Genomic DNA, 144,179 nt, shown 5'->3' with positions numbered 1-144,179 from the left:
CTGTACCGCTAGCTTCTCAGGTGCTAATGTGTCATAGACATGCACACCGTAGTGGGTTGCCACCCGTACCCATCTCCTCTTGTGGGTTGCTATCATCCCACACCCTCTTTGTATTGTATGTTCAGGCTATGCACCTGTGTGGGGCTTGTGGGCATGCAATGCAGTACTATGTGCCTTTGCACCCATCGCAGAACAAGTCACACAGGTACACTGGCGGCCGTACACTTCACAGCTTGATGACGGCACATCACGTGTTGTACACACGTAACACATCTCCTGTGGGACATGGTCAAATGTACAGGCATGTCCATCAGTCACATGCCACTGCTACCCCTACATGACGGCTATGCAGGACATGTGGCGGTACAACAACTGTCACATGTACACGAGCAATGCCCCCCTACCTACATCACGTGGTACTGCCTGTGGGGCATGTGCGTCTGCATCCATGCTATGGCCATAGATGACAGTTGTACATCGATATGTGCAACATACCTCATTGGGAGTTCTCATGTGCATGTTCAACATGTCAGCGCATTGTTTGTGTCTGTCAGACAGTCATTGTTGTGCATGGTTTACATGGCAGCCATGGTGTACTGTGTGTGATTCCAGGTACTTCATTGGGCTACCAGCATTGTACATTATCACAGCACATTCCAGCCATCACGTAGCCATCCTAGATGACAGTGGGAGGTGTTCTGCCATGTGCACATATGTCACACAGTACGAGGGTGACTGACACACATTCTCAGGACAGGGTTCTGACTGCTGTGGATGTGTGTGATGCTGTCGTCGACCATGACTGCGCCAGATGGTGTCATCTGGATGTGTAACATTCACAACACACACCTACCTTCACGTAGCAACACATCATCCACAACAATGGACATCCCTGCATGAACACTGTGTGCAGTATGTCTGTATGACCACTGCATGCACCACTGGTAGCCACCAGCATGGCTGCCAACAGCAGCAGTGTGTATCCTGTGTGAACATGGGTTACACCATTCACAACACACCTGTGTCAGATGGCCCTGTTGTGGGTCACAGTGCAGTTCCACACATCATGTAACAGTATACATCATGCACCGGTATGTTGCGGACATGTGACCGGCTGTGCAAGTCAACATATGCACACATGACACATCACCTGGTACAGCGTGTCTGTCTTACCACATGCTATTGTGACCACCCTGTGATGACATTGTACAGGCTCGTGGACTGGGACATGTGATGGCTCAAAGGTGTATTCACCCTCCGGTGTGTGTCTAGCCAGGTGTACAGTAGGCAGTGGTCTGCACGGGGATACTGTACATTGGCCTACTCTGTCACTGCGACTGTTGACTATGGTCATACTGTACTTATGCAGGCATGTGGTATTTGTCCAGTATGACAGTCGTGGTCAACCACACTACTGTGGCACACATGACCTGCGGACATCTGCCTGGGGTGTGGGGCCCACATGTACATCTTCACATGCTATGCTGCCTCTGCAGCGGTGTCACATGTCTGTCTCCAGCAGGGCTGTCACAGGCAGGCACGGCATGCAGTGATGTGTGACAATGCTTGCACCCTCCACTGTGCTGTACACAAGCACTGCACACACAGTAAGGCACGCCTGACATTTATCTGCGGTGCCTGGGACCTGCCTCCATGCTCTACACAGCACACCTGCCAGTCCAGATTGTACACAGATCATACCTCCCAGGCACATACCTGGACTGCAACACACACAGGTGAGGGGATCCCACATCACACAGTGATTTACACACATACTGTATTATTTCCAAACACAATGCATCATAGGTACTCCATGTTCGGATACCCATGTTTGTGACCGCTAGACACATTGTGACACGTGACGGAGAGTACACTGTACACCACAGGTTACATGCTGGCTGTGTTATCATACTGTACATTGCACCTCGGACAGTTGCTACTGCCATGTGCTGACAGCAACACGCACTTCCCTAGTATGGACTCCCATGTACCCACACATGCTTGGCCATGCACTACACATAGCTGGGTGACACATTACACAACACATACCATACCTACACTACCCTCGGCATGCACCATACCTCCATGTGTCTGTGTGCTATACCTACGACATCCCCTCTGGTTGATGAACATATATGCTGCGGCCCTGCTAGCCACGCCCTGGACACACACCCATCGCAGCATACATGGTACATGTGCTCAGCGGCGGTACTACCGGCGTCTGCTGGCGGGGTAGTTAATGGCATGGCACCCGGCAGCTGGACGGTATACGTGACTATGCTGACACATATCACAGTGCACTTCCGCTACGTATGCGCACTGGTAGGGACCATGCTATTCCACACAGAGACATGGTGGTACTGGCCTTTTCACAGGCGCCATGGTGGTATTCATGTTCCATGCACATGTGCTGTATGGGCGCATGTGCAGGCTGTTGCACGGTGGGTATGTTCAAATGTGTGTGGTGCATCACTTGACAGTCATGGTGGGTCCTCGTGGTCCATCACATGCTCCACAGCTAGCTACCTACACATGACCGCCGTACATTGCAGTGTGGGCCCTCACGCAGTGTGGTGGTATGTCTGTGTTGTTTGGCTACATCCACATTCAATGTAGCATACAACAGTCACCCAGGCATTGCCAACAGAGATGTTGTTGGCAACATGCCAGCCAATGGGGTACCTACCAACAATACACACTCTCACTCACTACAGGGTTCCAATCCATACATGGACATCGCATTGTCCCTGTGGACACATACATGGTACTGCCATGCACACGTTATGTCCTAGGACACTGTCCCAATGTCAGCTCAATCTCCCTAGCTGTTATATCCGCCAACCTGGTTGTTATGTGTCTCTGCAGCAGCCCACTGAATTAACTGCTAGCCCATTCATGGGCGTTGTGTACCTTGACCACCACACTACCGCATCTATCACACTACACATGGGTGGTACTGCATTGCACGTGTGGGACTGCATTCGTACACCCATGACTGGACCATTCAGTATGGCACTGGGGCACATCCTCACATCCATGCTTCACACACTCATTGGCGACCTCCATGCCTTTACTGGCACCCTTGTTGGGCCTCTGTGTGCCACAGCACACCACATCCACATGCTGGCCACCTGTCATACCATTGCATGGGTGGTTGGTGTGGTACAGAGGGTAACAGATCAGACATTATCCCCACATTGCCCTTCAGCACCATTCCACATTCTGGTATTGCCAATGTACACATCCACCATCACATCATACCCTGTGTCTCAGGATGTTAGGCTATGTGACTCCTGGACAGGTCACACAGTGGTGCAAGCATATCATGCTACCTACGACATGTCAGGTACATGTGGCATTACACAGTCCTCAGTCATGTGGCCCCTCATGTTCACTATTTGCTTACATACACAACATGCTGTCACCGAGTACTGTCCATGCCTACATATCCCACATCTACCTACCTGGCAGCATTCTGGCTCCACCAGCTCATACTGCTAACAACCATACAGGTGTCGGTGTGGCAGATATATCGTGTAGATGTCATTGCGTCAGATACATCACACATGGTGCATACACATCACCTTTGCATAGCGACAGTCATCCACTGGGTATCACATGGATACTGTCCCTATACATGCATATCACATTGTACATGGTTGCTGTACACACACATGCCCCACATGGTGCTGTGGTTGCCATATTCCACTGTGGCGTGGGTACACATCTGCAGGGCCACACATATCTGGACTATGTGTGTTGCTGGTACATTGGTAGCCTTTGTACTTGTGCCATACACACATCTACACATGGGCAGGGTTACAATAACACATTTGTGGTGTACCTTCCACAACGGCTACAACTTTACATGTCACGGTATAGTCATGCCGTGATGTATACCAGGCTCAGACAGTTTACATATGCAGATGACAGACGGGGAACACATCTGTACTCATCTGCATACCACTTACAGGGGTGTCATCTACTCTGCCATGGGCCATGTCCTCCGCATTACTGATGCATGTAGTACTCCTACATGGCGTTTGCAGTGGGCGGGGTGAATGAAGCACTCCTGCATATGTGCACACATGCCACGTTGCTTAGCCTGGGCTTCTGTGTTACCTCCGCAGACTAGACACACACCATGCTGTGGAACATAGGTCCTGTGCACATCCCACAGGGACACACTGTGGCACTGGTCATGTGATAGCTCCCTTGCTGATAGGGTGACACATACACATGGTACCACCACAGCGGCAGTACTGTGTAGACATGCAGTTGACATCCACCTCTGCTGTTCAGTGGACACTACCATGGGGAGGTGACACTACTGTGTACATTGCACATGTGTTTACACATGGACCTGCCAGGCGTCATTGTTGCACACATTGCACCTGCTACAGATCGTTTGGACATGGTTACTTGCTGTTCCTTCCATTGTGGGTGGCTATTCTGCTACTACTCTGTCCCATATGTGCAGGCCATACATATCCTGTTAATGTACATAACACTAGGCTATACCTCCATCATGCATGCTATGCCTGTGATACTGTGTATGATGTCTGAACATATCCATCATGACAGCTTTACATTACACATACTTGACATAGTCACCCCTACTGCGAGGCATACGTGCCGCGTCGTGCACATTACGTATGACATCGGCGGTATATGCCCATACACATGTGTGCTGTGACACTATACATACATGTCCTATCCCTGCTGTGGCACTTCATTGTTGGACATCCACTGCCAGCATCGGCGTGGGTGGTAGCATTGTTCTGTGTTTTAAATCCCTATGGCAGCCCTTGGGTTATTCCGGCTGTGTACATGATGTCCCACTGCTGTGCACACGGTGTCCACAGTCGTTGGTATGCTCAGCGGGTTAGCACTACATAACCACCTTTCACCACTCTCTGCTTTATGGACAGGTATCTTTACTTACAAACACCGTTCACATACAGTGCAGCTTTGTCATACATATCATCGTTACACACCAGTACATCTCGTGGGTTCTACATACCTTTCCTGTGTTGGTTTCCCTATTCCGTTAGAGTCTCGCGAGTTACAACAAAACGGCTCGAGTGAGAATAAAGTATTTGTTCGGTATGAACATACAGTTTGAATATCCTGGGAGTCTTCCTTATATCCGTCGTCACCTGCGGCATGTGGGTTCATCACACCAATAGCTGTTCCTCGGTGTGTACTTATGCGCATATCACCTGTGCATCTCCTCCATTATATGCGATGCAGCGTCGGAACTAGGGCATGGTTCATTCCTCGTCTGGCGTTGGTTATTTGCACTACCTTCATGGGGATGGTATGTATTGTGTTATGTTATGTGTGACTGCAGCCGCTATGTGTGGCGTCAGGTACATTTCGCTGTGGTGTTAGCCGTGGATTGTGTGTGTTGGGTATGGTATTATGTTCGACATGTGGGTGTCCGTGTCCTGGCGGCGTCTGTCGATGGCGTTTTGCATTCGGATGTGTAACATAGCTCTTGTATTCCTCTACACAACGGATGCAGGTATGCATCCACTGCTGATAGTGTTTCCCACGCAAGATGTTGCGGGTATGCTGCTGTCATTGACTGCCTGTATGTTTTTGCTGCTATTTCGGCTTGTATCCCTTTGATATGTGCGATGGGGTATATTGGCGGCTGTGGGTGACGAGTACATGTTGTGGGCCTTGCATTTATACATACACGGTATGCTTGTGTGTGTGCTCCATCCCTGCCTGGGGAGCTGCAAGTTACCTGTCTGTTGTTCTAGGAGTGTAGGTTTTGTTGATGTCGTCTGGTGTCGGTACCGCCTGCATGTGTGCTTCCTGCATGTATTCCTCCGTCACATCGGTAGTATATCTGCGGCTGTTAAATGCGTGCCGACTATCCCTTGGCATTTTGTCACGGATATTTACGGTCATTGTGGTCCTGTACTTGGGACGGCCTGTATGCTACCAGTTGCCACCTATTGGGGTAGCGATTGCTTGTTTAACACTCATAGAACACACAGCGGTGTTTAAGGGACAATACGTGGCCACGATCGGTGCCGGGGTAGCACATGCGTATTTCCGCGGTACATGACTATTGCTGTGTAACGTTGCCGACGTATCGTGTTGAAATTAACATATCGGCGCCATACATACGGCCATGGTTTGTACATGCGTCCTTTGCATCACATGTTGGCTATACTCCTGTGGTACATTCTGGGACATTTTCGCTTTGCATCGTTTTACGTCGCCACGCGCCTAGCCAGTGAGGAGCTCTCAGTACTACTTTGTGGGTACTGCTGTACATACGCCTGTGGTTCCTATACTGTATGCCTACACATGTTATTCCACTCCGCCTGTCACATGTCACCTACATACACATTTTACAGTGGCGCACACATTACACTCGCACAGCGGAACACACGACACCCTCACCTCACACATACACATACTGCTGCTTTCGCGAGGGGCGGTTGCACACAGTACCTCGTTGACCGCATCGCCGGCGTGGTGTCTACCTCTGCCCTCATATCCTAAGAATATTACCGCACATGTCCTGTTACTGTACCGTGGCCTGGCGATCATCCCGACTCGCGAATATGCATTTAGGTGGGTTGACCTTTCCATGGGTGGCGTTCCCTGCTCTGTCCACCCTCCCGGATAGTCGGGTTGTCGTTCACTATGTTTACTATGTAGAGATTTCGCGTCTTACTTCTCTGTAACCTTGCATCCCTGTGATTCCCTGTTTAACCTGTTGTACTTTATATCTGTGTATGTGTACATATATTTCTCGTGTGTAATGATATCTATCTCCATATCTGTGTATGCACATATGTACATATGTAGACACCTTGCGAGCATTGGCAGCATACGCTCGCCGTCTGCTGTAGGACCCGCGTGCGGTTGAGGTGTTGGCGTTCCATGCTCCGCTGGCTGTTGGGTGTGCAGTGTTTGGGTGCTACCTATGTTGGAGTCACACATGGGACCGCCCATACGGTACACATTACGGGCGGCCATGTTTGTGTGCCGTCCATTTCACTGTGTGTGCAGGTAGGGAGGTGTCAGTCCATGGGGCCTACGCTGTCAGAGTATGTGCTATCGTTCCCTCTTTGCCAAGGCATAGGCATATTGGGTGCGCCTCCGTCTGCCTACTGGGCCTGGCACAGTGTGGGCATCGTGCTGACCGCTCTGTGCCTGTGCTTGCCTTGGCAGTTGTGGTGGGCTTGGTGGCCCTACACCATTATGTCCCTGCAGCAGCTGTTTCCGCAGGATCATATTATGTAGCATAGCACATACTATGAATATGTGGGCACATGTGCCTGGAGAGTACTGCAAGGCTCCACGGATGTATCCAAGCACGGAACCGTGATTTCAACATCCCAAACACACGCTCTATGATTATTCTGGTTTGTGCGTGTGCCTCATTATGGCGTTCTTGCATGTGTGTGTGTGCATTTCTGATGGGTGTCATCATCCACGGCTCCAGTGCATAGCCAGCATCCCCACAAGGTGACCTTGTGTGATGTCCCCCTGGCGAATACCTGATACAGCTGTGAGGCATGCCAGATATGGGAGTCGTGGTAGCTTCCAGGGCTGCCAGCACACACATCCATGATAATGCCCTGCGCATTGCACACGACCTGGCAATTGATGGAGCTGAATCCCTTGCGGTTTATGTAGCGTCTACCCTGCTCCCTGGGTGGTGACTTGATTTCTATGTGCGTACAGTCTATCGCACCCAGTACCTCCGGGTATTGTGCCACACGGTGGAAGTGGCGCATATTGCTAGCCAACTCCTCCTGAGATCTGGGGAAGTATATATACTCATGGGCATGTCGTAACATGGCATCCAGAAACTGGTGTAGTACCCTGGATGCTGATGCCTGTGAGATGCCCATTATATCCCGGTTGGCCTTTGAAAGGTACCTGTTGCCAGTATTCGCAAGCTTACACATACCTTTGTGTCCACTGGGATGGGCTCCCCTCTGTTGTCTCTTGTTCTCAGGCATGGCTGGCACAGCTCCACTATTTGCTGTAACGTGTCCCTGTCCACCCTGTAACGCTCTACTATCTCCAGGTCTTGCAGCCCCTGGTAGGTCACCCTTGGTCTGAACACTCTCCTTCTCCTCTGAGGCCTACGGTAGTTGTCGGCACCCTCCTCCACAACTCCGTCTGTCTCTAACACATGCCGATGCATCACGGCCACAGCAGCACCCAACATATACATTTTAAAAGTTCCCAGTGTGTTTACACCCTAAGGTGCAGCGTTTGGGAATACGCGCTGTGTGTTGTGTGCATTCACACTTTATAGTGTTGTGCTGTACACCCGGTGATGTCATTGGGTGTGTCTGTGCTGCCGTATCTGTGGGTTATCTTCCGTGTTTTACCGTTGGCACTGCAGCACTGTTGCCTTTGGTGTTACATTACACTTGCCTGCATTGGTTTAGCTTTACACCTTATTTTACTGTTTCTGCGTTGCACCTACTATTTCCTGGAGTGCATCCTGCAGGCACATGGCATCTCATGCATTTTGTCTGCCGCCGCCGTTATGCTACCTCTCTACTTGGCTGTGCTGTATCGGTTCTTCGCTCTTTGCAATTCTGCTACATCCCCTACTTTCTTTGCATTCATATGCCTCCCCTTTCCCGTTTTGCGGGATTCTGCATGCAGAGTTGTCAGCTGCCGCCGATTGCCCTTTGTGGGTTGATTGGTGTTGATTGCTCATTACAACTCCAATTACACTGCTTCCGCATTTCCTCATATTCTCCGCATCACCTTCCTGTATCCGTGGTTGTTGATAGGGCGGCCGTCACATGACTGGGTTGGGGAACGTAGTCATCCTCGTGCACATGCATCTGTGCGCATTGTGTACTCTCAGCGCATCTATTTCCTCACACGCCGGTCCTGATGCTGTGATGTGCATTGTACAGCCCATGTTTGCTGGGCTCCAATGTGCTTCCTCCTACAGTGGCACACCCCTCTGCGATTGACATGTATTCCCTCTAGGCCACTCCTCGGTGTATTACCGCTGCGCCGTTTGGTGCAGCCTTACGCCGGCGGGGGTTTTGCGATTCAGTATTATCTGCCTCATTTGCATGGCATTGACTACTAATACATGGTTACGGTGCCGGACACCGCCGCCACTCCTGGGCAACCCTTGGGCTGTGGTTGTGGCTTTCCATGCATACTATGGTGTATTGTGGCTGTGATGCTGATGTGTCTTATACTGCTCTTTTATGACATTGTCATATTATTTCATTGTTCCGCACCTTCCACGGACATGTCCTGGGGTTCTGCTGTGGTTTTGGCGTACATACCATTTATGTCGTTATTTACATTTTCTGCGTATTTTCTTTTGACATTCTTGGTGTCTTTCCCCATTGGCATGTTGCACCAGTATGACACCTGACGTTGGCAGCCTTCCGTTACTCCTATGTCATGTTTGGATATATGTAAACCGTTTTTTTTTGGTTTACATTGCCGTGCCGTTATGCTACGCCTGCGCCACTTCGTGAATCGCTACTTGCCTTCATTTGCATGGTGCAACACCGCACATGGGGTGTTTAACATACCTACGCCGGAGGCGGCGCAACTCAGGCATACGCCGGTGGTGCACGTGGGATTGGATCGTACCTGAATCGCTCGGCGCCCATGTCTGGCGTTGTGGCGCCTACGCCATGCGTGTGCCTGGCGCAAGGTTCATGAATCCTGGGGCCTATCTATAATATGATATAAAACTACATTCCCAAATATATATACACATTCATATTTACATTTGTATCATATGAGTGTATACAAAAAATATATATACAAAGAATATACCTATAATGAGTTTAAAAACTCCTCAAATGTATACATAAATGTATACAAAGATAAGATTTCTTTTAAGAAGACATATGAAAAAACATATAAAAAACATTTATAGAAAGATATATATATATATATATATATATATATATATATATATATATATATGTATGTATACGTGAAACTCTTATACACATACTAACTGTCAAAAAAAAAAAAAATATATATATATATATAGAAACATATACATAATATAAAAAATATATATAAAAAAAATATATATATACATATCTGTACGATATAAATAATTGAGTTGTGTTCCATGAACATCACCTAGAAATAATTCAATGTTTATATGGTTTAGCTATTAGAAAAGGCTTGAGTGAACTTTTCTCATTCAAGCCATGTCCTCTACTGGCTTGTAACCTAATTATCCATTTATTTTCTCTTTCTTCCGTGTAATTTTTGATGTTACCCAGTCTCTCTGTTTTTAAAATCACTTCCAATGCCATGAATTCAAAACTGTGTCTAGATCCTACTGTAATAACATGTTTAGCCAAAGCATTGTTTTCATTTTCTTTATTTATGGCATATACATGTTCTCTGACCCTTTCTCTTAGGGTCCTGTTTGTCTTTCCCACATAAAATGATGCACACATTTGACATTGAGCTAGGTAGATCAAATCTCTAGATCTACAATCAGCATATCTGTCAAATGTGAACTTTCTTCCATTGTCAGGGTGTACGAACTCATTCCCATTAAGCATGTAGTTGCATTGATTACAATGTCTACATGCAAAAGTACCCTTCCTTTGTGAATGTATCAACTCTTTCCTGTTATCCTCATAGCAAAGTAATCTTTTCAGAGACTTAATATTCTTATAGGTGACATTTGGTCTATCTCCTGCCAATTCTCTAATTTTATCATCTACCATTAACATTCTCCAATTATTATTTATAATTTCTTTTATTCTACTATTTATATTTGTATATGGTATAACTAACCTACTTGTTTTGTTATTAGATTCATTCTTGCTAACCATTTGTTCACTTCTATTGTATCTAAACAAAAAGGGTTTCCCTTTGTCCTTCCTGTGTCTGATGTTCTCTGAGATAATAGTGTTTACATCCTGTCTGTCATAGCCTCTCTCCATAAAACTATTCCTCAACATATTTTGTTGTTCATCATATCTATTGTCATCAGTCACTAGCCTGGATATCCTCAGGGATTGACTTTTCACTATGTTGGGGTAGATGTGTCTTGGATGCATACTATTGTGGTGTAATAAATTATTCCTCCAACAAGGCTTTCTATACAGATCTGTACCTATTTCTTTACCCTCTTTTTTAATATGTACATCTAAAAATTCTATTTGATTGGATGAAAAAGTATGTTCAAACCTTAAAAAAATCTGTTGTGCCATTTATGTATAAAATGAAATCATTTAGTTGTTCCACGGTGCCATTCCAAACAAGGAAAACGTCATCCACAAAACGTTTGTATAATTTTATATTCTCCTTAAACAGAGCGTCTCTTAACACAGAAAAGGTAAAGAAATAGGTACAGATCTGTATAGAAAGCCTTGTTGGAGGAATAATTTATTACACCACAATAGTATGCATCCAAGACACATCTACCCCAACATAGTGAAAAGTCAATCCCTGAGGATATCCAGGCTAGTGACTGATGACAATAGATATGATGAACAACAAAATATGTTGAGGAATAGTTTTATGGAGAGAGGCTATGACAGACAGGATGTAAACACTATTATCTCAGAGAACATCAGACACAGAAAGGACAAAGGGAAACCCTTTTTGTTTAGATACAATAGAAGTGAACAAATGGTTAGCAAGAAAGAATCTAATAACAAAACAAGTAGGTTAGTTATACCATATACAAATAAAAATAGTAGAATAAAAGAAATTATAAATAATAATTGGAGAATGTTAATGGTAGATGATAAAATTAGAGAATTGGCAGGAGATAGACCAAATGTCATCTATAAGAATATGAAGTCTCTGAAAAGATTACTTTGCTATGAGGATAACAGGAAAGAGTTGATACATTCACAAAGGAAGGTTACTTTTGCATGTAGACATTGTAATCAATGCAGCTACATGCTTAATGGGAATGAGTTCATACACCCTGACAATGGAAGAAAGTTCACATTTGACAGATATGCTGATTGTAGATCTAGAGATTTGATCTACCTAGCTCAATGTCAAATGTGTGCATCATTTTATGTGGGAAAGACAAACAGGACCCTAAGAGAAAGGGTCAGAGAACATGTATATGCCATAAATAAAGAAAATGAAAACAATGCTTTGGCTAAACATGTTATTACAGTGGGATCGAGACACAGTTTTAAATTCATGGCATTGGAAGTGATTTTAAAAACAGAGAGACTGGGTAACGTCAGAAATTACACGGAAGAAAGAGAAAATAAATGGATAATTAGGTTACAAGCCAGTAGAGGACATGGCTTGAATGAGAAAAGTTCACTCAAGCCTTTTCTAATAGCTAAACTATATAAACATTGAATTATTTCTAGGTGTTGTTCATGGAACACAACTCAATTATTTATATTGTACAGATATGTATATATATATATATATATTTTTTATATATATTTTTTACATTATGTATATGTTTCTATATATATATATATTTTTGACAGTTGGTATGTGTATAAGAGTTTCACGTATACATACATATATATATATATATATATATATATATATATATATATATATATATATATATACATCTTTCTATAAACGTTTTTTATATGTTTTTTCATATGTCTTTTTAAAAGAAATCTTATCTTTGTATACATTTATGTATACATTTGAGGAGTTTTTAAACTCATTATAGGTATATTCTTTATATATATATTTTTTGTATACACTCATATGATACAAATGTAAATATGAATGTGTATATATGTTTGGGAATGTAGTTTTATATCATATTATAGATAGGGATATTTTATTGTAAGTATTTTTTATTTATAGAATTCATAGAATGTGTATTTTATGCATTTTTTACATGTACTTTTCCACATATGTATTTATATTTATTTTTTATATTAATGGAATCAATTATTTATTTTATTACATTATTTGCAATTTATAAAATATAAAATTCATGGTGTACATATATTCATATTATCTTTATTTTTTTACATATATGTATTTTTTAATATAATATATATTGATACAGCACTAGAAATATTCTTAGATTTTTGGAATATTTGTTCACATAATCTATAGATAAGGAAGTCTTTGTTATATAAGGTTATAAGAGTTTCCCTTAGATACTTGCATATATAATTGTTAAAGACAATCAATTTACAATTAATTTACTTGATTGCTTAATAGTTTGCTTGTAGTGACTGGCTAATGAGTGTATAGAAGAGTATTAAAATGCAGTCAGGATATGTGTGGTTTGAAGTCTGAAGAAACGTTCATCGCAATGTGAAAGCGCTTACTGTTTTATTCTGTTATTCTACAATAAAGAGTTGCCGTCAAGCCGTGGAGTGCTTCTCTTGTTTTTCTAAATACCTGTTTACTATATGCTTGACAAAACCTATGTCTTGAGTGTAATGTAAAATCATAGGAACTACTGAATTCTCATCTACTTTCTGTCTCAAAACCTTATTCCCCTCAGAAAAATAGGGTTTCCTGCAACGATGCTATCATATTCCATAAAGTACAAAGTGACAGTGCTACTGTCAGACATTTGTGATGTTGCTACTGTGACATTGCCTGTTATTCATATTCTACACCTACACAGGTATAATGTCCAAATCAGGCCCAGTCTACTGCTGTGTGTTTGTGGTTGGTTGTATGTTATGATCATTCTATGATCTTTGGAATAGCTCTTCATTTCACTACCACTTGGGGAAGCTTTCGTGTAGCTCCATGAATCCATCATCATCCTTTTTCCTCAATCCACATGACATCCTTTCTACAGAAAAGTGGAGGATGTCCTCACATCAAATATGCATATGCACATGATAAAGCAGTGTCCTTCCATAAGCCTCTACAAGCCATCTCAAGACTACTGCATGTGTGATTCCTAATTCTGTCATGATGTGGTGCATTTGTGCCATATGGACAGTGGTAGAATTTAATACAATCAAACAAGTATCCACATAAGCATAATAGGCTTACTATCTCCCATAATATAGAAAACAGGCATTTTTTTAAAGGGTATAATGACGGCTATGATTTCATGATGTTGGCAATTAGCCTGATAATATCTTATGACCATATAAATGGTTGACATGCCAGTCTTGCTGTCATTGCCACATTCTATATTTAGGTGTGGAAGTACAGTAGAAATACAAAAGGGTCTTATAATCTGTGATGTGAGCTAATGTATTTATGGCCATTGATGCCATTGCAGTACATGCTCCTCCTATAACAGCTGTGGTGACATGCCTCCTGAGAACAGTTGATATGGTGTGATACACTTGTTATGTAGATAGGTGATGTATTAGGCTGTGGTTTTTAGTGGAGATCAACCTTTTACACAGTTCACATTCCACCATCGCAGTGGCACTTGCAGTACAGTACAGGCATGCATGTCGTACTGCTTATCTGTCCAGATTTTCACAGAATGCCCAGATTTTGCCTCAGATTTTTCGTCTATTCCTCATAAAATTGGTGGTTTTCTGGCAAGTCACTGAGATGGTCTGAGGACTGAAGTCACCAAATAATGACATACATTTCAGTTTCAGATTTCAAATCCTTCAGAAAATGTATGTTAACACAAACCTTATTACTTTAGCAACTTTCTAAGTTTATAAGAGCAATATTTAAATTCTGTCCCTATTTTTGGGCCTTTGCACCCCCCCCCCATTTTGTCTGGCTTTGTCCATATTTCTTGCACTAAGAGGTTGAGAGGTATATTGCATGTGTCTACAGGCTATCATTAAATATTCTGTGACTGTCATCAATATTAATTCATATTTATTACATGGTCACATAAGTCTTTTCCTCATACACATGGTAGTGATATACACAGCCACTGTATCATGTTTTGATGCAATTGCAACCTTGTGTAATTCACTGTATGCACAGGTGTGTTGCTACACCCAAGGGTTACTGAAGTGGTCAGCAGCACCATTGTGTGACTATTAACATTTGTGTCAGAAAATGTTCTGCATGAGTGACAAACAACTGCTCTCTAACGTGTCCTGATATGATATCAGGCCACTGAAACACAGCTTAGGGGACTGAATGGAGAGATAAGTCAGCAAGCAAAGGGGAGTAGTATTGCTGAAATTGAATTCATCCTCAGGTCTTGGTGAGTACCTTCATGAGGTGGACCATGTTTTTCACAAAATCTCACGAAGATGACACTGATATATAGACTGTATTTATATAGCATATATCATGGACAGAAGTTGGTCGAAAATTAAAAAAGATAGCTGGGTGCACAAGACCAAGGATAGAAAGTGTCCAATCCTGGTAGGCACACTGGCGCCAGTACTGGAAAAAAATGACAGTGTAGAATCCTCAAAATACAGAAGCATTCCTACAATGGGGCCAAACCAGGCCCAGGATGAGAAAGCCCCCCCCCCCCTGTTGTAGAAGGAAGTAGCAGTCCACAAAAATTACAAAAATTGATAGGACAAAGAAGAGCCATAAAGATGATAGAGTTGACTACTGAGGATAAGAAATTATGTATTGTTACTATTATGCAAAAAGCCCAGAATTTCCAGACACAAGATGTACAATAAGATTATGAGAGAAATTAGAGGAAAGAAAAAATACTTCCAGAAGAAATACTGTCAGAAGCGTCAAATAAAAATGTATGTTCATTAATACAACAGATTTGTGAAAAACAGTATATGGGCGAAGGAACTTTGATCTGTTTGAAAAAAGAAGTATCTGAGGAAGTGCAAAAATATAAACAATAAAACCTTGATATTTTTGAAAAGTATAAAAAGAAATATGGACATGGGAAAGAAAGAGAGAGTTGATATGGTGCAATATTTATGCAAATGTGAAAACCAAATAGTCAATACAAAGAAGGCATCCTCAAAGATATTTAAAGAGAAATATAGGCAAAGGCATCCAGATATGGAATATTTCACAATAAAAAAATAATATCACAAAGAGGGGAATGTAGAAAAGGAGATTAATAAAGCATAAGTTAAAAAAAAATAGAAATTGATGTAATGGAGTGCCTGAGAAGTGAAGGATTTGGTGTAGAAGGTCTAACACAGGTTACATCACAGCATGATGGAACAATTCCCCAAAGTAAGGATAAACAGGAAGATCAGGGGACATCTGTAGAAGAAATATGGACATGGGAAAGAAAAAGAGATTTAATATGATATAATATCTATGCAAAGGAGAAAGCAAAACTAATCAATACAAAAAAAGCAGCACCAAAAATATTTGAAGAAAATATCCTTAGCTCAACGCTTTCTGGAATTCATAAACTCCAATGCCCTGGATCAATTTATCCACACCCCTACCAGCTTAATATAATCCCTCAGGGCTTAAGGGTACTGAAAATGCCCTAATATGGAACTATGTGCAAAGATTTATTATTAAAGTGGCAGCAGATTAAATTAGAAACCAGACACAATTATATGCAGCTACTAATAGATTTTTTTAAGCCAGAACTCACTATATCATCCAATGTCTGTAAACTACAAGCAGAACTCTATGAAAAATATCTGCATGCTATTGTTGATTTAAAATTAGACTATGTTTTGTAACTTATATCTGTTTATGATCAGCAACTGATGGGCTATAAGAAAAAGAAAGTGCAAAGGGACTTACAAGATTTTTCTAGTGGTTTTCTAGTATTAGTTCTTTGCTTGTCCCAAAGAACATAACAATGCTGTGAATAGCAGTAGCTCTACTCAGCCCATTGAATCTCAATTGTTTCCTAAGCAACCGATTGAGCTTGCCAATTCTTTTGTTAGAGATACAATAGAGAACTCTAATGCTGTAATGCCACTTCCTACCACACCTCCCTCTGACTCCACAAGCAGCAGTGAGACACAGAGGCCTGAGAGAGGAGCTTGCAGCAAATTTGCAGAAAGAAATATATCTACTAACTTTAACAGTAGCCGTATATCATCAGTTCCATCTGACAGCACGGCTCTTTCTTCACCGTATCCTATACGAATTACAAATTTTCGGAATCACTCCACGAGCAGAGGAAGGATGAAATGGAAAGCGTCCATAGAAGAGGAACAACCTATGACGCTCAAGAAAATGTGGCAACAATCCAACATCCATTAGTATGGAATATATCATGATGGATTTTAACTGATTCTGAGATACGTGTATTGAACAAAGGGAAATCCTTTGTACCGGCAAGTAGAATGGATGTCACTGACAATATTATAGAACTTAAAATGTTTACTAGGAATCTTATGCTTAAATCACAGTTTGGTGACAATAATATGAGTAATAGCTGTGTGAACATTTCTAAGAAACCAAGTAGCTATATTCCTGTAAACAATGCTGCTATTGAGACATTCGAAAAAGCATGCAAAAAAGAAATATATAAGATGCATGATAGTGGTATTTTTAAAAAAATGCTTCTATAATTTAAACAGAGAAGAAAAAGAAGCTTTGGAGGTTTTGTGTAATGATTGTTCCATCGCAGTAAGACCAGCTGATAAAGGTGGTTCTCTAGTGGTGATGGATTATGTTTTTTATAAGGAATCTATGCTGACAATGTTGAATGATATTTCTTATCAGAAAGAAGATATTCAACAGGTGCATGTAAGCAGCATGTTAATATACAATGCATTATTTGAATGTTTACAGTGTTGAGTTATTAGCCAAGAGCTATTCAAGTACTTCATAGTAGACAAACCTGTTCTACCCATCATACAAGAACTCCCCAACATACATAAACATCCCAGAGTGCCCCCCATGAGACTCATTGTATCAGAGAGGGGCTGGTGTACTGAACTTTTGTCCATTTTTGTGGAGCACCACCTTAAAATTGTGTTGAAAATCAATGTATATATATATATATATATATATATATATATATATATATATATATATATTAATTGATACAAAACAGTTTTTAAAAGATCTGTATGCATTTTGTAAGAGTATAGCTGTGGAGGATAGATGGCTCATGATTACGTTGGATGTGAAATCTCTATTCACAGTCATCCCTAATAGTAAAGGTGTTGAGCTCTTCAAACAGTATTTAATGGAAGATGAAACATATGATGTACAAGTTCTTGATTTATTATCACTGTTGATGGAACTGATATTAGAGAACAATATCTTTTTGTTTGAAGAAAATTTATATAGACAAAAGGATGGCGTGGCCATGGGCACTTCATGTGCAAATGGCTACGCAAATAATGTTATGGCTATGTAGGAGAAAGAATTCCTACTCAATGAAATAGGAAGGCATCTGAAGTTCTACAGGAGATTTGTGGATGATCTCTTTATTTTATGGGGAGGTGATGTAGCCTCATTTCTATCGTTCTTCCACAAAATAGATAATAGTACCAGCTTCCTTAAATTTTCATTGAAGCATTCCTATGATGTTATTGAATGTCTGGATGTCAGGATACTTCAAAAAGATAGAGGTGTTCTGGAAACTGAAATCTATAGGAAAGAATGTTATAGGAATAGCTATCACCATAGACAGAGCATGCACCCGAGACATATATTTAAGAACACTGTAAGAGGCCAAGGTGTGAGAGCATCAAGACTCACAGCTAATCAAACTAAGTATGAGGAAGAGATCAAGAACATGAAGGAAAGGTTCATACATAGAGGGTACAGTGAAAAAGAGATACAACAGTCATTAGTGGGTCTATCTGAGGCAAGGGAAGGAGCAAGTAAGCCATATTTTTCAGATATGGATACCATCATAGATGGAGGAACTGTTAGTCAAAAACCTATGAGAGTACAAGTATCCTACTCGAGTAACATTAGATCTCTACAGGAAGTATATCAAAAAAACTGGAATATACTATGTGCTGATGATGATGTTAAAAGGCTGGCAGGTGAGACCCCGAGATTTTATTTTAAGAATAAAAAAATCTATAAAAAGATTATTATGTGGCCCACAACCCATGGAAACAAGAAAAGAAAATGCAGTCAGATATGGAACCTTCCCCTGTAATAAATGTAATTGCTGCACCTTTGTTGACATTGGAAGCAGGTTTCTACATTCAGACCTAAAGAAGGAGTTTACCTTCAGCATATTAGCTAACTGTGACAGTATGAATATTATACACTCGGCACACTGCACAGTCTGTCCTGCCGTCTACGTTGGAATGACAACGTGAAGGCTGAGAGACCGGATGAGGGAGCATATATATGATATCACCAGATGAATAGAGACAAATGTCTTAGCCAGGCATCTGAGGGACCATGATGAGACACAGAAATTTTTATTTTTAGTAATAGATAAAGTCTATACCGACAATAGAGGTGGAGATGTTAGGAATAGAGTAGAAACTAGGGAACTAGAATGGATTATAAGGCTGTGAGCTAATATTGGGGTAGGCCTGAATGACAAAATTAATATTAAACCCATTCTTCTAAATAGAGATTTAAAGAAATAGTAGGTAGTACCCCCTTCCCCCCTCGACCTTGTATACTTTTTTATACTTTTATATTGTATGTATTAAGTTGTATGATGTGATATGCTGTTTCTATTGTCAAGCTGTTTTTAATTTTAAGCTTTTAAAACTTTTCACACTAGGTATAAAACTTTTTATACTAGGTATATGGTTTTAAGGATTAATTGGGTAGTTGATGGCAATGATAAGCTTGGTATAAATGCTTTGTTTTACTGTTCTTTGATTGTCTGATGAAGTGGCTGGTGCCACGAAAGCGCTCACCTCTTTTACTAATAAAGCTGTTATTCTACATAGCTGGGGCTGCTACCTCCTGCTTTGTTTTTTACTGTTCATTTCATTGTTGTTGGAGGTAACTTTTGCAGCACCATTTGGTTTTTACTGCGAAAGTATCCACATACGCATAATAGGCTTACTATCTTCCATAATATAGAAAACAGGGATTTTTTTAAAGGGTATAATGACGGCTATGATTTCATGTGATGTTGGCAATTAGCCTGATAATATCTTATGACCATATAAATGGTTGACATGCCAGTCTTGCTGTCATTGTCACGTTCTATATTTAGGTGTGGATGTACAGTAGAGATACAAAAGGGTCTTACAATCTGTGATGTGAGCTAATGTATTTATGGCCATTGATGCCATTGCAGTACATGCACATCCTATAACAGCTGTAGTGATATGCCTCCTGAGAACAGTTGATATGGTGTGATACACCTGTTATGTAGATAGGTGATGTATTAGGCTGTGCTTTTTAGTGGAGATCAACCTTCTACACAGTTCACATTCCACCATCGCAGTGGCACTTGCAGTACAGCACAGGCATGCATGTCATACTGCTTATCTGTCCAGATTTTCACAGAATGCCCAGATTTTTGCCTCAGATTTTTCGTCTATTCCTCATAAAATTGGTGGTTTTCTGGCAAGTCACTGAGATGGTCTGAGGACTGAAGTCACCAAATAATGACATACATTTGAGTTTCAGACTTCAAATCCTTCAGAAAATGTATGTTAACACAAACCTTATTACTTTAGCAACTTTCTAAGTTTATAAGAGCAATATTTAAATTATGTCCCTATTTTTGGGCCTTTGCCCCCCCCCCCCCATTTTGTCTGGCTTTGTCCATATTTCTTGCACTAAGAGGTTGAGAGGTATGGTGCATGTGTCTACATGCTATCATTAAATATTCTGTGACTGTCATCAATATTAATTCATATTGATTACATGGTCACATAAGTCTTTTCTCATACACATGGTTGTGATATACACAACCACTGTATCATGTTCTGATGCAATTGCAACCTTGTGTAATTCACTGTATGCACAGGTGTGTTGCTACACCCCAGGGTTATTGAGGTGGTCAGCAGCACCATTGTGTGACTATTAACATTTGTGTCACAAAATGTTCTGCATGAGTGACAAACAACTGTTCTCTAACGTGTCCTGATATGATATCAGGCCACTGAAACACAGCTTAGGGGACTGAATGGAGAGATAAGTCAGCAAGCAAAGGGGAGTAGTATTGCTAAAATTGAATTCATCCTCAGGTCTTGGTGAGTACCTTCATGAGGTGGACCATGTTTTTCACAAAATCTCACGAAGATGACACTGATATATAGACTGTATTCATATGGCATATATCATGGACAGAAGTAGGTCAAAAATTAAAAAGATAGCTGGGTGCACAAGACCAAGGATAGAAAGTATCCAATCCTGGTAGGCACACTGGTGCCAGTACTGGAAAAAAATGACAGTGTAGGATCCTCAAAATACAGACGCATTCCTACAATGGGGCCAAGTCAGGCCCAGGGTGAGAATGCCCCCCCCCCCCCGTGTTGTAGAAGGAAGTAGCAGTCCACAAAAATTACAAAACTTGATAGGACAAAGAAGAGCCATAAAGATGATAGAGTTGACTATTGAGGATAAGAAATTATGTATTTTTACTATTACGCAAAAAGCCCAGAATTTCCAGACACAAAATATACAAAAAGATTAATAGAGAAATTAGAGGAAAGAAATAAATACTTCCAGAAGAAATACTGTCAGAAGCTCCAAATAAAAAATTATGTTCATTAATACAACAGATTTGTGAAAACAGTGTATAGACAAAGGAACTTTGATCTGTTTGAAAAAAGAAGCGTCTGAGGAAGTGCAAAAATATAAACAATAAAACCTAGATATTTTTGAAAAGTATAAAAAGAAATATGGACATGGGAAAGAAAGAGAGAGTTGATATGGTGCAATATTTATGCAAATGTGAAAACCAAATAATCAATACAAAGAAGGCATCCTCAAAGATATTCAAAGAGAAATACAGGCAAAGGCATCCAGATATGGAAAATTTCACAATAAAAAATAATATCACAAAGAGGGAATGTATAAAAGGAGATTAATAAAGCAGAAGTTAAAAAAATAGAAATTGATGTTATGGAGTGCCTGAGAAGTGAAGGATTTGGTGTAGAAGGTCTAACACAGGTTACATCACAGCATGATGGAACAAGTCCCCAAAGTAAGGATAAACAGGAATATCAGGGGACATCTGAAGAAGAAATATGGACATGAGAAAGAAAAAGAGATTTAATATGGTATAATATCTATGCAAAGGAGAAAGCAAACCTAATCAATACAAAAAGAGCAGCACCAAAAATATTTGAAGAAAATATCCTTAGCTCAACGCTTTCTGGAATTCATAAACTCCAATGCCCTGGATCAACTTATCCACACCCCCACCCGGGGCAACTATATCCTAGAACTAGTCATTACCAATATGAGTGACCGGTGTTCCACACCTGAAGTCAGCTCCTCGTTGGTCAGATCCAACCATAAGCTAATCACCCTTGATATCCACATCCCGCCCCCACCCCCCATTAAGGAAACCACAGTAAAAAAATTCTCCAAAGCCAACTTCATGCTTCTTAAGACAGAAGTGGTGAACTTCATGACACCTATGCAGATGGACAATACAGTTACAACTGCTGAATCCCACACAAATGCACTCTATAAGCACTTACACAAGTGCATGGATTGTGCTATCCTAAACAGAACCAAGATGCTATCCTCCAAAAAAAAGGAAGCCAATCTGGTGGTCCCCTGCCATAAACAAACTGTACAACAGAAGGAAGAAACTGTTGTAAAAGAGAGTAAAATCCCATGAGTGGAGGAGCTCCCTGGTCAGCCTCAGTGAGAAGCTGATATCCCTTATAAGATCCTCCAAAGCTAGCTACGAAAACAAAATCACCACTAATTCCAAGGACAACCACAAAGCATTCTATAGCTATGTCAAGAATCTCAATGGCAACACCCAGATCTGCTCTGAGTTACAGCCCAAGGGCATGAAAATTACAGAACCAACTGATATTGCCAACATCCTGGCAGATAGGTTTAGTGCTAACTTTACCCCCCTCTCACCTCCTAAAGGGCCCATATCTATACAGGAAGAATGCAGAGTCCCTGTAATCACAACTATGCAGGTAAACGCTGCACTCTCTAAAGCCAAAAACACAGCATCCATGGGACCGTACAACATCCCAGGCTGCATTTTATACAAACTTCAGAATGAACTGGCTCCGCTCTTAAGCACCATGTTCAATAATAGCCTCACATCAGGCTTTGTGCCCACTGAAAGGCGCACAGCAACAGTTATCCCACTCCACAAAGGGGGAGCCACCACTGATCCCAGAAACTATTGACCTATTAGACTGATGAGCCTGGTCTGCAAGGCCATGGAACGTATCATCATGTAACTCATAAACAAAGACATTGGTAATGTCCAAACTCTGGATCCCACCCAGTTCAGGTTTGTGAAAGGCAGATCATGCCTTCTGAACCTGATCAACTTCTTTGAGGCAGTCACCAAAGCTGTAGATGAGGGTAAGGTGGTTCACACAGCCTATCTTGACCTCGCCACGGCTTTCAACACCATCCCCCATTCTGGAATTATAGCTAAACTCACTAAACTAGGTATAAATCCCTACGTCATAAGATGGGTTGCCAACTGGCTTACTGACAGAACCCACACTGTAAAAGTTGCAGACTCCAAATCTGACCTCAAAGCAGTGACAAGTGGAGTACCAAAGGGTTCCGTCCTGGGATCTCTCCTGTTTGGTATCTACTTGTCTGAAGTACAGGCTAACACAGAAGGCCTCTGGCTAATGAAGTTCACAGATGACTGCAAACTAGGAGCCATAGTCAAGTCCCCAAATGATGTGGACATCTTACAGAAGGAGCTCGCTGAGACAGATGCCTGGTGTCAGAGCCATGGCCTCAAGCTCAATGCCAAAAAGTGCAGTGTCATCCCCTTTGGTAAAAACTCTGTACCCATGAACTACCACATAGGCAGCAATCTACTTAACACTGAATGCGTGATAAGAGACCTTGGGACCCAGGTGGACAGTAGTCTCTCCTTTGATAGTGACATCGCCACAGTAGTCAGGAAGTCCTTCTACGTGGCACACCTCATCATAAAAGGGTTAGCATCCAGGAAAAAAGAGGTCATTGTTCCCCTCTACTCGACACTCATTAGACCCATTATAGAATACAACGCTCCTTTTGGAATGTACCTCACAAGACATCTGCAGCAGCTGGAAAGGCCACAGAAGTACCTCACAATGAAGATTACTGGCCTCAAACAAATGCCCTACACTGACCGCCTCGAAAAACTTGGCGATATACACAACAAACTTAGAGTTACAGTTAATTTTGTGTTTTAATTCAAACTTCCTCTCATTAATTGTAAATCTCTTATCTAACTTGATAAAATTTATTAGAAAGGCACGAATTAACAAATGTGAATAGACATGCAGGGATGTTTACATGTGGTATGTGCAGGTTGTCTAAATTTATCTAGTTAGGTAAGACATTTAAAATTAATGAGAGGAAGTTTGAATTAAAACACAAACTAAACTGTAACTCTAAGTTTGTTGTGTATATTGCCAAGTGCTCATCCTGCACAGCTTTCTATGTTGGAAAAACAGAGTGTAGGCTCCTTGACAGATTATATGTACACACTCATGCAATTGATATCAACAAAAGTGACAATTCTCTTGCCAAACATTCACACTCGAGTGGGGGACACAAGTTCATGTTTAAGGCAATAGACCAAGTCCAGGTAGATGTTAGGGGTGATCCACTTAACTTACTTTTAGAGGAACGTGAATTAGCCTGGCAACTGAAATTGAATGCCTTTTCTAGTCCAGGTCTCAACAAAGCATGTAACGTCATCTGTCTGCTCAAGTTAAAAAGCTTAAACAGATGATGCTTTTCAGTTTTTAGCATTTTTTAGAAGTGTATAGAATATTCAAGTTTTGCTATATACTTACATTTTATTGAAAAGTTAAGTGTATACTAAATTGCATATATTTGTCAGTTGTTTCCCTTTAAAAATATGTGTTAATACAGTCCTGGTTGTTGATAGGAAGTTTCAAACATGTGATGTTGTTTAAATTTGTTATTTAAACTTGTCTTGAAGTTTTTTATTTGAGCTGATGAAGTTACTGTATTAACAGTGATGAAAAGCGCTTGATTAAATTTCTTGTGCAATATAAACTTTTTCATGTATACTTTTGGGCCATTGGATTTGTTGAATTTGTTTGGTCTGTTTCATATAACAGAAGTAAACAGGATATATTACTGTGCATCTAAATTAATAACTGATAAAGTTATACCACAAGAACACAGGGTAGTGAGGGAAAGGAAGGGGAGAAATCGAATACCATCATGGAAATATCAAATAGAGAAAGCTATAGGGGAATTAAGACAAGAAGTATCACTGTTAGAAGTGTATAGAATAGAGAACAGATCAACAAAAATACTTAGAAAGATAAACGTGATAAAAGCAATGCACAGTATTAGAACAGATTGGGATCGATCATACATTATTGCAAATAACAAACTAAAAATCTCAGCAGAGGCAGAAAAACTTAGAAGATACTGAGATAAATATAAAGAAAAAGTGCAAAATAAGCAATTTATTGATGACCCAAAAAGTTCTATAGAGAAATGGGAAACAAGGTAAAAGGACTTGAAAGACCACAAAAAAAAGAAGAAATAGATATATGTTGAAGAAGTATTTATGAAGATCCTGTGGAACACTATAAAAATGATAAATGAACTGAAGAAGCTAAAGAAAGAATAAGAAGTTTAAAGGTATAGGATATGAAATGGGACAAAGTAACAGCCAGAGAGATTGAAACAAAGTTAAGAAATGCCTCTACCTGGAAAAACCCAGGCCTGGATGCAGTACCTAACTTCTGGTTAAAAGTATTAACATCTTTGCATGAAGATTTAGCCAAGAGTAAGAACAGGGTCTATATTAGATCAGCGAATGCTTAAAAAAGCTAATGCTGATTGATTGAACTAATGTAAGCGAAAGCTTACAATCTCGAACTGTCAGAACAGCGATTTTCTTTTCCTATGGAAAAACATTGCTAATTCAAAACACATACACACAACACAAGCACACCAAACAAACAGTAATCCACACACATACACCTAAAATCTGACACCTAACCCTACACTAAACTATACACACACACCACTAACTATCCACTTACCTTAACCCAAACCCTAACCCTAAGGTCCATCACTATCACACACTCACCTCACCTGCTCCCTAACCCTAGCTCACCTAACCCACCCTAACCCTCACATCCACACAATCACAAACATACCTAACCCGCGCCCTAACCCTAACTCACCTAACCCGCCCTAACACTCACATCCACACAATCGCGCACTTACCTGAACCCGCCCCGTAACTTTCCACCACAGCACTGAAAATACCGAAGCAACAGAAACGGACAACCAAATACTTTACCTAGGGAAAAAATTCGGGTTTCTGTTGCTTCGATATTTTAATCTTTTGCTTACTTAAGGTTGATCAACCAGCGTTCGCTTTTTTAAGCATTCGCTGATCTAATATAGACCCGTAAGAACAGACACCAACCTGGCTAACAACAGGAAAAACAACAAACTACTCAAGAGTGAACCTGCAAGCTACCCTAAAAATTGTAGACCAATAACTTGCCTTCCAAAGACGTATAAACTATATGCTGGAATTGATGCAAACCGAGTTTATAGTCATTTAGAAGAAAACTCAATTATGGCAATAGAACAAAAGGGCAAGAAAACAAAGTCATATGGAATAAAGGATCATTTGTTGTTAAATAAAGTCATAGTGGAGAACTGTAAAAAGGGGAAGAATCTAAGTATGGCATGGATTGACTATAAAAAAAGCATTTGATAGTAATCCCATATTCATGGATAAAATAGTGCTTAAAATTGTATAAGATACACCCTACATTAATCAACTTCATTTCAGTGACCATGAAATAGTGGCAGATCACTTTGCAATGGAGGGCTGCCAGACCTTTTGGTGAGGGAACAACCCCTTAGCACTTTGCCTGAGGACATGAGAATATGGTTAGCTGATAGACAATGCCTTACTGTAGATGAGATGAGGAAGAATGGAGACCTATACCTAGCAAGCAGGGCATCCCTGCACAGGAAAGGGACAACAAGTGCTGCTCATGAGTCTAAGGTACCCATGGTGGGCATCCCAGACTGCCCCAACATATTCTTCCAGTAGCAAGGGTAGCCACTAGTCCAGGTACATGTCCAGGACCTAGGGTTAAATGTTTTAAATGCAACCAGTGGGGCCATGTAGCATATAGATTTCCATGAAGGCAAAGTGGGGAACAAAAGGTGGGAGATCCAGTAAGTGGGAATGACAAAATGTCAACAATAGGTTGTCTTGAGACAACAAGGGTACCAAACTACCACAAGAGGTTATATCCTATCTTAGTGAATAGCAAAAAGACCATTGCTAAGAGAGACACAGCCTCTGACATAACCATTGTGAAGCCTGCAATAGTTACAGAGGAGCACTACATGCCTGGGCAGTCTAATCCAGTCAGAGCTTTTGGTGGGACCCCATTCCAAATACCTTTGGCTAGGGTTCACTTTGACTGGGAGGGTGGAAAAGGAAGCCTGCAAGTAGGTGTATTTGAGGATATTCCTGCAGATGTCCTGACAGGGAATGATTTTGATAATGCAGTACCATGTGTTCATGCAATTACACACAGTCAAGCTTGGAGACAAGTATGTGGGTCTGGTAGCCTGGGGAAGACCCAGACAGACTGCATACTTGCAGCCAGGACTGGTGAGGTGGTTACTTCAGGGAGGGAGCTTCCCTGTAGCAGTGAGACTGAAGGTGAGCCACAGCTGCTTGTGGGCACTGAAGTTCCCTTGGACAGAGTGACTGCAAGGGTAGAGGTGAGTAGTAGTACCCAGGTTGACAATGAGGCACCGCTGTCAGAGGATACAAGACTTCCTGTGGTTGGGGAACTGGGAAGGGTTACAAAGAGAGAGTTGAGATAGGCTCAGCTCTCAGACCCTACATTGCAAGGCCTGAGAGAGGTAGCTAGTGAGGAACCTGATTCTCAAGGGAAGGGGGAATCTGTATACTGGGACAAAGGGTTACTGTAGAGAGACTGGACCCCTGAGGGAGGGCCAGAGGGTGAGAGAATACAGCAGTTGGTAGTGCCCAAAGCCTACCATCAGGCACTTCTAGTCATAGCCCATGATATTCCCTTTGCAGGTCATATGGGCATAAAACATACAAAAATACATATTATGCAGAGCTTTTATTGGTCTGGAATTTCCAGAGATGTAACATGGTACTGCAGGAACTGTGAGGAGTGCCAAAAGGTAGGCAAGGCAGAAGACAAGGTGAAAGCTCCTTTGATGCCTTTGTCTATGATTGAGGAGCCATTTCAGAGAGTAGCTATGGATATTGTGGGACCTCTGAGTAACCCAAGCTCCACAGGGAAAAAGTTTATCCTAGTGGTAGTAGATTATGCTACAAGATACCCTGAGGCAGTGGCTTTGTCCTCCATTGAGGCAAAAAGGTGGCAAATTCTTTGTTAGAGATTTTCAGCGGTAAGTTTCCCAAAAGAAATACTGACTGACAGAGGTGCCAATTTCATGTCATACCTGCTGGTTTGTCTGTGGAAGTACTGTGGGCTGAAGCACCTAAAGACCACCCCCTACCATCCCCAATCTAATGGTCTTGTTGAGAGGTTAAAGTCTACACTCAAGTCCATGCTATGGGCATTTGCAGACCAGTTTAAGAGGGAGTGGACAAATATTTGCCCCATCTGTTGTTTGCTCACAGAGAGGTTCCCCAGGAATCCACAGGTTTTTCACCCTTTCAGTTGCTGTATGGGCATAAGGTGAGGGGGCCTCTAGATTTAATTCAAGATGAGTGAGAGGGTGAGTGTGAATCTGACCAGGGGTCTGTTGTGGCATATGTCCTAAACCTCAGGACAAGGCTCAGGGAACTCGGGGCCTTGCCCCAGGAGAACCTGGCAGAAACCCAACAGCAGAAATAAGTCTGGTATGACAGGAATGCTTCAGCTACAGAGTATACTGTAGAGCAGCAGGAGATGGTTCTCATTCCTGTCAGATGCAACAAGCTGCAAGCAGCTTGGGAGGGACCCTACAAGGTGGTAAGGAAGGTCAGTGATGTTAACTACATGGTAAAACTGCTAGGCAGGAGGCAGGAGAAAAATTGTACCATGTTAACATGATGATACCTTACCATGATAGGGAGGCCCTTGTGCCGAGTATTTTCAGTGGATTGCAGGAGGAGTCTGAGGGAGATCTGGTGACTGATCTCCTCAGTGAGGCTCAGACTAACACTTCAGTGGAAGGGGTAGCAATGTCCCAGCAGCTATCTCCTACCCAGGTTTGAGAAATTTGAACAGTGTTGCAGGAGTTTGGGGACATGTCCACTGGGAAACCAGGGTGCACCCACCTGGTGCAACACCAGGTGGATATAGGACCTCAAAGGCCTATTAGGCAGGCCCCTTACAGGGTACCTGAGAGAATTAAACAGACTGATGGAGAATATACAGGAAATGTTGGAACTAGGGGTAATTCAGGAGTCCAACAGCCCCTGGGCCTCCCCAGTGGTGCCAAAGAAGGATGGCAGCACCAGGTTCTGTGTGGACTACAGGAAATTAAATAGTCACACAGTGTCAGATTCTTACCCAATGCCTAGGACAGATGAATCCCTAGAGCAGCTGGGTGGGGCTAAGTATCTTACCACTATTGATCTTACCAAGGATTACTGACAGGTGCCCTTGACTTCCAGTTCTAGAGCGAGGTCAGCCTTTGTGACTCCCTTTGGCTTGTATGAGTTCACAAAGATGCCTTTTGGGATGAAAAATGCTCCAGCAACTTTCCAGAGGCTGGTAGATCATATCCTAGGAGTAGTAGTAAATTTTGCCTTTGCTTGCCTAAATGATATTGCTATCTATAGCCATTCCTGGCAAGAGCACCTTCAGCATGTCAGGGAGGTGCTGGGCAGACTACAAAGGGCAGAGTTGACCATTACGCCTAGCAAATGTCAGGTGGGTATAGCAGAGGTCTCTTACCTGGGACATAGAGTGGAAAGTGGTAAGATCAGGCCAAAACCTGCCAGAGTGGAAGCCATTCCGACATGGCCTGCACCTGTTACCAAAAATCAGGTGAGGGCATTTTTATGGACAGCATGGTACTACAGAAAGTTTGTCCCCAGTTATAGTACCATAGCTGCTCCCCTCACAGACCTGACAAGGAAAAACAGGCCAGATAAGGTAGTGTGGACCACAGAATGTGAGCAGGCATTTCAGAAGCTTAAAGACAGTTTGGGAGGACCCCCTGTGTTAGCCAGTCCAGATTACAGCAAAGAATTTGTTGTGCAGGTGGATGCTTCAAACCATGGGGGGCTGTACTTAGCCAGATTTGTTCAGAGGGAGAAGATCACCCAGTGGTTTATCTCAGTTGTAGGCTCCAACCCAGGGAGGAATGCTATGCAGCTGTAGAAAAGGAATATCTAGCCATAGTGTGGGCACTACAGAAACTTCAGCCTTATCTTTATGGAAGGAAATTCAATGTAGTTACAGATCACAATCCCTTAATATGGTTATATCGAGCCATCCAGCAAAATGCCAAGTTGCTAAGATGGAGCCTAGGGTTGCAAACATATGATATGACAGTGCAGCATCGCAGTAGGGTTAGCAATGCCAGTGTAGATGGGGTCTCAAGATAGGGAATGGGGTAAGATATTCCCAGAGAGGCTCAAGCCTCTCAAGCAACATTTCTCAAGGGTCACTTGAAAAACTGGCTGGAGTTCTCGGGGGGGGGGGGGGTTGTGAAGGCTGCCAACCAAGCTAGATAGAATTTTACAAATAATTCTATGTCATTGTAAATATTAATATGATCCACAGGATTGTTTTACAAATGTAAGAAAACTGTGTTATGTGCTGAGCTTTAAGACTGTAACAACAGTGCACCCTGCTGGAAGAAAGTAGAAATGTGTATAAACTCTATGCCTATGTAATGTATGTTTTGATGGTAGAAATTGGGAGATACAGGGTTAACTTGCAAACTCTGAGAAAATAAGTAAAGAATTTTATGACTGTGTGTTATCTCAATCTAAGAGACAGGGTGTCTAGTTTAGGAGTTTCTTTCTATTGTCTTAAGACAGAGATAGTTACTAGGTTTCACATGTAAAGTTTTTTTGTATTGATCTGTGACTTCCGAGCAGCTGTACATCTAAGAGATAAGTATTTTTGACAGAGACATGTTAACTTCTGTTGGTATCTGCTTAGCCTGGGAACTAGATGCAAGTGTCAAATAGTGATGTCATCTAACTAACCCAGCAGTAATGTGTATTATTAATTTAAGAACTATCTCAGAGAGAAAGAGAGTGCATTTTGTATTTTGTTCTGAATCTGACAACAACTCACCAGCACTTGCCTTGCTCTGTAAGACTCAGATCTTAGTATTTCTCTTAGAGATAGATAGGAATATAGCAAGATTAATGTAGATGTTTTCTATATTTATGTGAGACTGTCCTACTAAGTTATTTTAAAGTATTTCCTGTGAATTGTGAACTCTCTATTGTCACTGTGTTGAGTTAATAAGTATTGTCTTGTGCTTTTATTTATTATTAAATATATTTAAACCTTTTAACTGTGGCTGGTTTTGTGGGTGGTCACGGTGGTGCAGCAATTAGCATTGCCGCCTCACAGCAAGAGGTTCTCCGGTTCGATTCTCAGCTGGGGTACCTTCTGTGTGGAGTCTTCATGTCCTCCCTGTGGTCATGTTGGTTTCCTACAGGTGCTCTGGTTTCCTCCCACATCCCAAAGACATGCAGTAGGTGGATTGGACACTAGGTGTGAGTGTGTGTGTGCCTTCTGTGGAAGGTTGGGCACTGGGCTGGCAACTCAACACTCCACTGCCAATCATGAGCAGACAGATGATCCACTGTGGAGACCCCTAACCAGGAAAAAGCAGAGATATATAAGCTCTTAGAGTACTTGCATGTATTTGGTGATACTGTACAGGCCACTCGAAAATAGCCTTGGTGTTGGTCACACATACCAATTGGATAACAGTAACATTACACAGTAGAAGTGGACACCCTTTGGTAATGGCCTTTATAGTAGCAGATAATAGTGGTTGATGGCAGTTGGTACTACCTTATAGTCTGAGCAGAAGGGGGCATAGCTAGTGAACCGGTGCCAGCCTTTCCCATGAGTGTCTGTGTGTTCGTATATAAATCACATCTTAAAGTGTGTGTGTGTCAGCTACCTGGGCAGGGACATGAAGCACTGGTTGGACAAAGAGGGTGCTGGAAGTTTTGGCCTGACCACTCGGCTGTGATCTAATCCCTATAGCTGTCTCAGTGAGAGTCTTATTGGGGATCTGGAGAGAAAGGGATAAACCATCCCCAGACTGACTGTGATCTCTGTGTGCTCTTAAGGGAAATCTTACTTTACTGTATGTGTACTTGTCATCCTCCCAATGTGCACGTCCCTCACTGGTGTTAGTGATGAGGATTGAGGCTCCTTGATTACTGGGCCAGTGCATGGGCATCACACTGCAAAGAGTACTTCTGGTTGACATCAAAGATTGAAACAATACTAATTTCATGACCTTTAATCTTTGACTTAGAAATGGGGTCCATTTCCATCATGGTATTAGAAACCCAAAAGACTTGGAGAAATTAGAAAGCATGTCCATGAGACACAAATAGGCATATGTTGTGCAAGTGATGTTGTGCAAGTGATGTAAGTGACATTGGTACAGCTGTACATCTGTGTGCATAGAGACAGTGTGTGGAATGTGATGAATGACCAAGGCTGTATGGAGGTCTTGTCACAAATCATTTATTCCAATGCATATGAAATGTTAAGTGGAATACACAACTAAGCACAGATCTGTGCATGGATGTCAGCAGACATACCCATCCAGAGGACCTAGACAATCTGCTAGTTGACAATTTATCTCACATGTCACCACCCTGTGGCCACTGACCATCCACAAAAGTATACATGCAAACATTACTCAGTTATTATTCTTAGCAGGGCAGCACATCTGTGCACTCTCTGCAGCTCATAACACAGAAGCAATGGCCCTGACAACATCACAGGTTTCCTATAGAGTGACTTAAAACTTGCCCTTCCAGACACAGTTGGACCCATACAGCAATACAGCCTTGAGATAGCCTATGTTCTTATAGAAGGGTTAAGCAACATGCATCCTTCTAAATCAGAGGGACCATCACCTGATGCATGGAGTTATACACCCATCTCCTCATCTGTGAGGTAGGCCAAGGAGTCATTATGGACCTTCTGTAAAAGGAAACAAGTAATATCTCGATTGTGTACTAAACCCACAATTGATTTATTCAGGTTACATCATGTCTGTTACAACTGTTTGCTGTCTTCAAGAGGGTTACCAAGGGCATGCATGATGACAGTACTATCATCCCATGTAACCTGACCTGGCCAAGGCATTTGACCTAAATCAACAGTCAGGTATTACAGAAAAACTGTCACAAGTGGCCATAAACACCTACGTCACCAAGTGGGTAGAGAACTGGATCACATACCTGACAGATAAATATGTTACAGTGTATGAAATTACCTTTATCTAGAGTCCATTGAGCAGGTCTGTATCTGAGAGATTTGTGGTAGGCCCTTTCCAGTCCATCATTTAAGTGTCAGACATCAAAACTAACTTACACATCCAACCTGCTTTGTGGAGGACTGAAAATTGTGGACAATAATTGAATCTAAGTGTTGTATTGGTATAATGCATACAGTATCAATGCACATAAAGAATTGATGCTACAGCCATAGGGTCACAGTATATGAAGGAAACTCATGGGGGGATTAGTTCCATTATGAACGCAAATACACAAGATAATTATAATATGGACAACACACCCCTATGAGTAGAAACAAGTGGTATGGACATCTGTCAACTAGCCAGGATTGCTTGTTATTTCTAATACAGGCATAACAGTGACCCTCTGAACACCTCCGTCAGATGTTACATTTTAAGGGAGTTGTGCTTGATTCCCCCCTCAGAGATTGCTGATGAATCATAACACTTCTACAAGTGTGTTGCTGCAGAACCATCTATGATCACTCATAATCACATATGTTATGTGGAAGACATGGGATTACTAGTGATATTCTCCCTGATTGTGCATCCTTCTATCTACTGTTGTCCATGGACTTTATGTCCCACTAGGTTGAGACCTATGCTGGCAATGCAGTCATATTCATGGAACTCATTTTGCACAGCTTCACAATATGCACATAATCACTATTGTATATACTATCCCTGATATATGTCGTGTCCATTGTTCATGTCAGGATGCTTATTTATTTATAATGCAGTGTATGCACCCTTAGTGATCCTTTACACAACTTTTATTCAGTATGACAGACACAGATTTCCATGCTACTCTGCAATGTATACACTTTCATGTAATGTGTTGGAACTATATACATTGCTTTATTAAAAACCGTGGTAGTCATTGTGGCTTTCCCTGCAATCCTGCAAACCTAGTTTGCCAGTAGGTAAACAGGTGTACACGTCTGCAGGTGTTCATGTTGCTTTACATAGTTTCCTGGCCATCAATACTGTTGCTGGCCATGAAACCACACTTGTTTACTTTTAAACATGGTGTGCAGCATGCATATGTAATTAGCACTGCTTCTCACGGCACAAGCATGTAAACGCCATGTAGGCTTCGTGCTAAGCCTAAACATAGTTTATTGAATCCCCAGGCATTTTCTGAAATTATAGTCATAATCAACTGGTAAACTCAGCAACCATGGACGAGTGAGTGGCCTTCTCCACTATGGATAATTTGGTTTAAATCAAATACAGTTCTGGCCCCATGTTGTACATGATGACTTCAAGAGGTACAAATAGATTATCTTATGTCTCATACATCTGGAGAAAGAGTTCAGCAATTTGGGGGAAGGGCACATAATATTTCAGTCATTTTCCACCAGACCAATTGGTTTACTGCAGGTTTAAACTAGAAGTGATTCAAAGGTGTCATAAACTTGCAATATGTTCTTACATGACCATCTTTTTCTATAAGTGCCAAAACTAAAGGGTAAAAAGGCCATAAAGGCAAACCAGTTAGTAAAAACTTTTGTAACGAACAAGACAAACTAGAGTCTTCACTCTATAATACCTTAAATCTCCTATAGTGATGGCCCATGGAATATCACTGAATAGTACCTTAAATCTCCTATAGTGAAAGCCCATGGAATATAAGCAAATGATCCTTTGAGGACATACATGTTTTAAGCTGCATCACTTCTGAATGTCCATGACATTTTACTTTTTTAAGTCATTAATGTTACATTCAGGCTAACAAAACAAGACCTCACTAGATATAGACATGATTAGCTCTTTTGCTGAACTTATCATTAAAGCATGAGTGGATTATATGGCCATACTTTGGAAACACAGAGCTTAAAATCAAGCCTTATGTCCTTAAGCATTAGGGTGACTGCAAAATATCCCCAACAAAACCCATAAGAATGACCCAGACAAGCTATAGTCGTCACTGTACAATAACTTAAATCTCCTGTAGTTTTTACTAAAGGGTTTGTCTTTGTGACCTTTTTATCCTTTGGCAAGGATGCTATTTGGGATTAAAATGTTATATGCTATCGTATGGACACTTTTATTTGTTATTGTGTTACCAGTGATTGCAAAATCCTTTCCTTTACATGGTATAATCATTCTTAGTATGCAGTTCACCATGGTATACTTAATGGTGCAATGTGTTTTTATAGTGTGCTTTTATGTATCTGAAGCAATGTTTTAAAGAATAGCACTATTCAAATGAATAGTCCATACAGTTGTTTTATTAAATTATCTTGTTTATTATTTATTAACTTTCAACATTTATTTTATAGGTCACCCTCCATAAAGGTAGGGTACACACTAATAATGTTTTATTCATATCTTAGAGACAGAGCTTCAAACATTTGTAAAGATACCAGCACATCTGACTGCTTCTTCTCCTTTGTATTCACCTATACATTCCAGTTAACACACCTTACTGAACTTCAGGACTTCTTTTAAAACCGCTACAAAATGGTTTAGCGTCTGTACTAATTTATTTTTCTCCTACCAATTTGTTCTTCACTCATTCATTTTCTCATTCCTTCAAACGTTTTATGTATGTGCTTTTCCCATTAGCCTGCCATTGTATTCAATAGCACTTTTCTCCTTTGACTGCCCACTGTCACCCACACGAAATATACAAAACTTCTATGGCTTCTATACATGCTGTTTACCTGTCATCTTCCATGCTTTCCATAATACATTCCATACTATGTAAGCTCCCTCACCATGAATAATATTCACAGTCCTCACGTACTACAGCTCTGTAATGAATCCTTCACATTCCTCTACTGATGAGTTTGACTGGTGATAAAATATTTTCAATATTCTTATTTGCTGATCACATAGTTTTCATTGCTCTCTCAGTCCTTTACACATCTCTCCTGTCTACTCCCAACCCTCTTCCACCTAGTCCTGTCTTCTAAATATATTTCAGTGTTCAATGTTCAGTGTATGAATACTTCAAACTCAGAGCCTTCTGAGGGACCGAAATTGAGTTTACCAACAGTAACTGGATTACTGGAAATGTAAACTCTCTGCTTCAAAAGGAATCATCTAGTTCCTTCATAACTATTTCTAAACTATCGTCCATTGTAACCTTTAAAAGAAGACCATTTGAAGGAAGAAGTTGCTCTTCCATTAAAAGACTCTCTTCTTAATACGGTCCTTTAATTTGAGGAGGCAACAAACAAACCAAAATTTCTAGTCCCTGGGTAATTGTATCTAAACACAATTCCTAGAGTGGCTACCAAGATTTCATCTCCCAAACATTTATAAACTAAAATAAGGTCACTCTGCAGTAAACTGTAACGAAATGAATACAATGACAACTCCATGAACCTATCCAAATAACTCAAATGCCTAACTCGCTTTATCTGTCTAGTAAAAATGTACAAATTCCTTCTAATCTTTGTGTCTGGTGAAGATTATACACAGAAGCTGAGGCACAATATTCAATATATGGTCTAACAACAGCCTTTTACATTGGAAGTAAAATTCTTTAGAAAACAAAAACATTTAACAACTATACAGTATTAAGGTTATCCCCATATGTTAAATCACTGTCCACAATAATTCCCAAAAACTTAATCTTAACGTCAGCATTTAATATCTCAAGGTCCATTGCATATGGAAAATATTTTATATGAGATACTTTTTGAATAGGCAAAATTCACATGGTTGAGACCATGTGATTGACAGTTTAAAAAGTTATACATCTAGACTATAATAGCACAAACAGTTCTTGCCCCAGGCAAGCCCACTGCACCCCCACACTCCCTGCTAATTACATATATCAGCTCTAAGATCGCACTACAGTGGGGAAAAGGGTACTTTCCCTGATCCACATTATACTGCAGTCTCAGTACAATTCATTTAACCTTTTAAATGGGTCTGTATCATATAGTCGACGCTTTAGGTAATCAAATACCTAAAGCTCGACACCTAAACAGTGAAAGCAGTAAACGGCGAATGGCCACTTCCACAAATTTTTTCATAGGGAAAAAATTTGCTTGGCCATTATCGGGAATCTGCCTCTTTCTCCACTGTAGAACGATATCAGAGTTCATATATTTAGTTAGGGGGCATGTGAGGGGCACAGCCCCCACTCGATTGGGGTTTGACAGTTTTTTTTTTTTTTTTTTTGTTGGGCCAAGTGAATGTTTTCCCTATGAACAAATTTGCAGAAGTGGCCATTCGCGGTTTACGGCTTTCGCTGTTTAGGTGTCAAGCTTTAGGTATTCGATTACCTAAAGCTTCAATTATCTAATATAGACCCTTTTAAACTGTCTGTCACATGGTCTCAACCATGTGAATTTTGACCAATTAAATAGTCAATCAAGTAAAATAGACGCATGGAAAAGATAAGCTGCTAGCTCCAAAATGTAATATCTTGTTTTTTCTTAATATTAAATTCCATTGATTTATTCTTGTACCACAAAAAAAAATTGTCATCCTCTGAAATCTAGCTTGATCATTTGCTGAATTCACAATCGATCCATCCAATTTTGAGTCACTGCCAAAATTGCTAATCCAAACTCTGACAGCTAACAGAAAATCTGCCAAAAATAAATTGAACAAAACTGAGGGACCCCAACGGTAATTACTGAATCCTCTGAGAAATCATTTCACACTTTAAAACTAATAGTTCTAGATGTCAACCAGTTAGTTATCCACTTTATAATGTAATGATTTCCCATATTAATAAATTTCTCCATTATTTTACTCCCAGTCACTTCTTGCTTTGCCATTCCTACTTCACATCCTTTCCTTTGCCTCACTTTCCCTATCTCTGTCCAGCCGAATATTATCTTGTAGCTGCTTGTATGTCTAGCTCTATTCCCTCTCTAGTCCTTTTTCTATATTTCTCCTTACCCATCATTCAAATGCTATAAACTTCAAATTTTCTTTCCTCTCAGCATCACGTGTGTGTACTGAAAATTTCTGTTGCCCTCTGTTTTCATGCTTTTGTTTTATTCAAATCACTTCCTATTTATATATACCCATTCTTTTATCAAGACTCCTCACTTCATCATCAATTTCTGTCCTTCTCCCAACAGTTCTTTCATATATTTCATCCTTCCTACTCTCCTGCAATTTCATTCCTCATTTTTCCTCCCCCTATCCTATCTACTGAGCCATTATAGAAGCTGCTATGGAGCTCTTCATTTCTGACATCATCTATTGCCTTCTTCTTTCTCCCTAGTTAGCAGTTTCCATCCATAGGTTCATATGTGTTTAGTAAGCTACCAACCCCAAAAGCCTTTTTAAGCCTAGCCATGCATCCCAAATCTCTGACGAGTTCTGAAACCCTTGATAATTGTAAGTATGGGCCTAGGAGATGAACAATTTACAGGTTACCAATTTGCATCAGAGACATAGGTGCCAAACCAGGGATGAATTTCTAGTTTCCCATCCAATTGTCCAAGTTGCACTTGAATTGGATCAGGGAGGAACTCTGCTTCACATGGATGGGGAGCCTGTTCCATAGATGGGGTAGTCTCTGGGATACATACCTATCTCTCCAGCCATCCTATTTGTATCACAGGCAAGGTTTAAGTCTTTAGAATGGGTAATTCTGGTACTGTTTGCTTTGTGGATATACAGGGGGTCCATTAGAGTGGGGTCTGACAATGCCCTGTATGCCAGGCATAGATCTCCTCTCAAAAGCCTGTAGGAGACAGAATGGAGGAATAGGGCCCTGAGCCAGTCTGCATAGGACGTATTAATTATGCCCTGCATTAATTTAGTGAGGAACCTCTGTGGATGTTCCAGTTGTTGGATATGCCTGGTTAGATACATACCAAAGGGGACATTGTACTCACTGATATCCATACATTTAATTCCTCTCAGTACTTGCCACATTTGTCATGTGACTCCTCTGCCCTAGTTTACCCTGGATCTACTGATAAATACCTCATTATATGCATAATCTTCAGCAAACATTACCTCAAAACTTTTAACCACTCAAAGAGAGACCTCAATCTATGTGCACATTTCACAGACCATCGTCATCTCCATACTCACTTCCTTATACTCACATCCCATCATCCCTTCTAATGAGGTAGTGAATTTTAATATTTTGTCTCAGGTCTATTTCTAGACAACTACGCCATGTTTCCTGTTTATGCATTTTTGCTTACATCTTCTATTTTCCCAGTTATGTTTAAAGCTTCATTGCTTCATCAGTGTCTCAAATTCTTCTAAAAATTCAACTAGCAATTCCCCTAAATTGTCTAGCAGTAAGATACAGCCATCCACAAACATGTTGCAAAGCAACCTTTCATTTCTGTCCTCATTCGTCTTATTCATGTTGCTTCAACCCCCTCCCCCCTCCCATACACCAAGAACCTCTATACCTCCATCACTAAGAAAAACAACCCTGACAGGTTTTATTTATTTGTTTGTTTTAGTTTGTTTGATAACCAGTTAAGTGACATAGTCGTTCTCTGACCATTTTTTTTCAGCAATGGCTAGGCCGCAACAACATAATTAATTAAGTTTATGGGATTAGATTTGATCAGCCAGCCAATCACCATGTTTTAAAGTTGATATCAGAGTATCCCAAAAAAAAACACACAGACACAAAGATAACATGAAAGGTCTCCACAAAGAGTGACTGAAAATTAATGCTGAACCCAGTTCCCTACAACTTTGAAGCAAAAATCTTAACCACTGAGCCACCAAACTGCTAAGAAGAAATCCTGACTATTTTGATATTTTTATCCTTCCCCTGACATACATACATGTGTCTGTTTGTCTCTTCTTGGCTCATTACCCAGCTCCTAAACTTCCAACTAAATCCCATAATTCTCTACATATATATATATATATATATATATATATATATATATATATATATATATATATCATTTTAACGTAGTTTCATAAGCCGTCAAATACTCATCTTAGCTAATCCATTACATCCTCTACCTTCAAATCATATCCATGCTCATCATCTCATTGCCTGACTTCATTTAGTCACATTATTATGCTTCTCTTACAATGAGACCAATTCCTTCCTAAACCTAATGGTAATAAATCTAACATTTGTATCAAAAAATACTACACTTTAACTCATTTATTCTGTATAGCCCTATTAATCTGATATTCTAGACCAAATATTAAACTGTAAAGTTTAAAAACTACAAAAAATGTCTGCTTAATTTTATTAGGGTTCTGGTCTTATGACACTTCCAAATATATTGGGAATATGTTTATTTTTGCATACTGTAATATTAAAATGCATGTTCCAAAATACATGTAATATGCTTTGGCTGATTGTCTTTACCACATGCCATGGTTTTGACAGTTTTTTTCTTCTAGTTCAGTTACCCAATTAGCAAGCAAGCAAACATACAAATAAAAGAAATATATCTTCAAGCTCACCTTTACAGCAGTAAAATCTTTCTGCCACTCCCTTCCTATCTAAACTATGATTGTTTCCACTCTGTATTACACTTATTTTTATTTTACATACTTACTAACCAGTTAAGTCCACTAGACACAAATGACTAATTACATGGTTAGCCTGAAAGCACTGCCTGGTTAAATGATTTGCTTAGAGCCATGCATTTTTGCAAGTAGTAATTGAAACAATCAAACTGAGGAATACAGGATAAGGCTTGTTAGTTGCTCATTTCCTTAGTGTGTTTGCACAACTGTATGTTACAGTTTCTATCCTTTTTAACAACTGTCTCCCCCTCTTTCCTCCCCATCACCATTTCTACTACATTCCCCTTAGTTGCCTCTTCATTGTCTTTACTTACCTCTCTTACTCTTCAGCCTTCTCTCCACATGTACATCCTTAACCCTAAAGTCTTGAAGTTTTCTTTGCAGCTAGCCATTCTCCCCTAAGTATTTTCAGTTCATTTTCTCCCAGTCTTTGCACCAGTGTCCTCTTTGGTTTATCTCTTCAGCCTGTCTCTTTCCATTTCCACACTCTACATCAAAAACATCTCTCTCGCTCTTTCTCTCGCCAGTTTTTAAATCACTTTTATTTCTTTCTCCTTTCTTAAAAAATGTTTAGTCTTCTTTTTCTGGTATGCTCCATCTTCTGAAAACTTGAATTTCACCTCTTCATTATTTGTTCCTTCCAAATTTTTGCATACCTCCTCTCCATAATTCGCATGAATCCCTATGTCTCCATAATGGCTAAGCATATTTCGGCCTTGTTATGACTGAAAAACCAATCCGTAAAAACAAAATGAAAAAACAAAATGCTTTGCTGGAGTTTTCATTTTGTTTTTACTGATTGGTTTTTCAGTGACCTTCTCACTCATTGTTTTAGTTTGTTGTTTGGGATATTTTTGCAGTGACCCTAAGGATAATGGATATCAGCTGGGTATAACAGCCCTGTGTTTCTAATACTTAGTCAAACACTCTGCTTGTGCTGTGCTGATGAGGTCATAACAATGCCGAAATATGCATATCCACAGCTAGTGGGGTTTGGTTTTATTGGCCTGAAATTGTCCAGTAAAACGACAAAACAAGTCATGGGTATTCAGAATCGCCAATGAGCTGAAACACCTGATGTTCATAAGGTTCATTTGCATATATCCCATGTGCCTCTGATACAAGAGGTTTGAGAGGTCACTCAGTAGAAGTTCTAGCTTTGCTGGAGTTTTCATTTTGTTTTTACTGATTGGTTTTTCAGTGACCTTCTCACTCATTGTTTTAATATGATGGTAAACCTAATGAAACTTGGCTTCCTGCATAAGCATTCACTATGTAGACAATCATGCATGGTAAACACAATAATGTTTATATTCCACATTTGTATTTAGCCAATATGTGCAGAAAATATTGGCAATAAATTTTATTATATATTATACATTATTACTTTTACAAGGGTTTTTGCCTTGCCTGTAGCACTATTATGATATGTCTGATAAACAAATCAAGGCTAAAAAAGCATTTACTGGTGAGAAATCAGATTTATCTGTGAGCAGCAGTAAGAGTACATACTGCCCACAGCGCAATGATGTTTTATTTTTCTTCATTTTTTATTTATTTATACTACATTTGGCTGGCACAGTATACTTATAGCAAGAAGTTCAAGAATATTACTGTGGTCATTTTTTTTACTCCATGTTGGTGATTGCCAGAAGTGGTTATCTTTTTGGTGGGGCGATAGCCTGTAGATGAAATCTAAGAGCACTTCGATAATCACTATACAGATTAGATGATCACTATACAGATGTCATTATAGTGACTTGATGGGGTATAGGGCAGTACATATTGTCTGAGAGTTTGTGTATGAAGATGCTGTCATTATTGAGATGGATGTATTTTCCTTCACTGGCATCACAAAGGATTCATGGCTAGAAAATTCAACATAGCTGAAAGGACAAAAGAGAAGTGAATCACAGGCAATATATCCAGCAGTTTCCAAAGAGAATTATAGCTTTGAGCTATACACAGACACACATTCCAATTCAGTTAGGTAAAAGGAAAAGTTTATTACAATAAGCAAAAAATGGCACTTTGCATCAAAACATTTTAATGCGATTCCCTTTAAACATCTAATGTTGACTTTGACCATACACCACCTTAACTACCACTTTGCTCAGCTCCTTCACCAGTTGCAATATTCAGATGATTCACCCACCTCTCCCATTTCTCACTGTCCTCAAGGTTACTAATTTTCTCTTTCTGTCCACCATGACTACCACTCTATTCTTCCTTTTCCAGTATTAGCCTCCAACAATCTATAGTTCACACAGCTTAACTTTCTGGATTTCCTTTTTCTTTCTTTATCTCCTGGAACATTCCTATGGGCGCAGACTTCCTACTTCACTTTGATCTATTTCCTTATTTTTAATACGATGTGGCATCCCCTGGGTTCTTCTTCACAATTTTTATTTCTTCTTCTTCATGCCCCCCCCCTCTTATCTCCCTCCTCTCCCTCCTTCAATTCTTCTCCCCTCTCTTTACACCTCCCACTCTCCCGTTTAATAGCAGGTCAGAAACCATTTTGCTTGGCATTACTGCTTATGTCCTGCCTCAATTAATTATATTCTTATATAAGAAGAGTATAATAAATAATACAGAGGCTGTTGGTACCCCTAAGCACTACTGCTTATGCCCTGCTTTAAATTAATTACAGCCTTACATAGCAAGAGTAAATATACATACTGTGATTGCCCTTCAGCATTTTGCTTATGCCCTTCCTCAAATTAATTAAATTCAAATATGAGAAAAATATAATAAATAATACAGAAGCTTTTGTTGTCCTTGTACATTACGGCATATGCCCTGCCTCATTTTAATTGAGTTCTTATATGAAGAGAGTATAATAAACAGTATGGAGACTCTAGCTGCCCTTGGGTATTTCTCTGGATGTCCTGCCTAAATTAATTACATTCTTATATCAGGACAGCATAAGAAATAATATTTAACAGCTTATGTTTACCCTTTTTTTTCAAACTCCATGGTTGACTTATGATCTCACCTGCATCATAACAGCCATTATTAACACAGTAAAAAAACTTGCAGATAATTCATTATAACCAGATTGATATCTCATTATTCTGACCTATCTCCAAGCTAACTAAACATATTTTTATGCTAAGCAAGATGTGTCTAATATTCATTAGCAATGTATTTCAATTAGTGTGTTTTCTCAGCTTGTTTACTTAGGTTCATAGGTTCATAGGTTCATACTAGGCTATCTGCCCTGGGGCAATTATAAGCCTAGCCCGATTCTGTATGGCTTACGCCACCCCTTGATTTGAGTATACTGTGCCCTTTTTAAGGTTTAGTTTACTGTGCCTCTGTCTAATAGTGACACGGGAGTAATCCCTGGGACAAACCTACGATCCCCCAACCACCTATCGAGATTCTTCTTGAAGAGATTCAGTGAGGTGCTCTGCCTCACATGAACTGGAATTCTATTCCAGAGCGAAGGGAGCCTCTGGGTTATGAACCTGTCCCTCCAGCAAGTTCTATTTATTTCTGTGCTGAGGTTCAAGTCCCTCGAGCGTGTAGCTCTAAGGGATTTAGATTTACTGAGGTGGAGCATGTCCATTAATTCTGGATTTGACATAGCTTTGTATGTCAGGCATAGATCGCCTCGAAGTAGGCAGTATGCAACTGAGTAGAGCTGGAGTTTTTTTAACCGAGCAGCATATGGCATCTGTTTGAGACCCTTGATCCTCTTGGTGAGATACTTTTGGGGTCTTTCTAATTGCTGCAGGTGTCGGGTAAGGTACATCCCAAAAGGGGCATTGTATTCTATGATAGGCCTGATGAGGGATGAATAAAGGGGCATGATTACCTCTCTTGATCTAGATGTGAAACCCTTCGTGATAAGGTGGGCTATGTAGAAGGTCTTTCTAACCACTTTGGCAATGTGGTTTTCAAAGGAGAGATTGCTATCAACTTGGGTCCCCAGGTCCCTAATAACTTTCTCTGTACTTAATGGGTTTCCGCCTATGTGGTAATTTGTGGGCACATTGTTTTGCCAAAGGGTATGACTATACATTTTTTGGCATTTAGCTTTAAACCATGGTGCTGGCACCAGTTATCTGTCTCTGTGAGACCTTTTTGAAGGATGTTTGTGTCAGCTGGAGAGTTGATTATGGCGCCCAGTTTGCAGTCATCTGCGAACTTGGTGAGCCATAGTCCTCCCACATTTGCCTGTACCTCGGAAAAGTATATACCGAACAAGAGTGGTCCCAGGACAGAACCCTGTGGGATGCCACTTGTGACCGGTTTCGAGTCTGACATGGTTCCAGCAACTCTCACTCTGTGGGTTCTGTCTTTGAGCCAGTTTGCGACCCATCTTATGACATAGGGGTTTATATTTAAGCTGGATAGCTTATCTATGATGCCCGAGTGGGGTATTGTGTCAAATGCCTTTGCAAGGTCCAGATAGGCTGTGTGGACTACCTTCCCTTCATCTATGGCTTTGGTGACTGTTTCGAAGAAGTCAACCAGGTTCAAAAGGCAGGATCTGCCCTTGACAAAGCTGAACTGGGTAGGATCTAGTGTCTGTAGGTCCCCAATGTCTTTGTTTATGAGCTCCATGATGATCCTCTCCATAGCCTTGCAGAATAAGCTAGTCAGGCTTATGGGGCGATAGTTTCCAGGGTCTATAGAGGCTCCACCTTTGTGGAGTGGGACCACTGTTGCTGTACGCCATTCTGTGGGCACATATCCTGTAGTGAGGCTGAGATTGTATAGCTGTTTTATTTGAGGGATTAGTTCCTCTTGGAGTTCATGAAGGACGCAACCTGGGACGCCATCTGGTCCCATGGAAGCAGTGTTTTTTGCTTTGGAGAGGGCAGCCTTCACCTGAGCATCAGAGATGTTTGGGAGGCAGCCCTCTGCTGGGATAGATACTTGCTCTTTTCGGGGGAGAAGTTTGCACTGAACCTGTCTGCCAGGATATTGGCGATGTCTGTGGGTTCAGTGTATTTTTTGTTGTTTAGAATCAACTCAGAACAAGTCTGGGAGTTGCATCCCAGGTTTCTAACATAACTGAAAAAAGCCTTATGATTGTCTTTGGTGTGCTGTGCAATTTTTCTCTCGAAGCTGGCCTTGGAGGATTTTATGAGGGATCGTAATTTTTTGCTAGTACTGATCAGAGATGCCTTCCCTATTAGGGATTTTGTTCTATCATGTAGTAGCTTCCTCCTTCTGTTATACAGTTTATTTATGGCAGGGGTCCACCAGACTGGATGCCTGCCTTTGGATGATTGGGTCTTGGTTTTGTTTGGGATAGCATGATCCATGCATTCCTGGAGATGTCCGTAGAATGCATTTATATAGGATTCTGCAGTTTGGGCCGTAGTTTCCACTGGCCCTGGGGCCTTGAAGGATTCCACTTCGGTTTTGAGAAGTGAGAAGTTCGCTTTTGAGAAGTTTTCACTGTGGTTTTCTGGGCTGGGGGTGGGGTCGGGATGTGGACATCCAGTGAAATTAATTTATGGTCTGATCTTACCAATGAGGGTATACTTCTGGTGTGGAGCATAGAGTCCCCATGTTGGTAATGATCAGGTCTAGTATGTTGTCCCCTCTTGTGGGAGTGGTGACTAGTTGTTCCATAGCATTTGAGTTTATAATTTCCAGGAACCTTTGGGCTAAGGTGCTGGGGCTTGACTAGTGCTCCCAGTCAATGTTTGGGTAGTTGAAGTCACCCAATATAATGGTTTTCGGAGAGATCTTCATGTTCTCCAATGTTTTCAGGAAAGCCGAGTGGGATTCCTGACTTTGAGAGGGTGGTCTGTAGGATGCTATAAGCTGAAAAGCAGTCTTGCCCACTGTTAGTTGCACATGGATGGTCTCTGATACTTCGTGCAATGCCACTAACCTGGAGGTGTGGATATCCTTGATAAATATGGAAACTCCCCCTCCTTTTGTGGTCCGGTCCGGGTTTTGGGGCCAAAAAGCATGATATGAGGTATAGCCTGGTAGTGCTGGGGTGCTCTCTGGAGCCTTGAACCAGGTTTCTGTCACTGCACAGATATCAATGTTCTCCATACTGAGGAGAGCTTCGAGTGCGTGTATCTTGAGGTTAAGACTTCTGGCGTTTAGCAGCATTACCCTTAGTTTCTTGTTTTTTGTGCTGTCTATGGGGGTGGGTTTGACTTTTGAGCCTTGCCTAAAAAAGGCACTATGGGGGTGGCAAGAGCCTTTGCCAATATCCAAAAGCCCAGTGGTGACAGGTGCAAGCCGTCCCTAGCGAAGCAACGTGGCTTGTCGAGCATGTCATCCCAGGCTGACAGACACTGGATCCCCTTTGAATGACACCAAAATTTTAGCCGATTGTTAAAATCGATCATTTTGTCTTTGTACTGTGGCATCATTTTAGGTGAGGGCAAGATGCTGCTCAAGGTCAGGGTCATACCAGCCTGGGCTACATGATCAGAGAGCTTCTCTATGTCTCTTTTCATGTAGTCCAGGGAGGTACGTCTCAGGTAATTCAGACCAGCATGTACAATGACTGAGTCATATTTGTATTTGCTTTGGAGTGACCTGAGTGCTTGCGTTATGTGGCGGATCCTAGCACCCGACAGGCAGCTCACAGTGACCTTCTCTTTATTCAGCCTGGTGAGCGGGACGTCAGTGTGTCTGACAATAGAGTCACCTATTACAAGAGTATCAGGTGTGTTATTCAGCCTTAAGGGCTGTGGCTGCTTGGCACACTGACTTTGTGGGTTATGTGTTGTGTGTGTTTTGTTTTGAGGTAGCGTTTGCTTGGATGTCTGCTTTGGAGGTCTCTGTTGCTTAGGTAGATTTTTATTTAGAGCCTCCGAGTATGTTTTTGTGTATTTATGTGTTTGGTTCGCTGATGTGGTGGGACTATGTGATACTGGAATTGTGTTGTGTGAGGTTACTTTCTCCTCCTGACTGGTTACACCAGTTTTGAGATGAGAGAGCTCAGCCTCCAGTTTGGCTAAATAGTTGCATCTCTCACATATATTTGAACCTGTTTGGAGGAGGAGAGGGTTATCCGTGTACATGAGACAGTTGTAACATTGCCTCAAAATTCCCAGATTCACCAGCTGGACTGGAGAGGAAACCATTGACTGACCTTTGGACATGCTAGAGTAATATAGGGAAACTGAATTTAAGACGGACCAATAGAGGACAGGGTAATCGTAGAGAGTATAAGAGTAAGTAGTGCTTATGGTTTAATAGTGCTAACTTGTAGGATTACTTAAGTGGACCAGTGAAGGGCCTTAGAATGAGAATATGGTGTTTAAATTGAGAGATAGAGCAGTTCTAAGGGAAAAAGTGAAGAGCAGACTTTGTGGAGCCAGGAATAGTTTAAACCCAATTAGGCGGCGCTGCCCGCTGTTGCACTATGCACAAAAACGCGCAAAACCACGCAAAAGAGGGTTTTAAGAGAGGAAGATGAAGGAGTTTTGGAATTGACCCAAAATGGCCAATAAAACTACAGTTTCAAGTCAGTAACCACTCTCACAGGGGCAGGCAGGCTGCTCAATGTTTTTCACTGCCACTGATCAACAGAGAGACTTCCCTTTAGCCCAAGCAAAAAATGGCCTCACGGAAACTTACAAACAGTTCAAGAACAGCAAGCCTGTAACTGAACTTTTTTAAATCTCAGAAAAGTGGGAAAAAATGTATTAATATTCAGACCTGTTTAAATATTCAAACATCAATATGTTGCTACAAAATTATTTACTTTGTTATGCCTGATGCTGTCAGGAGGTGGATATTAGTTTTGCAGATCTACATCAGTTTGCCATTTATTTTTTCATCTGTAATGTTCTTATTAACATGTGTAAGTGCTATAACACTGTTATGTATGAAACTAGCCTGCACTAGGACATTAGTATGACAATGCAAGTCTAATGAAAACATATGTTTTATAAATATAATTTGTTGTACAAATGCAAAATTCCACATGATTATTATTTTTTTTCATTTATTATCAGTTTGTTTAAGTCGGCAAATCCTAAGATCCCACGTAGTTATGAACCCCACTGGTTATGAAGTATTACAATTGGGTCGTCGATCGTAACTTGCTTATTATGTGGTTGAGACAAGGAATTTACTTCAAGAGTACAGTTATGATTAGAGATGTGATCATTATTCTTTGTAGCCATGGAGATTTGGCTGCTTCATGTGCTACTAGCAACAGAAACATTAATTAAAAAAAAAGTGAAAATCTTGTGCTGACTTTGAAAGCCACTAACACAGTTGGGAACCACTGTACAGCCTTATCCTATTTTCTATGTAAGGAAAGCAGTTGGTTCCATACATTTTTAGTGAGTGCAATGTAGACAGCAGACAGAAATGGAGTTAAAATTTATCTCTTTCATGTTCTGCTGCTATTTACACTCAAATATCAGCTGAATAACAATTAAGTACCCTTCTAAGCATTGCTAAGATCTTGTGATATAGTAGCACTGAACCAGGATGAAATGTAACTGCTATTTGAGTGTAATAACAGCGCTCCATGCACTACAAAAGTATGGTGTCAGTAAATTAAAAGTATTCAGGAATGACATGAGTATGGCACTTGCCACTACAGTCTCATATGTCATGTTGTCTGTATTTTTTATGTCTGTTTTTGTTGTCTCATAAGTCATATAATGTTATTAACAACTTTGCTTTTTTGAAACATTTTAATTTAAATAACATTTTTTTCTATAGCTTTCATAGTGTCATGCAGTACATGTTAGTTGTAGACTTTGATTCGCAGCAGTTGTCTAGCATCACTGATATTTTTTAAAATGGGGTTTTATCAGTACATTGCCACAGGTTTTTATAGTGTGTCCTGGATGACAATTTATTTTTACATGTCATATTTTAGTTGCTTCATGTGGAATAACTGAAGTCTTCACTAGAAATCTGTTGGTGCATTAGTCTGAAAGCCTAAATCATTCATGATGGAGAAAGACAAAAAAATATCTTTTATCAGTATAACTTGGAGGAGATTATGTGGTATATCCTAGAGCATGTACCTCAGATTAGGAGACATAAAACAAATCATCATGGAAGGTTAACCACCACAGTAGTTCCTATTGGACTCAGAATACAGATCTCAGTGTTAAATACTTGCATAGTTTACCTTTCCTAGCACACCTCTGATCCATCTATCCATCCACAAGCCCTTTTCCCATTTTTGTACATGGGGTCTAGGTGTAACTTCAATAGTGACAATCATCTAGAGCCAGGTTTCACACCACCGGATAACTAGCCCTGACACAGCTGTTCTTCCATACCACACACCCATGCCTATAATCAATTTAGAGTGGCCAAACCACCTACTGCATGTCTTTGGAATATGAGAGGAAACCCGCACAAACACAGGGAAGACATGCAGACTCTGCACAGAAGGCTCCCCAGCCAAGAATTGAACCAGAGATCCTCATCCTGTGAGGCAACAACACTAGCCATTGTGCCATTGTGTCACCCCTGGCACACCCCTGATAAAATGTTTTAATACTTGGACTGCATTACACCATATTCACATCACTTCTATGATACAAATAGACATACTAGCATGGGAAGAATATTAAAAATCATATATCTTAGCCAACCAGTATGTAAATCATGGACATCTGGAGAAAATCAAAAACACCTCATCAGCATAACATTTGCATACATTAACATAATGCCTCCTATTTCCAATAGAGATGTGGGACACACTAGATTGAAGGTAGCACATACACACACATGTATAGACACACACACACACACACACACACACACACACACACACACACACACACACACACACACACACACACACACACACACATTATTGAAAAGAATACTGCATTTCCAAGCATGTTTTATGTGTAAATATGTGTGTGTGTATGGTGAGGGGGTCTGTTCAATTTAGGCAAGTAGCCCATACTCTGACCTCAGAAATATTGATTATAAAAGGTTGATCAACCAAATGTCGACGTGTTACCATGAATGTGCCGAAAATGAACCCCGTTGCATGTAATTTTTAAACAAAAAAAGCTTAAAAGTATTTTTTGTAGGGGCAAGATCATCTGCACCCCCACACCCCCTGCTAATCATATATATGAACTCCAATATAGCACAATCCCCCGGGAAATGGAATATTCTCCTTCCACAGGAAAGTCAAATCTCACACACCTGTCAAACATCTGCATATATTTACCAAATGAGCGTGATTAAATAGATATATATGGATATACTTCACTTACCCGAAAAACCACATCACCGACATTCACTTTACTGAGACGAATACACCGACAAATCAGAAGACCGACATCTGGAACACCAACATTCCGACCTGAGGTAAGTAACTGCTTGGCCATCCCGAAAAAAAAAAAAAAACTAAACTCACCCATGTGGGGGGCCCCCCACACGCCCTATGTGGGGGGCTTTGCCCCCATACCCCCCTAACTAAATATACCAACTCCAAGATCGCACTATCATCAGAATAAAGGACAAAGTTCAACAGGATGACCTTCTGGTTTATCGGTATATTTGTCTTGGTGAAGTGAATTTTGGCAATGTGTTTTTTTTAGGTAAATAAAGTAGATCCACATATATATATATATATATATATATATATATATATATATATATTTTATATATATATATATATATATATATATATATATATAATATACATATCTATATATATATATATATATATATATATATATATATATATATATATATATATATGTATATATATATATATATATATACATACATATCTAGAGAGAGAGAGAGATTTCTGTGTTTATATGTATATATAATACTAGTCTATTAACAGCATATACAAATGGTGATTTTGTTATTATGCCTTACCTTAAAAATTGGTTTTATCTTGCAGTTAACTACACAATTTGCAATTTCCTGAATGAACATCTGAGTAATGAAGAGCAAGACTGATCCAAATAAATAGTTACTGAAATCTGAATTGATATGTCTATTAGTATCATTGAAATATAAAAAAAGTTTTGTCAAAGTCATATCTATTTTAGAAAACTACAAAGAATCAATAGTCTATTTTGGCTTCCCCATCCTCCTTTATTACAAAGCTTTATTTTGTTTTTCTTTTATTACACTGTTCTGACCAGGTGGATCTGGACTTCTGGAAATATTATGACCCACTCTTGGGTTCACACAAGAATTCTGCAGCTGAACAGAGTTTTACACCATCACACTAGTACCGTGTTCAATGCATCCTTCTCGCTCCCATTCCAAACCTGTTAATGGCACTGGCTTGTTATAAGTGTACTCAATAATACCCCTATTTCTGTTTTTCTACAGTGGTAAAGCAAAATAGCACAGACTAGTTAGACTTGCATATTTCTTAATTTCTTTCACAACAAATATTTTCAGACAATTCTGCACATAATATGGGAGTAGAAGATCAAGCTGGAAACAAACCATAACTACACAGATAAACACCACACTAAAAAGAGTGACACCCAATGTGGAAGACTGAATGGGAATACCAACTTTCACAGCCATGCTACAGGAACGCACCAGTAACAAGCCAAATCAGTTAACAAATCTGCAGCTGGAAACAAAGGGAGCAGGATAAGCAAACAGTTAGCCAAGTTAAAGAGCCCTGTGCTACATACACAACAAGGAAAGGAAGCCAGACCATGGAGAGGTCACAAAATCGCCTAGTACATCAACATACTACATGTTACATTCTTTGGCAGAAATGGGACTACTACTCTGTAAATTGTGAAAGTATAATTACATGCACATTTAAAATATAAACTTGGGTAAGGCAGGCTGAAAGGTAAACTAAAGATACACAAAGGAGAATGTCAGTAGTTCTGTATTTATATCATCTTTACTACTGGATGTCAAAATATGGGGCATAAAGATGAAACAATGTGAGCAAAGAACTTGATGCCAAAATATGGGGGAAAAGATGTAATACCGTGAGAAGAGAAAGACTGAGAAGACATTTTTAAATAATTTTAAGACATATGTCCTTTGTTATGTCATTCCTTCACTCTGTTACCATGCTACTTTGAATCAGATAAAAAATTACTGAACATTGTTTAAACGTATCATCTGTATTAGTGTTAGCAGCTCAGTGGGTGGAACACTCACCTTTGCTATTGGAAGGCTGCACGTTATATCACTATACCAAAACCAGAGGCTCATATCAAAGCCTTGACTATTCTTTCAGATGTTTAAACTTGAGCAGGATATAAATCAAGGCCACTGACCATCCTATTTTATTTCTTATATACTTAGAGCTGATGGCCAGATACTTAAGGATTATATGGGCAAGCCCACTAGCGCTCAAGTATCCCTTGTCAAGACCAATCCAGCAGCACTGTCTGCTTAAGTAACTTGCTCACAGTCACACATTAAGCAACTATAGGCTGAGGGAATCAAACCCCCAAATAAAAGATGTAACTCCTTAATAGTCTGCATACATAACCTTTGTGCTGTGAGTTAAATGTAGCAATGGAGGTTCTGAAGTATTAATGCCTTCAAAGGGTGGACTTGTATGTTCACCTATTATTATAAGTTACCTTGAATTTAGAAACTGGACTACACATGACTTGTGTTTGTTTTATTACTGATACTTTATAGCGGAAAACAACTGTTACTAGAAGTTGTACATGTTCTAAAATACCAGCCATGCAGGAGATAAACCTCATGAATGAAATGTTAACACTACAGGAGGCTTTACTGACTGATAGAACCAGACAAGAACATATTAACAAATGGTTGCTCTGGCTGTTATATCTACACAATAATACAGAGCTGTTAGAACTTTGAGGATATTCCCGTCCATTGTGGCCTAAGCCAGGCTTGTGGTAAGGATGTAACCCTCTCCCTGAAATGGCTTTTTGTAAAGGACAGGAGGTTATCACTAAGCTTAATTGTTTAAATTATTATGCCACTAAAGGGAATGTTTTTCTGATACATAACTAATAGGTGGCTAAGAATGTGTGCCTTCTTTCCTGAGCATCTGTAATTCTATGATATTTTCACTTTTGATAATAATTCACTATGAGGAGCTCTGTACAGCAAGCTGTTTGTTTTTGTTTCATGTTAGACAACCATGTGGCAGAAAAACATGCCACCAACCATCATCCTGCCAAGATATAATAGGTTTTTATTGGGCTAATGTAAATGGGCAGTGCAGTGGTGCACCAGTTAGCATTGTCACCCTACAGTAACAGGTTCTCCACTTCAATTCTTGGGTGGGGTTTCTTCTGTGTGGAGTCTGCATGTCTTCCCTGCATTTGTGTGGGTTTCCTCTAGGTGCTTTGGTTTCCTCCCACATTCCAAAGACAGGCTTCTGGAGCATTTCTCCCCAGGCCACTGCTGAAAATGGGCTCTGTCCCAGTCAGACTTTACTTGCCTCTTTCAGGCAACATTGTCACTACTCACTGTACTTCCTATAAATCCAAGCAGTTTTGCTATGGGGCCCAAAACAGTTTGTCAAAAACTGCTTTACCCAAAGCCATTCCAAATGAAAGAATAACACTTGACATGATTTTTGACAGAAGATAAAACACATTAATTTATGTAAGGAGTAACCCACTAACATATCTTCATTTGGAAAAGTTCATTCCTACACCTCAGATTTGTTGTAATCTACTTTAAAGCTGAAAAATCTTAGTGCAATTTTGCTGATCTAATCACACTGATAGCAGGTCTCCAGAGTCTGCAAAGAAGGATAAGTAGAGCTGTAAAATGCAATAAAATCAAAAGTCAGTGCTCTCTAGATTGGAAAATTAGCCTGCTATGCAGTTCATTTAGACCCCTACTAGATATGATCAGTATCCTTTAGTCTGTTTTGCTTTGCCTACATGTCAAATAACCCTGGCTCACTGTAAGATCTTAAACAAGCAGGATTCCTCCATTACTATGCTTCCTTTCTCCCCCTGCAGGCAGTATTCACTCTTGTAAAAATGACTGGCTAGATCACTTGAGACTAGCATGTGCTGTGGCTACAAAGGAGGACTTGGGAAAAAAATTGGAGAGGGTGGATTCCTGAACAGCTCAGCTGTAAAAGTCCTAATGGCAGATTATAATGGGAGCTGTTGCTCTTTTTGTTTTTCTTTAAGGACTTTGTGTTCTTCTATTTTTCCACTATTTAATCTCTAAACCCAACTGCTCATCAGTCAGCATTGGAAGGAGGTGCATATGCGTAAACATGGTTGGGTGGACTTTGGGACCTTGCTGAAATGAACACTTTAACACTTTTGAAGCAAACAACTTTTGAAACTTTATGCAATGCGCATGAGGCTTTCATGGATAGGTGGGACTTTGTAAACAGGTCTCAAAAGGTGTGTGTGTGTCCTCAATTAAGGTAGACCCCTGCGCAACTCCTAAATAGACCTCTTCCTGGATTGCAAAGCTTCACAACTCCAAATAGCAGGATTTTGCAAGGATCATACAGCATGACTCCATGTCAAATTTGTGTGCATAACTTCTAAAGGTAAATTACCAAGTCTAGATTTCAGTCAATAAGACCAGTCATTGAGCTTCATAGTTCTTAATCGGTCAGAAAATAAGCATTCATTTTTTTCCACATATTTATGGTGCCTCCTTTTTTTTAATCCATTTACTAGATAAGTAAAACTACTTTAGGAAAACCAAGGATCATGGTCTGTTAAAGAGACTTACTCAGATTTGTACAGTAGGCAAAAGAAGTAGAAAGATTCACACCCTCCCCCCTTAACTACAGGAAGCAGCTCATTAAAATTCTTTCGGCTTTTCCCTGTTAGGGGTCGCCACAGCAGAACTCCGGTCTGCTAATGATTGGCAGTGGATTTTTACAGTGCTGAGTTGCCAGCCCGATGCCCAACCTTCTCCTCTACACTAACTGGCAGATCACTATAGATGTCTTCATTTTTGATAAATCATGGAGGATTACCATCAGTCAATATTATCAGTCATTAGAGTTTTAAAGTTCTTGTAACTGAAAATGCATGCCAATGCAAAACCCATTGTTCTGTTAACTTTTCAACTGAATTGGATTAGTTTGCATCTTATCTAGGTCCAGTTTTACAGAACATATCTTATCTTGCCTTGTATGTTTTGCCCTGCCCTCCATTAAGTTTTTTTTCTGGTAAATCACTGAGGATTTCTGTCAGTAACAGTAGTCATTAGTATTTCATAGTTATTATTATTCAGAAAATGTATATCTATGCAGCACATGTTGTTCTCTTATTTTTTAAGTGAATTAGAGCTGCCTCATACTTAAGGCTCTCAGCTGTTAATGAATAATTGGGTCTTGTAGTAAAAACTACTGGGTTTGAATCCTTCTACTTCAGTTTCCCTGCTGTGTGATTTGGAGCAAGTCATTTAACCAGACAGTGTTCTCAGCTGACCCTGGTTATCAAACAGATAACATAAAATAATATTTTCTTCCCGTTATGTTTGGCTTTTTCCAGAATTTTTTAACAAAAAAAGTTGAGAGGTATTTTGGCCTGTTCCTTGTAGAATTTGGTAAATAGTTGTGGGGTGTATTCACTAAATAATAACAGTTATGTGAATTTCATACTTTGTATCCTTCAGAAAATTGTTGCTAATCCAAAGCTTATTATTCTAGTAACTTTCTAATTATATAAGAATAATATTTAAATTCTGTTCTTGATTTGGGGTCTTCATCTCTGATTCTTGAACTAATAAGATGAGGCGGCTGAGGGTCATTGCAATGATTTGTGATGTATGGTTCTGACAGGAATGAGTTGAGATACATTTCTGGGCTATTATTTATGAATGTATTCATTCACTTGATTTCAAGCAGATATCTAAGGTGTACAGTCATTGTATCGTTCTCACAACAGGGAGCTGAAATATACTTCTAGGTCATTATTTATGTATTTGCTCATTAATTTGATTTCAAGCAAACATGTGACTCATTCTAATACAAAGGTCTGTAATGGATAGTCACTTGTGTGTGTCTGCGTGTGTCTATATGATTGTGTGTGTGTGTGTGTGTGTGTGTGTGTGTGTGTGTGTGTACTTAAATACTTGGTTCCTGCATCCCAGTGTAATTATAGTTTAAAAGGAAGGCATCAGTTGTAATAAACAGCAGTATCACAATACAAACTTTATTCTTTGGTTTCAGTCCTTAGATTTCTTGTTCTGTTGACAGTGTGTTCATTAAAGTCGGCAGAATGAAGTCTATGAGTTTCTTGTTATGGCTGAATATGAATTTGTTTTTAACTTGCTTTGTGTTTTGCAGGCACATGTGAAATGCACTTTGCTGGGCTAGAGAAGTTTGTCTGGTACTTAATACAGATGAGTAAGGGCTATGAGTTGTTAATAAGTTGCTTCCTGCAGTTTAGGAATAGATTTCCTCTCCCTTCATTTATCTGCTGTGTGAGTCTGAGAAAGTTCTTTTATCAGACAGTTCTCCTGAGCTACCCCTGAAAGGGACACGTGCCCAATGGGCAGGCTTTTAGCAGAATCATTAAGCATTTGTCTTTTAATTCCTGTACCTTTAACAAAGAAGCTAATTAGTGCTTCACTATATGGTATTTGACTATGAATCCCAGCATGCCCCTTGTAGTTTAGTGCCTTGTCAAATCTATTTTCATTTAATATGATTTTAAAGGGATGAAATGTTTACTGTTCCTCTTACTGTCTGTTTTCAATATTAGAGTGTTTGTTTGTCTGTGTTTTTTGCTGTAAAATTTGAAATAAGTTTTAAATGAAATTCAAGTATCTGTGATAATTGTAAAAAATAAAGAAGACTATAATATGCACACTGACAGCTTTGAACAGAGTTTTATGGTAAATGGGAAGAAATAATCAAGCAATGTCATATTACTAGTTACTGGTTCGTTACTCTGCATAGGACCCCAATTTCACCATGATCCAGCTCTACTGACTCTGGAGACGTGCTATAACAACACTACATTATCAACAAATCAGGTAAATCAGATTTGTACTGATCAATGTCAAAAGATAAAGCTATTCTTGATAACAGGGCAGACATAGGGAGGTCAGAAATGGCATGTAGGTATCTTGCAAGCATGCAAGACCCACCCACCAAAAAAACAGTATTTTGTATGCAGTAATAATTCTGGTTTTTATAAGACTTGTGGTTTGTTGAACAAAAGCTGCTTCAAGATCTGTATCTTTTATTTTACTTTATTCATTGCAATACAGAATGAATTACTTTATAAAGTGGGCTCCAAAATGGTCTAAATGTGTTGCATCTTATAATATATATATATATATATATATATATATATATATATATATATATATATATATTTTTTTTTTTTTTTTTTTTTTTTATAGTACCTTCTTTACAGATTCCAGCAACTGTGAAAAGATTGACGCTTGTCAGGTCTATATAGTCTGCATTATTTGGAATGATGATCAGAACTATCTCATTTTCAGCAGCCATTACACAGTCATTGTGATACAGCCTTCTTTGTAGGACTGGATTGTAAAAAAAATTCTGCATTAAGTTAAAAGTTGTTGTCTTTGTGTGGCCTTGTATGGTTGAAATGTTCTGAAACTGGCACATTTGCCGTTATTGGTCAGTACATTTTGTTTCACTGTTTACTGGAAAAATATTCAAAACTACAGATTTAAAAGACATTCAAAAATGTTGCTGTTTTTAAACAAGAAATGTAATATAAAACAACCAGGAAGGTGAATCCAAAACAACACATGTATTTATACATGGTCTTAAAATGTGTGGGGAGTGCATAGTTTGAAAACAGCTGATGGCCCAAGGTACACCTAATCCACCACTGAATAGCCTATTCCAAGTCCTATACAAATCTAGGTGGTCTTGTATATCCACAGTGGTGCCATTCCATCAACCAGAAAAATAAAACTGTTATTAAGCTTGCACTGTATCAGGCTAAAAATGATTCTAATGGTTTTAACCCTTTAGCAAACTCTTGTTTTCTGAATCTTAAAAGCATCAACTTATATGATCTTTATTTGTTTCAATTATCCTTATTAATGAATTGTGTATCATGTCAGTAAGCTCAGACTTGTCTATGTGGAAACTGTATTGGTAATGAAAGAAAGCTCACCTCACAAGGCTATAACCTTACTCTTGATGAAAGAGTGAGATATTGAAAGACTGGGGCATTATTATTGATCTGCATTGATTGATAAATGAATAACTCTATGTTTTCCAGAGACCTTGTATAAACTCTTTTTATTACTAAACTTGTATCAAGCCAAATTAATATGTATATATGAGATTTTTTGTGTGCTTCCTTCAGAGATGTTAAACTGCAGTACCTTTTAATGTTTTTCTCTCTGTGATGCTGCTCTATCTATAATATCTAGAGTGGGCTTATAAAGCTGTTCCAGTATACTTTTTTATGATTATTTGCATCTGTGGGCCTACAATATAGTGACTGGAGACTGAGACAGAATATGACTGTCAATTTTGTACATGAAAAAATAAGTGGATACACAACAGCTGTGATTACTCAGCAAACATAAAGAAACACCTGCCAAGAGTGTCTTTTTCTACTGTCCACCCAAAAGCAAAGAAAAAAGAACAGCAAGTGACCAAGTATGTTAAAGAAACAAGAAAGAGATGCCTTACCACCATGACAGGAGAGGGTCAAACACAGACACATTCCTGAAGACAGAACCTGAAGTGCAGACAGATGACATCATCAGTCATGAGTGTGAGTATTTTAGAACTTCGGTTATATCCTGGATAAGAAATAAGAATGGATAGGACTAGAAACAGCCTACAAAATCTAAAAAACATCATACATTCCAGGATCCAGACCTAGTAAATGTATTGTTGCATCAAAACTGTAGTTTATTAAAAATGTAAAGAAACTGATTATAGAAAAAATATTGCAAAATACTGTAAAATTGCTGCTTTGTGAAGGGTAGTTTCAGAATATGAAGACTCAATATGTGGGGAAAAAGATGAGGAAGAAAACAGGGCCAGAGTGTTCAGGTCTTACAGTGAGAAACAATAGAGGGTTAATGTAATCACTTAAGTGGTTTTGTACCTTTTATTCACTCTGTCTTTCATTGAGTTACCTGGGAAACTTCTTACACTTACCTCTCCATTTGGAAAGTGCTAGCATTGTAAATATTCGCATTGTCTTCCATTTAAATTACTTGCTATTTATGATATGATCTGTAATTTTATATTCTGTCAAAACTAATTGATAGCTCATGTTGTATATCTCAATACACCCACATATTTGCACTTTTTTTTTTACATTTTAGTCATTTCTACTTCAATAAAAACTTCCCTGGGTTGAGACTGAAATTGGTGGTATGTGATCAGTGTTCTACCCCCATTAACAAACATAAGTAAATAAAGGCACACAGTTTTGATGATGCTTTGCCAGTTATTGACAGCTACTCAACAAAGTTTTTAGAACTAAGAAGATCCTGGATAAAAAAATAGAAAGACATAGAAAAATTATGCAAGATTTAAGAAAGCAAGTGACAAGAGAAACTGTACAATACATTACAACAGTGAGATGATATTCTTAAGACATGCTTCTGGAGCATTTCTCCCCGGGCCTCCGCTGAAAACAAGATCTGTGGGACCTAGCCGGACTTTCCCGGTCAACAAATGTTAAAAAAAAAAAATTTTAAAAATGATATGATTTACATGACTCACAGAAAGGCAACTGGAATATTGATACTGTAAGACAAGACATAAGTTGTGATTTTCTAGAAAATGCAGCTACAGAGGTAGATAGTAAATTAAATGAGATGCTAAACAATATGAATGCAGATGAACTCGATGTGTATGTAGAAAGCTTGAGGATATGATAAAAATAATCAAAGGAACAGGTTTGCAGGTTAAATGAAGATGATATTGGAAAGTTACTAAATGAGGAGGAAGGAGAAAATGAGACCCATACATTGTCACCCTAGGCCTTTCTGGTCTGATCCCTCAGGGTTATGATATTCATGGCTATCCCTTATCTGTGCAATCAACCTAGGCACAGATAGGCTTAGAATGGAAAAAGGTGATAAAAAGTACCCTCAAAGGATGATAATCAGAAGTAAGGATGTCAAATATGTGCACATTTGAAGGGTGGAAGGTAAAGTTGCAGGTTCCTGAAGTGGAAGGTAGAGGGCAGTATTTTCTTTTCCTATCCCTTCTTAGTGTACAGACCAAAAACATGATGTAAGTGTAGGTTCAGCTGCAGAAAGAGGCCCTAGCAGATAGTAGGATGGAATTGGGAGAGTTAAAAGCAGACATAAAGGCCGTCATGGGTAGACTGTTTAAGTCCTAAATTCTTGGATACCGTTAGTACTGGGAAAATGACTGCCTTGTGGAAGAATGTAGAAGACTGCAAAAAGCAAGATGCTTACCATTAATAGACATCCTCAGAATTTTACTATCCAGAAAAAACAAGATGGTTGAACAGTTTGTACAGAAAATGCCTGGTCTGGATACCACTACAAAGATCCAATTGGTAGAGACAGCAACCTATATCATGAAAACAGTGGAGGAAATTACAAAACAAAGGAGAATCATTATACCTGATGTATCAATGTATCAAATAATGAAGCTAGATGGTGAAAGACAATCACTAGAGGCTAAAATGTGAGCCACTGCAAAAGTAAATTGCAACTCTAACTGTGGGTCCCCTGTCTTGAAAAATGTGTGCCTTTCCTCTAATTTCTAGAACAGTATGCAGATAATGTAAAATGTAAAACGGAAAAAAGGATCAGACAGAAGGTAAAGTGATTGAGCCCATGACTTCATAACAGTGTCAGATTCAGAATGTTGTGGAACAGGTATATCAGGTAACCAGAGCAGATGTATTTTTGGTAACAGTCTAGCTAAGACAGATCTAAAAACATATATATATATGAACTTTGGAAGGAGTAAGGAGATTCCATAGTGCATACTGTTGACAGATGTTGTTGAAATAAAATGATACAGCAACAATTCTAAAAATGCAAATCAGAAACTTATTAATGCAGCTTCTGAAGGGACATATTCATTTCAGCAAGAATTTTCTCAAATGTTGAGAGGTAATTCAGAGGGTAGGTGTTTTTCATCCCCCATCCCCTCCTCACTCTATTATCTATGGGTGGGGTTTTCAGAACTTTTGTCAAGGGAGACTAGAGAGGATGAAGCAGAGAAACTATCCTATTTGGCATGACATTTATCTTGTGTATTCATTGGTAGTAGTAGTATTCCAACTGGGGAAATGCGCTGTTTAAATTCTGACTGTGGCAGCAACGCGTTATACTTCTGCACAACTCTTGTTATGTCACATTAGTAGTTAAGTAAATATTAGGGAGACACATAAGAGCACCTGCCAAATCAGGCCTTAACAGAAAAGGTAATTATTTTCTGTGTACATCCATATGCAGTTAAAGCACATGAAAAAGCAGAGGATGGCAGCAAAGTTGAGTTTCTGTCTCATAGTTGTAAAGTAAGATTTCACTCTGTGGTATCCTAAAAATTAAATAAAGTGGCATTATAAAAATAGTAAATCAACTCCAGAGTCTTGCTTGCTCATAAAAAGACTTCAATTATTTATTTAAAATGTGTATATTTACAGTGGTGTGAATAGCATAATGATGAGTGATTTTGTCTGTAACTTAAGCAAGACTTCATCATATATAAAACTTTTACCAAACAGCTGAATTATACATAGTACATATTGATACGCCAAGGCAGGGAGATGGAAGACTTGAAAGCAGGGAGAAGGGAGAAGTCTTACTCTTTATCTCGCATAGCTGACCAACGCATACAATATTGTACCAAAAAGATTACCAGTGTCCTGTCATACTGAGAAGAGTCAGTGAAAAGCAAGAAAATGTGTAATGCATTTTCCCCAAATTTTCTCTTTTCTTCAAGTTTGCATGATCTCAGCAAAATAATATATTTTGTGACCTGGAAGTTCTGTTAGTTTGGTTATCAACCTCCGAAGGTTTTAAATGTTTTCAGGTCAGTCACAAATCAGTCAGACAAGATTCATAAAGGACACCAGTAAGAACAGGTGTAGGACTGTACATTGTGCATTTGAACAGGAGGGGATTAGATTATGATTGACAAATAATCACATTATTATGTCATGCTGAAATTAATTCAAGTCTGTGGTAACACCCTGACTGATACTGGGTGATGGTGGGCATGTTCATGAACATTCAGTCATTACTGGGTGAATCTATCTCTGCACCAGATATTCTATCAAAGTATCCACCCACACTGTTTAACAACAGACACAAATCAAAGGCACCAATACGGTAGTATTACTATGCCATTAGATGCAGTCTTTTTACCAACCACTGCTTATAAATTATCCATTTTATTTTGCATGGTCAAGTTTAATGATTGGGGTATTTTATAGTGTAGTTAATTGGAATATCATGGGAGAATATGAATGATACAATACACCATTTCTCAGCCGATATACTATTTATATTACTTTATGTGGTTTCATATGTAAGTAAAACATTCCACACAGATGAAAACAATGTTCAGACTAAATCTTTTTTGAATACACAGGTGAGATCTGGCTGAAAAAGCTGCTTATTGGAAAGTGCATCATTAATATGGTTTTGTGTGTATATATATATATATATATATATATATATATATATATATATATACACATATATATATATATATATTATTTAACATTTTGTGGTCTGAATAAATTACACAATTATAGAAGAGGCAGAGAGGATAAAATTATTACTAATTATTATAAATAAATGATTAACACTTGAAGCTTTGAAACAAGGTGCATTAGAAACCCTTTGTAGTAGTGGATTCATTATTTTCCTTCATAACTTTTCTTGGAGGCAGACAACTAAAAGAATGTGCTAGTGGTAATCTACTCTAATGATTATTTTAACTCAGTCTGACTTTAACAACTGCTAAACTCTGTAACATTTTATTACTATTAATCTCTGTCAAAGGATTTGCTTTATAAGAGTCTCAAATGTGGTTTCACAGCTGCTACCACAGGAATAAAACAGAATAACCTTTTATAGAACAGCTTTAGGAAAACAAATTAAAACAACAAAAGAGTGGAGTGAGACATTTTTTATATACATGCCATATTGATTTATGTATTTTAATTGTGAATAATAATGCTTTCCATAATATTTTCCATATGATTTTCTAGAAAATATGAGTGTATCAAAGTACTTTGATGGTTTTAGCAGACAATAACCATTTTTTCATACAAGGAAAAAATACATGCTTACGTTTTCATTGCACTGTATTTGTAAAAATATACAGATTTTTCATGAAAAGGAATGGCCCTTTTCACACTTCATAATTAGAGTCCCCAAAGCTTTTCAACATCAGGTCATGTAAAAAAAATGATAGCAGGCACATATTTTACTACACCTTACTGAAAACATCACTAAATCATTCTAACTTCAGCCCTAAATCTTGCTTCTTTTATAGTAGAATTTATGTAAAAACATCATGTTATACATCTCAAATCAAGTTTTACCAAAATTAAGCAAAAAGAAGTGCATATGGTTTAACCATAAAAAATATGTCTGAAGTTATTAAAAAAGGAAAATGAATATATTTATTCCCATTGTAAGATTTCTAGGGAATTGCTACATCATTTTTGAGCTCAGTGAATAAAGCAATATAGCTATTACCAAAGTGTTTTAGTACAAGTCTATATTACGTGATCGAATGATCACAATAGCGAATGGTCTAAAGAGTGAAAATGCAACACACCAAAGTGCTTTTTGTGGGATTGCGGTACAGTGAAGAACGGAATATTTGTCCTTTCCTCACTGTAGTACAATCTCGGAGTTGGTATATATATTTAGCGGGGTGTGGGAGGCACAGCCCCCCCCACAATAATGGTTTTGATGTGCTGCATTTTCCCTCTTTAGAGCGTTCGCTATTGTGATCATTTGATCATGTAATATAGACCCTTACTATTAGGTCTACTTAAAAAGAATAGCCAATACAAAACACATTGCCATTTCTCTATGTTTCCATCCTTAACAGTTCCTCATGCTGGGACAAAACACCTGTGTGACCCATGACAGGTGGGTTGCCCTTCTGATACAGCCCTGAAGATGGAGGTTATCCACTTCTATGAGTGTCCACATTCAGCTAAAATGAATGGGCCAGGCAAGTAGTCATCATAATAAACCTGCTGTGGGTTTTCTTGGCTAACCCTACTTACAGCTGACATGCTAGGCTGAATCAAAAGAGATGCAATAATGTCTCAAGGGAGATGCCCCTGCCTACATAGTAATGGGTCCCTCCAACTGTTTGTCCCTAAATACTGCAGTTGCGGTATTTGCAGTACACTGCAATCACCACCAGCAGTGTATCAGCAGTGTGGACCTAGTACATCCCCTTACATTCCCTCACAGGAGTTACAAACCAGCTAAGGCTCATCATTTATCTCCCTTCATCTGCCAGCTCCAACAGGATCCTGAGGCAGCAATCTAACTCTGTTCACCTAGTCAGGGCTTTATCTTTCTATGCCAACACAGACAGCTACAAACATGTTTCACAACATCACAGCTCATCATTATTATTAGGTTCTTCTGCTTCATCAGAAGGGGGATATGCACAGGTGTGTGTGTGTGTGTGTGTGTGTGTGTGTGTGTGTGTGTGTGTGTGTGTGTGTGTGTGTGTGTGTGTGTGTCTGAATGTGTATATACATATGTATATATGTGGGTCTAATTCACTTCACTGAAATGCCACATCAACTTTTAAAACACCGAGCCCATAACAACGAAATTTCATAACAATGAACTTCATTTTATCCGACACCCATAATCTGAATGTGAAAAAAACAAATCCCAAATAATCGACACACACTGAACATAGATACAACCATAGCTGTCAATGATTTCTTTTTTTTTTTTTTTACATTTAAATTTTCACAGCATAATTTTCTCCTGCAATCAGATGTAATGCTGTCCAGCAGAGTAACAGATACATATTTCCTGATTGCTCCACATCGTAATGTATTCACATAGCCAATGGCTTGAACTAGTAAAGACTTATGTACAGCATGACACAAATGCAGGTCATGTCAACAAATATTTCCATAGTAAGATGTGAAAGGTAAATACCTTATCCATCTACAGCATGATCGGCAAAACCATTTGTTCTCAAGTAAACTCAGAAGCAAAGCACTACATGATCTAATAATCCGTGATTTCCAGAATACATATTAGTGGACGCCACTCCAACAGACATACTCAGCTATAGTGATTGTTAGACCTCCATCTATCATGACATGTACTCACGCCGACACTTTGCACCATAATGTGAAACTGCAACAGAAAACTTTACGTACCATCATACATAGTAAACACCAAATCACCCTTGGGATTGCAAACAGCATGTGCAGTCAAGACAAAATATAAGGCACATGGTTACGAATTACGTAAGTACGAATTCTTAAAGGTACACCATCCTTTTTATAGCCTCGCAGTGTCATCATATGCAATACATATAGTAGGCAGGTAAACTGTTGTTCAATTGAATTACGGTTAAATGGAAGTTCATTGTTATGAAATTTCATTGTTATGGGCTCGATGTTTTAAAAGTCGATGTTGTGGCATTTCAGTGAAGTGAAATAGACCCATATATGTATATGCACACATAGATTAGCATTTCTGAATTTATCCTACAAATACACAAGTACGTTTTGATAAGTGATGATAAAATGAAACTCATCTGTACCTAATGTTATGTCTGATTTCATTTAGCAATGTTGAAAAGTTTAACTAGACTCCAATTTTTATTTCATAAGTATTGTTTGCTTTTTATTTTTTTTTTGGAAATGAATGCAGTTTCCAATATATATTCTAATGAGAATGAAAGCAGGTATTTTTTTACTTTATAAAATGTTTAACTACAGTATTTTTATTGAACTATGTTTATTGGTTCATTGGTAGTTACTAGACATGAACTTCAGAAGACCACTGTGGAGCCTTGGTTAATTTTCCCAATTATCCTATAGCACTGTTTGGTGAAGTTACTTGCTTTGAGTCACAAAACAGGGAAATGGGGACAGTGAGAGTCAAACCATGGGCTACAGGAAGCAGTTTGTTAACAGCTCATGGCCTTAATTCTGTGCAGTAACAGACAAAGCACTAACTTCTTGATTTGTTTTGAGATGCACCCAAAGTTGTTTGTAGTAAGACTTTCTAATTAACAACACATTTCCAGAATTAAATCAGAAAGGACTTTATCTCACTTACAATATGATATAAAGGTATACATCACTGGAATTTTCTGACCTGTTTTTTGAAATACTGCAGCATTTTGTTGGGCTCTTTATAGTTTGTACATATAGAACATATAGCCTGACATTCTATTCTTTGTGCAGTATATGTATACTGCTGCCAAAATGTCAAAATATTGTTCAACCAGAAAGGCTATAAGTTGATGAGATTTTTTGGCCACAGTTTTAGGTGCTGGCACTCATTACTCTAATGTCTAATTACATGTTTCTTTGCTACTCCCAAGGAAAAAAATGTGCTGTAACTTAGTACATGACAGTGAAACAGAAGTCCTACTAATGACTGTTGCAATATTTCAAACAGATGGGTTTTCATAGCTGATGTCCAGCTGGGATACCAAAGCTTAACCTTTCCTGAACTGTATGTCTGATGTATGACCTTAGCTCATAAGCATAGGGGTATATAGACAAATGTATGACCCTAGCTCTTCAGACGATCTCCAAGTCAGTGACCTGAAGACTTCCGAGAGAGATAGAGACTGGTCAGCTAGGAGAGGCCAATTAGAGAGTGAGAGGAGCCCCTTCTGTCCAGGAGTCCAATGGACAGGGCAGTAAGAGAGAAAAAGATGATATCCAAAAGGAGGAAGGAGGGTGGCAAGGAATACTGCAACAGTGATTAGTAGGACATCTACTGTTATTTATTTATTTATTTATTTATTTATTTTTAGTTTGATTACCAGGGAAGTCCACTGGGCCAAGAAGTGCCCATTTTCAGTGGAGGCCCGGGGAGAAAAGCTCCATGTGCAATACAGTACAATAAAAGTTACAAAATATAAAAAAGGTTACATAATGTTAGAGAAGAAATACAAGAGTAAGATTCATACATTCACAAAAACTGCAAGTGTAATATACATCATGAGACAGTTTAAAAAAGCAAAACACATAAGTTTACAATATTTACAAGCTTGGAATTTATTTAAAGTCTGCTAGTTCAGGTTCTTTAGAATAAGCTTAAGAGTATAGTAGAGCAGGAGTATGGAGAGCTTAGTCGGAAGAGTTATGTAGGGTGAAAGCAGGAGCATTTCCATTTGGAAGATAGGTGTAGGAAGAGTTGGTTTTTGAAGGATTCAATGTTAGGTATAGTCCTAAGTGAAGGAGGGAGAGAGTTCCTTTTTTACCTAGAGAAAAGGAGAGTAGAAGCTGGCCGGCGGGACATTTGGGTTTGTGAATGGAGATTAGGTTTTGGTGTTCAGATCTCAGAGATCTGTTTGGGATGAAAGGGGGAAGAATGTTCTTTAAGGCTGGGCATTTATCGGGGCAGAATATTAATTTGTGAGCGCTGGTTAGTTGGAGATAGTCTAGGTGGTTAGGGAGTTCTAACCAATTCAGAGATTGAAGGCAGAGGCAGTGGTGAGTTGATGTTTTGGATTTAGTGGCAAATTTGGAGATCTTATTATAGCAAACTTCAAGTTTAGAGGTGTTGGAAGTGGACAGATTGGTTAGGAGAGGGGTTCCATATAGAAGAGAAGGTAGGAGGTAGGTGATAGCCAGGGTATGCCTAGAGGAGTTGGAAAGAAATGGATTGTTCCTATATAGCATACCTAGCTTTTGATGGGTTTTCTTTATGTTATGTTGAATGTGAAGATCGAATTTAAGGTGTTCGTCTATGGTAATGCCAAGGAGTTTTGCAGAGGGAACTACTTCTATAGCTGTGTTAGATTGGCTTAGGACATTGAAAGTGTTTTTGTCAAAGGAGGACCCCTTTTAGCAATTGTTTTACCTAACGCCAGGACCTAACAGATGGACTGATAGGCAGACAAGCAGAGATATCTGACAGGTGGGCTTTGATGGAGTATACATGACCCGCATTCATGAGTTCACACAACTACTTTAGCATAAGAGGAACCTCTGATTTTGTGGGGTCCTGATTGTTTTTATGACACCAGATGGAAAATTGCTTCCATATGGCTATGTAGGATTATGTAGGTGGTGGGTCTCTGTTCTTCCTGGAGAACCCACAGTACATCCTCTGAAAATTGTGCCTGAAAAGGATCAGAACCTTATCATCCATAAGCTTACATTTAGGGTTGACAGGTTCAGATGAGCAGTGATCCCTTCTGCTGTGTCATGAGATTCACCTTGTGTGGTAGTTGTGATGATTGCCCCTAACCTGATGAAACAGAAGGAGGAACCAATGCTGCCTTGGCCAAAAGGAAGTCGCTAGTAAGATTCTCGATTTTTATTTCTGGACCTTGAGTAATACTTTCGTAATTAATGGGAGTGGAGGTAAAAGCATAAAGAAACTTCCCTTTTCACTGGAAGTTGAAATCATCGGTTTTCCAGGTTGAAGGACAAGTTGTTCTGGTGCAGAATAGGGGAAGTTGCCTGTTGCTCTCTGAGGCAAATAAATCTATGTGAGGTATTCCCCACCTGTGTAGAATGTCCCAAAAGACCTACCTATTTAGGGTCCATTTGTGAGGGTCCTCAATGGACCTGCTTACTGAGTCTAGTAGAACATTGTCCTGTGGTGGGATGTACAGAGCAATTAGGGACATATTCCTCTTGATAGCTAGGTCCCAAGCAATCTGAGCTAGTGTTCATAATTTTTATCATGTGCTCCCCCCCCACACACTTGTTTATGTATGTGACAGTGGTGTTGTCTGTGAATACTCGAAGAGGGTCTGGTTTCCAGATGTGTGAGAAAACCTGAAGTGCTTGAATATGGGTTCTTATCTCTTTCAGGCTGATGCTCCTTCATGAGTTTGGGTTGCCATCTGTCAAGGCCCCATAGGCCTTGTCTGAGGATCTATGTGTATCTCTTGAGCTGGATTCTATGGTTTGAAGTGAAGCCCTGGATTGAGATTCACCTGGGCCACCCACCTTTAGATCTTCTTTTTGATACAAGGTATGAGGAGGATCTCAGTATCCTGATAATAAGAGTGCTGTGACTGAACTGTTTTCAGGTGCCACTGAATTTTCCTCATATGCAACTTGGCTAGAAGGAGCATTGAGTTGGTTGCTGCCATGAAACCCAGGGCCCTTAGAAGTTCCTGGACTGAGCATGTGTCAAGGGAGGAGATGGAGTGGAAGTAAGCTAAGACTTTGCACATTCACCTGAGGTAGGTAAGCCTGCATCTTCTTGGTGTCCAATCTGCAGCCCAGGAACACTAGGGACTGAGTGGACTGAAGGGAGATATTTTTATAGCTCACAGTGAATCCAACTGCAATACTAGGTTGACATGAATTGGAAGTGTTTGCAGTAAGGTCTGTATCAAAGTAGCCTGTATCAACAGATTGTCTAAGTTAGGTAAAATCTGAATTCCTTGAGTTCAAAAGAAGGCTATCACTGTTGACAATTTATGAATACTACTGGGGCTGTGGAAATCCCAAAAGGCAAACCAGTAAACTAAAAGTTTAAGGAGCTAGTACAGAACCTGAAGAATTTCCTGCAGGCAGGGCAAATGGGAATATGTAGATAGGCATCCCTCAGGATTAGAGGTCATAGGTGTACCTGTGGAAGAATAAGAAGCAACATGGTCTGTAACAAGAACATTTTGAAGGGCTGGCACATTTAGGAAGGTGTTTAGCAAGGACAGATCCAGTATGGGTCTCTATTGTCCTCCTTGTCTTGGACCTAGGAGTGATCTGGAGTAAAATCCCTTCCTACAAATTTAACAGACACTGGTTCTATTGTGCCTTGGGCCTGCAGTTCCTGGAGAATAGGTGGAAGAAGCTGCAGTTGGCTATGGGGAGGAGGAGGAGGAATAAAGTTCAAGGGATGGAGTTCCTTCCAGGACATGGCATAACCCTTTTTTATAATTAAAAGCACCCACTGGGCCATGGTAATCTTTTGGAAAGGGGAAGGGCAGGACCATAGGAGAGGAGAGGGGAGACTTGGAAGATAGTCACAGTGACTTCTCTAAGAAGGGGGGCCTCCAGGTCTGGGGTCACTGTAGGGTTTCTCTGGAAAGTATTTCCTGGGTGCCTTCATGTGTTTCTGAAGTGGTCTGAATATCCTTTTAACCAAAGAAGTGGGCTTGGAAGAGTAGTTCCACTTATATCTAGATAGAGGGGTAAACAGAATCTTTTGCAGTCTTTCATAGTTGTGCCTTGTTCCTGTAAGGCTTTAAATAGGTTGTCTGCCTGCAGAATGAACAAAAGGATCATATCTAAGGGGGAATTAATGAGATTGAGTTTGAAATCCACCAACATAGGTTGGTTGCATAACCATGCATACCTGTGGATGGCAGTACATGTTGAATGTTCTAGAATATGCCTCCACAACATCATAATTACATTTTAAACTGTGTCTGGCCATCTGAATGGCCTGATTAACCAGAGACAGAATTTGTTTGGACTCTGAGCCTTGGGAATCCACCACTAACTAGTTCAAAGTGTTGAGGATAGACCATACATATTTGGTAATCTGGGTCTGGTAGATAATAGCCTTGAAAGTCATAATAGAGGAAGTAGAGACCTTCTTTCCCAGCTTTCCCCTACTGTCTTTATCTGGAGGGCATTGATGTTGGGGAGCAATTTAGAAGGTTTATTCAAGGAGAGAGGGACTGCAGATTGGTCTGCCATAGGGTTCTTATACAGGAATTTAAGTTCATCTGGAACTTTGTAGAGCTTATCTGTCCTTTTAGGAGCAGGGGTCTGTGAATCATGAGCTGTAGAGATAGACTGGAAGGCATCCAGAAAGGCATCTAGGACTGGAGGAACAGGTGAAGGGGCAGGAGTGCCCACTTCCAAGAGATTGTAGTACTTTTTCTGGACCTCTGAAATTTGTCTAGACTCTCACTCAAAATGTTTCCATCATATTTAAAACAGTCTCCTCAAAAGAAGCCTCTTCTTCATCATCTGAAGGGAGTGACCAGGGGAGTTGATTTGACAAGAGTAAACTAGAGAATGGTCAGAATCAGAGGCATCTTCTTCTTCAGAGAAAGATGAATCAAAAATAATTTTCTGAGTGGTAGAAGGGGTGGGGGAGCTGACAAAGAAGGTGCTTTTTACATCATAATGGCATTGAGGGAACCTAAAAAGAAATCCATCTACCCCTTCTTACTAGACAGAGGGGGGGGGGAACATGTTTTGTCTTTTGACAGTTTTTCTGTGGTGTGATGTCTGCTTGAACTTCTGATGTATCTCAGTTAACATTCTCGGAACCTTTTCTCTGACTAAAATGTGGGTTGCCTTCTGGTCTCGTTGAAATGATGAGTAGTGGTCCATCTTTTCAATAGCATTGATTTCTTCAGTCATATGACCTTCTAATATTATGCCAGCTTCTGACAGGGTCATGGTAGAAGGCATGAAAGGTAGAGCTGGACATACTGTGGTACTATATCCTCAGTGGGTGCATCAGAATGTGACTGGGCAAACTGTATGTTGGGCCTAGTCCTCTTGATTTTTTTTTTTTTTTTTTTTTTTTTTTTTGTGGGATGGAAGTACATTCAAGGAGTTGGAATCTGCCATTTTGGAATGAGCCAAATGTTTAAGACATTGTGCCTCTAAGAAGGTGTTGAGTGAAGAGAAATGTAATCTCAAAGACTTGAGCACAAAGGATTGGCAAATGGAGCAGGCCTTGTAGTCATGTTCCATGCCAAGGCAGAACTGACACTAGGTATGGAGGTCTTTGTAGTGAATTTGCCTACTGCACTCACACTTACCCCTCTTAGCTGACATCTTACACAGATACAGCAAAACAATTCATATAAGTAAAGGAAGGTTCTTCAATAGGACACTTATCTGTCTTTCTTTAGTAGCTAGGGTACCAACAACTGCACAAAGATTAGTCCGACAGGTGTGAGACCTGCATTTGTCTGATGGTGAGATAGCCCGGCTGCACATCAGCAGTGAAAATTCATCTGTTTGGAATATTGCAACAGTGACCTCAGTCAGGACATACAAGGATACATGGTGGGGGCACAACATGAACAGGCAAGGTTTTTTTACAGGTCAAATAACACAAATAAGGGAATTTTGTTTAAAAGACCACCATTTATTTACTAAGGGCACCACGGTGCCATGTGACTACTCTCACTGAGAACTAAAGCCAGGCTAGAGAACTTTTCAGAACAGTTTCTAAATTCTACACTCAAAACTGTCTATAACTGAGTCCCATTGAGAAGTTGTACATTAAGTAGGTCTATGCATAACTTATTGACATTAGTATTCATTTTACATCTCGATCACTGCAGGAATCAGCTGCTCATGCAAGTGCCACTAATCAATCTTATCACTGCAGCAGAGTTCAGTGGGGGAATTAGAACTTCCAGGACTATAATTTCCCTTCAGTGACTGTTTTAGGAACTCAGCCAAGAGCTATGCCTTTGCCCAGCACTGCTTACATCTTTGCATCATCTAAGTGCTATTTATGGACTTTGCTTCCCTGAATTTAAATGATATAATTTGTCTGTTCTGTGCATAATGACATCAGGACAGCACATTATTTTTTAACAAAACCAGCATTTCATGAAAACTTTGTAAACAGATTTAAAATGACTGATGTTTAACAAAACCAAACAACACATTTTGCAAAATAAGTCACCAGTACTTACTACTGCTTACAAATGCATTAATAGCATTATGCTTGTCATACTCTACAAACTTGTAGAAAGGTAGCTCTATTAAGATATATTTATAAACTTCTTGTGAAAAGTCTGCTACTGACAAAGTTATTATTAAGTGAAAATAGATTGTCATTTGTTATTAAGGGTTAAAACACTACATCACCAAATTCATGAGTATGTAGAAATGAGTTATGACTAGGTAAAATATATCATCAATTTTATATAGTTATCATAGGTTCCTTATTATCTTTTGCAAAGGCTGGATCATGCTTACACAATGGAGACTGCTTATTTTGCCTCATATGCTTTAGTGAAATAAATTATATTTTCTAGAAGTTGTGGTTCTTGTCCAGTGTCTTCTATAATTATCATGTTTTTCTTTTTACCCTTTTGCACTTTTGCTCAGTAATTTCCTATACAGATTAATCGGAAATGTCTCCTGCCTTACAAATACATGGATTTTACACTGCAAACTCATATTTAAATATTAGGCTAGTGTTGTCCCTTTTGTAGGATATTCTGCATTTAGGTACTTTTTTAAATATTCTGAACTATTGTCACAGTAATAACCTCTTAGAGTTAACTGTTTTTATGGCCTACATCATGATTCTTTCTATCGCACCATTTGCCTGTGGATACAAAGGAGTCATCTTTCTGTAAATTATTCACTGAGAGTCATAAAGTCATTCAAAGTGAAATTTGTTTAACAGTTGGCCTTTATTGGGTTTGAAAGAAGATGGTATGCTAAACATACAGAAAATCTTATTAAGGCAGGAATTCTAACATTTGCAGATGGGGGGACTAAATGGCTGGAAATCTGGAGTACTCATCAATCAGCCTAATAAATAGTATTTGTTGTAAATTGTCCTTTAAATGTCAGTACTTATGTCTATCCAGGGTACTTCTGGGTATTCTGAAATCAGGACAGGAGCACTTCCATTTTGTTTCTTAGGTAGTAGTTAACAGCCACATAAAAGCTTATTTATCATGTTATTCAAATTTGGGAACCAAATCTTCTCTATTGCCATGACTTTTGTATTTACCACTCATGTGGAATGTTCAATGGAACATATCATTTTCACACTTAATTCTCTTTTGTCTGTCTTCATTATGTAGGTATCTAATCTCATTCGACCTTCCAGGTATGCCATGAATTATTTCCTAACTGAAGATACGCTGAGGCAAAAACTGGTCTGCTCCACTAGACCTAACCTCAGAATCAGCAACTACACTCTCCTAATAACATGTCATCAGTAGAAAATCCTCTTCACTGAGTATAATGCCTCGTTCAGTATGTATATGTCCAAATACTTAACGCAACTTGAATGACCACATTGCTGTCTCACCAAGAAAATCAAGGGCCTAAAATCATAAAAACTACACTGACCATCTTAATGCCTGTCCCTCTTCTCAATATCATACAGGCTACTTGATCTCTGTCTTGTATACAGAGCCTCAACAGACCCTAGACCCTACCTTCTCTGACCTACTGCACAGTTGCAAGACCAAAGGTGGAATAAACACCCATACAAGAGATCTTAATCTCTTCAGCAACAGAAATAGAAAATGTCAGAGGAGTAGATATGCATCACAGAAAACACCGCTTCTTTGGAACCATCTTCCTCTCCACATTAAGCAGAGTACTTCTCTTACTCTATTCAAATGTAATCTGGACAAATGGATAGGGGAACCATAAATTCACCATTTGTTGCCAACTGTAGAAAGGCCAAGCAGAGAGAGTGTAGCACAAGTGCCTTTTTATTGAAACTCTCTGTAGTTTTTTGTTTTGTTTTAAATATAAAACGTTTACCAGGCCATAACGGCTAAGAGACCTTACCTACTATAACTTTACCTGCCTCTGCTCTATAAAATGGATAGATGATATGAGTATGAGGAGTTATTACCAGGTCTGATAAGGAACTGGTTAGTCAGTATGTTTAAGAAATGAAAATGTGTGTAAGCGCCACACCGTGAAGGAAACATCATGAATCATTAGTTCAGATATCTTTACTTCACCAAATGTATAATGAATCAAAACACAACAGCTCCGACTAGCCAGCTGCCATTCTTAAATTCTATCCTTGAGGCAGTATTAAGTTGCCTGCTGTTTCATCTCTGACTAAACACAATGAAAGTACCATATTAAAAAAAGTGCTTATTTGTACTGTACCTTATTAGGTCATGGGGTTTGTCTTCATGTTACCCATTCCTTTAATAAAACCCACTTACCATATGCACTGTCACAATGACACCGTACAAATGATATTATTTCCACCACCTAGTGCATAACTGACATCTTTCTTGTCAAAAGATCACATTTCTAGTTCCAAATCTACTGTTTGTGCTTCTCTTCCTCCCCATGGCCTGTGCCTTTAGTTACATTTTTACATGGTTCCAAACAAGTTGAAGTTGTATAACATGTTTACAGATTTAATCAAGTAAATGACTTTCCTCCATATTCTCTTCTGTCTCCATAAACTACTAACTACTCTTTGATCTCTATTCAATCTCTGATACAAAGTGCACCATATCATTATGAATGCATGCCACAATTTATGAAGTATGTCACTTGAGTTTTTCTTTTGCTGCTCCTATGGTATCACCTTCAACAATTTTCAGATGTGAAGTTATATCATCCAGAGCTAAGAAATGATGCAGACTTTTGTCTGTTGCACAGGTATAAGGCATCACAGGCCTGAATGGCCACACTCTTGGAACACAATATCTGGCACTTTTATTGTGCAGGTGCTGGAACATTTACTCAGACTTTTATACCTGGTGAATTACAGTGTCACTTTCACATGGGTGTGCTTTCTTAGAATCACATCTTACCATTTGGCTCTTTTCCAATTTTACTTTTCAGCTGTTTGGATAGAAACTAGTAGTCATAATCAAACCTATATCTTGTTTAGGTTTCATTCAAAATCAAATATTCCTAAAGATAAGAAGACAGAAGAAATAATAAAAATACTTACTTAGGTCAGTTCTTTAGACCTGTTTCATCATAATAAAGGTTTACTGAAACATTCCAGGCAGTGTAAACGTGAATCGGCAGCTCTTTCTAATCTCATGAAAGAATATGCAGAAACACTAGTAAAACCGATAAAATGAACAACTGATTAATGGATGCATTAGTGGGTCATGTATATATTTGTGGCTTTTTGGGACCCAGAGCATTGTTGGGGTACTTGGTTGTGGGAGTGTTTAAATAATTATATTCCTCCAGAGAAATCCTACCATCAATAAACAGATCTTTGATCTGGATCTGAATTTTCTGGTGTGCACCATGGAGCTCATTCAAGCTCGAAATTGTATATGATTCACCTTGCAAAATGCCCTGAATTTGGGTATTGTAATCAGCCAAGTCCATAACAGTTAATCCACCTCCTTTGCCTGGGGTCATTACACATACATTTTGAGACCTGAGGTAATTGATTAAATCCATTTCTTCCTCCATGATATTAGTGATATTAGTCATTCATGGTTTAATGTGTTGGCTAAAGAAATTCCTTAAATCCAATTTGCATGTTTTTTCATACAATGCTAAAAGTGGATGTAAAGATGGATTAAAAAGTACGAGCCACCCTGAAGGCACTTAGGACATCCAGCACCTTATTAAAAAGAAGAATCAGGTTGAGCTCCCTTAAATACATTTTCAAATCAATGATGGATGCTATAAGACTCGCCCATCAGTCCAGGACAAAAAAGAAGTCCTTTGAAAGGTTACACGCATTCTGGGTCCATTGAGATTGACAAATAATTGTATGTTGGACAGCACAGTGGTGCAGCAGTAGCGTTGTCGCCTCACAGCAAGAGGTTCTCCAGTTCGATTCATGGCTGGGGTGCCTTCTGTGTGGAATCTGCATGTCCTCCCTGCATTCATGTGGGTTTCCTCTGGGTGCTCCAGTTTCCTCCTACATTACAAAGACATGCATCTGGAGAATTTCTCCCCAGGCCTCCGCTGAAAATTGGCTTTGTTCCAAGTCAGACTTTCCGGGTTAATAAATGTTAAATAAATGTTTTAAAATCCCCCTTGTTATCAACCAAAATGCTGACCTTGCTCTCGTTTACAATCGTAATGTTATTACGCCTTCTCATATTGTGATCCATCTCCTCCTCCATTTCTTCTGATGGTGAGACTGGTTGGAATACTAGGGCTGGGTTCGAAATGGTTGATCATATTGGTTCATCCATGGAGGTGTGGTACCTTCCTTCACTCTTGACTGGTTGTTCAAATGATTCCGGTCCCTGATTCTCTCTGATGGTCTTAGAATTCGTTCCCCCTAAAGGGGTTGAATGAGATGTTTCATCATTGCCATTGCAGTTGACATTAGCATTGGAATGTTATGAACTCCAGTCATTATTTCTATTCTTTGATGGTAGATTTCCATTGAATTGCCATTAGAAGAAGAGAAGTTTTTGTGTGCACCATGACTGAGCATATGGTGGGGGTGGGTAAGCCGATCCTTGTTCATAAGCAATCCTATCTGTCTCCAACTTCTTAATTTTCGTATTTTGGATGGCTTGTAATTTGTGCTCAATGCTAGTAAAAGCCTGACCATGTTCAAATTTATGTTATTCATAGTGGGGGTTGGTAGTGATGATGTTATCAAGAATGTTCACCTCCGTAATAATCTGTTCTACCATTCTAGTATTACGTTTAACAAAGATTTCCATATATTCAAACCCCACCTGATGAAAAAATTGCAAGAGTTCATGGTACAATGCTGAATTTTGATCCATGCCTGTCGGGAAATGCCACATTCTGAGTCCCTTAGGTACCCGTTGTACCCTAATGGATTCAAGGAGATAGGTGTTTTCAAGTTGTAATTTGTTAAGCTTGAACAATTTTTAATCCAGTTCTTCAAGATATTCACGTACACTACTATTTGACTGGGGAATATCTTGAAATGTAAAATTATTCTTCAACCAGTCATTGAACACCAGAACATCACTCCCTCGATGGTGATACCTCACTGGATTGTTCATGTTGAAATTGGAACCAACATTTGTAAAATTATTGGTTGCAACATTGTTACATGGCATTACATTCAACCCAATATTAGATGTTCCCCACGTGATTCTCAGTTGAATTTGAGTGAGGATCTCATCCACCTTCCAAGTAAGCTGCTAATTGCCAGTCAGATTATTAGTTTCCTTAGTAGCATGTTCAGAAAACAATGGGAGAGGAGCTTGAATTCCATCTGCCACCATAGAATCCACAGAAATTCCAAACTAATCCCAAAACAAGAAAAACAAACCCAGCTATGAGAAACAACAGTGGAATCCAGGCAGCAGAAATGTGAATCAACAGCTCTTTTTAATCTCATGAAAGAATGTAGAAACACTAGTAAAACTGATAAAATAAATAACTGATTATCAAACACATTGGCGGGTCATGTATAGTTTTGTGGATTCCTGTGACCCCAAACATTATTGGGGTTCTTGGTGTAGGAGTGTTTAAATAATTATATTCCTCCAGAGAAATCCTACCATCAGTAAACACATCTTTAATCTGGAACTGAATTTTCTGGTATGTTCCATGGAGCTCATGCAAGCTCGAAATTGCATATGCTTCACCTTGCAAAATGCCCTAAATTTGGGTATTGTAGCTGGCCAAGTCCATATCAATCAATCCACCTCCTTTGTTTGGGGTCATTATACATGCATTTTGTCTAAACAAAACTTGACTAAATGGGCAACTGCTTGAAGTACAAGAAAATTATTTTTAATGAATTACTTAATGTAAAACATTTTAGGCTGCATGACTTTGGACTTTGTGCACTTTGCTCATTAGCCTGCAAACTCTTCATTTCAGCTAAGGTTATGGTTAGTTATGTTGTTTTAATTGAGATACCTTAAGAAGATATTGTACATTAGGCATGGAGCTATAGAGAAAGTTAAAATGACTGGACAAAATGTGAATTTTTTTGACCATATTTATTAACCACTGAGTTTGCTATTCAAGTTAGTCTTCACCAGATAGAGTGGAGACTAAAGTAAAAGTCACCTTTCTGTAGCCAAGACTGCTGAATGCCCATTTTGGTGACTAGGGGTAGTAATTTGTAGTTGTGCAGAGAAAACAAAACAGTTTTTAAGAAATACTGAAACTGAAGATGACAATAATACAAAGAATGCTAGGACCCTGTAAGAGCATGTAGCTGTCAATGTCGGTACCACAAAATCACCAAACTGCATGAAGTTGCATACTTCTACAATACAGATAAAGTACACACATTCATGCAGGGCTAGACTTATGCACTAGGGAAGACCTTAAGTGGCACCAGTGTGACAAAAATAAATGCAGGGTGGATTGTTTCCAGTAAGTAGTTCTTAGAGGTGATATAACTGTGCGTGCACACTAGACATTATAGCTTTTTTAAATCTGCCTGCTCATTTGGTCATTAAAGGGCCATATGACACCCAAATTATATACTGTAAAATGTACAAATAGCAATGCTACATGTAATAGAATGGCATAAAACCAATAATTTATCTATCTTCATGGTGTGATATGCAACCTGCGTTTGTATTCATGGTATAAGTGAGGGAATGAGTAAAAAGATTCTTCACAGTGTCACCAATAATCCATCTCTATTACCCAAATATACCAGTTTGTACAGCCCACAATAGTGCTTTTAGAGGTGCATTTATCCCCAGTAACTACAAATATTTACCATACTAATTAATTCTCTTATCACTGTTGCATGCCAGAGGCTACATTATAACTACATTTAAAAATAAGACAAATGCTACATTATGAATATTCTTACTGTTGTCTATAAAGTTTTGTTTTTTGTTAATTTGGATGGATACATGTTTCAGCATTTGTGTGTAGTAGATTATGTATACATGTATAGGTATATATATATATATATATATATATATATATATATATATATATATATGTATATATACTCTCCGAGTCAAAGTGCTGTATTATTAGTGAACAACTACACATTTCTTACACCAGTGACATATATACACATATGCACACACCATGTAAAACCACTTGTATGACTATACACCTCAGTTATCTGGTTGATATCAAGTGAATACCTACATTCATGAATAATGGCCCAGAAATACATCTCAGCTCACTGTTGTCAGAACCATACAGTGCAAGCTATTACAATTCTCCTCTGCCCTCTCAACATCTTAGCTAAAGAAAAAGAAGCTAATGTACAAAATCAGCCACAGATTTTAAATAAAACCAGGCAACAAGTTGCTTGCAGTAAAAGGTAAACGCTCCTAATTCAGACGACAGTGTATCATAAATAAAAAGGAAACAAAAATGGCTGATCTAAAAAAAAAGTGTAATCCACAAATAAAAAAAACAAAACAAAACAGCAAACCTTTATTTCCAAAGTAAAACAGCTTTTTCAGCTCATAAAAGTAAGTATGCTGCAAAATAAAAACAAGTGTAATAGTAGGTTCTTCCCAAAAGTAGAGCAAAAGTATAATCAAGCGAGAATCTAAATTAAAAGCTAGAGAGTTTTGCGCTTTCACCAAATGGCTTTTCAAAACTTTTGAAAATGAGCTGAAAACATTGGGAACTGTTAATTTATTTATGATACACAGATTTTAAATATTTATCTTATATACTTAGAAAATTGCTAGAATAACAAGTTTTGATTTAGCAAACATTTTCTGAAGGATATAAAGTCAAAATCCCACATACCTGTCATTATTTAATGTCTGCAGCCCTCAACCATTTGCCAGAAATTCACAGATTGTAGAAGAAACAAACCAAAATACCTTTCAGCATCTTTTTTCAAGAATTCTGGACTGAAATATAAGTAATGGGGGCAAAGGTCCCAAAAGGGGAAACATTTAAATATTATTTTATGTACTTGTTCACTATATAAACACACTGGACAGAGTTCCTTTTCACGGAAACCTGGTTAAATGACTTGTTCAAAGTCACACAGGAAGAAATGGAAGATGAAGAATTCTAATCCTGTGCAGCAGATTAAAGCACTAAGCTAACAAACTACTTCATGTAGTCAACAGTACAGAGTTTGAGTTTTTCTTTCTTCCTACTGTTTGATTCTGAAAAAAGTCACTTAACCAGGCAGTGCTGCCCATGGGTTTACTTGATTAATAAATATAAAATTGTTAAAGATGAAGAAAGATTTTCTTGTACATTTTCTCAGCAATAAGTACTATAAAATTCTGAAACTGTAGTTACTGTACTACCAGAAAAGTGGGTTTAGATCAGTGGATTATATAAACCCAAGGATGTATGTATATATATATATATATATATGTATATATATATATATATATATATATATATATATAATTTTATATATATATATATATATATGTATATATATATATATATATAAATATGCACTCACGCACACTCACACACACTCACATACACACACACACACACACACACACACACACACACACACACACACACACACACACACACACACACACACACACACACACACACACACACACACACACACTACAAAACAGCAAAGAGCACTTGAGAATGCAAAAAGTGAGTGAGAGCTCTCTCCCTGCTACATTTTTCTGCTTTATTAAAGTGCAGCTGAGCAGGAAATGTGGCCAGTACCTGTAAATATGCTATCCTTTCTGTAAGGCACCATGATCAATGGTAAAAAAAAAGACAGACTTTGTTTTTCTTTTAGTTTTTACTACTCCAGGACTGGGGAACTCATCAAGGCACACAGTTTCATGGGAGGGGTCATAGGTTTCCTGCTGTTGCGCCATCGCTGGGTAGAGTATGTAATATTTGGATATCAACCCCAGTATGCACAGAACTTCAGGTGGCAAAAGGGAATAATATCCTGTAGTAATGATGTTGTTATTCTTCACCTACTGCTATGGTGCTTATGAAAATGTACTACATAACAGCATAACAGTCTTTGCTGTTGGTTTTATATTGAATATGAAATTACAAAGCATTGCAGATTCTAGGATCCAAAAAGCATGCCGATCAACAACAGCCCTGAAGAGCTATAGTAGCAGGGTCTGTTCTTCACCCGGAATGGACATCCAGTGTGTAATACTTTGAAAATATATGAATGTATGACCATGAGGCAGCCACACAAATTCTAAATGCAGAAATATTTTGGAAAAAAGATGCAGTGGTATCTGAAACCTAGCAGAGTTGGGTCACATTCTCTCAGTTAAGCACTTGCACAGGTTCTGTTTCATTACTGTATGGCCTGTTCCACCTTTCTGAAAGAAACAGACTGCTGATCAGTCCATCTGATGGGTTTTATCCCCTGTACCTCGTATCTCAGAGTCCTATTAAACCTATGTGCTGCGAAATTCTTTCTCCACATTCACTTGCTACCTTGAGATAGAAATTGGATGCTAAATAGATTGATTTAGAGCAAAAAACTCAGACATTAACATAGGCATAAACACTTAACCCTTTTGGAAGATTTTTAGGCTCCTTGAATATTAGAACCTGTAACTAGGAAATGCATCTTGTGGTAATGCAATCAGAAAGCAAGTCTCCAAAAATAACCCAGGTCAGCAGAATTAATTGGTTCAAAGGGAGGCAAGGTCAGCTTCTCTAACAAAAGGAAGAAATCATGCTGATACTACTAATGTCATGGTGAACTAAAAATAGAATATTCTTTAAGAATTGTTTAACAGTAGTGTTTGTGGCTATGAAAGGTTTCATAATAAAACTGGAAAAATTGGATGATGTGCACTTTGTTAAATCAGCAAACTAGCTTTGTGATAAAATGTTTAAATATCATAATACTTGAATGACTGAAGTAGTACTGGGTAGGATTTTACATCAAATGGAACATATAGTCATCTCAGAGAGAAAGGATTTTCTGGTATTAGGTCTCTTATTGTCTTTCAAAATAACAAGAACTCATTACAGAACAAATGATTGTTAGTAATTAAGTAGATGTCCTTCCACACTGTTTCAATAAGAGCTCTCAGGCTGGGTGGAGGAATTCCTCATTATTGGTGAGACGGTTGTTGAAAAAGGTAATGTTAAGGGCAAGTCAGGTTACTGTCCTGCCACCGGGGCACCAGGACTGTAGTCTCTGCAAATAGACCACCACACCTGCTAAAGGATATAAAGTCAACTACAAATGTATCTCCCCATATATGGTCAGAACAGTGCTGCAAGATGGCAAGCAGCGATGTGCCCTTTTCTGCCAATAATACGGCTTGTGCACAGATGTACGGCCAACAAACAAAAGTAAGCAATGAGTGCCGAGACCACTGGTGTCTACAAGGGCAGTCATGCGTAATAAACTTTGATCTACTTGTATTGTCTGCAAATTTATACATTTGATTCTGGGACTACAGGAATTTCAGCATTTGAAAAAGTTAATCACATTGGAGACAGTGGTGCTACTGCAGTTCCTACACACACACACACACACACACACACACACACACACACACACACACACACACACACACACACACACACACATAGTATGTGCATCCTTGACAAGGTAAAGCAGACAAGACATCCCAAGAACAGGGGTAGCAGGACATCAGAACTGTGCGATTCAATAACAGGACCAGAGAACAGATAGGTCATAGTGTCACTGGTATGATACTGCATGCCAAGGCCAAGTTACAAGATATTGTCAGACACATGTCTACCACAGGAGGTAGACAATCAATACAAAGTCACCTTGTAGAGATGGAGAAATTCCTGTAATCCCTGCCTGGACAGAGGATAGACCTCCTGATACCAGGCAGTGACATACACATGGAAATCTGGCTGGTGTCAATTGTGCAAATGTCCATGAGGGAATCATCAAGTTTGTAATACACTGTTCCAGTACCATTGTACAGTATCCCACTGTTACACACGCATATTAAGCAGAACACCTATGCATATCTGTCCACCAGATAGATCTGGGTTGTGGCCATGACCATCTGCACCACAAAGGTATAAACGTGTCAAAGGGCTAACCATTTCTGCAACATGCAACTGTATGTGTACCACATGTTAGTGGGAGTGACAAATATGTTGTAAATATTGCCACAGGCATGTTATCTTTATGCTTTCTCAGGTTACACTGGTGGAGGATCCAGCACAAAAGATAAGCACATGTCTGATGTTGGCTGGGCACCTCTGACTGACAATGAGGGCATCCTGCATATAGCCTGTTCTGAAAGCACAGTGTCATCATCAGCAATGCTAACACTGTATTGTGCACACACATTATCCACCAAAAGCATGCAGGAGAAGGGGCAGGATGAAACTCCTGCATCTACTCTGTTTATGGCTAAACATGGTCCGTTTTGGTCTCAAGCACACTACACAGAAGGTTCAACCGTAGATGACATCCATGAGCCCCACTTTCAAGATGAGCAAACTCACCATAGGGGAGAGGTGTGCAGGAGCCCATTGCTGTCATAACTCCAAGACATTCCTTGATTTCCCTGTTGGTATCCATCAGTGGGTCAGTGATCCAGCCACAGACAGCCAGTCTACACATCATGTGAGAGATACTAAGTGTGCTGTGTGACCTACATGAAGAGCTGTAACTGCCACAGGAACTGCATGACATTCTGTAATACATGCAGAAGGACACGATATATAGAAACTAGAGCAGACATTCCTGCTATTGTCAGTTTTAGTTATGTTCACTTACACTGCTGCCTTCATGAGGATACTGGCAAACACACACCATGGTCGCAAGTTGGGTGTACACAGATAGGGCACGCTGAGACAATGATTGCCTTTATGTCACCTTTGTCCATGGTTGCTTCCACACTTAGGTGAGGAAACTGCCATGATTGTGGCCAAACCTTATGCAGCAACACTTCACAGGCCCTCTAACAGGTGAGAATCTGTGTGTCCCACTTGTTACAGCCATTCCTATCCACTGCTCTTCTCCTGAGTATGATCTTCAGTAGCAGCTGTTCACAAGGTAAGGGATGCTGAACCTCTTACACCTCCACACATGGGTAGGTTAAGGCAGGATTTCTGTTCCTGCTCCTGCAGTGGTAAGCCATTCACAGGACAGAACATGTCTAGTGCTGAACTGCAGAGACATATGGTACTTCTGGCTAGTATTCACAACATAAAAGATCCACCTGACCCTGAAGAACTGTGATCCCTGATTCCCCCCACCTGTAACCAGGTGCAAGCCTACTATGTCCATCTCCAATAAGACTTCCCCTTAGCACACCTTAGTGTAGCTGTCCCTATCATTGTGCCCAACTCTCTCTGTGCAGATGATGATAATGATGATTGTACCCTGCCCACCCTTCTGATCTTTGTGGATATGTTGATGTTTGATCCATAGCATGAGCAGGCAATATACTGTCCCCTGTAGCCTGGTTGTGTGAATGCATGCATCAGTTTTATTCTGTGTTCTTCTTGTCATGGGCCATAGCTATTAACCAAATGCCACCTTTTGCCAATGTCGTAATGTATTGTGCCTTCCTCTGCCTCAAGTGGGGTACTGCCAGAACCTGCTCCTCCATTGATTTCCCAAATGACTCCTTCTTTTATATTGCCACAGTACTGCAGTACCACAATATTCTCAGTTTATAACTGCTTTCATAGCACCATGATGTGTAGAATGACACCAACCACAGATGTCTTACTGCAGGTCTCTGGAGCATACTGCATTGCGCCACTAGGTGTGGCCAAGCAGTGAAAGTGAGAATTTATAAATCCAAGCACGCATTCCATGATGTTCTATGTCTGTGACAGCGTAGTGTTGAATGCCATCTCTGTCATAATGTGAGGGCAATAGATAGGAGTTATCATTTATAGCTGCAAGGCATAATCTGTTGTAACCTGCAGCAGACAACAGTGGACACCATTATGACTGGCCTGAAGCCAACTACCATGGGAACAACATATCTAGGACTTTATGGATGGCTCACAGATACATTGTATATTATACCATGTGCATTGCTCACCACCTGGCAGGTGATGGAGTGGAAGTCTTTCTAACTGATATACCAGATGCCATGCAGAGCAGCTGGGGCCTGGGTGGCAATATGGGGGTGTCAATGCCCCCAGGGCCTTAGTGCTATGGGCTGTGTCATAGAATGTCCACATACTGGTGATCCTCTCCTCTAGTGTCCCACCTAAACCAAATATGTTCTACATGCTGGATTATCACATCAAGGAACTGGTGTAGGATTTGCGAGGCTTATACTTGTGCAACTCCAAATGTATTTTGTATTGACTGTTGAAAAGTCCCACAGCAAGAATAGTTAATGCCACATAGACATTTGTGTCCACTGGAACAGGCACTCCACACATACACCCCTTTCTTCCATGTGAGAATAGGATGTCTAGTAAGTCCCATTTGGTGTCTTTGTTCATGTTTTAGTGGTTCGGTATGTCCTGATTGTATAACCGGTGGCACATTAGTTGCTGGAGGACCCATCTGTGGCATGGACAGTGATGACATGAAACATCACAGACACTGTCTCTAAGGCTGAGTTACAGCTCAGACCGATGCTGCTCATAACATCATAATGTGAGCAAAGATCCTGTATACCAGCAAATCCTGGTGATCAGAATAGTTGATTACCACAGTTGTCTGTGTTATATTTAGGCATTTTTTAATATGTCTTCAATGTTTGATTTCTTCAATTAAATACATGATAGCTTATATTGGCATGTTTCTTTTCATTTGCATGTCATTATCATATTATGCATGTCACACTATTTCTGCTGCACAATGGTCTTTCTTTTCGTATGTCAGATTTAACCCCCCTCCCCACATTGCTGGTGAATGCACTATTTCACAGTGTCACACACTAATTATTTCTAAATACCCCCACTGATTGGAAAAAAGAGTGCCAGAATAACATTTTTCACTACTTAATACAGTTAGTAAAACTCCTTTACAATATCTGAAGTAAGTCACATTGACACATTCAGACTGTAAAAAGCATGGCACAGAAATTGTTTTATTTCAACATTTCACATTCTTATAAAAATGAAGCAAACGGCAAGACTTATACTGCAAAAAATCATATCACAGCAATAATTTTATAAAAATTCAGCACAATCTTTAAAGTCCCCTCCTTTCACACACACACAAATGCACACACACAAAACACATACATTTCCCAATATGGAAGGCTCCCAAAACCTAATCTGAATGAATAACATTACTGAAAAAATCCCCAAGATCGGTGTCTGTTTACTTATCCAGTGGCATTAACACATATATGCAATGTGCACACGCAGGTATGTTTTGTAAGTGCAGGGATGTCATGGCAAAAGTCACAGAAATATATGAGTATGCATGCAACGCTTAAACTATTCTGCAATTTTCCAGACTGTCAGGGTATCTCCCATTTTTGGTTAAAGACTACACTGCAGATTGTATAACTGTAGCTTTAACTCATTTTCTGCAGATTCAGAAATATAAAGCACCCTGTGCTTGGTTATGTATGTCATGTGGATAGGGAGGAGAATAGTGAAGCAGGGATTCTGAGCCTGACTTCTAATAGGTCAGTAGATTAGGAAGAGGTGGTGTGGGGGTAGGGCTAGAAATGCTGGCTCCAACAAAAGCTGCTAGACAAAATACTGCTTCCAGTCTTAATAAGTGAATGAAGCTACTTCAGGTTACCATGATGTGGTACAGAGGTCTGGTGCAAAACATACTGGCAATTGTGTGAATAATCCTTTGTGAGACTCGCTACTATGATGTGATGACGAGACTTGTCAAAATGCTACATTGTAATTGTAGTCTTCTGAATGTCATACAGGCAATTTGTTGTGATGCAATACTGCAATCAAATCAATATGATGTAGCCAAGATTTAATATTCTACAATGGAAGATCGTGTTGTTCAGGACAATGATGTCTATGTGCATCTCAGTGGTATTGCAGGGTATCCCAGTGTGACCTGTACCATTTTGTGGGGGTGGAGGGTATGACCTCTCTGTGTATTCTTTATGAATTCCTGACTACACCCTTGTATTTATCCGTGCACTCAACTAACAAGAAAGTGATAATAACACTTAGCTGTGAGTTTGCTACTCTTCTTTCAATGTATCTCCTGCAGCAGTACAGTGCCAAAAACAACAAAGTAAAAAACGACATTCAATGGTCGATCATTCACCTTTAAAAATGCTTCCACATTTTTCCTGCCATGATAACTGCTTCCTTTTAAATTACAAACTGTTTATTTGTCATTTGTCTCCATCTCATTCAAATTATCTCCACATAACTCATGTCATAGTACACAGGGGGTCAGTACTGTGTGATGTAAGTGACATGGGAAAGACTGGGGACGTGAGAAACAGTGGGGACATGGGAAACGTGAAGAAACAGGCAGTGAAGTTTATCTGTTATTAATTTTAATGTAGTAATTTTTACTTTTATTCTGTTTTTGTTTTCCATTATTTTACAGTTAAGTATATGTCATAGAACATAGCAGCACAAAGACAGTCAAAAAAAAAATAAAATAAAGAACTTGAAGCTAGCAAGCCATATGCCACAAAATGAGCTCTTGTCCTACCTTAAAGTGAGATGAATAACCAAGGCTACACAGTCTTGAAGGTGTCAAGTCACAGCCAACTAATATTCATCCTTTGTCTATGTCTACAAACATTTTATCCTGATGGGGAGAGGTATATTTCTGTATCATTTGTGTAGCAGTGATAGCAAACACCTCTTCCTCTAATGGCTCCTCTCAATAGACCTTTATGTCTGGAGAACAGCAAGGCATGCAGAATACTTGTGGGATAGTAGAAATGACTGGATGATTAATGGAAGTAAGAACACCAAATACTACCCTCTGGGTCATACCTCTCAGCCTCTTAGAGCAAGAAATCTGGATAAAACCAGAAATAATGGGGGGACAAAGGCCCAAAAATGGGACACTTTTAAATCTTGCTCTTACAAACTTAATAAGCTGATAGAATTACAGGTTTTGCATTAGCATGAATTTTCTGAAGGGTATGAAGTCTGAAGCTCAAATGTCTATCATTATTTTCTGACTTCAGCCCTCAATGCTTTGCCAGAAAAAACACAATTTTATGAGAAGCAGACCAAATATCTGGGGCAAAAATCTGGACATTCTGTGAAAATCGGTACAGTTGAGAGGTATGCTCTGGGTATGTCCAGAAAGGTAGTCTAGAATACTGCATAAAGCCCTACAACAGCTCTACAAATTGTTCAAGCAATTATTTTGGTCTGCCATAAAAAATCAGCAATGAGGACCAAAACTGAATGCTAAAATAGATCTTTCATGATGTAAGTAATGTCTACCTCAGCACTGTCTGTATTGCAAAATCCATACTGGAATGGGTCACAAAGTGTATAGATATATGTCCAGGAACATAGCTCCATCAAGAGTCCACTCATATTAGTGTCCTTCTGCTAACAGTATCTGATGTTTTGTTCTGCTGACTTGGAATATAAACTCCTTGCAGAGTTATATTTAGTTGAACTACCTTTTCCCAAAACTACCACTACTAACCTTCATACCTGTTAATATAACCCCCTCCCCATGCTTGGTTATGTACCATGTCCTTAAAGTATTGACTGCTACTCTCTGCAGGGTATTTGGCTGAAAGGCTGTCTTGAAGGACTTCAATGCCAGAAGAATATTATACATCTGTTTTACATTTCTGCCCTTCTTTTTTTTTGAAGAGGGACCAAGCTCCATGCAATTGAAGATCTTGAGTATAAGCCATCTGAGTCTAATCTGAAGCACAATTCTTAATTTAGTAGATGAGAAATAAAGGGGATGCCCAGGTTCTTGGATAGTAATTGAATCCACAATCATAATTCCATGATGATGGACAGCAGTAGAGGAATATTGACTTCTAAAGGTAGGTTCTTCTAATTCCACAAATTCCATACATAGCACTAATTTTTCCATGTTGAGTTTTACCTGAGCAACCAGTGGATTAAGGAAAACATCATTCTTAGTATGTTCTGGAATGTGATGGCTAGTAAATTGGCTTATTTCATGGTTAAACTGAAAATGTTTGTATATATGTATTCATTTATTTACACATTTGCTTACTAGGTAGAACACTGATTCTAGTTGACTGTACTAATTATACACAATACAACTGAAAAGCAAATAAACGATACAAGAGTCTGAACTCTGACAGAGAGAGAGAGAGAGAGAGAGAGAGAGACAGACCCCCGGATTCACAAATCCACCGTGTAAGACTTAATAAGTCTTACTCAGAGGCTGCAGTTGAATGGTATGATGTCAGCGTGCCAGGAATATGTATGAGGGCACGCAGACCCAACTGTAAGTCCTACATGGACCGTGTAAGAAAGCAGGGGGCATGTCCGACTGCTGAGCAGTCTAAATGTCCACGCCCCTGCAAGTGTTTAAAATAAAAGGAAATAAACAAGAGCGAGTCCACTCAAATGTCCCTGCACCCAACGCCTCACTGCCTGATATTGTAAACCCCCATCACACATCTAAAACGCATAACCATAAATTTTTTTTAAATACCCAAAATAGCTGCCCGTATTTGTGAATGTGTGCGCGGGTGTGCCGATTGCTTAGCTACAGTTAGCAATTCTCACATGGAAGAACATAAGAAAGAATGTTTATGCAAATCACACGCAATAGCATAATGGTGGAGCGTTCCCACAAAGAAGAGGCATTCACGGTTTGAGTCCCACCACTCCCTTTCATATTTATTTTTTAAATCAGTATATGGAATAATACCCAACATATATGTTTAAACATAACTAAAAAGCAGTGAAATGGCCAATGTATCAGTGAATAAAATAAATATTTTAAAGGATCCCAATATAAAACTGCCCGCAGTTAAGCAGCGCTTCACCCAGCACAATATAGTTGCCCATAGCTAACTTGCGCTTTACCCAGCACAATGTAGTTGCCTATAGCTAAATCACACTTTACCCAGTGCAAAATAGTTGCCCAAAGCTAAATAGTGCTTTACCCAGTGCAATCGGTTTGCACGGAGGTGCGTGCCGCGCCAACCAGCGCACCGTCAGGCAAAATGGAGCAACACAGAGCAAAGTTAGTTAAACACAGCCACGCCCCCTAACCTGCCTGGATAGTAGTAAAATAAAAAGCAATGATAAGGTTTGAACCCAGGACACTGTGCACCATAATCAAAGTACTGAACCACTAAGCCATGAAAGCTTAGGATAAACATCCACTGTTAACATATATATAGTAATAAATGCTTGATTAACCATTGCTAAGTATGTCTGCAGTCAGCCGAGAATATTCAAAAATGGCCAGTCACAGAAAAGTGTGGGAAATGCAGCATATTTAAGCCGCATAGGCGGGAATACTCACCATAACTGATTGTAGCTCCCATCTGCAGTTAGAATGTCTGGTGCTGGAGAGGGTACACGCTTTCGAGCGCAAAGCTGGGGCATCGAGGAGTCAAGATATATGGTTTGGCTCCTAGTCCATCGGCATGAGACTCGACTCCTGCAGGGCCAGTTCCAAGGAACAGAGTATAAGGCAGAGGCTTGGAACCGGTTGGCTTATGAACTCACCAGTGCCACAGGCGTACCTCGGACTGGTGAGCAGGTCCATCACCACCAGGCAGACCTAAAGAGGTGGAAGCAGGACCTTCTGAACCAGTGAATCCAGGAGGCCCGTCAAATGTGGGATGCCCCACTACTAAGTAGGTAGCCATGGAATGCAGTATGTAAGATAAGCTAATATAGTCTAAATAACGGATAGGTATGTCTCAATATCCCTTTATTTACTCCACAGCTGCAGGTGCTCGCGCTATGAATTAGCAAGCCTATGAGGATAGGCTGCTAAGGCTGTGCCACCAGGCAGGTTAGTAAATATTCTGCATGTATTGTTACATGATATATGTGAGTGAGCATGAGAAAAGTGTTTAAGCCCAATAATACAGCAATAAAATGTCCTGATTAAATCCTCTACATGTACTGTTATATAACAAACGTCAGTGAGCCAGAAATTGAATGTACTAACCCACCAATCAAGCTAAAATAATTCTGGAATACTATCACTGCATGTTTTGTCATAACATATAAGTGAGCAGGCCTGAAAAAGAGTGTTGTAACCTATCAAGAAAGGTATAATATGTCCTGAATATGCCTTCCGTATGCACTGTAATAACAAGTAAAGGAGAGAGCCTGTAGAAAAGAGTGTTCAATGTAATTAATAAAGGTATAAAACTTGGAGTGTGTCTGTGTCACTTGCTTTGAAATGTTGTTGTACCCTTGCAATAATAAATAGTACTGTTGTATTAGGTGCTGTCAACCCACAGTTGTGCAGTCCCATAGGAAGTGGATGAAGGAACTGGCAGTAGCTGTGAAGTATAAAACATTAATTCCCTGAATAAATCATATGCATGTACTGTTACATATCACAAGTCAGATAGCCAGGAATAGAGTGTAGTAACCCATGAATAAAGCAAAAACATGTCTGGAATACTATCTCTGCATGCACTGTCATAGATAAAACGTGAGTGAGCCTGTAAAACAGTCTTGTAACCTATCAATAAAGGTATAACATTTCCTGAATAGGTCTACTGTATGCAGTGTAATGTCAAATACAGGAGAGAGCCTGTAGAAAAGAGTTTTAATGTAAATAAGAAAGGTATAATACTTGCAGTGTGTATGTGCCAGTTACTCAGAAATGTTGTTGTACCCTTGCAGTGAAGAAATGTTACTCTGTTGTAGTAAGTGCTGACAACCCCCTGTAGTACAGTCCCATATAAAGTGGATGAAGGAAGTGCCAGTAGCTGTGAAGTATGCAACAGTCCTAAACAGTTGTGAAATGGCTGACATGCATAGGTAAATCTGGCACACGAGTAGCCTGTCAAGGTGTTCCCCAGAAATGTTAGTGTGTTACCTGAAAAGTAGGGTTGTGTAGAAAACAAGTGAAAAAGCCATATGAACACATCCAGATGTGCAGATACATAAACAAGTCAATTTAATACAAGTACGTAGCAGTAACATCTGCATCCTGGACAGTTACCATGTCAGATATAGGCCAGGTATATCATGAAGTAGCAAAACCCATAACGCAATCAAATGATTGTTGCCTAGTGTAAGAATACATGTAGGGGATATACACCTGCAGTCAATAGGAATGTAGTGTACAGTTAAAGTACTAATAAGATGTTAATGGAGGTTTCTTTTTACATCCTACTCCATGTGCCTAAACAATGCAATTTCACACCTCAATAGGTATGTCTAATCTCATAACATTTGTTGGGACATATGTCCTATTGTTATATAAAATCTGCACTTACTTTGATGCATGTCCCCTGCTAAAACACCACAATCTTGGTGGCCTGTTGCCACCAATCATCTCTGCATGCTGTTGAAATGTCCACTGTTGTTCAATACATGCATGTGTTATGCTTGCTGTTCAACTGTTGTAACCATGGTGTGTTGGGCTAATGGGAATACTACTGCATGCTGTTACAACTAACTTGGAATGCTGTTGTCTATGTTGTAATTAAACACACCTAATCACAGAACGTATGGGAAGGCCGGTCCCAGTGGACCCACCTGTCCCATCTCAGCTGGCAGTTGCACCTGGCACCAGCAGGTCTGGTGCCCAGCCTGGGCCATCCTCCTCCGTAGGCCCTGTGCCACCTTTGGGTGGAGGTGCTGCAGGGGATGGGGCTCACCCCCCCCCCACAAGCATGGGCAAAGAAGGGCCTCCTGTCACCCTCCGAAGGGTCTGGGTTGTGGTGCGTAGGGAGATCCAGCGTTTAGTCGCTGATCCCCTACACCAGCTTGAGGCAAGAGTGGCATGACTCATGGGTGAGCCTGCCCCTCCTATGCAGCCCCCAGCACAGCAACCCTCGGGTCTGTGAAGGTCCAGTGGTGACTGCCCATGCGTGGGGATTTCAGTCCCACTGTCACCATCTGTGGGCTCATGGGCTTGAGATTTCCAAACATCCATCCCCGTCAATTGTGTTTACCCACCCCATGTGTCATACTCCGCCCCTGTATGCATCTTGTTTGTCTTGTTTGTTTACCTACCCAACCTACCTCCCCAAATATACCTCCTTCCTCTACCTCACTTTCCACTCTCCCCTGAAAAAAAAGGGCAATCTGTACCCGAAAAAAAATTACGCCCCATACATAGCTTCCCATTTCGCACACATGTTCATTGGACATGTACACTGATAATTCTAATTGGCAGTACAACAAACTATGTTGTCCTCACCCCTCTCTCAGGGGTGGAAGGTTTCAAATTTCACTCCAAATTTTCAACATATGCACAGCTGTTGCTGGTAAAGAAATGGGCAGCTATGGACCTTCCCTACACCTGTCCTGCACATCCTGAGCTTGTTTTCCTACTGTCTTTCCCTCTCTGTGCCCCCCTTTTTCACCACTTTCCTATCTCCCCATTTTCTTTTCTTTCAAAGAATTTAGCGCGGGGGTTAGCGGGAGTAAGCACTTTTAAGCAGTAGTAAGTGGGATTAAGCGAGTGTGCGCATGTGGGCGCTTAGCTAAGCATCGCTACGCATCACGCAAACCCAAGCAAACCTGCTTACTACTGCTTAAAAGTGCCTTAGTCACTCTATGGCAGGGCCCTTGTTCTGCTGAGCAGCAAAATAAAAAACCTCTGTCAGACTCAAACCCCAGACCATTGACACAATAGACTGCATGAATTACCACTAAGCCACAGCAGATATGCAATAGCTTGGTTCTGAAATAAATATATCATGCATTACAATGAGGGAATGTAAATGGAAATTAGGAATGGTATAACACAAACCCTTTTCTGTGGGTCTTTACCAGCAGTGGTTGTAGAATTGCATAACATTACTGTGAAAGGAGAACCAGTCATCCTAGCAGGGAATAATGTTACAGTAGCACCTTACAAACACCACACAGTATCAGGCCAGGATAAATACTGGCCACAGGAATACAATGCAATAACCACATTTGTATGGCAGTTAATTGTGTAAGTGAGAAAAAAGTACATACCCCCATGTATCCTGTGTTAGCATTTGGAGGGGTGCGTACATATGTCTACACTGAGATGTGTGTACTGGAAGCAGCAACATGCAGGTATGAGTACAACATGCATATAACTGGCTACAACCCTAGCATCAGGTAAGAGACATATACCAACCTTCAGACTGACACAACGGTGTCCAGAGCAAACAAGAATGGGCCCCACCTTTGAAATCTGAAAGGGCTATGCCTACCTAACCTAGCATTTTATAGCAGTGGGCTGCAATCACAGTGAGTAATGCAATCACCAAACAGCAGGCTGTATGCAATTACTGAATGGTGGGCAGCAATTGGTGCAGAGGCTGTCACATGCACAAGTGCAGATACCTAGAAAAGCAGGCTGTACCTGCAGTCCACACATGCAATTATATCATTGCAGGTGTTGTGAGATAGAGAGTGAGAGAGAGAGACACGGACACAGACTGAGACAGAGACAGAAGAGAGGGAGAAACAGAGACCGAAGGTTAAATAGAGGGCAAAAAACAAAACAAACCAGCAATAAAAAAAAAATACAAAACCATAACACACGGAGCAGGGAAACGCAAAGATAAGGTATGTAACTCAAACGTATGTGTTGGCATGTTGTAGATGTTCCCGAAGAGTACTCTACACACTGCAAATCATCCATGTGTGGCAGCAGTATGCATCTATCTGTATCTGCACATGTGCATAGGGCAAGGGACATACTGCAGCTGTTAGTGAAGGGTGGACAGCTATCTGTCAGTGAATGTTGATATGTGCATATATCCATGTAGGTCATAGTGTGTGGCCTAGAAGACAGCATGCAGTGTGCAGGAGTGGCCTTAGGTCAACTGGTGCCCTAGGCAAAAGGGCCCCATGGCACCCCCTACCACACTTCCTGGTGCCCCCATCCTTGTGTCCACATAAATAGTGGAAAAGTACCCCTGCTAGAGCGGTGCCCTAGGTGTCTGCCCAGTAGGCCTATGCCTAAGACAAGCTATGGTAGTGTTGATATATGTCATGTGGTGGTTAAATGCTGTGGGACAGATTTGTCAGATATGATGTGTTACAGACAGTGAGGCCTTCTAATGCTACAAGGGCTGAGGACATCCACATGCATTCTGCACAACACTGTGCAATGTAATCACATACCTGTACATCCCACAACTGTCGCATAAGTGAGATCCCCACCATGAAAGGTGGACTGTACATGTGCCTATATGTACATCCATGTGTACAGCATGTGTACATCAATGGATGTGTACATGTATGTGTATAGATATGCATATATATATATATGCATATATATATATATATATATATATATATATATATATATATATATAGATATATATAGATATAGATATATATATTTATATATATATAGAGTGAGAGAGACAGAGAGACACGGGGTCATATGTACCACAACAGGTGTGTGGTGAACAAGGCATGGACTGTAGACAAGTGTTGATACTGCAGTGCCATTGAACCTTCCCAAAACAGTGTACCCATTAACTAACACATAGGCAGAGATCTACCTAACAGTGAAGGTGTGATAAGGGAACATGGGACACAGGTGGACAGTAGCCTCCACTTTGATGAAGATAGTGCCACACTACACCTGTAATCTGTCTATGTGGTATGTGTCATGACAACAGGTGTGTCATCTATGGAAGTATAGGGTAGAGTTCCCCTCTACTCATCACAATGCCCTGTGTGGTTTGTACTTCACATGACAACTACACCAGGTGAACAGGCCACAGGCAGACCTCCCAAAGGGTAATACGGTCCGCAAACAGATGCCTTATGCAGACTGACTCACAAAACCACAACTACACTGTATTGCATACTGGCCACACAGAGGTGACCTCTGCCAGACATACAGAGGTATGTCACACCCATAGCTGGGTGACAACCACCATGGCAACATATCGCAATCCCTTGGGGTTACACGCTCTAGGGCCCTAAACCTTGTCAGCTCACTAAACAGCACATGCTGGAGGGATAGGTTCCCATCTCAGACATATGCCATACACCGGAATAGACCACATAGCAATAGCAAACAAGGCTCCTCCTTAGCAGTTGTTATAAATACCCCTGATAATTGTGCGGGAGATTGTTAATACACCCCAGAAAACACCTCTGTGGTTCTGGTCGGCAGGGGTAAGTGAAATCAAAGTACATGTGTGTGTCAAAGGCCAGGGTAGCATATGGCTAGGCTGCCATAGGCCCTAGGGCTAATAGCATATTACCTACCTATGACACTATGCACTCACACATGTACTTAATGCAATAGCTGCTATGTGAGGTTGAATAATAATAACGCTGAATGTGTGCAAGGTCTGTAAATGTGTGATAGCTTAGTGTGATGTTGTATCTGACATGGTAGTGCCTATCCTAGCTGTGAGGACAGCAACTGATGTGTAATGTACTGTTAGGCAGACATAGTAGTACGGCATATGATGTGACGTAGTTCTCCGTTGACGAATGTGGTGTCTCATTGTAGGCTAAAGCAATACATGTATGCTTAGTGAGTGGTACTGCTGGTGAATCCATCACCAGTATGAACTGTAGTGCTACCTGAAGCTGTAGGGCTAAACAGCACTGTATGGTGTGCATTCACATTGCTTGGAAGCACTGTCATGTGTGTTTCCTGTAGTCTGCACAGAGGACAGACTGCAGGCATAAGGGTGTGTAAGTAGTGGCACATCATCTGTGTTGGCATACAGTGGTGCATTGTATGTTTGCCTGATGTGTGTGTGATTTTGCCTGTACAATGGCTGCAAACATATGTGTGTTACAGGGTTAACATGTGTATCCAGCAACATATATAGTCTGTTACAGCAGTATGCCACCTATAGCAACAACTGGACACATCTGTTAGGCAGAGCTATGGCATCAATGACTAGGGTGTTTGATTGGTACTACTGTACCTGCACTTTACATCCATTCCAATGGATGACATCTCTGTTCGTGCATTGGTGTGATATACACCCCTGTCTTGAGGTTGTGCAATGTGTCACAAACAGTGTGTCCGGTACTGTTGTATAGTGGTGTAATATATAGAGTCTGCCAGGCAGTGTTAGTTAGTTGTGGCCTGAGAACCAATAAGTGTTATTGAACATGTGTAACCACTGACAGGCAATAGGATGGTATATATGTCAGTAAAGTGATATCTGTGAGTAAAGGTGTAAAGTGTGCCACAGGACACTCTCACACATATTGTTCATATCTTTTTCAGCCAGATGACCCACCAACGCAACCCAGCTTACACAGTGGAAGAGGAAGAGGTGATAGTCAACAGCCTTTTGCAGCAGTACACTATGCTCTTCTCCAGAAGCAACCAGTACCAGCAGGAGTGGACTGCACTGTGGCAGGAACTTGTTAGTCGGGTAAATGACATAGGCATGCATAACCGGACATATGAGCAGGTACACCATCACTGCAGTGATTTAATTAGGCAAGTCCGGTGGCATGCGTCTGATATCCAAAGACAGCAGCTTGCCACAGGTGGTGGGGTGGCCATTCACCCCCCCCCCTCACCAGAGCGAAGGAGCTGCTCCTAAGCATGGTGGCTCCTGGACAACAGCTACAGCAACCTCTGACATGTGTTGTAATGGAGGCTGGAGCCACCCAGCACATCCACCTGGAGCAAGCAGGTAATATGCCCTATCTGTAGACTACAGTTAACTGTATTGTTAGATTATGTGTACGTGAGATGTGCACTGTGTGTTTAGCAGTTCCGCTGCCTACTGTTTTGCAATACGGATAGTTTGTATAATATCCCTACACCTGTGACTGCTGACTGTTGTTGTACTGAAGTTTAGCATACCCACTGTAGCAATGCCACAGTTGTGGCCACTGATGAACCCTCTCATATTCTCGTAGGTCCCCCTGGTGTGACGGCAGGGCAGCCGATCCATGCTGGTGAGTGTGTTATACCTGCAATGTTGGTAATGAAATATGCATGTCATAGGTGAGGTGTTGGCCATGTACATGTAACACACCTATGCATAATGCATGCTTTGCATGTTTGCTGTGAGACGTTGCACAGCTCAGTAATGTCAGTAGCTGCCTCAATGACATGCAATACACAGAGCATGGCACACAGTTGTGGCAACCCCATACTGCACATTGGATAGGCATAGTTGCAACACCTGTACACAACATAAGACATTTATCACATGCAGTACACAAAGTCATGCTACATATGGTATAACCACACACCCGCTGTAAGATCACACGTCAGTATCCCACATGTCATCCACACACACATGATGTACCTCAGGGGTAGAAGCCTATCATGGGACTGTACAACACTCTTCAACACATAACACAGTCATGTTAGGCAATGCTCCCTACTGGGCACCTCATACACCCATGTACAAAACGGCTGTGTAATACTTAACATATCACTGCAGTTCAGGTACAGCATGCTAGGCAGTGGTCTGTCACACAGTAGTAGCCGTGAGTGACCACAAGATGCAAGATGATGATGATGGCACATGGTACTACACCCCATCCAGTTACAGTGACCACAGTACTACACATAGTAGTCTTTGCTGTGCACCTCATTGTTCTGTATGTGCAAACATATGCACCTATACACACCATGCATAGCATGTTGTGTGTGTGCTTACATATGCTAGTATACACATTTTGCACAACAGTCGCCATCTGTACAAAGAGTCACATATATGTCCTGAAATGCTATTGGGTGTATAGGTAACATGACACACATTGGGTATGTGTGGTGTTTAATGTTGCAGTCATGTAGCACGCCATGTCATGGCTGGCAACAACAAATCTGCAATATGTCCCACACGCACTATAACCACTGTGCAATGTCCATGTCGTGCATTGGGATTCCTTCATGTCTACATGCACCACCCATCCCATGTCTGTACATTGCATGCATTTGCTACACCTCTGCCCCCTATTATGTGATATGGACACAGACACTGTCATCAGACATGGCAATCTATGTGTCACACAGATGAAACATGCAGCCATGGTATGTATACCATTGAGTGATGGTGCACATGACATTGCAGAGCAGATAATACTTGCACAGCAATGTTGTGTCCATGTACACATTGTGTTCCAGGGTGTAGCAAATCACTGAACAACTACAAACATGCATCAAAGCCATGCATAATGTCATTAGATAGGGCTGGCTACACTTGCACTGCATGGTGTTGAGCAACACATGGTCTGCCTGCTAACACATGTGTGGTGACTGTTTGCCTTGTGATACTGTCACCCACCATCACCCACTATTGTGTATGTGTTGGATTGCTGGTGTGTGTGTGTGTGTGTGTGTGTGTGTGTGTGTGTGTGTGTGTGTGTGTGTGTGTGTGAGCTGTGTATTTCTGTGCATGTGTGCATGTGTGCATGTGTGCATGTGTACATGTGTGCATGTGTTCATGTGTGCATGTGTTCATGTGTTCATGTGTGCATGTGTTCATGTGTGCATGTGTGCATGTGTGCTAACATCATGTACAGATTGTAAAGTGCGTTTCCTGTCTTCCTTCCACAGCTGCTGTGTTAGGCGTGGCTGAATGCAGCAGGGAACCTGATGTCACCACCACTAATAGTGGAGATGATGAGACATGTATTGTGGCACAGAAAGATCTGACAGGGTCTGTCGCTGGTCCACCAATCGACAGTACACAGAAGTCAACCCCATCTATGCGCACACTCATACTGCCAATACATCCCTCATCACCAATGGCCATAGCTGAGAGACAGCATACAGTTGGCATTGACCAGGAGAGTGTGGTACCTATGGCACCAGCATCCCCTCACAGTAGCCATAGCTGGATTACCAGAACGGTACCACATAGGTGGATGTCCAGGGGTTCTCGGGGGAGCACCACTGGTCGTATTCCCCCTGGCAGACATGCCCCCAGAGGTATTACAACCTCCAGTATGTTCTGGGCTGTAATGCAGGCACAGGCACGTATGAAACGGTACACCCGACAGGGACTAAGGGCGCAGAGGGCCCATTACACTGCTATCAATGAAAGCATCCGTGACCTTGCCGGTGCCATCCGGAATTGCACCGAGGTCATTGATAGCCGTTGGAGGGAGACATTAGGTGTCCTCCACAATGTGTTAGCCATGAGCCAGGACCATGCGGGAAGGATGAGCTGCTGACATGGATGCATGCCAGCAACAGCATCAGCTGGCAGTCATCGCGGATGGACCATGGATCACAGCCACTCCAGTAGTGGCAGTACCAGCCCCAGCAATGCTGGGGTTGGCCTGTCCATCGACCGTCCTACTAGACCACATGCACGTGGCACTGGCCAGTCCCAGCAGGGACATGGGTCCAGTCATCATACCTCTGCCTCTGATGATAGCACCCAGTCAGGGCTGGTACCCGATACTGCCCAAAGCACCCCTGCTAGGCACAGGTACGGTGTCCATGGCCAGAGACAATGATCTGTATGGCCTAGCAGGTACAGTCTGTGGCTGTCCCACAACCACCCATATATTGCAGCCACATGGTAGAGTTGTGTGCATGCAGACACACACACATTTACCATACAACTAGGGCTCACACATACACACACACATTACATCAACATTGGCCCATGCAGTACTGTTGTCCCTCACGCACACACACACACACAGACATGCCGATTGGATGGGTCAATGTCGGGATCTGGCAAACCTACAACACACCCTGTGCATATGATGACACCTGTGCCACCTCCTGTCATCTGTCACATTGATGCAGGAATAGGCTAACATGGTTTTGATGCACAGGGTGACATTATAGCAGTGTAGCAATAGTAGCAAGTTGCCAACAGGAAGGTGTACTGATATCCTTGTAGGTATATCTGAGCAGGCATTATGCATCACAGCTCTGATAGTCATTGTAGCATTGTTTACACCAGTGTTAGGTCTGAGTATGTATTTTCCACCCATGTGTCACTTGGCTGAAGTGTACAGTGTTGCCAGCATGTGTTAGTGAGTGGACAGTACGTGTGTGATGTGTGCATTACAAATTAGCAGGTGTACATCTGTGAACATGGTGTGTGTACACTGTCTGCATGTATGTGCATAGTGGACACGTGGGATGTGCGACATACCCTGTTCTACACATTGTTACCATCTCATGGTATCGTTCGATGGGCAGTATGCATTCCACTACAGATATGTACTAACATGGGTACACATGTGTATATGACATGGATTGGCACTATGCTGTGGGTGATACCATTTTTATCTGTCAGTGATCTGCAGTCTGGCAGTATACACCACCTCAACAGCATGACTATAACCAATCATTAGATGATGTCCTGACAAATGACTCACAGTTGTAGGGAACTCATCCTTCCAGTACTATACTATAATAGTAACCAGTGGTATTGACCGCCACATGTTCCTGGGACCACACCTGTGTGGCATAAAGCCCTCTTCGGTACATGCAAACATACTAGGGATATGTCCATCCACATCTGGAAATGCATGCATTGGCCTACACTGCATTCCCTGGATGGGACGCATATCCTACACAAGGATATCATACAGACAGATACCTGTTGTCCAATACATGCTGTATAGCAGTACGCCGTCTATGGCATAGTCATCCACATTTACTATACATACTATCCCAACAGTACCACATAGGTGGTAGCCCTGAACATGTATGTTGGGTACCAATGTGTACAGACAGACACATGTTATGTAATCTGTCCCTTGGTATCCACATATGCATAGGTATTGTGGGGTCCCTCGATGTTTCACATAACACATTAGGGGCCTGCGTGCATATCCACAGGGCTGGTGCATACCTATCATGACTGTCCATTATTGCCAGTCGTTGTGTATGAATATGTCTGACATATACCCCAGCAAATACCCTCACTCACAGTACTCTATAGTATGTGTCATGGGTGTGTGTGGCAGGGATGTCCCTGGCCACGGATCACTACATTGGCCGGTCTTGACGCAGGCATATATATGTGGCCTATGATCTGAGAAGCAGCGGCACAATCTGTCGAAGGTTACAAATGTATTCATGTAGTATGCAGGCTTCACACCTATGTACTGATTGAGGTCACATGTACACAAATCTATTTTACAGGCAGATACCCGATGTGTGCAATGCACATACTGTTTGAAACATATGTCATACCGTAGTAAAAGCAAAACCCACACTGCATTGACCACCTATGGCACACACACACTCAGCATTTGCAGGACTGAAACCCCTACCTAACTAGGTTAGGACACGAGTGAAATATGCATTAACACAATGCGCTATTTGTTTTACTGGGAGCATTCTTTTCCAAAGCTCTATTTGTAGGATGCTGACATCATCACACTTGGCAAAGAGGTATTCACCACTCCTAATGTATTTCCACAGTCTCCAAAAAGGCCATTCCTCTCAAAGGAGTCTCACACACATTCACAGTTAGCATTTGCAGGATTTAAACCCCTACCTAACTATATTACGATACTGGAGAGAAAATCATTAACACGGCACGCTATATGCATTACTGGGTGGTTTCTGTTCTCCTTGAATATTTGTAGGATGCTAACATCATCAGACTTTTCAAAGAGGGATGTGCCTCTTTTAAAATGTGTTTTCACAGTCTCTAAAAAAGGCTACTCCTCTCAAAGGAAATCAGATACATACACCCCCCCCACACTTGGCATTTGTAGGACTTAAACCCCTACCTGACTATGTTATGACACTAGTGAGATGCGCATTAACATGATGCACTATTTGCTTTACTGGGAGTATTCATTTCCAAAGCTCTATTTGTAGCATGCTGACATCATCACACTTGGCAAAGAGGTATTCACTACTCCTAATGTGTTTCCACAGTCTTCAAAAAGGCCACTCCTCTCAAAGCCAATCTCAGACACACACATACACACTCAGGATTCAAACCCCTACCTAATTATGTTATGATACTAGTGAGATACACATTAACACGATGCACTATATGCTTTACTGTGTGGTTTCTATTCACATGCTATGTTTGTAGGCTGCTGACATCATCAGACTGGACATGGTAATGTGTGTACACTTAGTGTTATGCAATCCCACAAATGAACCTTGTGGGTCAGCAGGTGTGAACATCTTGAACAGGAATACACAGTTCATACCTGGTGTGATCTATCTGTGGATATATTACCATTCCTTCATATGACAATACATATTCATGCACGGATTGTGGGTTTTGTGGATACCACATGTGTCTGTGATGTTGGTAAAGGGCTATTCAAAGTCTATGTGGGACCTGTGTTGCTCCTGTCAGTGATGTATGTCCTGGGTGGCTGCCTTGCAAGATATCTAGCAGGATTAGGGAACATGATGTGCTCATTAACATACCACAGACTTTTGTGTTGTGTGTTTGTCAGTTTACAATATCTCTGTTCCTGACTGCAATCATGATGGACTCCATGGACTAGCATTTCAGACTTCATAGGCTTATAGGAATTTAGTTCCCATGGTGTGTTGTGCACCAACACTTGTGTGGTGTGCCACATGTTGCTGTAACACATTCAACGGTGTAAGATCCTGTAGAGAGTGTGAGGCTCAACAGACTGTTCGAGTGCAGTGTCTGTTCGTCCTGTCGGTCACTTATGACACATATGGGGAAACAATGTTATCCACGTGATTGGATTAATTTGGCATTGGGAGGACCAGTTTACACATTCTACATGTGATATCTCCTGGTATGATATTAGGGCCTTTTGTCACTGGTAGGTGGGTATGTATGTATGGGCCTGACTGACAGGATGTTGACATTGTCAGTTAGGTACAGTTGACCCTGACTCAGGACATATATGACTGTACATCAATATTTCTGACATAGCTGAAGGAGGTGTAATGTTTCTGTCTGTACTCCTTTGCACACGTTCATAGGTTCATACTAGGCTATCTGCCCTAGGGCATTTATAAGCCTAGCCAGGAGTGTGTTTGGCTTTCGCCACCCATTTTAAATGAATTTTGCTATGCCCTTTTTCGAGGTTAGTATACTGTGCCTCTGTCTAACAGTGACACAGAAGTGATACCCGGGGTAAACCTACAATCTCCCATCCACTCATCAAGATTCCTCTTGAAGAGAGTCAATGAGGGACTCTGCCTAACCTGGAATGGGATTTTATTCCAGAGTGAAGGGAGCCTCTGGGTTATGAATCTGTCCCTCCAGCATGTCCTATTTATTTCAGTGCTGAGGTTCAAGTCTTTTGAGCACGTAGCTCGATGGGATTTGGATTTTCTGAGGTGCAGGATGTCCATTAATTCTGGGTTGGACATGGCTTTATACGTCAGGCACAGATCGCCTCTGAGCAGGTGGTATGCCACTGAGTAGAGCTGGAGTTTCTTTAACCGGGCAGCATATGGCATCTGTTTGAGCCCTTTGATCCTCTTAGTAAGGTACTTTTGGAGTCTTTCCAGTTGCTGCAGGTGTCTGGTAAGGTACATTCCAAAAGGGGCATTGTGCTCAATTATGGGCCTGATGAGGGATGAGTAAAGAGGCACGATCACCTCCCCTGAAATAATTGTGAATCCCTTCATGATTAGGTGGGCTATATAAAATGTTTTTCAAAACACTTTGGCCACGTGGTTTTCAAATGAGAGATTGCTATCAACTTGGGTCCCCAGGTCCCTAATTACTTCTTCCGTACTTAATGGATTACCACCTATGTGATAATTTGTGGGCACTTTGTTTTTGCAAAAGGGGATGACTATACACTTTTTGGTATTTAGCTTGAGGCCATGGCTCTGGCACCAGTTGTCTGTTTCTATGAGGCCCTTTTGTAGGATGCTTGTGTCAGCTGGAGAGTCGATTATGGCGTCTAGTTTGCAGTCATCTGCAAACTTGGTCAGCCACAGTCCTTCCGTGTTTGCCTGTACCTCCGAGAAATATATACCGAACAAGAGAGGTCCCAGGACTGAGCCTTGTGGGATGCCACTTGTAACTTGTTTGGAGTCTGACATGGCTCCAGCAATTCTAACCATGTGGGTTCTGTCCTTGAGCCAGTTTGCAACCCATCTAGTGACATAGAGGTTTATATTTAAGCTGGTGAGTTTATCTATAATGCCCAAGTGGGTTATTGTATTGAAGGCTTTTGCGAGGTCCAGGTAGGCTGTGTGGACCACTTTCCCCTCATCAATGGCCTTGGTGACTGTTTCAAAGAAATCGACCAGGTTTAAGAGGCAGGATCTGCCCTTAACAAAGCTGAACTGGGTAGGATCCAGTGTCTGTAGGTCCCCAATATCTTTATTTATGAGGTCCATGATGATCCTTTCCATAGCTTTGCAGACCAAGCTAGTCAGGCTTATATAGCTGGATAGTTTCCAGAATTTGTTGAGGTACCACCTTTGTGGAGAGGGACCACTGTTGCTGTACGCCACTCTTTGGGTACATATCCTGTAGTAAGGCTGAGATTGAACAGTAGTTTTATGTTTGGGTTTAGCTCTTCTTGGAGTTCATGTAGGATGCAGCCTGGAACACCGTCTGGTCCCATTGATGCTGTGTTTTTTGCTTTGGAGAGGGCGGCTCTTACCTGAGCATCTGAGATGTCAGATTATCTTTCCACAGCAACAACAAACCTGAACATTAAAACCTTGTTATACTCTTTTACACACTTGGCACACTACTGATCCTTTGTGATCAGTCGACAGTGTATGTCATCATCATATCCTGGCATGTCCAAAGGTCAGTTTTGTGTGTACTCTCCAGTCCAGCTGGTGCATATTGGAATTCTGACTCATTGTTACAACTGCCTTATGTACACAGGTAACACTGTCTTCCTACCAACAAACTCAGATATCTCTGAGAGGTGCAACTGTATAGACAGACAGGATGCTGAGCTCTCCCAAGCCATGACTGGCACAGTGTATTGGGTGGTGAAGGTAACCACACACACCACAAATACAGTCACACATGCACCTATGACAACAGCAAACCATATACATTGACACACAATGACATACTTGGAGCATCTAAATATACTCTGCCTAAGCAGCTGATACATCCAAAGCAGACACACAAACAACTGCTTACACACAACCATACACACATATCATCACATAGTTCACCAAGGCATTGTGCCACACAGTCACTGCCCTTAGGCCTACACAACACACCTCATACACTTGTATTAGGTGAGTGTAATTGTCCATCACACTGACATCCCACTCACCAGGCTGAACAAGGTGAAGGTCACTTTGTGCTGTGTGTCGGGTGCCAGGATATGCCACATGACACATGCACTGTTGTCAGTCCACTGCAAATACAAATGTGGCTCCATCATTGACCATTCTGGTGTGTAGACCCTCAAACATTCCTCCCTGGACTACATGACAAGAGACATAGAGGGGCTCTCTGATCACATAGCCCAGGACAGTATGACCCTGACCTTGTGTAGCATCTTACCCTCACCAAGTACTATGTCACAGTATACAGATGACATGATCACTTTTAACAGTTGCCTAACATATTGTTGTCATTCACAGGGGATCCAGTGTCTGTCAGCCTGGGATTACATGCTCAACATGCCATGTACATTCGCTATGGACGCCATGCACCTGTCACCCCTAGGCTTTCACAGACTGCCTTAGGCTCTTGACACACACATAGTGGCTGTTTGAAGCGAGGGTCAGAAGACATAACCACAGCCATAGACATTACAGGGTACAGGAAACAGAGAGTGATGGTGCTCAACAACTGATGTCTATCCCTCAGAATGCATGCACTCAGGGCTCACATCAGCATGGAATCTGTCGATATATATGCAGTAACAAACACCTGGTTCAGGCTCACAAAAGCACAGCAGCACTAACAGGTTTTACGTCATACCATGGTTTTCAGACACAAGACTCGGACTGGACAACAACAATAGGGGGGAATCCATATACATCATTCATACACACACCTCCAGGTTGGTAGCAGTACACAAAGCATTGGGGAATGTACATGTGCAACTGAGAGTGGGCAAAACTGCATTTCAGTTTGTAGACTATTAAAGACCACACTCCCAAACATGGGCACAACAGTTGTTATTCCTGGGAACACTGGGGAATGTGAAGGTCTCCCAAAACACCATTATATTGTGTGACTTCAAATACACAAACATTGGCTGGGTATACTACTCAAGCAGTGACACCCTCGCACAGCAGTTGCTAAGATTGTTACACTCAAATGCTAGGGCAGACCTGGTCATCACACCCACAGGGGGTTAAATATGTGGTACCTGATCATCACCCACATGGGGACTCTATGTTCCACAACAGAGGTATACCTGTAATTGTTAAGGTCGGAACATACATTCATCTCACTAGACATACATATCTCATACACACACACACATCCTATGTGATCTCAGTGACATACTTCTCATGAGCAGACGTTACACTTGTACAAACTGAGGTGGTATCCCTCAATGACCCTGGGACAGTGTTAATTATGGCTCAGACAACTTCATACTTTACAAGCACATTCTGTGGACAACTACTGGAATTCATGGATTATGCTATCCCAGATAACTACAAGACTCACTCCTCCAAAGGCAGGGGACCTGTCTACTGGACCACGGCCATTACTGAGCTATACAGGGACAGGAGGAGGCTACTACATTATAGAGCACAATCACAATCTGGAAGGCATCTCTGATCAGTACTATGGTATAGCTACGATCAGTTGTTGATTCATCTAAGGCCCACTTCTAATGGACACTTGCAACAGACACTATGGACAATTACAAGGCATTATTTAGTTATGTCAGGGACCTGTGTGGGAACTCACAGATATGCTGTGAGTTACTGCATAATTACAAATGATACAGTGAACCCACTGACATTGCGAACATCCTGGACAACAGGTTCAGTGGGAATGTTTCCCCACCATCCCCCCTGCAGTGCACATGTCCATCACAACAGGGTGTAGCCTCCCTGACATCACAGATGAACATGTGTGTGCTGCCCTCTCCATAGCAGACAGCACAGCATCAGTGGGACCAGATAGTGTCCCAGACTGTGGCATACACGAGATTCATGACAAACTTCACACTCACATTATGTCACTGTTCAATATCACAGTTACTACAGGATGTGTACCCATGGAATGGTGTACAGCTTCGGTGTACCCGCTCCACAGTGCTGGTGCCACAAGGGACCCTGGACATTATCACAATATATGCCTAACTATCCTGGTCTGCTATGCTATGGAGTGTATCATCATGGAACACATACACATACACATTGTGAACCTACAGACACTGGATCCTACACAATTTGGTGTTGTTGTGTGCATATCTTGCCTCTTGCAGATGTTTGATGTCTTTAAACAGTTAACAGGTCCATAGACGTACACAATGTTGTCCACACAGCCTACCTGGAGCTCGCACACCACTTCTACACAGTACCCCACTTGGCCTTTACACATTAGATCACTAGATTCAATATCTACACATATGTCACAAGATGGATTGCTAACTGGATCATGGATAGCACACACATGGTCAGTATTGCAGGTGCCATCTCTGAATATACACCAGTTACACGTGGCATCCCACAGGGCTCAGTCCTGGGACCTCTCTTGTTCTGTATATATTTCTGATACATACTGGCTAACACAGGAGGAATATGGATGACCATGTTTGCAGATGACTGCAAACTGTGTGCCACATTCGACTCCACAGCTTGCACAAGCATCCTCAGAAAGGGTTTCACAGAGATGGATGACTGGTGCCAGAGCCATGGCCTACAGCTACCTTACTTTAGATGCATAGTCATCATCTTTGGTAGTAACATCGTGCACACACATTACCACATAGATGATGACACATCACGTACAGTGTGTGTGGTTTGTGATTTGGGGACATGAATACTTAGTACTCTTGCCTTTGACATTCCCGTTGCCAATGTTGTTGGACGCACCTTCTATTTAGGCAACCTTATCCCATACAGTTTTACATCCAGATCAGGTGGGGTCATTGTGACCCTGTAGTCATCTGGCACATGCTTGGATACAATGGCCCATTTCGGATGTACCTTACCCAACACCTGTAGCAACTGGAATGTGCACAGATTTACATAACCAAGTGGATATAGGGACTCACACAGATGATATGCACAGTTTGGCTATGATCACCCCAGCTCTCCTCAGTTGCTTACTGCCTACTTGGATGCAGTCTGTGCCTTTTCTTTGATGCCATGTCCATCACAGCATTGATGGACAGGCTCCACATGAGGATATCAAAGTCCCTTACAGCTACATGCTCCAGGGACAGGTACATGAGCAACGATGTTAAGAGGACATGCTGGAGGGGCATATTACCATCCCAGAGGCTCCACTCATTCAGGAATGTGATCACAGTACCACATATGCACAGACCCACGCTGACCACCTACAGGTGACATCTTCACATGTGGACGGGTGATCGTATGTTTAGCCCTGGGATATGTTATGGGTCCTTGCTAGACAGCGGCAGAATGAAATGAACATATGTGAGATATCTTGTATGACCTACTATTGACAGGCACAGTCTACTGATCTAGCATGATTGCAAAATACAAACCCACTGTGGCTAGGCTTCTACATACCCTAGGGCAGATAGCCTAGTGTCAACCTCTGAACCTATGCTAATGTTCGGGATGTACATTGTTCAGTGAGGGTACTGATTGCAGGTTTTATTTCTTCTTTGCTTTACCACTTCCTATGAACAACCTAGGTTTCTGCATAACATATTTGATTGCGACAGGATTTCACTATTTTATATTGTGTCTGTTGTCATATCACTGTGTGCACATGGTGGATTGGTGAATAGTGCGAGGTTCCTGGGTTGTCACTTGCAAATGAGGGATATGTGTGGCCCACTGCTGTACTCAAACTTGACCTAAGTATGTGAGCATGCCCAGTTCAGACTTTCAGTGTTTTGTTGCCTGACATTTCTCTCATAGTTTCAAGTGTGTGAGCATGCCCAGTGTGACCTTGCAGTATGTTGCTGTCTGAGGTCAACTACGTTTGTTGATGTGTGTGAGCATTACCAATATTAACATTTATACTATATGTGTGTTGAATATCAGGTTCTATTATTACTTCAGGCCTCACCTTTGTGTCTTAACTCGACAGAGATTATGCTATGCCTGCAAGGTTTCCGTGAGATACTTAGCATTGACTTATCAACATTTTTTTATACAAGCTGACCATTGACATACTGTCATGGTTTAGTGGTTCTGTGCTCTGACTATAGTGCACTGTATCCTGGGTTCGAGGACTGTCACTGCTTCATATTTTAATACATGCCAGAACAGACTGCTTCAAGAAAAGTGAAGCAAATATGAACTTGTTAACCTGCTTTTGATGAACTATACCCACATTTGACTAGACCTGCACAACATTGCTCAATGTTGCCCAACGTTGACTTTTTCGAAACAGTCACCAAAGCCATTGATGAGGGAAAGGCAGTCCATACAGCCTACCTCGATCTGGCGAAGGCCTTTGATACAATACCCCACTCGGGTATCATTGAAAAACTCATCAGCTTAAATGTTAACCCATACATCACAAGATGGGTTGCAAACTGGCTGAGTGACAGAACCCACAGGGTCAGAGTTGCTGGCGCCATGTCAGACTCAAAGCCTGTCACAAGTGGTGTACCACAGGGCTCAGTCCTGGGCCCACTCTTGTTTGGCATCTACTTTTCCAAGTACAAGCAAACACAGGAGGGTTATGGCTGACAAAGTTTGCAGATGACTGCAAACTGGGCGCCATACTAGAAAACACATCTGACACAGATATCCTTCAGAAGGGTCTCACAGAAACGGATAACTGGTGCCAGAGCCATGGCCTAAAGTTAAATGCCAAAAAATGCATAGTCATACCCTTCGAAAACAAGGTTACCCCTAGCTACCAAATAGGTGGCAATCCACTGAGTACAGAAGAAGTTATCAGGACCTGGGGACCCATGTTGATAGTAGTCTGTCATTCGACACCCATGTAGCTAAAGTAGTTAGAAGACCTTCTACATTGCCCACCTTATCATGAAGGGATTCTCATCTAGATCAAGGAGGTCATAGTCTCTATACTCATCACTCATCAGACCAATGATTGAGTACAATGCCCCATTCGGAATGTATCTGACCCGACACTTGCAGCAGCTGGAGAGGCCACAAAAGTTCCTCACCAAAAGGATAAAGGGTCTCAAACATCTGTCCTATGCTGCCCGACTGAAAGAACTCCAGCTCTATTCAGTCGCCACCGCTTGCTCAGAGGTGACCTTTGCCTAACATACAAGGCCATGTCAAACCCAGATTTGATGAATATGCTTCACCTCAAAAATCTAGATCCGCCAGAGCCACAAGGGCGGAGACTTAAACCTCGACACGGCTATTAATAGGACGTGCTGGAGGGATAGATTCATCACCCAAAGACTCCCTATGCTGTGGAATAAAATCCCGGTATATGTGAGGCAGAGCACTCGCTGGCCTTGTTCAAGAGAAATCTTGACCAATGGATGGGAGATCGCAGATATACCCCAGGGATTACCTCAGTGTCACTGCTCAACAGAGGCACAGCAAAATAATGGGTATAGTTCCCCATACTAAAGGGGTGGCGTAAGCCACAAAACTATGGGCTAGGCTTGTAAATGCCCTCGGGCAGATAGCCTAGTATGAACCTATGAACCTATGAACCTATTGCTGGACAGTGCACAATATTGCTGAACATTGCCTGTAGTTGTGCTACTTAGTGTGTGCAATTTTGTTTACATATACTAAATAGTGGTGGGAGCTGTTTAGCAGTGCTTTATATTGCTTAACACATAGCAATCATGCCTCAGATGGTGCTGCAGGGCTGCCTATGTAGGATGCACATTTTACACTCCCTATACATGTTTGTTAACAGGTAGTGTCAAGATAAGCATCGCTTTTACTGTATGTGCGAGTTGGAGAGAGGTATCATTTCCAGGGTTCCTACTGAGCCAGTGTATATGCTATGCGTTGCCTCTTTGCCAAGGCCAACGCATACTGGGAATGCCTCCTTCTGTCTTCTGGGGCAGGCTCAGGATGTTCCTCCTCTGAGTCACGCTCTGCCTGTGATGGCCTTGGCAATGATGGGGGGCTGTTGTGCCCGGCCTTATGCTGCTCCTGCTGCAGCTGTTTTTGCAAGATCATATTGTGTAGCATAGCACATACCATGACTATCTGGGTACATGTAGTTGGTGAGTACTGCAAGGCTCCACCAGATATGTCCATGCACCGGAACCGTGACTTGAGCAGCCCAAACACACGCTCGATTACATTTCGTGTTTGTGCATGTGCCTCATTATGGTGTTCCTGTTCAGGTGTGTGTGCATTTCTGATGGGTGTCATCAGCCACGGCTCAAGTGCATATCCAGCATCCCCCACTAGGTGACCATGAGGGATGTCCCCATTGGCAAATGTCTAGTACAGCTGTGTCAGATGCCAGATATGGGAGTCATAGTAGCTTCCAGGGCAGCCAGCACACACATTCATTATTATGCCCTGGGCATCACACATGACCTGGCAGTTGATGGAGGGGTAACCCTTGTGGATATAGTAGACCGTACCCTGCTCACCGGCTGGTGCTTTGATGCAAATGTGCGTGCAGTCTATTGCACCCACTACCTCAGTGTATTCCGCTATTTGCTGGAAGAGATGCATATTGCTGGCCAATACCTCATGGGAATTGGGGAAATATACATGATCACCAACATGTGCTGCCATGGCATTCAGGAACTGGTGCAGTACCCTAGATGCTGATGCCTGTGAAATCCCCATCATATCACCAGTTGGTCTCTGGAAGGTACCTGTTGCTAATATAATTAGTCCAACACATACTTTGGTTTCCACTGGGATGGGTTCCCCTCTGTTGGTTCTGTGTGTGAGGTGTGGCCTGCACAGCTCAACAATTTGCTGCATGAAGTCTCTGTCCACTCTATAGCGCTCCACTATCTCCAGGTCATGTAGCCCCTGGTAGGTTACCCTAGGCCTGTACACACTTCTCCATCTCCTCTCTGTGGGTTGCTCAGCAGCATTTGCATTGTCACCACCCTCAGCATGTTGCATATGTCACCTTATGACAGCAATGGCAGCCCCTAACATTTCTTTGTCTCAGTAAAGCCTTTTCAGTTTTCACTTCTATTAGCTTACTGCAGTGTTGCAGTGTGTCTGAGAAATACATACTGGAATGTTTTTTGCTGAGCTTTGAGTGCTGGGCTGGGCTAGTGTTATGCCTGTGTAATTGGCTGATTCTGATTGTTTTCACCTGTTAGCTCTGCTAGTACTCCCTGGTTAACTTCCTACTATTTGTTGTGCTTCCTTTTCCCTTTCTGTTTCCTCAGGGGGCAGCGCCACGCAAACAAGCGCAAACAAGCGCAAACAAGCGCACACCAGCTCACACGTGCAAACACATGCTTACACAGACTAAAATTTGCTTATTCTTGTTAAAACGAGTGCACACTGGTGCAAACGCGTTTACAACTGTTTACACAGCCTTACATATGCTTACTCAAGCCTACATGCACGCACACATGCTTACATGCGTGCACACTGTCTAACTCGGGTTTACTGGTGCGCACACGCGCGCATGCATGCTCAGCAAGAAACTTTGGTGTTATCCACAGCATACACCTTCGATTTCTTGACTTTACCTAGCCTACCTGTTGACACACCTCTTTCACTATTATGTAAATGTTAGCTGATACATGTCACTCTGCTCCAATGAGCTACACTCCTTTCATACATACCCCGCTTGTGATGTCACCTATCTTCTACTCTGTTACTCCCCTTATCCTACTCCTACACTCCACTGCCTGTGCTCATTTGCTATGTAAATTTGCGATTTACTATCATAACTCTCATTTGCATAGGATTGCCTACTAATGCTTAGTTACATCTCTTAGAATGAGCTTCCCCCTTAGCAATCTCTACTCAGTGGCCATGTTGTCTTCAGCCTGCCATTCCCTTGCATTGTAAATTAATTTTAGCTATGAAATCCACATTTGTGGATCTTAATTATTAATTTTATGCTTTTTGTGGAGCAGCACATTTGCGCGGCGCTGCGTTACGGTTAAACCCCGGAAATCGGGATTAAAAAAAAAAGTTATTTTATTTTTAATTTGCATCACTTCCCATTGCCAATGGCTGTATTTTTGGCCATTGGCATGCTTCCTCCTGTGAATGCATGCTTTTTTTCCAGCTGACACGTTCGTTTTTGCTATTTGCAGAACCATACTCAGTTATCAACTGAGTACATTTCTGCAAATAACACTACTCCTACTCGGACAGGTTCGGGTTTCCTGGATCGCAAATTTACCTCATTTGCATGGCTTTCGCCTGCAATTGAGGTAATTTGCATATCCCAGCCCTGTCTGTGTAGGACTAGTTTGGAGAGCTCAGTTGCATGCCCCTGCTGGCTGTTCCTGGATTGCTCGGCGGACATGTTGGTTTGCTGGAGTCTTACTCTACTCTTAGACTCCGTGCAAGCCTTTGTGAATCTGGCCCGGAGACATACAATAAAGCCTTCTTTTTTCTTCTTCTTCTTCTTTTTCCCAGTTAGGGGTCACTACAGTGGATCACCTATCTGCTCACGACTGGCAGTGGAGTTTTACAGTGTCCAGTTGCCAGCCCAGTGCCCAACCTTCCACAGAAGGCACAAACAAGCACTCACACCTAGGGCCAATTTTAGAGTGTCCAATCCACCTACAGCATGTCTTTGTGATGTGGGAGGAAACCGGAGCACCCAGAGGAAACCCACACAACCACAGGGAGGACATGCAGATTCTGCACAGAAGGCACCACAGCTGAGAATTGAACCAGAGAACCTCTTGCTGTGAGGCAGCAACGCTAACTGCTGCACCATCACAGCTGCCTCTGTGTCCAAAATTACTCCCAAATGCTTCTTCATTGACAAGAGACTAGATCTCACTTCTGCCTACTAAGGGAACTGCCTTATTGCTGAAAACATACAGCACTTCCTTTCAAGGCAAAATCAAATGTCTCCAGAGTCTCTTTTTAAATGAAGCAATCATTTAGATATTCTCAAATGTGCAGATACTGGAGCTATGCCAAAAAACAGCAATAAATTATTAATATGAACACTCCCCGTCACAAAGCCTCAGACATTTCCCTTGGAACTTCAAAACTAAGATGTAAAAGTAGGTAACTTACATGTCCAGAGTCATTAGAAAGATAATTTCATGCAGGATACATTAGACATTCTTTAGAGTAAATATCTTGAACTTTTTTTCTTTTAACAAATATGTGTACATTTCATAGATTGAATATAGGCCTCCACCATTTTTTTTCTTAGAAACCAGAACAAAAGAAATCAAAGAGAATTCTGTTCCTTGTTCTGTCTGTAGAACAGATTCTGTTTGCGTATCCAGAAAGTTTTACAGCACTAATATGGACAATAGGAAGTACAAGACAATTGAGTAACAACATCAAAGATGCCTTACCAGTACCCTGATGATTCCTTATCCCATATGATGCAGGGATTTTGTAGAATTTAAGGCAGTGTATGTCCCTCTTGAATTTATTTAGACAGCTGGTACTTAGGTAATGGACCTGGTTCAAATGAATCATTACAGTCACAACTTCAGTTAAATGCAATATATTGATCGTAAAATGAGGGATTACAGTTCCTGCTGATAGAATGAGGACCACAATTGCAACCCTCACACATATATTAAGTCCATGACTGTGGTATCTTAGAGTGTTCCCTTTAGTCTAAGGTACAAGGATTTCATAGTGCATAAAAGTAACAGTGGTATGGGGGAGCACAAACCCCTCCATTTGGCAAGTGCAGATGGTTGAGGCCCTCCTGCAAATGGTTAATGACAGTACAGATACTTTTGAGATTCATTGTGTTTTTTATAGATTGCAAGTTAGTTCAGGACTTACAGTTATGAGTCTCACACGCTTACATTATGGAGATATAAAGTATAAGATGTTAAATATATCGGGGTAAGGAGGTGAGGGAAATAATTAGTGAACAGCAAGTGCAAGCAAAATATAAAGGAGAAGAAGATTTGATGTTTTGGAGCAAGAGAGATAGACTCTGGAATTGACTTGCTGCAAACCTGGCGAGTCCCCCCACAACCACCTTGAGCTTGCCAGGGTTGATATTATAAGATACCACTAATTTACAACAAAAGTTAAAAAATATGCTGTCTGTCTCATAATTCTGAAGAAAAAATATATGCCCTAGTGAGAGGGGGATTTGAAATACTAATGCTGCTGCTGCCGCCTCTCTCTCCATGCACATGTTTTCATTTACTAGTCTGCCACAATCTGTTTTGCTTCCTCTAAAATGATTTCTGAAAGATATTCTGTATTGTAGTAATAAAATGATGAGTAAAATGTCTAGCATTCGACATGGTTTTCCTCTTTTCTTCTAGCTGATAAAATAATTTGCCAAGATGAAGAACCAAAAAAAAAAAAGAAAAGCCTTATCAAGGCAGTGCTTGGTATCATGGCGTTTACATTACCAGGAAGAGGCTGGCTTCTTAACTAAGCATGACACATAATAAAGTATAAATATGCCTGCAACAAATACTAAAAGCATCATAATTACATTTAGCCAATTGATACAACCTTCACTGCAGTTTATATCAGTCTGGAAGTCTTTTCTCTTACTGCCATATGATTATGATAATTTAAAGCCCTGGCATTCATGGCATGTGAAGTGTACACATTTTACCAACATGATTAAGCATACATACATCTTTGTCTGCAGTTATTGTCCTTAGCGCAAGGATGAAGCCTAGCTTCTCATGTGACTCTAATTTAATAGTTGCAGGTTCAAACACTGAACTCCTACAGAGATACGTATATTCCTGAAACATTACCTCTGATAAAGATACTTAGTCAGCAGAAGCACTCTTTAAAGCATGATGGGCTTCTTAGGACTAGCTGGCTTGGGTGTGGTTCCTGTTCCATTTCAAGGAAGGTCACATCAATCTAATCACTAATAGACTAGTTATATCAATCTATCATTAATTGTTATACTAGTCACACCAATCTAATCACCAACAGTTAAACTAGTCACATAAGTGTAATCACTAATGTTTAGACTTGCATCATCATTCTAATCACTAATAGATTAGCCACATCAGTCAAATCACTAATGGTCAGACTAGTCACATCAGTCTAATCACTAATTGCAAGATTAGATGGTTAGGCTGCTCTACTATTTCTAAAAGACATGTACTTTAGTGAGAAAATCTTTTTGCAGACCACATATAGCAATGTTAACAAAATCTCCAAAGAAAGGGATTTGGTTCCCTCCTTTTTTTTTTTTTTTTTTTGCTGCTTTTCCATCTGTAGAAAGTTTTTATTCTAAATTAAGTTTAGGTGCTCTTTGCTCAGACCTACACAATACAGACTGACTCACCCATTCACTTATAAAGTCTTGATATAACACTCAGTTTAACAAGGTACATATGAAGTATTTTTCTTACCCTTAATAATCTGGAACTGGAAAGCACAAATTCTTCCTTTGCAGTCAGTCTTTTAATTTCTGAGTCTTTTCCAAAACATTCTGCTATAATATTCATAGTTACTACAGCCATACCTCTCAGCCTCTTAGTGCAAGAAATCTGGACAAAGTCTGACAAATGGGAGGACAAAGGCCCAAACATAGGGACATATTTTAAATACTGCTCTTCATAGGATCATAGGGTCATAGGAAGTTACTAGGCTATTGACCCTGAGGCCCTACAAGCCTAGCCAAGAATTTAACCCATGTTCCAACAAGTCAGCACCCTATGATACTGTCCAGCAGGGACACAGGTGGAATCTCAGGGGTGTATTTTCTGTTTACCATCCAGTTATCCAGGTTGCATTTTAAAAAGGTTAATGAGGTACTCTGTTTGATGTGGAGAGGGAGTCTATTCCACAGAAGAGGAAGTCTCTGGGACACAAATCTGTCTCACCAACAAGTCCTATTGATGTCACAGACCAAGTTGAGGTTGCACATGTGGTTTGCTCCAGTGGAACTAGACTTGCGGATATGCAGCAGTCCCATCAAGGTGGGGTCTAAGATTGCTTTGTATGCCAGACAGAGGTCACCTCTGAGGAGGTTGTGAGAGTAACATGATTTGTTTTAACATACATTTTCTGAAGGATTTGAAGTCTGAAATTCAAATGTCATTATTTAGTGAAATCAATCCTCAGATCATCCCAGTGATATGCCAGAAAATCACAAATTCTATGAGGATCAAACCAAAAATATGAGCCAAAAATCTGGATAGTTGAGAGGTATGACTACAACTTTTCTTTCTTAAACATTGGTTCTTGCATCAAGTTTCAAACTTTTCTGGTAAACCTTTGGACCATGCTTCCTTTGCCAACTATGTTTTGATGATTAAGTCTAGATTTGAAGATATTTCTGCTATACACACAACCGTGTTATACTTTGTAGGTTGCATTAAGTCTGAGTCACTATCTTGCCATGAAGAAGATGCAAGCAAAAGGGTAAGGCCTATTGAGGTGGCTATTTTGGAAGATACCTTGTTTAGAAATAAAACATTACCTGCTACCAGCTCTGAATCCAAATGTTCATCTTAATTCCAGTCTTGCACAAAGAGTAGACATCAGACCTAATTGTCACATAAAGTGATATGCGATTCCACTTGTCAGTCAGGCTGTAAAAATATGATAGTATAAAGACCTCTTTGTGAATTCTGTTTATTTTGTTCTGCTCTGTAATCACTGATCTTTAATTTAAGATGCAGTTACATTTTTGTATCAGAATAAAAACTGCTTCTGTCACACTTTATTTTAATTTACAATACTTTTTCTTTCTGTTCTTCTGTGAATTATCTCATCAACATGCATTGTCTTATACGAGTTCCATACATTTTCAGTGAGAAGGCTGCAGAAGCTTTTAAACTCATAGGAAAAAATGATCAAATATTGCATTGTCACAATGTTTGAGTTGTTCTTTAAATAAAAAGAAAATAGTTATAGTTAAAAATTTCTGTCTTGAATAAATTGATTGATCAAATGACTGATTGATTGATTGATTGATTGATTGATTGATTGATTGATTGATTGATTGATTGATTTTCATGGCAGTTATAATATGTTCCTGGAGGTAAGAATAAAGAGAACAGTGTGTCATGTGATATTTGCCCATCATTCAATCCATTTGTGCTTGCCTTTGCAGGTGGTCATCCATGATATTCAGCATTTTTATTTTTAGCTAAAGTTATGACACTGTTAACTCCATACTACCTGATATACTGTTGTGTTTCCCTTGTGCTGTCTCGGCTTATGTTCACTGTCGCCAGTAATCTGGTGTTACATCATTTCATTTTAGCTCTGGTTTTATTAAGCCTGCTTGTAGAGATAGGATCACTTCAGCAACCCTTGTTTTTCTAAGCATCATTCCTCATTTCATGAACATGTAGAGTTTCCTAAACAAATAATATACACGTGTTTGATTGTAAGCTTTTGAATAAATTTAACACCTTAATCTTTGGCATCCTCATTTTGTATTGCCTTTGTCTTAAACTGTAGGAATTTTGCCATATTATTAAAACAAAACCAGCCTTGAGTACATTGTTCACAGTTAATTATAAATTAAGTATATTATTTAATTTTCTACTGATTTTTAGGCAAGATTTATTTATTCATTACTTTACTTTTTTTTGTTCTTGTTCTCAGTGAACATCAAGCTCCTGCCCAGTTGCTCAACTAGTCCATTAAATCCCCCAAAGTGGTGAGAGCCATACAAGTCCAGTTCCTCCCAGGGACAAGACATCCCATGTGCCTGAATGTACCTAGTAGGTGGTCTTGTATAATTTCAGTGTACATGAAGTGATGATCTAGACCATTTGTATGTCAGATGTTGAAATGATGGGCATTGTCAGGGTGCTATGCAGATACATTGATTATCAGCCCCTGTGTATTGATCACTTCCTGGCAGTTCATGAATTAGTAGCCTTTCCTATTGAAATATCACTGTCTATGGATATCAGGGGTGCTTTGTTGGCATATGTGTGCAAGCTATGCCTCTCAGCACTTCAGATAGTTGAATAATGATGCAGAAGCCAGTCGTACTGGTGGCTATCTCCTTGCAGTGTTAGGAAAACAGATGTGCACATCTGCATTTAGAAGAAATTTATCTAAAAGTAACTTTACTATTCTGCAGCCCTATGCCTGTGATTCATCCAGCATATCCTTGTTTGTTTCTAAAAGGTCCATATAGTTAAAATGGTAACACCTAAACATACCTTGGTATCCACTGGTATAAGAAAGTCTTCCAGAATAATTTGTGAGCTATACAAATCAGCCCACACCTATGTTATATCTCTGTCCATATGGAATCAGTTTGTCAGCTTCTAGTTAGTTAGCCAATGGTATGTTATCTTAGGCTGGTAACTTTTTCAATATGTATCTGCCGCCAAAGCATGCTTCTGGATGAAAACCTGTAGCACCTTGGGGATATCAAGTGCTGCTGTGGTATCGGTATTGCTATTCCTAGTTAGAGCATGTTTTTTGCCTTTATACTCAGATGCACCTACTTGCATGCCTTATCTGAGGATGAGTATGAATTGCAACCTGCTTCCACTGGCCCTCGTGCACAATGTTAATCATTCACTAAGACTACACCTTCTTATTTTATGCCATTGTACTTTTATTTGCATAAGCCTAGTCCCACGCCTTTTTTGCTAATTGTCCTAAAGTGATGATAAGTTCTATGATGTACTACATAGCTGTGCATGTTTGCTTTCCGAGCAACTAGAATATGAATACTAAGCCAGTTTAATAATGTTACAAATACATGCAGCAATGCTTCATTGATAAGGTGATAAAACTGAGATGATAGTAACAGATAGTTTCAAAATCTACTTACTGCACCTGGAAACAGTTATGTATTACGAGCCCTTCACTGCTACATGCTAAACCACTGATAGGTTAAACTGCCTACACCTATGAAATGAAACTTACATTCTGAGGATTCCTATTTCACACAAAGTCCTCCTCATGCTCATTCTTTTCAAACTCTCCAAATCCCTAAATTTATACTTATTTATAGACACCCACTGAGCTATATGATCACTTTATTGCAGATTTTAACATGGACCCTGTACCGTTTAACAAAGAGGTATTTGAACATTTTGGCTATGAGGTCAAAGTCATCCTTGGATTGCATTCTCATGTAAATGGTGACATATCAGTGCAGTAAGCAATGTCATTTAAATCAGCTGTCATAACCAATACTGGGAAATACTAAAATGTATTTTCTTGCCTGTCTGTTTACCAACTGAAATATGCCAAATGCAATTTATAGGAATCTACAGGAAAATAAAATGTACAAATGTATATTTAAATTAATTAAGAATATTTATTTTTGATCTGAAATTAGGGTAGTCTCAGAGTGTGATTTCTGCCTTACTTATTTCGTAAGGTACAGTAATTATCTATGTGTGTGTGTGTATACCAGATCTTCTCTGTAATGACAGTCTCTTAATGAAGATAAAGTCATGGTGCTGTTTTCCTGTGTGTGTGTGTGGGGTGACTGTGGGTGTGTGGGATTGTGTGTGTGTGTGTGTGTGTGTGTGTGTGTGTGTGTGTGTGCTACTGCAACAAGAAACGTGATAATATATTTTTCTTCAACAAATTGTAATGTAATCAGAACAATCATAATTTACATTATATACTGCCAGCATTGCTCTTTAGTACAGAATTTATTAAGAGCACAATGCAAGCTGCAGTAATATGAGTACATCATAAAAAGGCATGAATTGTAAGTTATACTGAAATCAGCCACAGGTAGCCCTTAACTGTATGACACTGTTCACACAGCCGACATCAATAGCTTAGTCCTAAACAATTATAATCCAGAAATCATACAGAAAAAGAGCAGATAGTCTCTTCAAATATGCATTCCAAATGCATATATTTTGTGGATGTCACAAAAATCCGATGGCATGCAATACATTTCCTTTTAAGTTCACCAGTAAAAATCAGAAATCAAAAAGCCATTTGCCTGTAATTTAACTCAGCAGAGTTCATATACAGATTACTTATACACTTTTTTTTCTGAAAGCTGATTCCTTTGTTAATTTTCCTTGCAATATTCTGCTTGCCTCACTGCCTACATTCCTGTTTGCATTATGCAAGAAAACACTGGAAGCCACAGGTGAGCCAACCAGCATTTTAGAACCAGAAATGAATTCAAAGCCTGTGCCTGTAGAGAAATAAAGTATTCTATAGACATACAGTGCAGCAGGCACTGAAAACCTTTTGCTTTGCCCCTGGCTGTTACAACCAGTAAACAACAGATAAGCAATCATACTATAAATGAGCATGATGCACCTGATCAGGTCTGTATTGTTCTTTCAGAAGCGTCATGCTTTTTCTTACTTCTGCAGCTTTATGCAGGCATTTTGGCATAGCTGTCACATAGACTGCTTGTAGTTCATGTATGTATGCTACTGCATAAATCTATCATTCACCTGAAATAAAAACATTTTGAATTAATTGGCTGGAATATTTATTTAGCATGCTCAAAGATAGTTGCACGTACCTGTGTCTAATTTGCTTGACTTTTCCATAAACTATCTACTTTAAATCCACTCGTTAACGATTGCAGTACGAATAAAACGGTGCATCAAATAACATACCAGTATTACATTTAACACCAAGAGGAGGATTTTTTAGTTGAACAGACACTGATATTTAAAATCTCCCTCCATGTAATTGATCATTAAAGCTTTCAAATGAATAAATCTGCAACCTGTACAGTATCACATATAATTTATTCAGAAAGCAAACATCTTAGGATAGTGAAACAAAATAATATATCTTTTAAGTTAGTTCAAGTAAAACAATGCTCTTAGGGTTAATCTGCTCTTGTATTTCAGTTGATGGCAATATTCCAGTTAGGTGTGCAGTATACTGAGATAAACAAATGTGTATTGTGCAAAGCAATGCATTCATTCATTCATTCATTCATTCATTCATTCATTCATTCATTCATTCTTTCACACACTCATTTATTCTCCCTTGTCCACTATATCTCAGTCAAGATAGTATGGGAGTCAGTGTCTATCCCAGCAAACAGTGCATGCAAGCAGACAACTAATCTTAAAGAGGGCACTAGATCAACACACACTATCTAACATATTCCATGCATGGCTGCAAGTACTTTAGAGTTTTGTCATTTTACATTTTGTCAATGTCAAAGGCTTTTTGGCCGAAGCTAGACTGTATGAAGACTTAGGAAGGAATAAAGTCTTTGATTCTCCATGTGGTGCTGGCTGTCTTTTGTATTTGATTTGGGGACCTGCCTATGCATTCCATTTTTTCTCACTAAATCTAGAATGTAAAGTGATAACTTCATTTTTGAAGGCTCGAGGCATACTCACTAGGAGTTAAAGGTACACACTCAAACGAGCTCTACTGGAGGGAATGAGTTAGGCAGATTATTTAACATAGTCTAGTTGATTTCTCTGACTGAACAACTATTGTTGAAACTCCTGAAGAATCTACAGTTAAGACAGAGCTTCATACCATAAAGCCTTTAAAAATGGGGGATGGGACATTGAAATATGCAAGAAGAATCTATTTTAAACAAAAGCAGGGATAGGTAAAAAAGTAGCTACATTTAGAGGACATCTAGGGTGAAATGATGTATGGAAACAGGGAAAGAGGAGTTAAGTAAAATAAAAATAAGGGTTGGAAATGAAAAGGGAAAAGTTCTCAAAAAGAGATTTTTTCTTTACAATGTCTAGCTTACATTGATGAGCACAACTGGATAGCTGAGTGTTTATCACCAGAAAAATGTTAGAAATGTTGCAGACATCAGCAGTTCACCAAAGACTAGTTCACTTGATATTGAAAAACAGAGGTCATTGTGTTCATAAGTTCATAGGAAAGTAGTAGACAATTAGTGCATAGACCAACACAAACCAGTCCAATACACTATATTCAGAAATTTTAGAAGTGGGGTCTTTTGGAAGAGGATTGCAGCTGAATGTATTAGGTTATCAAGTAATTGAAGAAGATGTCTATTTGAGAAGTCTCAAAACACAGAGATATTTGCAAGAAAAGTACCACCAGTCCTAATGAGAAAGGTCATTAACTTATGGCATGATTTAACAAAGGAAAAATGGTATATATTAAGTTGTACAAGAAGTGACCATGTTTGTGAGGTCACACTCAAGTGTATTTGGACCCCCTGTAGGAAAGTTAATCATTTATACAAGGGAGTTAACATCTATAATTTCAAGTAAGCATGGGTAATACCAGGTCAGACAATTTGTTGGCAGTTGAGTCCACAGTAGAAAGGTACTGAGATTAATGGGAATTTCATTTAAGATGTTAAAATACCTATAATGGTTAGAAGGGACTTGGTGTGTTTTATACCTAGGTATGAAGTGGCAATTAGTCTTGTTTATGGTGATTTGGACATCTAAAAGTTCAAATTTCGAGTTCAGAGGAAGCAGTCATAAAGTGACCAATACTTATACTTCATTGGAGTTCCAAGTAGATCTGAAGACATGATAGGCACTAAATCAAGGAATGGAGAGAGTGGTCTTATTGCTTTGAAGCCATGTCTCTGTAACTACACAAATATATATGTGATCGTCACATGATGGCCTCAAGCTCAGGTATTGTTTTTCTTAAGACTCCTGGCATTGCATGCATCCATCTTAATGCAATCCAAGTTAGACTATAATAGGCTGGAATGCCCAGAACAGATACTCTGCCTAAAAAGCACTATGGTGGCTGCAAAGGCCTTTGCCAGAATGTGAAAACCAAGGCAAGAGAAATCTAGACCATTTTTGGCAATGTTGGAAGGCCTAACAGCCATCTTGTCCCACACTAACACATACTGGATCTGCCTTGAATGAGAATAGCACCACACACAATTATTAAAGCCAGTTATCTTATCTTTGAATCTCAGCATCATTTTGGGTGATAAAAACATGGAAGGCAACACAAACTCAAAATAGAAAACAAAAACAGCAGCAGTGGGTTCAGGTACAAAAGCTGGATCACAGTTCGTCCAAGTCTTTATTCACATAAGAAAACCAAAGGTGTGGCCACATATAAATGCAGTAATCCAAAAAATGTAAATTTCCTTGAAAAAGTCTCAGAATCATCAGAGATGAAAGCGCTTGGAATACTGTTCACATTTTTGGGATTACTGCATTTATATGTGGATACACCTTTCCTGTTTTTATGTGAATAAAGACTTGGATGAACTGTGATCCGGTTTTTGTACCTGAACCCACTGCTGCTGTTTTTGTTTCCTGTCATTTTGGGTGATGGCAAAATTCCACTCAAGACCAGTGTTCTTCCTGCCTCAGACACATTTATAGCAAGATCAGTCATTTAATTCTGCATGTCCCTCTGGGTGGAGATCTTAAGGTCATTCACCCCCACAGAGGCTGTTCTGGTTCCAGAAGGTTAGCTAGCCATCTCCCTATTCTTATCCAGCCTCGTACGTGTGGTATCCCTACACCTGACAATAAGTCACCTATTGAAACATTACTATGGCTGGATGCAGTCTCACTGGGTCTTAAGAGAACAGAGTTTTCACTCTTGTGACTTAGAGCTATGTGTACTGGCTATCAGCATGCACATTGTGTGGCTTAAATGCTATTTTTTCTTTGTCCTTATTCAGGGAGGCTTAGTCAGTGTTTTACTAATCATCTCTGTGCTGTCAGTGTGTGCGTCTGTGTGTGGGTGTCTGAGTGTGCGTTTGTCTGTCTGTGTGCATTCATGTGTGTATGCACTTACTGAATGTGTTTTGAGATGAAAAGACAGCCTCCAGATTCAGCAAATACTTTCACCTTTCACATACTGAAGCATTGTGAGGTGGCAATAAATAGTTTTTGGTAAGCATGGGGCAGTTGTTACATTGCCTCAGCATACCAGTGCTATCGATTGGTGACAGAAAGGGGAAGAGCTGACTGAGCTTCTGTAATGATCAGTGCAATTGAAAAAGTATGATAAAACTGGATAACCTGATAACCTGCTCTTGGTTTAAGACAGAAGGGTATAATGGACTGAACTAGAAAACTGATAAAATGGAATGTGGCTGAAGATCACAAAAATATGAGAAATGAAAGCTGTAGACTCTAATTATAGTAAGTAACAATGGTAGTATTTATAAGTGGGGTGGATTTGGCAACATGGTTAAGGTCTTTATCTCACAGATACAAGGTACAGAGTTTGGTTCAAACCTCTGGTTACTGGATAGGTTTGTAATAGTCTACAGACTGATAGTCTAGTATGAAACTATGAATCTTTAAAAAAGCGAAAGAAATGTAAAAAGTAACAATCAGCAACAAGTGAAAGATTTAAATGAGATAGTCCTGTTCAATAGATTCAAGTGTGGTAAGTCAGTGGCACGAGTTTCAGTTTATGTAACAGTGTGACAATTGGTATGAACAGCAAAAACCAAAGGTAAGATTCACTGCAGTCAGTAGCTGAAATAATAGGTTAATTTGGTCCCTACCTAACAAGTTATAATAATGCACAATAGGTAGCCTAAGACAATGGATCCAGGTGCAGTAACTATAGAGCACTAACTACAGGTAGTCTAACCAATAATTCCAAGTGCAGTAACTGTGAAGCAGATAGTTACTTAAAAGTGACAGCAGAGCAATCAGATAGTCCAATCAGACTCTGTCTAGTGCAGTATTGTAGGGCAATAACTCTAAATGCTGTAACAGTACAGCAATCAGTAATAAGTGTCACTGCATCAACATCAATGATAAAATCAGTAACTGAGATAATAAGTTAATAAGGTCTTCATCTAGTGAGTATCAGTAATAGGCAACAGTGCAAAATGATATGATGTAGTACTAGCAGAAGTGCAGTGTTACCTTGGTTACTGCTAGTAAGGAGCATTACAATATAATCATGGTACAACTGTACAGTATTACCATACTAACACTACAGTCAGCAAAACAGCAGTGCTAATTTCAAAGATGCAACTAGATGAAGTAAGTCAGTAAGATTATAAGTCAGTGAGTTAAAAAGGAGACAGTTTCCACTGTATGTAATGTGGTAAAAATAAAATCAGTCACTAGAGTGCAACTTAGCTGAGACAAAGAAGGCACTGAAATTTATATTATCTAGAACAATGACATAAAGTTTTCCTTAACTATTGTAGACTAGATTCTTGAGTGGGTTACCCAGTAGGGTTAACACTGTTTATGCTGCTGCTGTCTTCAGATCAGTGCGCCAAACTAACCAAACCTCTGGGTATCTAAATTTATAAGGCTCCACCCCCACAGAAGATGGCCAATTTAGAATCCAGCCAATGCTCCCCACAGAAGTTGGCCAATCAAAAACAGGTACTCCAGTGCTTCACTGGAATCTTAGCTCATATAGCTGTCATGTGGAAGCCTCTGAAACCAACCTGCAATCTCTCACCAGGGGCTGGAATACCGCAGACCCTTTCCTAAGAAGCTGATGAAATCCTTGTAATAGATGTCAGAGTTGACTCACATGACCACCTCTAATTTTAATTATGAGTTCCAGGGCTTACATAATTTGAAATAATTACAAGTAAGTGCCAAACAGCATTGTCTGTGCATAACTACTGATGACAACAGATGTCAACATGCAAAAGAATGTAAGTCAAACATATACCTACACAGACGGATGCAGTATTTGTGTAGTTGCAAGTAAAAGAAATTTGTCACATACACGCTGTCCACTTAAAATCTCTGTACTTAGTCTAAGCAATGAGGAAGAGAAGAGGTCTGTGTCTTCTTAAACAAAACTACAGTGGGCTGATGATCCTGTGGCTTTTTCAGTTTTGTTCTAGAATGATAATAGGCAAAGACAGGGTTTGAACAAAACAGGGTCTTTAGGGTAGTTTTGAATCAGAAGTATTAGTAAAGAAATAACACTGGACTAGAGCAATAGAACTAGAACCACAGATAGAATAGACATTAAAATGTTTAAAAATGGAAATTGAATGAAGATTAGGCATTGCATAGGGAGTGGAACATGTTTTATAAATTGTGGCAAAATATTTGGATATGTAGAGAAGGCTGATCTTAAGACTGGGAATATGAGCTGGACTAGACAAGCTGAATGATGAAAAAAAATCACTTTGCAAATCTGATGTATAGTATACCAAAGTACTAGTCTGAAACTTGGCATTACAGCTAGCCTTGAACATGAAAGAGAGGCATGAGAAATGGTGAACTGGGAGTCTGGCAGAGTGGAGGAGATAAGCACTTATTGGTATTGCATGAAACCTTGAAAACATTTTAAAATCAGTTCTGTAGCAGAAAAGAGATGAAATAAAAGGAAGAATATCATATGTTCATTTTTATGACAATATCAAAGAGGCAGACTAGAACTTCTTAAAAATATATAGTGCATTTAATTATGATATACATAATTTGAAATTTAATGTAACAGGTAAGGTGTGTGTGTGATCTTTGCAGCGTGCACAACCAAGCAACTTCAAATGAAGTTGTTAAGCAGAAACAACATACAGCAGGGCAAACTAGAATCCTGAGAACAATATCTATGCTAACTATTCTCAGAGTAATAAAACTGTAAGTCAGTATTGTTTATTATGATTAGTAAATTAGAAATAAAGCAATATAAGACTGTTTGGGTTATTGTAAATACAATATTACACTGCGTATACCTCATGACAGTCTTTTTCACTGAAAAATACCAAGATATGTTTCACACCCATATGGGATGCAACAAGCAGACAGGGTGCCATCTTAAGGTCTCATGAAAAAATTAACACCAGAGAAGTATGACAACCCCTTCATCCTGCAGTTCTTTCTCAGTGTTTAAATTTTAACCTAAGTGGCTGATATAGAAATAGAATTCATAACTTTTTAATCATCTAGTATTAAATGAGACCAAACAATCTGCTAAATTTCATGAATCAAATGGACACGCATTAATTGATCTGTTAAAAAAGTGGCCTGATCTCTTGGGCATTTCCTGTCCTACTCAAATATTACTTATGTGACTATGCCTTGCTGCTTTCCATAAGACCTGTTACATATTCTTACATTTCTAATCACAAAGATTCACTTAACTCACACAGCTATTACTTTTAGTTCTGCCCCTTCCTGCTATAAAAACCAACCTCTATTAAATCTTTGATTGCCAATGAATGAAGAAATGATGAACAGAAAATGTATAAATCAAGACTGAGGTTAATGAATCATGTAGGTGTTAATGCAGTGTGGAACTTCTGTTTTTGCCAAAAGATAATGGATCATTGACTTTGATTCAGGTAATAAAGTATATAAGTCTAATCCAGCTCTCTTAATTAATAGAACTTTTTTACAACTTTTAAAATGTGGCTTGCAGTACCAAAGAACAGCAAATAATTTACAAAATTGTTGACATTTCTTTAAGGCATAACTAAAATGTGAAACGAGAATAAACCAGACAAAAATGAAGTGTTTGGATAACAATACTATTTAAGTATTTTCTGAGTGGTTTTTATAAAAGTAAAAAAAAAAAAAAAAAGTCTAATTGTAGGGCTTAACAAGTGAAATTTTGCCATTGGAAATTCCTGGAAAGAGGCAAGGGTCAAGAAAGTTGCTATGTAATTATGGTCACTGCAGAACTTAAATATTCAAATGCACATCTAGATTTTGGTAGACACAAGCTGTCAAATCTGGACTTCTAATAACTTGTAGATGAAAACAATATTCGCTATCTATTCAACATAAGGTTTTTCAAACATCTGTCATGGGTGAGAGCTACTTAAAGATGTGCATATAAAATTAAAGAGATTAAAAACTTGGACTGGCAGAAATATTAAAGCACATGTTCTCCTAGAATGACTCGCTCAAAGAATGAAAAGGTATGTGAACCTCCTTTCTACATCAGAAAAGTACTCAACTTCATCATACTAAAAAGGAATTGCTGTACTATGCAAAAGTAGAAAATCATAACCCTAAACACACAAACAGCTGTACTTACACAAGTGTACAAACACATGCACTTGAAATAGACAAGATTTGACTTGACACTTTTTTTTACTATTGACCTGCAGTGATGCAGACATGTCCATTGATTGTTTTGATCACAGAAAGAAAAAGAGAAGTAAAGAAAAGAAAAATATAACATTTTAAGCAAACAATGTTCTGAGACATATATACTTACCTGCTTGTATCTCCCTGATGTTTGGCCCAGGCCTCCCTATGGAGGTTGGCATCACCATTTGAGAAATGCTGGGTTATAGAAACATCGACCCCTAAACATTTGGCAGAAATAGCTAAAATAAAAAACATGCTGAACACAGATGTTCCAACCACTCAATATTTTATTTTACACATAAGCCCTTTCTTTCTACCAAAAATTACTTACAACTTCATCTGGCATTAAAACCTTAAAAACATTGACCTTTTATCAGAACGACTCAGTATGCCACATGGAAAAAGTATCCAGTTATGTCACAGGTATTATTTTAAAGATTTTCATCTGCAAAAAACATGCTATGTTTAGACTGTCATTCAACCCTGAGGATTTAAAAGCATTAACTCTAAGCTTCCATGTTAATTCAGTGCCAGTCTAATAAAGCTTCAATATCCCCTCCTGTTCAGTTGTCTTCAATGTTTTCCAAAACAAACATTTTATAATCCTGACATTGTTTCCTGTGTTTAAGTTAAGCAGCAGTAGTTAACAAAAGTTTTTGCCCTCCTGAAAGCTTTCATAACAATATGTGTGCTACACCCTGAGACCCTGAGATGTTTTTGCAAAAATCACATTCTGAATTGGCATAATAAATGCTAATTCTCTTTACAAATAATTAGCCATCCTTCTAGGATCTAGTCCTTACAAATATGGCCACTTCTTGCCCACCTCTATAACTATTGTGCTGCCTTGTTAAATCAAATCACAAATTAGTGACCTTTTCCTTTATGACTGATGGTACTTTCCCTGTAAATAGCTCTGTGTTTCTGGACATCTCAAAAGCAATCCTTCTTCAGTTACTTGATAATCTAAATAAATTCCACAGCAGATAATCTAAATAAATTCCACTGCAGGTCTTCTCCTCATTGCTAAAGCTGCTGCATGCGCCTCTGACATCTACTCCCTCTCAAATTGATATACTGATGAAGTGGTCCAGATGCACACAAATTTAGTAAGAAATTTAAAAACAACCCCCTGGGATGAAATGTGCATTTAAATGAATTATATACCAATGGAAAGAAATTGCTTAATGCTTGTAAGAGGTCTCATCCTGCTTACCACAAGAGTGCACTTAAACAAACTAGTAAAGAGCTTAAGAGATAAATCAGAAAGCACAAAATGGAATATGAACTTAAAATAGCCAGCAAAACCATAAACAGCTACAACATTATCTTTGACAATGTCAGGTGGTTAAGATCCAACACCCAGCAATGCTCAGATCTAATCCACAACAATACAGCACACTATCACACAAAGGAAATATCGAATATTCTAACTGACAAATTTACTCAAAGTTTTACTACAACCACAGTCATAGCTAATACAAAGATGCCACAGTTACAGCCACCCTCTTTAATTAATATTAACTAAGTTCTCTTAGCTCTTTCAAAAGCTAAGAACATCTCATCCATGTGCCCTATTTCCAGGAATTTCCAGTGACAACATTTCACTTTATAACTCCTACTTCTAGATTTTTTCCTGATCTTCCACTGACTCCCAGTTCCTCTAACAAATGTTGGACCATGTTAACAACTAGCATAAGGACAATGGTCTCAAACTGGATGTAAAAAATGTGGTACATTTCTTTTTGTTTAACAAAACATTTTTAAATACCACATAGGTGACACACCACTTCAATCAGACAATGATGTAAGGGTTCTAGCTACTCTTGTCAATAATTTGTTGTATTTATGCAGTAGTTTGTAAAGCATTCGATCTGGCTCTTCTAATTTCTAAAGGCATTGCCCCTAGATCAAAAGAAGTCTTAATTTTCCTATAGTCATATCTCATCAGACCCATTATTGAATATAATATACCTTTTGGCATGTTCTTGTCTAAGCATATCACTCAAGTGGAGTGACCTCAGACATTCATAACTAAAAGGATTTTTGGACTCCAAAATCTTAGTTAGCTGGACAGATTGTCAGCCCTGTCTCTCTGTACTCAGTGTTTATAGACGCTTCTGTGGAGATCGGTGTGTAGCCTTTTGCACTATGAAAGCTGCAAGCCTCTTAACCTACTATTCCTTCACAGAAAAACTGTATTTCAAGTACCCAAGTAAAGGAACTAAACATTCATCAGCAGATAAATAAGATATGGCATTATAGATTCATATCCAGACATATCATTAATTTCTGGAGCAAACCTCCCCAACATGTCAAGCAGTGTATCAGCATTATCACATTCAAGATAAACTTAGATAATGTATGGGCAGCTTCAGAAAATGTTTCCAAATCCATCTTGTCTTGCCCCCTTGAGTTCAGAGGGAACTTTTGAATAGTTTTTTTTTTTTTTTTTTTTTGCTAGGCTTCTAATCGTCTGCAGACTTTTTGTATAATACTTTTCTATGAACCTATAAACCTATACCTTAAATAAGTTTTTATATCTCAGGAATGGAAAGAGGTATTTTGTTCAAGAAACAGTCTACTCATTGGCTGTAATGTCAAAGCTGTAGCAGCTGATACTGATTTTATAGTTCACATTAATTTAGAAAATACATTTTTTTTTCTAAACTGTATAATGAATATATATAAGCAAATGGCTCACTGTTAGTGACATTGTAAACCTACAGAGTTAGCAGCAATGTTGCTCAGCTAATTCTGCATTTTCCAATAATGAATGAAACAAATTGCTGCACTACGATTTGGAGATAATTTGTAGATTTTTTTTTTGTAAACATATGGAAATGTGTGTGTGTGCGTGCGAGTGTGTGTGTGTGTGTGTGTGTGTGTGTGTGTGTGTGTGTGTGTGTGTGTGTGTGTGTGTGTGTGTGTGGTGTAGATATCTGTTACCAAAGTCAGCTATGCCAGCCCCCCCCCCCCCCAGCAACCAATGATAAGCAACAGACCATTGACTAATGCACTGTAATTTAAAGACATAATGTCAAGCTGGACTAAAATGGCAACTCTGACTATCTGACTGACTGACTAATGGATAGAAAGAACACAGACAACAGTTAGTCTGATGAAAACAAGAAGGAAGTGACACTCCCATCCACACACAAAACAATTAAAATCAAGCACTAAGGTGTCTATAGTTTTCAACTCATTGGTACAGCAAGTAAAAGGCAAATTGTGTAGTGGAAATGGGTACAGTAACCTTGTCTGACTAACTAGTTGAGAAAAATAGTGCCCATATTAATGCACTTTTCTTGCTTACAAAATACAAAGACAGACTTTGGAAGGTTTCTTTCCAAATAATGATGCATGACTGCTTCATCTCCTCCTTTCCATGTACCGTGCTTTCAGCACCTTACTGATAATTATAGATGTTGGCATAAATGATGTAGCAGCAGACAGCAATGCATGCTTGTTTCCTCATTATACCACTGCTAAACAACAGTATTACTACTATTTAGCCACTCTGGTGGCATACAGGGATAAAGGTCTGACTATGGCCCAGGGGATCTGGGTTCAAATAGTGGCTGAGGCAACTGTTGAAGCAGCAGGGAGGGATGGGCGTTACCATCCTAAGGGTGGGTGGGTGGGTCCATGGGCACCCACAGTGATGATCCTTTGTGAAAGCTTGGGACAGCATACCTAAAAGAAACCTTTAAGGGTAGAAACATGGCTAAGCTGCTACAGAGGCAGAATGAAACTCTGCACTTCTCCTTTGAACACCCCCCAGGCTAACCCATCGACTCGCAAATCGGAGGGGGATTGAAAAGGGTAGGACATAGTAACCTCCCCAGACAGATGCACAGAAGAGCTGAGCCCCTGGGTGCCTTGTTCTGTGACTGGACCCAGCAATACACCAGGTTATATATGTGGGTGGGGGCAGCAGCTGTTAGATCTGGCTTGGCATACCTATTGCAGTGTGACATTTCATTTAGAAGAATCATTTCCATTACAAAGTGTTCCACCATGCACTACATTATTGTACCAAAACAAGAGTATATGCAAAAATGGCACAAAACATTTCAGAAGCATTTTTCTTCTCTTCCGCCTTCCAGTTGATCAGTCAGAGAAGCAAGAACAACTTTCCAAGGTAGCTATTTACCGACCAATATTATAATAATTTAGTGAATTAGAATTTAGTGAATAAAACAGTGCTTTGCATGGTCAAAACAAGCCTTTATAGAAAAAAGCTCCTACATTCCTTCAGTAAAACCCTTGGTGCAATCTTTTGAAAATGCATGCATTAAGGATTTGCATGAACTTCAAAACAAGAATTGTGGTTTTAAATGCAACAATTTAAGTGAGAATGAATTAGATTTGTTGAAAAGGCTGACTGGTGAAAAGAGTATCAGAATAATGAAGCCAGACAAATGGGGTGGTATTGTTATTTTTTGATTCTATTGATTATTCTAGTGCCATGTTTGGTATTTTACAGGACAAAAGTACCTACTTACTTACCCATTTCAAAAAATGAGATACCTAGAGCTTCCAGAAAAATTAATTTGGAACTTGATGACTGGTTAGCACATGGTATAATTGATATGTCTCTAAATAAGTTTTTAGAAACCCTCACCCTCAGATTCCAACAATATTCAAGATCCCCAAAAGTACATAAAACCATATTAAAAACACCTTTTTGAAGTATAGTAGTTACCCAAGGTTGAAAGACATATCCTTTCGCAGTTTATATTGCTAAGCACCTTAAATCTATGGTCCACAATGTGGAACACATTTTAAAGGACTCTTGGGAATTTTGGGGCTGATTGAAAGTTGAACTATGTGTTGGTGATACCAGGGGCAGTGAATCTGTTTACATGTATACTGCAGAATACTGGCACAGACTTTTTTCATGAAGCACTCTTAGACTTGAGGTCTTTAAGTTTGATCTCCAACTGATTATGAATTGTTTAGACATTGTGCTAGACAATAATTTTATTTTTTTCGAAGGAAAGAATTATAAGAGGTGAAAGGTGTGGCTATGGGGACAGTTTGTGCCCCTCTGCCCCCATTTTTGCTAACTTAGTCATGCTTATATGGGAGAGGAAATATGTTTTCCATTCAGAGTATTTCAAAATGTGTACACTTTACTTAAGATACTGAGGCAATATTTTATTTTATGGAATGGTACAAAGGTGACTTTTGGTTATATAAAAGACACCACTGATTTTCATAGATATACACACAATTTTAGTACAGATCAGACTGACTTTTTTAAATACAAAAAATAGTAAGACAAATGGAAAATGTATCTTGAATTTATACTTTTAGTGATAGCTGCTTATACATGACTAGCTCCCATCCCTTCTCTTTGAAGAAAGTAGTGTTAAAAGGGCAATTGATTGGCACATATGATCTCTGATGATAAAGCATTTGATAGATAAGTCAAAAAATTGCAGGACGTGTTTATCAATAAGGGGTACCCTATCAAACCAGTGACTGATATTACCAGGAAGATCAGTGGAAAGAGGGTAGACAAGTTCAAGCCCCTCTTTGGAATTGGTATAGTTGAGGAATCGACTCACAATGCTGAAATTTTAGGTCAACATAGTTTTGATAAAATATATGGCAGAGCTACAGGAATCAACTACAGCTCTAAAAGCAAACAAATCAAATATATCATTAAAACAACTGGGTGATTTTTAAAGCAAATGATGTAATACACAAAATTATCAGTGACAACTGCCATTTTGTATACAAATCTGTCGGTAATGTGAAGAAAAGAACTGGAAGGTGGTAGTTTTGGTTACATGGATACGGTTGCCATCAGGAAAGGTAGACACAAATGTAGTGCTTGTAACCAATGTGTATATATTTATACAGGTATAAGTATTGATTTGGACATCAGATAATTGTAATATTAAAGGGCTAATTTATATTGCCATCTATTCTATGTGCTCTAGTTTTTATAGTGGTAAAACCAAAAGAACATTGCACAAAGCACCATTATGATATTAGCAGAAAAAAAATGATAAGGATGCCCTATTTAAGCATTCAATGATATGTAAAGATTTTAGGAATTTCAGCTTCAGCATTTTGGGCATTGTTCCTCCTAACCCGAGAAGGGAAGCAAAGAAGAACATGTTAGAATATAGGAAACTGAGTTAGCAATTGAAGTTTAATGCCAGCACCACCACCACCTCCACCCCCCAGGCTGAATGAACGTGTCCATTGTCCCTATACTTAAATTATGGGCTGCTAAACTATGATTAAATTTACACTTATTTTTAATTTTGACAGGTATGTTACTAGATAGCTTTCATACTTGTAATTTATGTCATTTTAGTAGGGGGTTTATCTGACTGGGTTCTTATTTATTTATTTTATTCATCATGCATTTCTAGTAGTTTTAGATAATTTATTTTGATAAATAATTGCTTTAGTAAAGTGTTAATGGTCATTTGGATTTTTTTTTTGATATTGTAACAATTAATTTTACTAATTACAAACAATGGGTTCAATAATTTTAAGAAAACATTGTTTGTTTTTACAGGAAACTTATAAATTCATTAACCGCATACTGATGAAGTCCTACTGATTTTTATGGACAACAGTGCCTAATCACTTGATTTGGCTTGTTTTTTTTTTATGGTGGATTGCTTATGGAATGAAAGTATTGGTTTGGCAATATATTTCTCGGTGGATGTGGTTCACCACTTTCAAAGGTAGCTATTTAGTGATGTGACCAGTTTTCTAATTATTTTCCCCTATTATGTTTTGCAGTAGAAAACTCATGCCTCACACATTTAGTAAGAACGCATTTGTATAATTTGCGTGTAACTTAATCTAGCACTTTCAAAAATGTTTTCCATATATCACAAGTTGGCTCAGTGTTAGAGAGAGCAGTATCCTGATTGTAACCCAGGTGACTGAGGGTAGATTGGCAGTCCTGGCACTAGAGGAGACAGGCAAAGCATGGGAGGAGTAAAGATTCAGGGACTGCTCACCTTTCTGAGGAGTGAGGGAGGGATGTGTGCACTCAGGGGCACACTTGGTAGAGTGCTTTCCCTAAGGGAGACCAAGAAGATCAGCACACATGCATCAAGGGACTGCCTGGAGGAAACACCCCTCATGTAAGCAAGAGGACTGCCTTTACTGCAGTGCATAGGTTCATAGGTTCATAGGAAGTTACTAGGCTAATAGACCTAGGGCCTTTACAAGCCTAGCAATGGTATACCCATATTCCCTAAGTGAACATGGTTAGATGGTCGTTATTCACAGAGTAGGTCTATGATCATAACAAACTGTCCCTGTCCATGTGGGGTGAATTTATGGTCTCCCATCCAATTATCTAGGTTGCACTTGAATAGGGTCATTGAGGAGCTCTAATTCACGTGAACTGGGAGTTTATTCCAGAGGAGCAGCAATCTCTGAAAGATATCTCTCTCTCTCTCTCTCCAGCATGTTCTGTTAATGTCACAGGCTAGGTTGAGATCCCTGGAGTGAGTGACTCTAGTCCCATTTGATTTGTGGATGTGCAGCATTTCCATTAGGCCAGCCACAGGTCGCCTCTCAGCAGCCTGTAGGATACAGAGTACAGTGACAGAGCTTTCAGTCTTTTCTTGTAGGCCATGTTTTGGAGGCCCTGAATTTTCCTGGTGAGAAACCTCTGTGGTCTCTCCAGTTGCTGCAGGTGTCTGATGTGGTACATGCAAAAGGGAGCATTGTATTCTGTTAGTGGTCTGATGACAGTTGATTACAGAGGAGTCGTAACATCCTTGGTCTTGGATGCAATGCCTTTACTTATGAGGTGTGCAATGTAAAAGCCTTTCTTTATCATTGTGGAAACATGGTGATCAAAGTTTAGATTGCTATTAATCTGTGTTCCCAAATCTCACACCACTGGGTTTGAGTTTAGGGGGTTGCTGTCAATATTGTAATTTGCAGGGACTTTCTCTTTGCCAGCAGGGATAATAATGCACTTTTTTGCATTTAGTTTTAGTCTGTGGCCTTGACACTTGTCATTTGTCTGTGTTAGCCCCTTTTGTAATATGTCAACATCATTTGGGGACTCGATGAATGCACCCCGTTTGCTATCTTCAATTAACTCGGTAAGTCACAGGCCATCTACTTTCACCTGGATTTCCAAGAAATAGATTCCAAATTGTAGAGTTCCCAGTACAGATCTTTGGGGTATGCCAATGGCAACTGGTGTATTAGTAGAGGTGGAATCCCCAACTTTGGCAGTATGCTTCTGTTGGTGAGCCAGTTGGCTACCCATCTAATGATGTTGGGTTAATCCCCAGCTGGGAGAAGTTCTCAATGATACCTGAGTGGGGGATTGTGTCAAAAGCCTTGGCTAAGTCAAGATAGGCGGTATGTACTGTTTTGCCTTTATCTAGGGCTTTGGTGACATTCTTGAAGAAGTCCACCAGGTTCAATAAGCATGCTCTATCCTTAACAAAGCCAAACTGGCTCAACTCAAGAGTTTGAAAGTCGCATATGTCCTTGTTGATAAGATCCATGATGATTATTTCCATAACCTTGCAGATTAGGCTGGATAGGCTTATGGGTCTATAGTTCCCAGGGTCAGTTGATGGACCCCTTTGTGCAAGAGGGATTACTGTTGCTGTTCTCCAGTCTTCTGGAACAAAACTAGTGCTCAGACTGAGGTTAAAGACAGTGCCAAGTAGTTCCACTAAGTTTTGTTTTAGATTGTTTAGTAAGCAGCCTGGGATGTTATCTGGTCCCATAGATGCTGTGTTTTTGGCATTGGAGATCACGGATATGACCTGTTCTTTTGAGATACTTGGCAGAGGACTGATGACAGGTATGCTTTGGAGTATGGATGATATGGACATGGGGGTGAAGTTTTCACCAAATCTGTCATCTAGCAGGTTGGCAATTTCCTCAGGTTCAGTAAGAGAGGTACTGTCCAGTATAAGTTCAGCACATAGTTGAGCATTCTTCTTCTGCTGAGTAAGCGCTCTCTTGTTCTTAGACATCAGTTTCTTCCTTTTGTTATATAACATATTTATATTTGCGCTCCACCATGGTGGCCTGTTTTTTTAGGAAGACCTGAATTTGATCTGGTCAGGTACTGCTGAGTCTATACAGTTGCTTAGGTGGTTATACAGGGCATTTGTGTACTCCTCTGCATAGGAGTCATTGTTGGTTGTGTTAGCAGCGGGTTTGAAAATTGTTATACCATTGCCTGGTAGGATGGAGTTTGCTTTGGAGAACCTTTTCAGTTTTTTGCTTCTGTGGGGGTGCCAGGTCTGATGGTTACTTTGAACAAGACAGTTTTATGGTCTGAACTTACCCAGAAGGGCAACACACAGGGGGGTAGTACAGTGACTCCCCATGTTGGTAAGTACTAAGTCTAGGACATTTGAGCCCATTGTGGGGGTGCAGACTAGCTGTTCCAGGGCATTTGTATTGACAAAGTCCAGGAATCTCAGGGTGAGCATGTTTGTGCTCATATACATTGCCCAGTCGATGGGAGGACAGTTGAAATCAGCCATGACCAAAGTGTTTGGCTGTATAGTGAGTGACTCTAATAAGTCCATATAGGCGGTGTGCTTGTCTTGGTTCATGCTGGGGGACCTATAGCTAGTAGTGCTGTGGTAGGGTGTTTTGCTTACAGTTAATTGGAACTGGAGTAGCTCTAGAGAGTCACACTGTTTAACCAGTTTTGAGGTGTATTTGGCTTTAATGAAGATGAATACACCTCCACCTTTGGTTCTTTCATTTTGGGGTCTGAACATGTGGAAGGCATTGTAGCCTTGCACAGTCAAGGTGCTTTCTGTGGCCTTGAACCATGTCTCAGTCACTGCACAGTTATCAACATCTTCCAAGGTGAGGAGTGCTTCCAGGGAGTGCACCTTCCTGTTTAGGCTCCTAGCATTAAGCAGCATAACCTTGAGTTTGTCTCGAGTGGATTTTTTTACATTGGAAATGTTGTTTTGACATTGCATATAAAAGGTACTATGGGGGAGACAAGTGCCTTTGCCATTACCTGAAAGCCCAGAGGAGACAGGTGAAGACCATCTCTGGCAAAGCAGCACGGTCTGTCAACCATGTCTTCCCAGGCTGACAGATATCGGATCCCACTGGATTGACATCAAAAGTTAAGCCAATAGTTGAAGTCAATAATTTTTTGTCTGTATTGTGGCATCATCCTGGGTGAAGGTAGAATGCTATTTAGGGCTAGCGACATAGCTGCCTTGGATACATAATCTAAAGGTTTAGTCATGTCTTTCTTCATATAGTCCAGAGAGGTACCTCTCAAGTCATTCACCCCAACATGTACTATAACAGAGTCATAAAGGTAATTGTTGTTGAGTGACATGAGTGCATGTGTGATTTGATGGACCCTGGCACCTGACAGGCAGCTGACCGTGACCTTCTCCTTGTCCAGTCTGGTGAGGGAGACATCTGTGTATCTCACTATGGAGTTGCTTATGATCAGGACATTTGCTTTTAATGTGTTTTGCCTTATGGGCTTATCTTTTGAGACACTGGTGTGTGTTGTTATGTGGAGTTGATTGTATTTAGTTTGGAGTGTGTTCAAGTGGTTTGCACTTGGAAGGTCTTTGATCTTTTGGTAGGCTTCTATTGAATACCACTGCACATGTGGGTTTATGGGTTGTGACCTTGTTTTGTGTGAGAGGTGATATGTGTGTGTGCTGACAACCTGTTTGATGTCCAGTTTGCTGTAACATGAGAGAACTGAGTCCAAATTCAGACTGTAATTACATCTTTCACATATTGTATTTGTTTGTTTTAGGAGTAAGTAGTTGTCAGTATACATAAGGCAATTACTACATATCCTAAGGATGCCCATGTCAATCAGGATGCCTGGATAAATGGTTGGAAACTGACCATCCAATATGGCAGGTTTTTACCATAACTACTACTGGGGAGTGGGCTAGTTCAACCAGATTTTGCTCTAGGATTAACAAAGGGGCTTATTCTATTGAAAGCTAGGGGTGAAAATGGTTTACTATCATAATAATGGAAGTCATAATATTTTTTGATGTAATAATCAAATGGTAATGTTGAATTTTATAATGTCGGAAAGCAAGAAGGTCTAAAATTAGTACCGCAATGATCGATTTTTGAAAACAGTTCATTAGAGCCAATGAAATCTTTAGTTTTGATAATATTGGTTTAGAATATTTCAGTTCACAATTTTAACACTTAAAAAAACTCATCTGACAACATCATTTTCAAGTAAGCACCGTTCCATATTTTGATAGTAAACCATGAAAACTATGGCAATGTTTCTCACTGCACAAATGAGTTTCCCGCAATGCAGCAGGGAAGCTTGGGAAGGTTCACTAATATATGTCTAGGAGAAAATTGTCTATCAAGGCATTTGCATCTATACAGGGTATCCCTGAACCCCATTGTGCAGCTATGTGCAAACGCGAGGCTTAAATACAGGCAAAATTAGACACTTTTAAACTAAACTACCAATGGGAAAGCACATGATGAGTTTTCTTCCATTAATCTCCAACTCACATGAGGCTCAGACTACACAGTTCTGCCACAAGGGTGGAGGCAGGTCCCTGCTAATGTAAGATGGCTGGAATAGTGCTCAAGTGTAACAATACAGTCTAGATTCAGCAGACCTGAATCTAGTCTATGCTATGTACTAGCTACTTCACCTCCTCAGCACTTAACTAGGTGTTTGTGTGGGTAGAGCAGCATATTGAAAAATCTTGAAATACCTGTGATGGGTATCTGAATAATGCCCCCCCCCCCAGTCAATCCTCACATCACATATGGACTGATTGACAAATAGGGAGTTGAAAATCAACAAACTGTGAAAAAGAGGGAAAATATGTTTACCATATATCACAAGCTGGCTCAGTTGCACAGGAGATTAAGTCCTGACTGTTTCCCCTGGACTGAGGTTTGATTAGTGTTCCTGGCACTAGAGAAGCCAGGCAAGGAAGAGGAGAGGTGAAGATACATGGATTGTAACTCATCTGAGGGGTAGGGAGGGATGTTTGCAGTTGGGGGCACACTTGGTAGCATTATTTCCCTATTGGAGGCAGTGGTGCTTCCATTCAGGCACCCCTGAAAGTGAGGGACACCCTTCACTGCAGCTCATTGCACATCTCCTCCTCCGCCTCCTCAGCATGTAGCTTGGTACATGTGGGGGGTGTGGAGAAACATATTGAAAAATCCCTGGTGATGGGGAACAAATGGGCTGATTGACAAGAAGAGGGCTAATGATCAACAGAGAGCAGCGGTAAAGAGGGAAAAATGATTTCTGTATATTACACATATATCTCAGTGTACTTTTTACATGATGGCACAAACAGTATTTTTTTATATTACAATGCACATCTATTTAATAGTGAACTGCACAAAACTACCATATCCTCCACTTGGCTGGTCATTGGTACCATATGATCTCGAATTTTAGCAAGTGGTGCAGTTATCCATAACGTATTTAAACTGTCTTGCATTACACCACAAGATAAAACATCATCCAATAGACAGCCTCTGTGGGTGAAAAATGGAGCAACACCAGGAAAACTGCACTGCAGATTTTGTTTATGCACTCTTTTATTGCTCTGCTAAATGCAATGCCCATGTATTTCTTTCAGAAGCAAACACTTCAGGAAGATTTTCCCAGAAGTAATCACTTCAGAAAGAACTCGGTGAGGAAATAAGTTTTTTATATCTTCAGTGTTCAATTGTCAGTATTTTCACATAAGATCAAAATGAAAA

This window comes from Protopterus annectens, chromosome 3.part1 (assembly GCF_019279795.1).
Source record: "Protopterus annectens isolate FY-2018-M chromosome 3.part1, PAN1.0, whole genome shotgun sequence".
Classification (NCBI taxonomy): domain Eukaryota; kingdom Metazoa; phylum Chordata; order Ceratodontiformes; family Protopteridae; genus Protopterus; species Protopterus annectens.
The sequence above is the reverse complement of the archived record's forward strand: the minus strand, read 5'-3'. Positions refer to the sequence as shown.